The 143,038-nt window shown below is 46.2% G+C and overlaps 1 protein-coding gene and 4 long non-coding RNA genes across 6 annotated transcripts in view; 4 read left to right on the forward strand and 1 right to left on the reverse strand.

The window, feature by feature from the left end:
* Positions 1–1,189: 1,189 nt before the first annotated feature.
* Chsy1 (chondroitin sulfate synthase 1) lies at positions 1,190–62,269 on the forward strand. Of its 2 annotated transcripts, NM_001106268.1 has the most exons (3): positions 1,190–1,499; positions 16,049–16,544; positions 59,209–62,160. In NM_001106268.1, exons 1-3 carry the CDS (start codon positions 1,216–1,218, stop codon positions 60,793–60,795), a joined length of 2,367 nt encoding a protein of 788 aa, NP_001099738.1. In that variant the 5' UTR covers positions 1,190–1,215; the 3' UTR covers positions 60,796–62,160. The 2 variants fall into 2 exon arrangements, with proteins under 2 accessions (NP_001099738.1, XP_038961302.1); XM_039105374.2 differs by lacking the exons at positions 1,190–1,499; positions 16,049–16,544 and adding an exon at positions 43,149–43,217 and having other exon boundaries at positions 59,209–62,269.
* A 4,669-nt stretch (positions 62,270–66,938) lies between these two features.
* On the forward strand, positions 66,939–86,336 carry LOC102549532 (uncharacterized). Its single transcript, XR_350463.5, has 5 exons — positions 66,939–69,209; positions 79,613–79,712; positions 80,457–82,591; positions 85,364–85,750; positions 86,182–86,336. It is a non-coding gene; the product is annotated as an uncharacterized LOC102549532 (long non-coding RNA).
* Positions 86,337–98,388: 12,052 nt separating this feature from the next.
* Positions 98,389–102,387, forward strand: LOC134485128 (uncharacterized). The gene is made up of 2 exons (XR_010063039.1): positions 98,389–101,023; positions 102,237–102,387. It is a non-coding gene; the product is annotated as an uncharacterized LOC134485128 (long non-coding RNA).
* A 13,902-nt stretch (positions 102,388–116,289) lies between these two features.
* Positions 116,290–139,791, forward strand: LOC134485130 (uncharacterized). The gene is made up of 3 exons (XR_010063047.1): positions 116,290–116,480; positions 135,948–136,117; positions 137,716–139,791. It is a non-coding gene; the product is annotated as an uncharacterized LOC134485130 (long non-coding RNA).
* The window catches only part of LOC134485129 (uncharacterized), a 6,680-nt gene continuing 857 nt past the window's right edge, over positions 137,216–143,038 (reverse strand). The window contains exons 1-2 of the long non-coding RNA XR_010063046.1: positions 142,768–143,038; positions 137,216–137,345 (exon numbers count right to left, since the gene is read on the reverse strand). The exon at positions 142,768–143,038 is cut by the window's right edge and continues 857 nt beyond it. This is a non-coding gene — a long non-coding RNA (uncharacterized LOC134485129). The remainder of the gene's footprint in view (positions 137,346–142,767) is intronic.

Raw genomic sequence — 143,038 nt, forward strand, 5'->3', positions numbered from 1 at the left:
CCCCACCTCCACCCCTAAGTACACAATCCATATCCATTTTATAAATCTACTCTTGAAAATATTGACGGGCTTAGGTGAGGGGTACTAACCAGCTCCCTGCTCCCTGGGATTAAATATGGGTATTGATCATCTAGTGGTAATTTACCCATCCATCTCTTAAAAACGAATATGCCTGGCTTGGTGGCGCTTGCTTTCAAGCCCAGCGCTTGAGAGGCAGAGACGGACACCTCTGAGTTCTCTGAGTTCGAGGTCAGCCTTAGCTACTTAGGTAATTCTCGCTTCGCTCTCAGCCCGCAAATCCCCAAGCGTTCCAAGGTGAACCGTGGCCGTGTGGCTCCGGCTACGCCCGTAGGGTACAAAGCTGCAGTGTGGACCCGGCAGCCCTGGCCACCGAGCCGGGAGGTCGGCCTGGGGAGGGTAGGGCGTGGCAGTTCTAGGGGCATCTGGGGAGCCGGTCAACTCAGTCCACGTGCGGTGCCCGGCCGGCTCCGAGCGCTGGCGACGGGGGTGTGGCCGCGGGTACCCAGCAGCGGGGACTAGAGTCCGCCCGCCACGCTCTAGTCCGTGCTAACCCACACCCCTTCAGCCGGGCCGCAGACTGCGGGGCGGGTGCTTTTTTTTTTTTTTTTTTTTTTTTTTTGTTAAACTTTGGCCACGTGAACTGCCCCCCATTCACTTTTGCGCCAATCACGAGGCGCGGACGGATCCCGAGAGGGGCCACGGCACGCCGCCGGCGGGCCGCTTCTTAACGCGCGGTGCGTGACGTGAGGGGCTCCTTTGCAATGGCGCGCTAAGCCGGAGGATGTGCAGCTGCAGAGGCGGCGCAGGGCACCGAGAGGGCGGGCGCAGCGCGAGCGGAGCCGAGCCAGCCCGGGGACGCGAGCCGCAGGAGCTGCTGTTGCCTCGCGCCGGAGTCGCCGGCCGCGCGCGCCGGGCATGGTCCCCTCTTAAAGGCGCAGGCCGCGGCTGTGCGGGCGGGCGCGCGGAACAAAGCGCCGGCGCGGGGCCTGCGGGCGGCTCGGGAGCCGCGATGGGCGCGGCGGACCCGCGGCGGCCGCGGCGCTGCCCGGGCCGGGCCAGGCGGCGCTAGGGCGGGCTGGCCTCCGCGGGCGGGGGCGGCGGGCTGAAGGCGCGCGGAGCCTGCGGCGGGGATAGCGGCCCGGCGGGCGGAGGGGCGCGGGCATGGCCGCGCGCGGCCGGCGCGCCTGGCTCAGCATGCTGCTCGGGCTCGTGCTGGGCTTCGTGCTGGCCTCGCGACTCGTCCTGCCCCGCGCCTCGGAGCTGAAGCGAGTGGGCCCGCGGCGGCGCCCCAATCCCGAGGGATGCCGGCCAGGACAGGCAGCGTCGCAGCCCGGCGGTGCTCCGGGGGATGCGCGCGGGGCGCAGCTCTGGCCGCAGGGCTCGGCCGCGGAGGGCGTCCCGCGCGACAGGAACTTTCTCTTCGTGGGAGTCATGACCGCCCAGAAATACCTGCAGACTCGCGCCGTGGCCGCTTACAGGTGAGCCCCCTTTTCGTGGATACCATCGCTTGCATCCGGCATCCTGGCTAGCGGGAGGGCGGCGTTACGGGTTCCCCGGAGGCTTCTCGGGTAGCTGCCAGCGACTCAGCGCAAAGGCAGCAGTGGTTAGACGAGGATGGAGAGCATCTCTCAAGGGCAAGACTTTAGGATTAGATGAGTGAGTACACTGGCCTCACTCAGTGTGTGCCTTTCAACTTGATCTCCAGAAAGACACGTAAGCTTTCTGTGTTCAGGACTTCTTTGTTAAAAGGAACGAGTCTCCCCCATAAGATGGTGGGGAAATTCAGTGTTGTACCTGCGATAGTGGAGGCAGAGGTATAATTTGAGTCTCTAAAATAGGCACTTTGTCATTTCGAAGGGAGAGCCCGCCTAAATTAACCTGGCTAGGGCTCCTCTGTACTGTACTTAAGATTTTCACAGTCATTCCTTTTAATGAGAGTGACCACTCCGCTTTTGAGCACTTCGGTTTGGTAATTAGAGATAAAGAACCTTGAGGAAAAAACAGTTTTCGTGATAGATTCGGTCAATTCAAGACTACAGCCTGGTGCTCCCCAGTGCAGTCCCAGAGGTGTATGCGTGGTAGGAACTAGCTGGGCCCTAGTAGGGCTAAATGAGTCGTAGAAGTGGCAGTGATCATGTTCAGGATTAACAAAGAGATTAGCCAAAGCTGCCTTTAGAAAGGAGATGGTTTTGGAATGGAGGGCATTGTTAGAACTGTATTTCCATTGGAGTGAACCTGAAATAGAAGAGGGGTGGACTCAAGGGAAGGAAGGGACTCATTGGAAACTTTTGTATGTGTGAAGTACACAAACCTTTACTGTATGGGTGAAGTTTGGCGTTCTTCCAGGCACAGATTCAGTCGGTGGCAGGAATGGTTTCAGAGCATGGATATTTAGGGGCTAAGCGTTTTGAGCAGGGCCACACTAGTTGCTGTTTGTTTTAAATGTATAGCCAGTGCTTTTATAACGTTGGCTTTTAAATCCAGTTTCTGGTCTAAGTTTTCAGGCAGCAGATGGTATAAGAAAACAAGCATAGTTGGATCTCTCCTTTCTTTTAAGTCAAGTGAGGGATTGCAAGAGAAAAGGCGGAAAGGCATGGAACGTCTTGACCACCATTCCTGCTAATGTCAAGAAGCTGCATCCTGCTAAGAACAATTCTTTCTGAGTGACCCAAGAGGCCACTGGTGGCTGGCTGTATGTGTGGACTAACAGAGTAGTTTGAGAACCATTAGGCCAGAGCTTTCTCCCCGATGGTCTCTGACTTAGTATCTTTGTCACAGATTGAGGGTGGCATAGGTTTTTAATCCCAGCACGTAGGAGGCAGAGTAGATGGATCTCTGTGAGACCCAAGCCAGCCTGGTCTACATAGAGTTCCAGGCCAGATGACTAACACCGAGACCCTTCTGGAAAGTAAAAAAAAAGTCAAGCAAAACAAAACAACCCAAACAAACAAAAAATGAGAAAGGGGGAAATGAGCCTCCCTCCAGGTGGCTCATTAGGTAAAGGGTAGTTGCTGCTAAACCTGACGACCTGAGTTTGGTCCTCAGAAAGATCCCACAGAGTAGGGGAGAGCGGGCTCCGTCAAACTTGACTTTCACACTTCTGCCATGACGAGGTACATTTGCACTGTTATACAACATAACAGACAATAGATAAATGTAAATAAAACAAATGCCCTTTCAGTAATAAGATTAAATTGAGGAAGAGACCACTAAATTGTGTTGTGGTTTTGAAAATAAATCCCTGGAATTATATGTTAGTGACAGATCACATGAAGTCTCAGCTCTGGAGACAATTGCCAGAGTAGTTTGTTCAGACAGATGATGTGACTCCTTACCTCTCCACGTACATTTTCATGCTTATAGAACCAATATGCTCAAATCAGTAGGGATCGTCGTGCTAGCGACACCACAAGTGTACATGTCGTGTACACTAGTTTTATAGTTGGCCATGCTTTCCCAAAGCCCATCTGGAAGTTAAGTGTGTGTCACCCTTAAATGTTACGATTTCCTCATTGTTTTCTTCTAGGCAGTGAGGACTTCCTCTTTATCTGTGATCTGGAGAGAGTGGAGCAGGTGGAGAGCTGCTCCCTGATGCTCAGTGTCCCAACCTCTCAGCCCTGTAGTTAGACTGGCTAGCCTTAGGGAGTATTCAGGGAAGGCCTGAATTGGGAGAGGGAGGTTAAGAGGTTGTGAGTTATTATTACAGGTTTTGCAGCCTGGGCCAGAAGTTCACACTGAGGGTCTGTGTACAGTACTGTGTGAAAGTAGCTTGCTTCTTGAATCTTGTAAGATAAGAAGTGGAGCCTGAGTTTGTGTGCCACCACACCTGGCTCATTCTTCTTCATATGAAAGCCTCCCAGCATTCAAGAGGTAGAGGCAGGCAAGTTTAGAAGTTCAAGGCTCCCGGGCTACATGAGACTTGGTCTTTAAAGAGACAAAACCTCCTTCAGTTTGTGGTGGTAGTGGTTGTCGTTGTTGTCATCATTGTCCTCCTCCTCCTCCTCTTCTTCCTCCTCTTCCTCCTCCCCCTCTTTCCCCTCCCCCTCCTCTCCCTCCTTCAATTTAATAAGACAATTGTTTGGTTTATAGATGAAGGAGATGCCAGCACTTTTAGTAAGGGCATTATGATATAAGATTGATAACGTCAGAATTTACATTTTGGGACTAGTAACTAGCTACCTTTTCCTTCCGAGGATTGATACCCAGAAGGAAGCTAAGAGGCCCTTGAAAAATCCAGGAATGTATGCTTGCCTGGGCTAAAGTTACTGTAGTGTAAGGCTTTAATGGTAGAACAACTCCATTTGTATATGCTCTTAACTTCGTAGACCTGCTGTACCCCTGAAGAGAGACTAGGCCCCACTGAGAGACAGCCAAGCAGTGGTAGCCAATAGGAGACACAAAACAGTTTTAAAAGTAGGCAGAATGAAACTCAAAAGTGTATAGATAGAGACCAACTGGAGCCAACTTTTGTAGATCCCGTGTAGCTGCCTAGCTGTGAAGCTCACAGGAGTGACCCTGGTTCTTTCAAACATTTAAGTACACTTAGGTACAGTTCAGCTCTTTGTAAAACAGGTGACCTGCATGGCCGTTGTGGATCCAAAACCTGAGTCTGCGCCCGCGCACAGCAAGTCAAATGTTTGTTCAGCTAGTTGTATTAAAAGGGTCAGGCTCAAAAAAGAGTTTGGACTAGTGGTGGGAGAAAATAGAACAGGGGCTGGGCAGGGTGGTGTCCCGTCTGTTTTAGCTAGCTGGTTGGGAAGGCTTTGGAGAAAGGGGCATTTGTACCCCCTGGGTCAGACAGTGAAAGACTGGTTGTGTGACTGTCACTGATAGACATATTGACAAAGGAAAGCTGGGTGCTGAGGCGGAAGCCAGCTTGGAAAGGAACCCCAAGAAGACCATAAAAGAAGGAACTGGGTCTGACTGTTCAGACTCCTGGAATTACATTCTGAGTGAGCGGAAAAGCCACTTGAGGCTTTGAGCAGAAAGGAAAGTGGGACTCTATAAATGAATATAGAAAGTAATTTCTGTAGGCTTGTTTGCAAAGGTATTTGTCTGTTATGTATTTTACTTTAAAATATCATGATTCACATGTAGTAATTTGTTGTGCTAATTATCACCAGGTTGATTGGATGTCTGGAGTTACTAACTGTAGTTCATATTTCCTTGATTTTTTTTCCTAGTTTTTTTAAAAAAAAAAACAATACACACACACACACACACACACACACACACACACACAAGTCAAATAATTTAACCTGCCTTTTCATTATTACTATTTTTAATATTTATGGCTGTCCACCTGTATGTATTTCTGTGTATTTCTGTGTACTATGTGTGTCCCTGTACCTAATAGGACCAGAAGAGGGCGTCAGATCCTCTGAGAGTAGAGTTAGAGATGGTTGTGAGCTGCCTACCATGCCGGTGCTGGGAACCAAACCCAGGTTTCCAGGAAGAGCAGCCAGTGAGCACACATCTCGTTTTGTTTCCTGAGACTCACTCTGTAGTCCAGCTGGCCTTGAATTCTTAGTCACCCTCCTGACTGCTGGTACTGCAAGCAGAAGTCACTACTTCCTGCTCCTGATTTTAGATTTTCCTCCTTATGGTCCAAAAGGTATTGTCTTCTAAAGGTACTGTCCTGAGAAAGTTCTTTTGAGTATACTGGATAAATAACTTTATCACTGAACACCACCCTCAGCCCTTTTGAGTTTTCATATGAGACAGGGTCTCCAGTTGTCTAAGCTGGCCTTGAACTTGCTTTAGCTTCCAGATAGCTAGGAATATGGCCTCTGTTACCAGACCAATCCTGTGAGAGGTGGGGTGGATGGGGAGGAGGGAATTTTTTTTTAAGGGAAGTCTTTCTTTTTCTGCTCTGAGAAGGAAAAGACATGGACCCAACCACATCAGGTGGCTTATAACTGCTCCAGGCTCCAAGGCATCTGTGTTCACACAGTTTAAAGTCTTAAGAAAAGAAACCTTGCTAAGTAGCTGAGGATGGCCTTCAGGTTGATATTCTCCTGCCTCAGACTCTTGAGTCCTGAGATCACAGACCTTTTGCTGGCTTACCCAGCTCCTTTCCCCCAATCTGTTTCTAATGCTCCAAACATTGAACTTCAATTAGAGATATAGCCCAACTACTAAAGTGCTTGCAAGGTACAAGAACCTGAGTGCTAGCCTGGGACCCGGGTATGGGGGGGGGGTGAGATGGGGAAGCAGGGCAGAGGACTGTATAGGATTCTTTGGGCTTACTGGACAGCCAACTTAGCCTAAGTGGTTAAGTTCCAGGCCAGTGAGAAACTCTGTTTCAAGAAGTGAACAGCTTTCTTGAAGATGATGCCTGAGACTCTTTTCAGTCACACACACACACACACACACACACACACACACACACACACACACAGAGAGAGAGAGAGAGAGAGAGAGAGAGAGAGAGAGAGAGAGAGAAATTGAGCTTTCCTAACATCTCACAGTTATTTGGATATTACTGCCCCTGGCCTGAAGATGGGTGACAGTTTTTATCTTTATTTTCCTATTTACTTTCCCTGATGGTGTGGTTGGCTGCCTGTTTTTGACCAGGAGTGATTAGCATTAGCGTGTGGAGGGGTGTGGGAAAAGGTGAGAACAGGACTCTTACCCAAGATAGCTTTTATCAGTTAATGACCTTTCCTAATGTTTTGAAAGAAGGCAGACTGTTCCTCTTGTCAGCCTTAATGAGCTGCTTCTCCGTACCATATCAGCAATTTCCTTATTTCTTGAGCTGAGAGAACTTGAAACAGGTCAGTTGCTGTCTTCCATGCAGCTCTTTTTAGCAGATACTAATTTGGAAGGTGTTTACATGTAAAAATCCACATAGTCAACTTTTAAGCGTGCTTCAGAGTACAACGAATATCAAGTTATGAGCTACGCGTAGAAAGACACTGGTGAAAGGTGTGGTCTGGAAATGAGTGTGATTTTTATCTGTCAGAGTTGGAGGGTCTGTGCTGTCAGTACTCTAGGATCGATCGATCAGTGCGGTCACCAGCAGGATTCATACATTTTTCGCTGTTGTTGAGCGATTACTAATACTGGGCTGCAGCCCTACAGAGCCTAGTTGAGATGAAGAACTGGAGACTGTTGACTGACAAGGGCTCACAAGGTACCCACAGAAGTGTGCCAAGGAAGGGCATCGAGCAAAGGCAGTCTGACCCTATGCCCACCCATTTCCTCTGAGTCTTGAGAAGGAGCCTTCGAGAGTGACAGTGGCAGGTTTTCTAACAGTGACAGCAGTGGTGGGTGATGTGAGAGGACAGCCATGAGCTATTGGGAAAGTGACAGCAGGGACACCAAGGGCCTGTCTGAGGGAAGGCCCTGTGTGCTATATATGTAAACTGATGGCATGGCCAGTCCATAGTGTAGTTAAGGGGAAGCTTTTTATTGTAGATGTGTGGGTGGGGGGCGCACATGAGAACAAAGCCAGAGGCATCTGGAAGACTCCAGAGCAGAGATTGAAAGTAGACTGAACATATAGACTGGCTAGAACTATCAGAGAGGGAGAAATAATAGCAGGGGAAGAGAGCAGAGCGCCTAGGGAGGAGCAGGAGCAGAGCAGAGGGACTGGAAGGATGGGGAGAGCAAGAACAGCAGGGGTGGGGGCGGGGTGGGAATTATGCTGCTGTGTAGAGACCTGTGAGCTGGTGGGAGCTTAGGGTAGGAGGAGAGGGTGAGAAGCCATGGCAGGTGATGGTAAGATTCTGCTCTGTGTATTTACAGGTTGTTATTAATGTTCTCAAGGGATGGATGGTACCGGGCTTTGTATGTTTAATTGGGCAATTATATCTGACCAATTGGGTCAAAGGTTAAAAAAAAAAAAGAAATCCTCCTGTAGTGCGTTAGTCCATAGAGTTAATTGGCTGAGCCCATTTCTGAATCTTTGAACTGCCTTTTGAGCTTGGGGAATTGGAGTTTCATGTGCCAGACTCAGGAACCTGAGTTTTGCAAAACGGTCAGTGGTATCTCAGCATGAGAGTATTGGTGGAATCCGTGTTTAGAGTTTGGCTGATGGTCTTACAATTTGGTGGCTGGTCGTATTAAACTTTGTTGAATTTGTTTCTGATGGCCATGTCCACACGTAAGTCTGCAGGATCTGTGATAGTGATCAAAATCTCACAGGAGGGTTTGTCAAGTGTTTTGGCTGAAGAGTTAGGCCCAGTCACAATCTGAAGGAGTTTTTATGTTGCCCAGCCATGCAGACAATGGGCAGGTGGAATTGGATGAAGTGTGTGTGAGGCTGAGAGCACTGTTGCCCCGGTCTTATCACTGGGAAATAAAAGGAGGTAGCCAGGAAACAAGTGCCGGTGAGAAGACAGGCCGGCCTGGGAGGCCGCACAGCGGCACCTGCCTGTCCACTTGGCTCGCACTCATGAGCTGTCTGTCCTTGCTGGCCACAGTTTCCTGTGGTAATGATACTTGAGAGTCCTCCACCTGCTAAGAGTGAGCCGCTGTAAAGCAGCCTGTGATTGTTGAGTCAAGGTGGCCGCTAGTGAACAGGTTGACTCCAGGTAGCCCCTCACAGCACCAGGACACTGATGACGAGGAGCAAGCCTGGATGGTTTTATTGTTTGCATAACTTCTCTGATACACTTTTTTCGCCTAAGAGTTGAAAACTTACATTTTGTCTATATATACTATATACCCGTCCCACCCCCAGCAAACAAACAAACAAACAAACAAACAAAACCGATTATTTGGGGCTAATAAGAACTGTAGCTCAGGAAAATACAAGAACTTTGAGCATACAGCAGCAGTGCAGAGGCTGTTCAGAGAGCTCCTCACTACTCAACTGGAGACTAGAGAAGGCCACCACACACCACCTCTTGTTTTAACTCTGCATTTTAATTCTTGTATTTCAAAGAAGGTGCAGTTGTGGTCTCTTGGTGAGTGTTCTTTTTGCTGGTTATGAACCTGGGCTCAGAGGGCTGGCTTCCAGTACTTGGAAATGCCTTCTGGGCCACTGTTCAGACCACTGTTGAGGTGGGAAATTATAAGAAAAAGGTTTCCCTCTCCCCTTTTAGAACAAGTTTCAGTAACAATACAGCCGAACTGGGTATCTTCCTGCCTCAGTCTCCTGAGTACTTGGATTGTAAAGTGAAGAAACGCTTTTACCCTTGCTTTCCCGGTAAGTCTGTGTCTAAGGATCATAACTTAACTATTGAAAAGAATTTCCCCACTGCTCTCTATTCTGTTTTTCACCTGTTCCCGTAACAGCTTGAGATTACGCATGTCTTAAGCACAGTGAGTCAGTTAATTTGAGAGGAAACCATATACCCAGAAACCACATACCCATAGGGATGCCAAGGACATTTAAAGCAGGGTTCCTATACTGAGAGAAAAACAGCCCTTGTCAGTTAGCGGCTGAATCTTCACAGGTCCCTGTCCTGCTCTGACTGACAGTGGACAACAGCATCTTCCTTCTTTCTGTGCTCCACTTTGTGAGAGGATGAGTTAAGACTGCTGCCCCTCAGACTGCTTCCCACAAGGGTCCTTTTACCGGCCTTCCCTGAGTGGGCCTGGAGGAGGATGGTCTCCTAGGACCTGGTGTCTGGAGTAGCTCTTACATGTAACCCTGAACAATAGGACAGTCTTGTGACTTCTCCTTTTGCCTCCTAGACAGCTTATAGCTAAAAGTGGGCCACTGTTAGCACACATGGGTGACACTGTGGTCTCAGGTCTGAACACAGGGGCTTGCTCAAGCTGAAGGTACCTCCCGAGAGTGCTAAAGCTGTCCCGGTTTGCACTGGCAGGGAACACAGCCGAGCACCCTTTATTCATCACGATTTTGCTCTTCTGATTTGGTCTGGGTCACCCTTTCCCCTTCCTCCCTCTGCAATTATTCACTTGCCCACTTTTCTCCTTATGCATGCATTTTGGTTATGTGATCTTAAATCCTTTCCCTAACAGAAAGGATTATACACATTCAATTCCTAGTGTCCATCAGTTCTACAAATTTGTCCTCCTGCTTAGGCCCCAGCCACTTACCACAGGCCTGAGAAGCTCAAGCTTAGCCCTCTGTAGCCAGCATGTGTAAGAGTGGGCTGTGGGCTAGAAAGTCTTCCTGCCTTTCTAATTAGGAAAATTAGTTTCTAACTATGAAAATGCAGAAATTGTAAAAGGAGGAACTCAATCTTATGCCACTTTTCTTTGATTTGCCTGTTGGATAAGATTATTACAAAATAAACTGCTCTGTTGTCTTTCTGTTTTTCTTGTTACACAAAGCTTCCCCTGGGTAATTTTTTTCCTCCTTGGTAAATATATCTATTATAGAAGGTGAGGAAAATACAAAGAAAATTAAATGTTTTGATTTCAAAATATTTTTATCTTAAAATTTTTAAATTTTGAGATTATAATTACATTTACCCCTCCAAACCTTCCCATGTAACCACCTTCTCTTTCAAATTCATAACCTCTTTTTTCTTTGTTTTCTGTGTGTGTGTGTGTGTGTGTGTGTGTGTGTGTGTGTGTGTGTGTGTACACCACGCGCATGCCTAGTGCCTAGAGAAGCCAGCAGAGGGCAAATGTTCTTTATGGTTGAGCCACCTCTCCAGCTCCCAAATTAAGTATTTTCAAATTCCCCACCTAGAACCAACCACAGCGAATACTTTGGGATAGAGCAGTTTGTTATTTCTGAATATTTAGTAAGCCGGGATATCTATGTATAGTCTTCTCTGCATTCTTAATTTGTGTGGGGTAGGGCGTACAGTCCAGGCCCTTGAACTTGCTGGGTGTACACTGTATCACTTGCTACATCCTTAGCCCTGTTTGCCTGCTTTGTAAACTTAGCCATATGTAATGGCTGCTTACCCAGGACAGTGTCTGTATTGTAGATGTAGATTTTCTTACAGTGATGCTGACTAGAAGCGAAGACTGACACAAAGCCCTAACTCAACACAGGCATCTCTTGGCCAACCTGCCAGCTGCCCAGCTGCATTTCCTAGTGTGGTTTAATCTGGTACAGGGGATGGCATTTAGAAACTTGGGGAAATAGAAGATTTCCTTGACACGCTCACATTTCAGCTGTCTTATCTGGGCTGTGGAAAGAGCTGGGTATCAGACCATTGAAAATTGAGCTTTCTGGCAAGGACCTTTGCAAATGTTCTGTCATTTCCATTGAGAGCCCCAGGCAGCAAATGTGCTGATGGCCAAGTAGACATTTGTTTATGAAAATCACGGAACTTGACCTGTTTTGATCACAGAAGGAAGGTAAGCGTTCTTGTTCAGCAATATTGCTTGCCTTCCATTTGAAATTATAAATATGTTCCCTCCTCCTCCTCCTCTACCACCTCTTCCTCCTCTTCCTCCTCTTCCTCCTCTTCCTCCTCTTCCTCCTCCTCCTCCTCCTCCTCCTCCTCCTCCTCCTCCTCCTCCTCCTCCTCCTCCTCCTCCTCCCACAGAACAATGAATTGAGTTATGTTCCAGAATGCGTTCACTTTATGGAATCCTAATTGAAAAGATCACAATTTCTTAACATTGGAGGGTTTGCAAAGAATTCATGAGAAGATTTTCTTCAAACCACCCTTCAATTAGAAGAGAAAAGACAACAAGAGGCTTGCCCTGGGTTACCTAAACCGTCCTGGATAATAGTTGGGTGGGGTCACCAAAAGCGCAGAGGAGCTTTTAAGGAAGGTCTGAGGTTGGATTGTCTGTTTTTAAAATTAATTGCTTTCTCTTCTTGGACAAATTACAGCATTTCAAGTCACAGTTGGGCCATTAATTACATCCGTGACGGCTGTGTTAGCAATGCTTTTTTTCTGCATGCATTCTGCCTGGGGCACTGGCAAACAGTGCAGGCAGAAATGAATTCTGATCTTCAGGCAAATAGGAAAGAGCTTAGTGTTTTGAGTAAAAACACTTAAAATTTAAACTCTTATTAGACTTCTACCCTAAAACAATGTCTGAAATTGAGAGTTAAACCCAATTCAAATGTAGTATATGGCTTGAGGGTCAGGTTTTTAGGCAGAAATGTGAGAGGCACTTTCCATTAGATCATTGCTACAGTGCACACACTTCCTGTCTCTTCTTAATTTGCAAGCCTCTGCCTTCTCTATAAGTCGGACTGAGGCAGTGCTGGACTGGAGTCAGGGCACTTCCGGAGCCCATGCACTGCAGAACATCCTGTCACAGGTTGTTTCATTGAAGACAGGAGCTACCTTAGCTGCTCCTTCTCCCCTCTAGCATCCTCTTGCTCCCATATTTTTGTGGTTTGGGGTTGGTTGCTATAGTGTGACTTAGAACCTGGTCTGTTTTAGTAGTCACGTTAGTGTAGAAGCACTCTGACATTCATACCGATAGGGGAAGTTAAGTCGCTTTCGTCCTCACCTCTTACAATCCCCTCCTAAGACGGTAGACATTGTTTAACTTTGAGTTGCACTTCACAAGCACCTCAAGTTACAGTAGATCTTAACACATGGAGCCTCTGGCTTTCCCTCTCAATAATTGCTTTCTTTTTATGCTTTGAGAAAATTGTTTTTCTTTATGTACAAATTGTAGGAAGTATGGCTGAGCTGGTGGACAGTTCTGTGAAGCTCATTTGGAAGAGATTTTTGTCCCTTGGCAAACATAACACACAGCATCTGTAAGTCACCTGCTGCACAGAGGGGCATTTCTCATTCCTCACGTCCATTGACCTCTGTTATGTGCCAAGATTGAGATTATTTACATTTTCAAAGGTTATTGTGACTGAAAGAAAACAAGAAAGGCCAAACATTACTGTGTAAGGACAGCAGAATCAGAGCTCCTTGGCCTAATAGGGTCGGGTACACCGGCTTCCTGTGGTTAGAGGAATATCAGGAAGTGTTTTCTCCTGCAGTCGTGGCCACATCAGAGAGTTTCGTATAGGTTGTCATGCATTCTGTATGTTGTAGCCATTTGCCAAAGGACTTGTCCCTTTATAGGAGAGCTGGTTTCTCTGTACATTAACTTCTCATCTCTTCTTTATTTACCTTTTTGCTCTATTTTGCTTTTTGAAAGAGAGTCTCACCATGTTGCCTACCCATGCTGATCTCAAACTCATGGTTTCAAGTTGTCCTGTTCTATTCTCTGCTTCCTGAGTAACTAGGACTATAGCCCTGTGCTACCATGCATAACTATGTATATGTGTATATGTTTGTATATATATGACAGATTTATTTTATGTGCACATGTGAGTCTCTCTATATCAACACGGATTTATGCATGGACATATGCATGCATGCATCATATGTGCTGGTTTCCAGAGACTCCTTGAAACTGGAGTTGTAAGCACTAGTAAGCTGCCTTATGTGGGTGCTGGGACCCCAACCCTCATCCTCTGCAAAATAGCAAATGTGCTTAACTACAGAGCCATTTCTCCAGCTCCCCCCTTTTTTTTTAAATTTAAAAGAGCATATCATTTGTGGAAATGAAGCACAGTACCTGGTATAGATTCTGCAATGCAGTAGAATTCTCTGTGTCATTTGCTGAAGAGCTGCATGGCACTGCATAGACCGATCTGTAAACCAGTGCACAGGCACTGGGGGAGCACTAGCTGCAGTGCTGTACCCGTTCTCAGATAGCCTTGTCCAGACTCTCACAGTTTTGAAATAGGTGCAGTTTCCAGTTTTTGATTGGCTACGGTTGGCGGTATTTGCTATTGGTAAATGAAACACCGACACACCTCATATTTAATACCCTAGATATGAGGAAACAGGTTATTCAATCTTGGACTTTTTGAAAGGAATCTGAAAAAGTATTTTATGCAATTGAATATTCAATGTGAACAGATAATTTGGTTATTTTTATTCCTTATTTTTGACTAGGAAGATAAATGAAACAGTTTTGTTTTTGAAGTATCTCACTTAAAGTAATAAAATAATTTTAGAATTTCCATTTTGCAAGATGAAAAGTGTAGAGCTGGATGGTGGCGATGGCCATGTGGCACTGAGTGCCCAACACCACAAGCTCACGGGACGGTTTGGACGGTTTGGACGTTCGCTACCGTTAGGTCGTGCTGGAAGATCAGTGGGTGACACTTCCAAGCCTCCTGTACTAAGAGGAGAGTGAACGTTATGTCTGCCTCACCTGTAGCGCCTCCAATCCCAGTTTCCCTGCTTTTGTACTGCTTCCCCAGAGATTTGAAATCTTTTTTCTTTTTCTTTCTTTTCTCTTTTTCTTTCCTTCTTTCCTTCTCTCCTTTTTCTCTCTTTCTTTCTTTTTCTTTGTTTGAGGCAGGATTGCTTTAAGTAGCCCAAACTGACCTCTAGCCTCAGTCTCATGAGCACTGAGAACATACATGTACACTATACCTGGCTTAGAGATTTTTAAAAATATTCCTCTAGTACTCTCCATTAAAGATTTGTGCAGATTTAACTGGTCCACCTCATCTTTTCACTGTAGAAATGTAGTTGTACTGGTTAAATAAATTAAATTTTGTAGAGAATTGTCACTTGGACCTGTGTGTATGAGGCAGCATACGGTGTGTGGGTAAGTTGGACAGACAGATAGTAAGACTGGTACTTGAACCTCTGGCCTTGCACATTCTGAGCACGCATTCTACTATTAGCCTGTATCTACAGTTGATGATTTTATTTTCTCCCTGCCCACATTCGGCAGGGTCTCACTATATAGCCCTGATTGGCCTAGAACTCGAAGAATTCTCCGCCTCCATAGTGCTGGGTTAAAGGTGTGCACCACCATGTTGGACCTTGATTTTCTTAATATTAAATTTTCTACAAATTCAGCGTCTCTAATGCAGGAATTAAAGTGCTCTGAAATACGAGACTTTTTGAGTGCAGTGTTCAATTCTACCAGTGACAGATTCAAAGCATTTGGATTTTTGGATTAGGGGTATTTGGTATATCCACATTTTTTAAAATATGAAAAACATACACTTTAAAATGTAAAAATGTATAAAGGATATTCAGCCTGTATTTCATTTATTGTCATATTTATATTGGGAGTACTCCATATAAATGAATGGTTGCAGCTAAATTACTTAAGTTCTCAGCAGTAGCCTGAAGTGAAGGAAAGGACATTATGATGGCCATAAATTAGTTGTTTTCAACTGGATACTTTGTTTCCATTTAGTTGGTCAGTGATCTTTCCTCTGTTTGACTTGAACCAGCTCCTTTTAAACTTCACACCTTTACCTATGGCTTATTTCAGTTCAAATCACTACCTGGGAGTTTCAGAGTGTACATCCCTTTTCTCTTGCTGTGTTCAATTTGGTGCCTCCTACGGCATAGCGTAGAAACCTGCTGTGGTTGGCTCTACCTCTGGTTCTGCTGAGTTGTCCCCATCTCTTGTTAGTGCTGCACCCTGGCTCAGCATTAGCATCCGGAGCACTTACCCTGCCTCAGGGAAGCACTCATTGCTCTGGATCTCCTTGCCTGTGTGCTCCTTTCTTTCAAAAAGCTGATAGCATCCACACATGTGACAGTGTCTGTCCTGACTGCTCATGACTCCCAGCTGTGGTTTAGTTCACCGTTGCATCTGCCTGGCTTGGCGCTTGAGGAACTTTGCAACAAGCTTTGTTGACTGGAAAGTTTGATTTAGTCATTTATCTGCTTTTTACATTTTATTTACTTTGTGGGAGTATGTGGGCATGTGCATGCCGTGGTGCTGATGCAGAAGTCAGAGGACAGCTTGTAGGAGTCGGTTCTCTCCTTCAGCCATGTGGCGTCTGGGGACCAAGCTCAGGCTAGTGATGAGGCTTGGCGGCTTGTTTCTTCGCCGGCTCAGGCGTCTTACGAGCTGAGGAGTTGTTGGTAAAAGTTGATGAAATCCAAAAGTTGACTGCCTAGGCCTTGCTGTGTCAGTTTGGTTGTCAGCTGGAAGTAGGACTTAACCATCCATAAGCTCTATCCTTCCCTCAGTTGGGTTGTTATGAAAATGAATCTGGGTTTTATAATACTCAGTGGGGTCTCCATTAAAGGAGGCAAGCAGACCAATGTTTAAGCATTCATATAATGATTGAAAATGAGCAGATACATGCGTTTCTGAAAATAACTCCTCTAATCTGTATTTATTTTAATTACAGAACATGGTCCAAGACAATTCCCGGGAAGGTTGAGTTCTTCTCTAGTGAGGGTTCAGACACATCTATACCCATTCCAGTAGTGCCACTGAGGGGTGTGGACGACTCCTATCCCCCCCAGAAGAAGTCTTTCATGATGCTCAAGTACATGCACGATCACTACTTGGACAAGTACGAATGGTTTATGAGAGCAGATGATGATGTCTACATCAAGGGAGATCGTCTGGAGAGCTTTCTGAGGAGTTTGAATAGCAGCGAGCCCCTCTTTCTCGGGCAGACAGGACTGGGCACCACTGAAGAAATGGGGAAACTGGCTCTTGAGCCTGGAGAGAACTTCTGCATGGGGGGACCTGGTGTGATTCTGAGCCGGGAAGTGCTTCGGAGAATGGCACCACACATTGGCAAGTGTCTCCGGGAAATGTACACCACCCACGAGGATGTAGAGGTGGGGAGGTGCGTCCGGAGATTCGCAGGCGTGCAGTGCGTCTGGTCATATGAGGTAAGAGCAGAATGCTCGTGTGGGAAAAACTGTCCGTTTTGCCTTTTGGGTTGTGAGTTAATCATAGGAAACTAGCAGTATCAGCCTCTTCAGGGTTAAAACTGGTGTAAGTTATTAGTACATGTTTTAGCCTTAGTTTTTAATTTTTAAAATTCACATTACCCTGATTTTTCCCTGACCTTTTAGATTGCTAGGCCTTTAGAGTAGGCCTCTGGACTTCTGATGTCTTTTAAAATAAGTAATAACACTTGGGACTTGAAGGAAACATAGGGTTTACTGATGGTCACAGTGACCTTTCTCCATGAAACCCAGAAACATCTGATTTCTGTTGATTCCACAAGACCTTCTACAAGAGCATAGGATACCTCCTTGTTTCCGTCTCCCAAAGGCTCGAACTTTAATCTGGTCAGGATGACCTGCACAGATCAGAAATTTACATGTTTTGAACTTATAAAATTGTCAGCCGTGAGAAGGCCAGGAGCTGTGTTTGGGAGCTAGGGTTGCAGCACAGTGGTACAGTGTGTGCTATGGCGTGTGCTTAGCATCCCCGAGGGCATCTCTGGCACCAAAAAGAAATGATTTTTTGTTATAAACCTTGAGTTTGTATTTGTAAGTTTCTGACTCCTTCCTTTCACACTAGGCAGCAGGCAGTTCTGAGTGAACACATGACAGCTTTGAGGAACTACTTGCAGGAGTTTGCTCTTTAATAAAAGGGGATGACTTAATTTTGGGCTTAAAACTGGTATAAGTTATTAGTACATGTTTCTATTAGTGGATGTGTTCTACTGACACATGTATGCCTCTTGCAGGTAATTCAGGATCAAGTAATGGTAGCAGGAATCGATTTTTGTATTTAGTTTAGTCAACTATTGGTTGTAACAAGCAAAAGGAACTGCTAGGCCTTTTACCCAAAGCAAGAGCTTGCCCTCCTGTGTGAGCCCTCAGCTCTTTCTGAGGGGAAGAAGCATGCTCTTGCCCTTGCTTGCCTCCCCTGACCTGCAGCTTGCTTTTAAATGTCTGCCACTTGTTTTGTTCTTCTGCTTAAAGTTTGAGGGAAACAGACATTTTTAATTGTACAGCAATGCTCTTCATTTAATTTAATTTAAATTAACAAAGGCTCACTTTAAATTCTAAATATGGTTTGAGGGAGCCTTTAATCTCCATGAGCCATATTCTCCCTCTGCCTGCCTCCATTGTCTGGTGGTTGCTCTCCAGGCTTGGGGGTCTCTTTTATCATGAAATTTTACAGTGAAGAAAACTGTCTTAGTTATTGTTCTATTTTTGTGAAGAGATACCATGACCAAGGTATTTAATTGGGCACTTGATTACAGTTTCAGAATGGTGGGAAGACCCAGGCATGGCTTTGGAGCAGTGTCTGAGAGAGTCCTGATCTCAGGCAGTATGCAGACAGAAAACTGGGCCTGTCATGGGCTTTTGAAACCAAACAGCTGATCCCCAATGCCATTTCTCCTCCAATAAGGCCACCTTTTCTAATCCTTTTCAAGTAGTTCCATTAACTAGCAGCCGTGGCCTATGGGGGAGCCATTCTTATTAAAGCAGCACAAAAACTGTGTAAGGATTTCATGCTGTTAAGTAGATTACAACCCAGCAGTGTTTCTGCATTCCCGTCCTTAATTAAATAGTTATGACCATAGCTTACGTCTCTGTGACTTTGTATGTTTTGGAATGCTTTGTCTTGCTGGCATTCTAGAGGACAAACTTGCTTTTTGTTTGTTGTTTTGAAGGTCTCCTTAGTTGCTGAAGCTGATGGCGAGCTTGCTCTGTAGCTAAGACTGGCCTCAAAATGTAGATCCTTCTGCCCCAACAGTGCAGGCATTGCATGTGTGAACCACTAGGCCCAACACTTTTATTATGGTGTGGACAGAGGTCAGGGTCTCATTCCGTATTGTAGGCTGGCCTGGAACTCTCTGATTGCAGGCATCGACTACCATTCCCACATAGCTCAGACCTTTTGTTGATAATTAAAAACCATAATTGTGTCTTGATGTAGTTAGTCATCAATATCTTATAGGTACTACTGGATAGAGTCAGAATCTTGAGGTAGATAGAGCAAGAACTTTGAACTTTGATTTAACATGAGTGCCACATTGTTGGTATAAAGTGGACTCAAGAGCTCTAGGACTTGAAAGACTGAGGGGTGATTTCTTATTCATCTCGAAGTAATGTGACAAGGGTTGAAATACCAGTGGTCGGTATTGTGGACACTTTGACTTTTGTAAGTAGTCTTACTGGCTCAGAGGAGCTGATAGACAAGCACCTCTCTGGCGGTTTCCTCTTTGCTAGGGAGCTGGGTCAGTAACAGCAGCCATGGGCGGCTCTCCCCAGGAATGTAGGGCAGGCAGTCAGGAATGTCCCTACTGCTTTGCAGTTCTTTAAATGCCTTATGATGACACTGATTTTCCTAGATTTTACTGGCTGGCTCTCCCCTAGGCTTGTGCCAGAGGTTACTCCCCTCAGCTATGCTGAGAATTCTCTTTTCTGTGAGTTGCCTGTTCATAGTTTCAGCCCATGTTTCAGATGTCTGTCTTAGAATTTTGTTCAAGTGCTTTGTTCTCAACATAGTATCTTCTGGACTGTGTGCTTTGTCTTTTTGCCTTCTCTGAATTAGAGAATTTTAAAAAATTGACTAGTTGTGAGTCTAACTCTAGTATAACCTTTCTTTCATGGTTTGTGCTTTTTATTTATTTATTTTTATTAATGCGTATGGATGTTTACCTTCATTTATGGCTGTGTGTTCATAATGTGTGTCCATTGCCCATGGAGGTCAGAGAGGGGGTTGGATCCCCTAGAACAGGAGCTGCTATGTAGGTGCTGGAACTGAACCTGTATCATCTGGAAGAGCAAGCCGTCAAAGCTCTTAATGACTTTTTAGTTTTTAAGAAATTATCCCTTCTTTGGGTCCCACAGATTTTATCCTGCATTTTTCTGCTTATTTGAAATTTCCCCTTTTGCAGTTCTTCATTCTCATTCTAAGGAATACATACAAGGACCATTTACCATTGGATCGACCTGCTGGCACCCCTCCCCCATCACTGAGAGACTCCGTCAGTCAGGCAGGGCTAATCCTTAGACTTCCTGTAACATAATTATGCTAAGCTTTGAGTCTTGGAAGACTTTATTTTGCTCTATTATAAGCCTAGCCAGAGGATTAGTTTTTTAGAAACTTGCCTTGAAGTAGAAATAATTCCTCAGGTAATAGCTGTGTAATTAAAATGACTCATGAGGAACAGTTGTCAAAGCCAAAACTCCAATTCATTTCTAAGCTTTTTTTTTTTATTATTGCTGGTACTTATTAATAAATACCTTTAAGCATATACTTTTAAAATCATTTTAGTTTTACAGAGAAGTTAAACTTCTTTTACATTCTGCTTAGGTCTGGCACCTTTCACATGGAGTAAAAGCTGTTACCTCAGATTACTCAAGAGGCTGTGAGACATGGTGTTAAAGAGTTGGAAAAGTGACTTTGTGTGTGTTTGGTTTTTGTTTGTTTGTTTGTTGTTTTTCAAGACAGAGTTCCCAGTGTAGCACTAGCTGTCCTAGAGCTCTATAGCCAGGCTGGCCTTGAACTCAGAGATCTGCCTGCCTCCCAAGTGCTGGGATTAATGGCATGTGCCACCAGTGCCAGTCAGCTACCCCCCATTAAACTTTTTATTGAACCTTTGTGAATCAGTTTGCACCTACTCATCTCACTGTCCCTTTGTATCTTCCCTCCACTTTTGCAACTCCCCCTCCCCCAAACCCTGAAAAAGTCTCACCATAGAATCTGTAGTGTGTTGCGGTATGTCACACAGTATACTCTTTTGCCCAAACATTGTTCCTTGCAGATTTCCATTGCAGTGAGTCATTGGTTTGGCATGCTGCTACACTGTCAATACTGGATCTCTACCAGGACCCCTCTCTGATAGATATCCTCTTGTTGCCCTGTGTTGTAGAGCTCTTGCGGCTTTGGATTTGTAAAACCTCCCCTTCACATGCTTCAGCAGTTCGTACATGAGGTACATGTTAGGGTGAGCCAACTCAAAGCCCTGGACCAGGGTCCTAGATGTCAGCTGAGTAAGTCAGCCCACCAGCTTTCCTGACCCAGCACTACCTTTACTAGACCTGCAAATGCAGGTTCCCATAGAAGCCAACAGAGGGTATTGGATCCACCAAGAGCCACAGTTACAGGCAGATGTGAGCCACTCAGTGTGGGTACAAGTCCAGGCCTCTACAAGACCAGTAAATGCTCTTAACCACTTCTAGTCCTGGAGTGCGGTTTTGAAGGAAATTCGTGCCTCTGTCTTACCTCTTGAGGAACTTCCAGGGTGCTCATTTTTGACTGTGGTTGTAGACAAGGCTAGAGTAGATCTGGAAAATGAGTTGGATATAGGATAAGTTCTAAGACCAGATAGCCCACTGTCTATATAGTTTTTCTGTTTCTCTTGTACAGTGTTCTCTGAATTACTTTAGGCATTTAGTTGAAATTCAGAGTCCTGAAAAGGCTACTTCTAGGCATTCTCACCAGAACTCTTTATACTTTTATGGAGGACAGATTTGATTTTGTCTACTCTTCTCTTTCATTGATATCACCTAAGATCATCCTTTTATTGGATACCCAGTTCATAGCTTACAGTGTCTTTTCACTTAGATACATTATTCTGAATATCTCTTTAAGAAGTCAAACAAATTGGAAAAATTTGGAAGACTTCTGAGCAGTAAGTTACAACATATTCATTTAAAAGATAATATTTGTACCTCTTTCATTAGCAGCACACAGTTCTGGTGACACTGGTGCAGAAAACATTCTTATTATTATTTAGATCATAGGAATAAAGAAAACATAGCCCCTCGTAGTAGTTGGAATAAGAATGACCCTGAATACTGGTTCCCCAGTTGTAGAACTGTTTGGGAAGGATTGGGTGTGGCCTTGTTGAAGGAGGTCACTGGGGACAGGTGAGGAGATTTCTAAAGACTCTCTTGCCATTTCCTCTCTGCCTCAAACTTGAAGATCAAGATGTAAGCACCCTGCTAGTCTTTCTGCTATGCCTTTGCTCTGTAATCGTGGACTCTAGCCCTCGGGAACTGTAGCCCCAATTAAATGCTTTCTTTTGGAAGTTACTTTGATCATGAGGTTTTATCACAGCAGAAAAGTAAACTAAGACAATCCTACTCTCTCATACTTAAAAAGAAGTAGGCTAGAGTACAGAGAAACAGAGGACAAGGTTTGTGGTCTTAAGACAGCAAAATGATTAGCATGAGAAGTGGTGGATGGAGAGGCCAGGGTAGCACAGAGGTTGAGACATGGCAAGGTTGAGCTGGTGAGGACTTTGGTCACAAAGAGGCCTGGACTTGAATCATGGTGCTTCTCATTTTAGCAGTGTGGTCTTGTGTAACAAGTTACCTAACTTCTGGAACCTGCGTTTTTGTTTTTGTCTTTGTTTTGTTTTTCAGAATGGAACTAGGGGAGAAATTGCCCCCAGAGGGGGATGGTCTCAAGGATTGTGAGGATGTGTATTACCATAACTAGAGTGGGATAAGAGCTGGTCCTGTGACATGAGAGGCTGCTGAGGGTATCCTTGAGTACTGTAAAACAGCCACTCAGAACTCATTCCTGAGAACTCTGCATGTAGATTTTGACCTGGATAAATAGGTATTTAACTGTGATTGGTAAAAACAACATTGACTTAGAATCTCTTTTCTTGGACTTGCACTTACAACTGTTTGTTGCTTTGGATCTGTAATTTGCTGTGCACGTAAATTCCCAGTAGTCTCTCTGAGATAGTGTATAGGTGGATTATGTTGTGAGAAGGGTGGATCGGCATGTTTTCGTAATTTGTGAGTCTGGTAGGCCTGTGCTGAAGGCATTCTAGGCTTTATTTTTTAATCACTTTTATTATTGGAAGGTTGTCATTTAACTATTAAACCTGTATGTGTAGTTCATACAAGAAGGTTTCTTGAGCACACTAACAGGAGATAGGATAAACATGTTCCTTTTTTATTTAACCTTAAAATACATCCGAGCATTATTTTCCTGTATAGTTAAAAAATTGAGATAGCAGATGTTACCATCTTAATTCCTCCAGCAGAATGTATAGCCTAGCTTTTAATATATAAGTATTCAAAATGGCATATAAGTCATTTTAAGATAATAGGCATAAGGTGATTCCTGAATTCTACACTAGGAACTTATCGACATGAAGGTGAGCTATTTGTACAGAAAGAGCTTCAATGTCCACTTGACAAGTGAGCAAGGGGGAGCCAGGCCGCAGCTGAGAGGAGCAATACGAATTCGGGGTGCAGTGTAAAAGCCTTTGGCAACCTGGGTCTCTGCTTTCTCTGAAGATAATTAGATTTCTAGAATATTCTAGTTTTAGTATATGTATTGTTAAGCAAGCATATTTTTAGATTGCTTCAAAGTAACTTATCTTCCCAACTTTTAAGAGATAACAAGTTTAAGTTTGTAGTTCTGATATTTAATCATCCTTATTGGTATGTAATCTGGTGTCTTCAGCATAGCAAATGAGGGAACAAGAGCAAGAAGGAACTGGACAGTGCACCGAAGGTGGCAAAGGCAGTGTGGCTGGGATTAGGGAAATTGGGTAAAATTGCTTAAGGTTTAGAAGCATGTTGTAAGTTGGTATGTCTCCATCTTGTACAACAGAAGGTGTTTGTTTAATCAGTGTTGCTCTGTATATACATGTCAGGTTCTGGAGCTGTCTGTGGATCTCACGCCAGATTGCTGTTTATCAGAAGTGGACTTTCCACGAGATTTGCTTGAATAACTTGAGAGGAGCAGTTGCCACTCCAAACCTAGACCTGGTGTCTCGGTGGGTGGAATTTCCCTGATTACTGTAGTGCACACGGGCTTCTCTGACAGTTCTTTACCCACTAAACCTTCAGGAGTTGTCATTCATTTAGACTCAGAGAACATTTCTTAGGAGGTACTGGTGTTCTGGAACCATGTAGAACTTAGTATTGTTAATTTACATTTCCACTACATTGTCCCAGGTAGCAAAAAGTGAGTTTGAATTTGTTTTTTCCAGTAAGAATAGATTGTAGTTGGGCTGGGGGGAAACTAGACTGGGTGCCAAATGCTCCCAGTGGGCTGTGCTTTATAAGGTTAATACTATTTACGTTCCTTTCTTCTCTGTGAGTCTTGTTAACACTCATGAACTGTATGACCAAATACACATGTGTGGGATTAAAGGACAGCACTGTCATTCCCAGCCACAGCATGAGAACAGCAGTCTCAGGAGATGACAAACACAAAGGTTTGACAGGATTGTTTTTCTTTGTCGGTACTGGGTCTCACTATGTAGCCTGGCTGGCCTTAAATTCCCAGTTCTGCCTCTGCTCTCTGGGGCCTGCTGTTGCTTGCATGGGCCACCACAAAGCTAAAACTAAATGTTTGTTTACAGCTATGGGGGGGATCCCTCAGCTTTTCAGATTAGCTACTAAGTAACTTAAAGCTTATTTATGGAACTAGTTACATGTTTCAGGAGTTACAAAGTGAAACTTATTGTGAGTCAGCATCCACAAGCAGAGTCTCAGGGGAGGTGACATGGCCGTGTTAAATTCTCTCCAATGTAATGGAGTGTGAGGAGGACATCTCACCTCCTTATGTTACACCTGTAATTCCAGACCAGTCAAGACTAAAGTACCTATATATAGAACTTCCTCCAAGATACCTGAGGAGTGTTTCTTCCAGGATCAAGGTCTTAGACACAGAGACGTGACCCAGTGTGGGCCTCTGGAATGAATTTTGGACAGAGTCTGCTGCTCTGGGACAGTTGTGTACACATGTTAATTCCTTATTTTGATGTGTTCCTGTATCGTTACGGAGAGGAGGATGTGAAACAGGGCAGGGGGTGCTACTCTCAGCACTTACGGCTCTTACTGGAAATGGTTTCAGTGTGTGTGCTCGTGTGTGCCAGCCATGCTGTCTGGAGAGGTCAAGGATAACCAGTGGAGTTGGTTCTCTCCTTCTACCTGTGTCCCAGATACTCAGCCCAGGCAGGTAGACCCACTGAGCTGTCTCACCAATCCCTCTGAAATTAATTCAGAATTAAAAAACGGTAGAGCCAGGGTGGTGGAGTCATTCTCAGCTGCACAGTAAGTTGGACTGCTGCATGAATGACTCCAAAAGTGGGCTGGGGGCAGTTAGAACACAGACCCTTCCAGCTGAAAATGAGGAGCTTTTGTCGTGGCTGTCATGTAGGCTGTTCTGTGCTGTGGGAAACTGGGCAGAGCAATACAGAACTGAATTCTCTGAGTGGCTATTGTACAGGATGTGATTTGGAGCTTACTGACTTCTAGGAACTTGAAGATAGAAGAGCTCTTTGTTCTAGAGGCTGCAGACTTCTAACTCCATAAAGAGCTTATCATTGAGCAAGATTATAATGTGCCCTGTCATGACTGTAAAAACATGTGTAATGGGACCATTACAGCCAAACCTTTCCTGGGTAGCAAGATTCTTTTCAGCATCCACAGAGCAATTGAATGCTAATCCCCTGCTGACATCAGAGTTAGGGGAGGGGCAACCTTGCCAGCCTTTACTGCAGTGGGGTGAAGAAATCTGTGCAAAGTTATTTCTTTGATGTCTGACATTTATTCCTAAGCCAAAAACAAAAAAAACAAACAAAAACAAGAATTGAGGTTGGGACTTAGCTTAATGGTAGAGCACTTACCAGATAAACATGAGGTCCTATGTTCTGTTCCTAGATCCTTTTACCTCAAAAAAGAAGGCTTAGTTTTATTTTTAACAATGTAATTTAAAGCAGTAGAAGGCTTGCTGGTTTGGTAGACATTTATAATAGATAATTTAATAATTCAGGTGTCTGCTTGCTCAGTTAGAGCACAGTGCCTATGGAAATGAACATATCCAGGTAATATAATATGCTTAGCTTTTAAAATGATGTAAAACCAGTGTGCCTGTCTGCCCCGACATGGAGACCACAGCACAGCGAGGGCATAGCCTTGCAGTCATGTTTACCAACCGCTCTGTAAATACTAGAAAACAAGAGACTCAGAAGAAACAAACAGAAGGGAGCTTAAGAGATAGGCTCAAAGCACCTGAAGAAAGGTTTTAGATGTGCAGTCCATGGGGGGAGTCCCTTGTTTATTTAAAAAAAAAAAAAACAAGACTATATGACTTTAAATCATTATTATAGTGGCTCACATCTACCTGTAACTGCAGTTCCAGGAAAATGCCTTTTTCTGACCTCATGGGCACCGGGCTTGAGTGTGGTGCACAACTTCTAAAAGGAAACACCTGCACACATAAAATGAAAGAAATAAAAGTGTAAAATATTATAATTAAACATCAGATTTCATGATGAGTTAGGCCTGGTGGCATCCACCTATGTTAGCTACTACAAGGCAGGATCACAAGTTTGAGATGAGCCTGGTAACCCACTCAGGTCCTGTCTTTGAGGGGGCATCATAAGTAAATAAAACCTACCACACAGTTCTTGACTCTGGGTGCTAATCTCCGGCCGTCTGTGCCCCAGTTGTCCTCAGGCTCTGGCAAGACTTCATTCTCAAGTCTGTTCCTCACACTAGTCATCAGTGCCACACATGTCCTCCGTATCCAGGGATTCATTCCCTTTAAGAAAGATCCATCACTGCACTACAAGGACCCACATTGGGTGTGCAGATGGCCAATTGCAAAACAGCAACTGTGAACCAAAGACTGCCTTTGGAATACGTTGGCTGTTCCCCGTATCAGCTGTGGCTTGCTGATGAAGTAAGTCACTTGGTAACAGTGGCAGGGGATCAATAGAACTTCTAAATGGCCCTTAGCCAGCAAAGCAGAAGTTGCCGTGACATTGCAGAGGAACAATAATGAAATTGGTTCCGTTAAGCCTTTGCAGTAGAGCATTTTAATGTGGGTAGATAGCCTTCATTAACATTTCAATCCCGTTACATTTATCTAGTTAAGTTACTGTATGTATGTGTGCATGCTACAATAGTATACATGCGGAATCAGAGGAAGACTGTCAGGAGTTGGTTCTCCAAAACATATTGGTCCCAGGGATCAAACTCGTATCTTTAGCTTGGCACCAAGTACCTTTACCCACTGAACCATCTCATTGGCCCTAGGCAGATCGGACTGTTCTACTCTTTAAAATGATCATGTTCTTTTCTGTGTAATGTACTTAAAGTCTTTTTCGTTGTAACTGTTTCCAGTATTCATTTGGCAGTCATTAATAAAGTTACGTGGCCAAGAGTTTTAGATAAAGGGAGAGTCTTAATCTTCCATCACTTTTAGAATGCTCTCAGGTTTAAGCTAATGTGCAGTGATGAGACCTTATGGGCCTGTCAGTCTGCAGTCTCTTGTAAGATGATGTGATGGGCTTCACGGAGTTGATGGCAGCATGAAAACATAGGCTATTCGCCTCAAGCCCAGTGTCTCAGGAAATTCTCCACATTCTGGAGCAGTTGCTCCCAGAGTTGTGATGCCTCGACTCTCACATCTGGGTCCCTGCCCCTGAGCACTCCTTGATCCTTGATGCAGGAGCTCATCAGCTACTGAAATAGCTCAGAGAGGGGGACGCTGTTCCATGCCACAGAAAAGTTGTTGGACATTTAGTGTTGGTCAGAGACAGACCTGTCGTTAAAAACATAGCCTGTCTTATTCTTCTTGATAATATCGCTCTTTTCTGTAATGTTAAGAGAAATTTGTTGAATATCATTTTGACTTTACAGTATGTATAGTCAGTTGAATAGCATCCACCCAGAGATAGCAAGTCTTAGTAAATGTCACCTCGTTTGGAAAGGTGTTTTTGCAGATTCTTTTATATTAAATTGAGGATCTTGAGGTCAGGACACAGCCCTAGTTTGTCCTGGAGGGCACTAAACAAGAGAAGCATAAGACACACAAGCAGGAAGGCTCTGTGAGAACAGCACACATTGGAATGGTGGTAGCCATCAGAAGCTGGTACAAGCCAGTAGGCCCCTGGAGAGAGCATGGCCTTGCCAGATACTTCTTGAGTGCCACCTTTCTAGCACTCAGAAAGGTGGGAGACCCCACCCCCCATGTCTCTCTACCTCTGTCCCTCTCTGCGTTCTGTGTGCAAGTGTTCCTATGTGTGTGATACAGCACATGTTGGTGTCTGGAAGCCAGAGGTTGGCTTTGGGGCTTCTTCAATTGTTCTCCACCTTGTTTGCTTGTTTGTTTGCTTGCTTGCTTGCTTGCTTGCTTGCTTGCTTGCTTGCTTGCTTGCTTGCTTGTGACAGGCCTTACTGAATTCGGAGCTCTTAAATTTTTTATAGACAAACTAACCAGCAAGCCATATATATCTAGCTACCTGTTTCCCACCCCGTGCCTAAGTGTAGGGGTTACAGAAGCACAGCCAAACAACTTGCTTTTAATGTGGGTTCTGGGGATCCAAGCTCAGGTCCTTACTTGCTCAGCAGGTGTTTTACTCGCTGAATCATCTCCCCAGCTCTATTTCTGTTTTATTTTTAAGCCAGCAAGTCTGTGGTTATTTGTTGCAGTAGTCTTTTAAAGACAGATTCTCCCTATATAGCTTTGTCTGGCTTGGAATCACTTTGTAGACCAGGCTAGCCTCAGACTCAGAGAGATCCACCTGCCTCAGCCTCCCAAGTACTAGGATTAAAGGTGTGTGCCACCATAGGCTGGCTGTAATGGCAGTCTTAAGATGCAAAAGTAGTGTATTATCCAAAAGAAGAGCCTTCATGGTGCAAGAACAGAGAGGCTCCATCACCCATCATGGAGCTGTGGGCCAAGGGTTGCTCTTGGTAAGAGCATTTCTAATAACAGGACACCGCTTTGCAAGTGTGTCGTGTGAAGTGCCAGACTTTACTGCCTGGTTTGTCTAGGGCAGAGGTTGTTACAGTGTAGTCCCCGGGCCAGCAGGCTCTGCATCATCTTGTCTTAGGTCCTCCTGATGGCCTGTATCAAAAACCAGAGCCATTTAGGACTGTTTGGGTTTGACTTTTTGTTTGTTGTTTGTTTTGGACAGATTTATTAAATAGCCCAAGCTGGCCTCAACTCTACAATACTCTTGTTGCTTCAGTTTTCCAAGGGCTGGCAACACAAGTTTGTGTCACTATGACACGGGATGGAGTTTGTGTACTGCCTGTTTTCTAATGTGTCTCCTTAGGTTCCTTTGCTTGTGAAAGTGTCTTAGGCTTCCCTGTTTTTGATGACCTTAACAGTCACATATTGTGTAGCATTTCCTCATCTGGGACTTTTCTCATGTTTTCCTCATAACTAGATTGGGATTAGGGGTGTTTGAGGAGACCAGAGGCAGAAAGCTGTTTTTCTCACTTTGTGTCCAGGGTGTGCTGCCAGCTCCATTGTCACCTTTAATGCTGACCTGGCTTCCTGCTGTGGAAGGCCTCTTTATTAGAAAGTCACTTTCATTCCTGGATTTTCCCAAGCCCTTGGAAAAAGGGAATCACTATGTCCTGAAAAGCAGGTGTTATTATCCAGCTTCTTTGAGGTTGAGATACTGACATATTTTAGAACTTTGTGTAGCGGTGTGTCTTGGTTTGTATTTTTGACAGGGTCTCTTATTTTGTAGCTTGGGCTGACCCGGAATTCACTGTCTAGCCCAGTCTACCCTGAGCTGCATGGTAATTCCTGTGTCTTGGTCTCTCTCCAAGCTCACAGGCATGAGCTGACATTAGGTCTGGCTGGCATTCTTCAGTGCAGACATCATTCTGTTCTCCCCACGTCAGGAGTATGCATTTATATCAGGGCATTACTGTATTCTGCACTGAAATAAACTGCTGTCATTTTGCCGTTGAGAATTTTTCAAGTTGAACGTGTTTTGCCTTTTCTCCCTTTCAGGCACTAGAAGATGCCCTTGCCTCTTGTCTACACTTTTTATCCTGTTTAGAATCTTCAGTGTCTTAGGGAACCAAGGCTCCTTCTGTTGGGTGACACAGTTAGAATGTAATTGTATTAGGGAGTCTAGGCCCCCTCAGATGCTCGAGCGAGGATGTGTGTGAATGCTAAGCCACGTGTACACACATAACTATAAGCATTTCTATCTGTGACCTTCTGGGTCTATATTGAGGTGAGCATAAATTGATACTGTTGTCCCAAGCTCTGATCTCCACCACATAGATGATTGTAGCTTAATTGACTTCCCACCCTGGCAGAAGCCTGCTCTTACCAGCTCACGTTATCTACTTGCATTCCTGACTAGTGGGTCTGCAGCTGTTGCCTGGATCCCTGTGAGAAAAGCTGCACCATGTGGCTCACAGGGCTCTGTAGCTTCACGCTCATTTGGAAGCTCTGTCTCCTCCACACTCTTCTTTCCTCTTCTCCTTGTTCTTCTTGGTGCTGGGAATAGAACCCAGGCTAATAGTTGCATAATTTTTCTTTTAAATATTATTTTTGTTTAATTCAGGCTCGGGTATTTTTATCTGATATCATGTTTCTTGCTGTTGGTAATTTAGACAGGTGGCACTTCCCACTTTTGTGTCTTAATAATACTAATTGGGGCAGGTTTATGCCTGAGTATAATGAAGATACAGAAAATTATTCAACTGATTTTTTTTTTTTTTTTTTTTTTTTTTTTTTTTTTTTTTTTGGAGCTGGGGACCGAACCCAGGGCCTTGCGCTTGCTAGGCAAGCGCTCTACCACTGAGCTAAATCCCCCACCCTCAACTGATGTTTTTTGAAGTTGGGTTCAATCCCCCTGGCCCCATTCTTTTTATAGTGGCTCATGTGCCCAAGGCGTGTGGAATTTTAATAGAACACACTAGTGGATGTGTAAAGGATTTTAAAGACAGGTCCAAACAGCTTAGATGATAGCGCTCCATGTTTTACACTCAGATGGTTGTTAGCAAGCTGAGGAGGTCTGGAAGACCATGTGGCTTGTTCGTTCATTTGTTGCTATAGGATCATGACTAATGCCGCCTGTGTGATGTGGCACATTTAGCCAGAATGCTGGGGCGAGGAAATGTATACGTTCTTGCTGTTATGAAATTTATCTGAGACAGATTGTTTCTGTGATTCATATGGTCACAGAAATACATAACTTTTTCAGAGGGTTGTTTCATGCACTTATTTTGAAAAATCAGCAGTCAGTAATTCTTGTACCTACTCTGCACCACACTTGGGTGGGTGAACAGTAGAGACAAAAGAGCCAGAACCAAGAGCACACGAGGGAGCGCTTCTCCCAGGCTGGACAGAGGCTGAAGAGGACCTAGCAGGCTCAGGTAGTATGGGGGTTTCCTGGGGAAGTGCTCAGCAGTTAAGGGAAGTTGGCTAAATGGAGGGCAGGCGAGTATGAGCCTTGAGTAGAGCATCCGCCCACTTGCTTTAATCTGTCCCCCTCAGCAAGTACCGCCTTTATGCCTCCAGATGCTGCTTCATGACGGCATGTAAGTGGTACAGAAAGACATCTTTGCAGACAATGGGTATTTTTAGAGTTTTTTGTCATAAAATACAAAGTGCAAGTATAAAGCATTCTTGTAATTTAGGCAGCCACGGAACATCACGGGTGGAACGGCTCCTGTGCTTGCCCCACAGGGGAAAGGCGTGCACCCTGCTGTGTCTTAGGAGTCCAGATGGAGCTAGGGGTGGTGGGTGGGGCACATCCATGTACACGGGGACTGCCACTCAGCCCTGTGAAAGGCTGTGCATGCAGTGATAATCAGATATAATGTGGCCATGTGCAAGGGAAAGTGGGTAGCTCACTTAGAGGGCTCGGCTCGCATGGATGAAGAAGTCTCCATCCCCAGCAACACATAGCCAGACACAACAGTGAGTTCCTGAAACCCAGAGGTCCGAACATGGAGGCTAGAGTGATGGGAGTCACACTCTTCCTTGCCTACACAGTGAGTTTGAGGCCAGCCTGAGCTGTATGAGACCCTTTATCAAGAAACAGGGCCCAGCAAAATGACTCAGAAGCCAGAAGCACTCGTTGCCAACCCTGATGGCCTGAGTTCAGTTTTCGGACCCTGAGGGTAGAAGTACAGAACTGATTCCCAAAAGTTGTCTGATTTACACAGTCATACTGTTGTGTGTGCACACATACACGCACACATGCTGCACATACATCACATAAATGTAATGAAGACATGAAAAATCAAATGGCTTTAAGTCAGGAGCATGTAATAAGAATGCTGTAAATCTATAATTCAAAATTAACTTTGAATATCAAATTCAAAATAGGATCTTTTAGATTAAGGGAGATACTGTGCCAAGGCAGCCAGGTGAAAGGATTATTTAATACCTGTAAAATTCTGTGTGCTTAACCCTTCAGTTTCCTTTTTATACGGCCTTTCAAATATGTGTGCTCTTCCTAACACTGTAGGCTCATACTGATAGTATACTAGACAGAAAGCCTCATAGGATTTTAAGCTCTGTGACTTAGTCTAACTTGGTATTCCGAGGTATTGACACACAACATTCAATTAATTGCCAAGGTGACCAGGCACATGACAGAGGATGTACTCGATTGGCAGATCACTTACTGTTTTCTTTAAGACGGCAGGTGAAAACATAAAGGACTTAAGTGTGATTGCATTTCTTAATCACTGTCTCCCAGTGAAAGGGCATACAAGTGTGTTATGATGGCATAATGGTGAAGCTGAGGCTGGCAGTTGGGAGGCAGGAGGATGATGCACCTGAGGACTGCCTGGCACATTTCAGTGCTGGCTTTTTAATGCCTGCATTGCAGGTGGTGAGTCCTGGTCACATGGGCTGGCACACAGGAAATGAACTTACCACTCCTGGACTTCCTCTATAAATAAGATGAAGAGAAAATACCTAGAAGTAGAATTACTAGGTTAGGGGGAGGCGTATGTAATTTTATAAAAAATGGCTGTTTTTCTCTAAGTACTTGTACCAAATTAGTTCTCTAATTTGAAGAATTCTGGTATTCCACTCCTTAATGGTGTGGGTGTGTGTGTGTGTGTGTGTGTGTGTGTGTGTGTGTGTGTGTGTGTGTGTGTCTATGCACGTGTACACATGCATGTGCATTTGTACATACTTGTATACGTGCCATGATACATGTGTGGAAACCAAAGAACTTGTAGGAGTCAGTGATCCCCTTATACCATGTGGTCTAAGGGATGGAACTCGGCTGGTGTCGGCTTGGCAGTGGTGTCTACTTGCCAAACTATCTAGCCAGTTTTGGTTTTGCTCTTGGTGCAGTCCGGGCTACTCTCACCTTTCGTCTTCCCATCTTTATCTTCCAAGCTCTGGTACTATAGGCATGTGTCATCACATCCAGCTTAGTATAGTTCATAATTTCCGATTTTAGGTGAAAATTTTAGTTGCCTGCTGAAATCGTCCATTTTATCATCCTCTTCTTAAAACTTAATTTCAAAACTTAAAGACTGTATCTGATATGCATCTCTCATGTCTACACCCACTTCAGTTTTCAGTCATTGCTCTTTGTGATAGTTGAGTGACCATGAACTGACTAAATAGAGGCATTCCTAGCTCTAGTAAAGCACACCCGTGTCCACAGGGGAGGACTGATTCATGGGAAGTCACGGGGGGGAAAGGGCCTGCTTTGAATGCACACAGTGCCATTCCATAGGCCGCTGCCCCTACAATCCTCTCCTATGCTTCCTGCTTAGCCTTACACCCTTCCTCTGCCTCAGCTCCTGTTGCTATATTCTGTGTAAGAAACTGTGAACTGAGGCCTCTGGAACCACAGTGATTCTTCCTGTAGATTATCTGTGTGTGGTACTTGACTACAGTTTGATGACTGCTTTGTCTAATAACTTCAACAAATAACAGACATGTATAAGATTGGCAAGTCTTTGGATATGGTTACTGTCCCCAAGTGAGGTTGTGATTATGCTTCCACTTCTGAGAGACACTGTGTGACACATTACACACTTCAGATGGGGATATAGCTGGGTCGAAGATTGCTCTTTATGTCTGCTCTGAAAATACAGCTGTCCATTTTCCTGTCGGGCCCTCACTTTAATAGGCGTACACTCTGCAGTGGAGCTCCGTCCCCACCCTTAACACTCCGTTCTGTGTTTCTTTATCACAACAATAATAATTTAGGGCAGGATTTTACACACACACACACACACACACACACACACACACACACACACACACACACACTGTCTTCCAACACACTAGAAGAGGTCATCAGATCTCATGTGGTTGCTAGGATTTGAACTCAGGACCTCTGGCAGAGCAGTCAGTGCTTTTAATCACTGAGCCATCTCTCCAGCCCTAGGGCAGGTTTTCTAATCACTGGTGGGTGCAGTCTTAAGAGGTTGGTCCTCAAGGTATGGTGGAACCCTTAGTTACTGTTTCCTGCTGCGGGTTTACTTTGGATGTAAAATCCTGTGACTATGGGTGTCATAATGCCTCACTCACTTCCTGGGTCCAAGTAATAGGAAAAAATCCTGACCTGTAAAAGGTACTGGCTGACCTCAAACTAGTTTAAATAGTAGTCAGATCTTGTACCAAGGTTAAAGTTGGTGGTGTTTTTGAGAGTTAGTGCTCCGTATGTGTGTATGTGTGTATGTATGTGTGCACACACACTGGTTTTAATGTTGATGCTGTTATACCCTTTTGCCCCCACACTGCACACAGTGACTAGTGAGTACTACTATGTGTATTGCAGTCAGCGGTGGGCCGTTGAAGCAGTCTCAGATATGGCTGACCTACCCTGAAAACTCAACACAGGAAATACACATTCTCTTACCACTCTTTCCCCTTCTCTCTGTGACTCAACCATGTCTTACTCTTACATAGTAACTCACCTTGTATTGGTTGGTTTGGTTTAGTAATTTTTCCCTATGAAACAAGTTTGTATAATTTCTAGTCTTATAAGCATCAATATTTAACCCTTTTTCTTTAAAATAGAAAAGACCTTGTGGCACACACATAGGTACTTTTTATTTTATTTATTTTTACTACTTTTAAAATCTGTGTATAAGTCTTCATTTTCTTAAAATGAATGGAATTTTAAATGCCCTGACTGTTATGTCTTTTATGTCATGTCCAATCTGAAACAGGTCCTCAGGCTGATTTTTATGACTGACACTCTCAGAGATCACAGACTAAAGGATTAGTTAGTTTGGGCTTATTTCCTGTGAGTAGGTCCACACGGCCACGTGAGTGGAAAAACTACAGAAGTAGCACTGCCCTGAGCTCTGTGTGTGGTTCTGGCCACACTCCCCACTGTAGAGTTACTCAGCTGAAAGTAAGTTAGTGGAAAATTAGTGAGCATCTTTGTGGCAATCTCCTCAGCCCCTGTAAATACCCTGTCCCCTTCAGGCCCTGTGCTCATCAGTACTTCCTGAATGGATAAAACTGTGGCGTTGGCTGAGTGGCCTGTAACCCAACCATCCCTTCTCCTGGTATTAGTTAGAAGTTAAGGTGTTCTGTTCCTGTCTGTCCTCTTGGGTTTGTACCTGTGGATTCTTGTGTTCCTGTTTGCTTACTGGCTTATGTATTCTTCCTTTTGCTGTCTTCCTGTTGAAATTCTGCCGGGTTTGTAGTGCTTCCTTGCTAGCTCTGTCTTTAAGATGGGCTTTTATCCTTCTCGAGCAGCTTCTTGCTTTCTTCTGTAATAACCTGTTCCAAAATTATTTCTCGTACCCTAGTCCTACAACCGAGACCCTTGTTTCCGCGTACAGTGGAAAACATACAGAAACTGAGGTGTGGGCGCTAGGCATAGTCACTGCTTTAAGGTACTGCTCTTTGCAGCCATGTTTAATGGACTGAACCAGAGAAAATTCGAGTTCTTACAGATTTGAGTAGATCCATGTTTGTTGATTCATGCTGTTACCCCAAACTTATTTCAACTATAAGGGTTCTAATTATCTCTTTCCATATCTGGAACTCCTTTCCTCAACAGTTAAGGACCTGTTATTCTAAGATACAGTCATTGACTGTATCCTGTGTGAGAACAGTCTCCTGTTGCCTGCACGTTACCACCATGCTTCCTGGGCCCTCATTTCTGTGCTGATGGCTCTGCTCTGCTAGGTCACCCACTGCCAGTCCCAGTACCTACAGAAGCCTCTTCATGGGGCTCTTACACACTCCTGGGCTCCTGAGCCTGTTAACAACCTCGCACCTCAGCTCAGGGTTCTTTACTTCAGGACTAAGGCTCAGGGAGGTCTTGAAAGAGGCTTGGACACATCTTTAAGAGTTAAGTTGGTGCTCGTGCTAGACATTTGCCTTTTTTTTTTTTAAATAGATTTTGCTATCCTTTATGATTAATGTATTGAACAATTATTTTTTAAATATTTATTTAAAAATGTGTGTTGGAAGATCAGTACAGGTGCTCACAGATGCTAGAAGAGGGTATTGGACCTTCTAGATCTGAAGTTACAGGAGGTTGTAAGCTGCAGGACATGGGTGCTAGGAACTGAACTCAGATCCTCTGCAAAAGCAGTCAGTGCTCTAAGCCGTAGAGCCATCTCTCCAACCCCACAACACTTGATGTTTGATAAACGTACATGTACAGAGAACATGATCAAGGTGTTGGGAGCTTTAAGAAGATGCTCCACTAACACTGAAATGAAATACTGTATAAAAAGTGCAAGTATTGTTGGCAGCCAGTGTCATACACCGCCCCTCTGGCAATTCCAACCAGTGATTAAAATGAGCTTGAGTAGGCCAAGTGGCAAAGCATTCAGAGATAACTAGTCCTGCCCTTGAGGGTGGGGGTCATAAGGTACAACTCTTTGCTAGACTTTATTTCCACAGATTAGCCATGGAGGAAAAGCCTTGTAGTTCTGTGTTAGGCAGTGCGTAGTTTTCTTTTTCTTTTTGATGGTAAATGTTCTATTAATGTAAAAAATTGTGGGGAATAGAATCTTTGTGAGAAGTGTGCAGATTTGTTTCAGATGTCTTCTCAGGAGCTTTCCAATTTCCATGCTGTTTTCTGTTTGGTGTGGTTTGGTTTCTCTTAAGTTAAATTTTGATTTGGAACCAGGTCTCTCCAATGGCGTGAGTAAATGTACACGCCCAAGCTATAAATTCTACCTGAAGTGTAGGCGTGGGAAGGACATGTTTACAGGGAGCATCACTCATTTACACACTCAGTGAGCAGCAAACACTGACACTTATGTGTATTTATAGGAGTAGATTTGGGAAGAAAAAGCTGCGTCCTTCCTGGAACACGGCTTTAGGCTATGCCCCCAAACCATGGACATTTGCTCACTGCTCTCTGCTGTAAGTGGTAGTTTTGTGTGGGATGAAACCCAGGAAAGAGCATGTTTCCTCACAGCTGATGAAGTCCGATTCATTCATATGGGGCCACTGCTTCTGCTTGGGTTCTAGCCCCATGCTTCTTTACAAACCATTTTCACAGGAAGCAGGCTCAGTGGCCATATCCTTGAGCAGGGCTGGTCCGTAGCATCCTTGTTGCTGAAAGAAGGAATGGGGACTTGGCTCTGGTGGTCAGGAATTTCTCAGGCATGATTTGAAAACTGTCCAGTTTTTCCTTGCCTGTCTAGTGACATTGTAGAACAGGAACCAGCCCTGCTTGTATGGCCTTAGTTCCATTTCTGAAACCAGCCCTCCCTTCTCAGAGCCTGTACCAGGGGAAGAGAAAGGACATGGATTAGGCACGGGTTTGATGTGAAACCTTTCTTATCAGTACTAACATTATGTGAATGCGACCAGCTATTGGTACTTAGAATAGAAAAGGATACTTTAATAGGAACACAGGAGATGGGTCAAAAACAAACCATCCCCAAAATGGAAGTTCTGCACTCAGAGCCAGGTTAAGTGCGCGTGTCGTATTAAACCCCAAATGCTGCTGAGAGCGTGCGGAGAAACCCGAGCTTGTTCTGTTTGATCTCAGCACCCTCCAGGTGTGAGTACCGAGTCTTTGAAAAGGAGCTATAAAAACCTGTGTTTGCTCTGTGTCGTCTGGAAGCTCTGCACAACCTTTGCAGATTGACAGTAACCGTGTTTGTATTGAAGGAGAAGTACATGAAGACCAGGCTTTTCCTTACACCACTAATGGCCATCCTGGCTTTACTTGCATGCACTAATTTTTTTCCTCTGAATCACCAGTGCATGTAGTGGTAATTTGGTGACTAGCAGGCACGGTAAATTATTGGTTATAATAAATTGATGTCATACCCACAGAATGGCAAGCAAGAGGATGAATTAGGGACAGAAATAGTAATGGTTTTTGTTCAGGAAACCTCAAAGCACATACTGAAATATTACCACGCTGATTCCATTTTTAGAAGAATGGGAAGAGGAAAACAGATCCAAAAGACAAAACTTCAAAACTGTAAGTGCAGTAAAAAGATTATAGACTAAAAACGTCCTGCTTTATCTTCCTGGAAATCTCTTGACATAGTTTAAGAACCTTTAAGAAGTCTGGTCATTATCTGCTGGCTGATAAAGGAGGTGAGACTGCATAAAGCTAATTGCAGTGATGCTTCCAAATGGTAGTGTGTGTAACGTGTGTGTCTCTGTGTCTGTGTGTCTCCACCTTTGTCCGAGTGAGTGAGTGAGTTTGTATGCACCACATACATGCGTGAGTCTGGAGTTTCAGGCCTGTGAACTGCCTGATATGGTCCTGGGTCTTGTGCAAGAGCAGCCAGGGCTCTTGACTCCTGAGCCAGAGGGCCACTTTTTTTGTTGTTGTTGTTTTGTTTTTAGATGTAATTCAAAATACAAAAGTTTAATTGGAAAAAAAAAAGCAGTATGGTGTTGACACTGTAATCCTAGCACCTCAGAGACTGAGGCAGGAAGGTGAGGAGTTCAAAACCAGCCAGGGAGAAAAGTTCAGGCCAGTCAGGCTCAGTGGTGAAACTCTAGGGAGGCAGAGGCAGGTAGACATCTATGAATTCAAGGGTTCAAAGCTAGCCTAATCTACATAAAAGGGTTTCAGACCAGCCAGGGCAAAATAATAAGAGCCTGTCCAAAAAAAGAAAGAGAGAAAAAAGAAAAGAAAAAAAAAGAAGAGGCAGTCCCTCCAAGTCACAATTCACCATGAAGTTTGCCTGGGTCTGACAGGTTTTTGGCCTGAGCCAAAAAGCACAACTCTTTCTAAAGCCCTCTCCCCAGCACGTGGTTGCTTGTCCTCAGTGTCTGATCTCCATGCTAGCTGAATTAGCATGACTTCTCACCTCCTTCACTTTCTTCCTGAGATGGGAGGAGGGAGGCAGTTGGAGAGATTTACAGATGTATTAGTCAGGGTTCTCTAGAGTCAGAACATATGGGAGTCTCTATATAGTAAGGGAATTAGTTGAGGACTTATAGTCTGTAGTCCCAGCTCCCCAACAATGGTCAGCAGCAGCTGTGAATGGAATCCAAGGATGTAACAGTGGCTCAGTCCCACAAGGCACACAGACAAAGAAGAAAGAATCTTCCTCAACCCCATAAGAACAACAATGCCAACCAACCAGAGCTTCCAGGGACTAAACCACAACTGAAAGACTATGCATGGACTGACCCAGGGCTCCAAATGCATATGTAGCAGAGAATAGCCTTGTTGGGGCACCAGTGGAAGGGGAAGCCCTTGGTCCTGCCAAGGTTGGACCCCCAGTGCAGGGGAATGTGGGGGCGTGGTAAGGGAGGGTGGATGGGGGGAAACACCCGTATGAGGGAGGAGGAAGGGGATGGGGGCTTATGGACAGGAAACCGGGAAAGGGAATAACATTTGAAATGTAAGTAAAGAAATATATCTAATAAAAAAAAAAAAAAAGAAAGAAAGAAAGAATCTTCCTTCTTCAGTGCTCTTATGTCGGTCTCCAGCAGAAGGTGTGTCCCATATTAAAGGTGTGTACCACCGCACATGGATCTGGGACTTGCTTTGTCCCAGATGACCTTGGAGTCAGTGATCTCCTTGCCTTAGTCTCCTGGGATTCATAGCTACTGTGCCTCAAGATCTCCATGCCAAGATCCAGGTCAGAAACTTGTATCTCCCAGCACCAAGATCAGGATCAATTCTGGACTGTAGTTCATTCCAGATACAGTCAAGCTGACAACCAGGAACAGCCACTACAACAGATTCCCGACTGTAGGAGCTTTTTCTTCTAATAAAATTGTCTTCGAGTTATGGCTCTCAGGACTACATGGTTCTGGTTCCTCTTCCTCTCCTATAGGTTCCATCTTGTCTCCTCATTTCCGTCTCCCTCTCTGTCTCTGTCCAGAGGGTCACTTTTCACAACTCTTTGTAAATTTTTAAAATTTTCAGTCACTTAAGTTTAATAAAGAATGAATCCTCTACACCCTTCTCCTGAGTACTTCAGTGGCTGACTCTTAGCTTTTGCTTTTGCTTTGTGCCTTTTATTTGTGAACTTCATGTCAACTTCAGATACAATTCTTGGTTTGTCCTTAAATACCTCGGTGATACAAACAGAGTACAGTAACAAAATTGGGACATTAGCATTGCTTTATTATCTTATTCTTGGACTGTATTCATACTTTATCAGTTATCCCAATAACATCTCATAGCAAACAAACAAACTGAGGGATTTTCAGGGTTAGAATCCAGGATTCCATTAAGTATTTTGACCTTATATTTGCTGTCTGACTTTACATTAAAAATTATAGGCGAGGCAGGGTGTGGTGGTACATGCTTACCTAGAATTCTAGCACCTACAGGTCTCAGGCAGAAACGGCACAAGTTCCAGGCCAGCTTGGATTAACCAGTGTAGGCTTTGATTTTTCAAAACTTAGTTTTAAAATAAGTGTTCTTAAATGTTTAACCTCCCTTCTAGCCCACTACCCACCAGAGGTTGTAAAAAAGAGAGGTTACTAGGGTATGGAGGGATGTGGTTCTGTTTAGAAATAATGCTTTGAAGGAAATTCATAATGTATTGTCAGGATCTCAGCAGTTCAGTTCACACAAATCAGCAGTGGCAACTCGATGTACTTGCAAACATCATTAGTCCAGTTCAGCAGTGTCAGGATAGCAAACATGAAACCTGCAGCTGTAGCATAAACCAGCAGAAACAGCCAGGCCTCCTTCCACCTGTAGGAATTGGCAGTAGGCAGCAGGAGTGACTGTAGCATCAGGGACTCCAGAAGTTCTCTGACTGCCCCCCTTGATGAAGTGAAGACTAGCAAAGACGAAGAGACCAGTGATACATTGCAAAGCTAGCTATGCAAGGCCCCCTCTCAGTATCCTTTGAGTCCTATTTATGCTCCCTGCAAACATCACATGTCCTCACAGAGGCCTTGTCTCACCACTTGAGTCTGTATTAGCTGACATCACTGTCCATTGGCCCAAGGCCCACGTCTGTGGAAGCCACAAGAAGCTGCCAGAACACCACCAGAAGTTCTTGGTGCGTTTCTTTCTCTGAAGTCATGACAAACGGTGACCAATAAAGAATGGTAAAGCGTACCAATACCAGCCAGCGCTGCCCACTATCTGTTGGATCCTTTTTAACACCATTCATCCTTTCACTTGTTTGCTTTAACAAAACATTCTTTCACCTGACAGCAGACACGGCCTGACACAACTAGTTTTCCAAAGAAACCCTAAGTTTCCACGTTAGCCAGCAAGAATTTGTTTCTACCTGTCCCTACCCTCACCCCCAAAAGGTTCTGGAAACTTATTTGCAGATTGCTCCTAAATTTGGATTTTTGTTACCCCACGTCGAGTGATGTTCTATTCTCAGAACATTACAGGAGGAGCACATGACTGCAGTTCTGTCCGTGTGGCAGTGTTAATGGAGCCCTTGCCGGGTTTCTCCACTGTAACGTGACTTTTCCCTTTTGTGATTAGTAAATCGTACATACTTTGAGACCCAGGGAGACGGCAGGTGTCTTGCCAGGGTTGGGAACAGGACGTTGAATGCAGTCTGGGTGCTCACTATCCCCTTCTCCCCGTTTCAGGGGCTATGGCTTTTGGAAACTAGCACGTTCTACTTAAAAGCAGTTGGGAGCAGAGTCAATCTGTGGCTGTTCTCCTTCATTCACTTCAGAAGCTGTTGTTAAATCTTGTCATATTTTAAACTTTTTAACAAGTGCTTGCTGAAGTTTAGTGTGTCACACATCAAAACCATGGGGCCAGCACTGCTGAGAGGTGGAAGGAACTTGGAGAGGTAGAGGCTTGCTGGGAAATCCCTGAGCTGACCTCCTTCCCGGTTTAGAGGGTTACTCCTGCTGTTGTACAACCCTCTGCCAGGAAGTGGGCAGTTAGGGGCCCTCTCCAGAGATAGTGTGCCTTTTAGACTTTCAGCCGTCAAGCTTGTGAGTTAATAGTGCTTTTATAAGTGTCCAGCTGAGGGACTTCCTAATAGTGATAAATAAGAAGGACTGAGAAGAATGCTAGTCGTTTTATCCCAGAAACCAGTGACACTCAGTAGTAGAATGAATGCGGAATCTTAAAGGCTGAATATTCTTACCATAAACATGATGTGTTTGAGGAGATACATTTAACCTAATTGTAAACATTGTAACTGATTATATTGTACAATGTATATATCAAAACACCATGACACACACACTGTTTTATATATTAGCTTAGAAATTAATTTAAATGAAAAAACATGGATTCTAGCCTATACTTTTTAAAGCCCAAAGACAATGGTGTGTATTTACCCAAAATTATACCTTTATAGCTGGTTTTTATTTTGTTTTTAAAGCTACCTAAAACAATTTATTTTATTAATATGTTTTTTTCTGTCTTGACTTTTAATAGTGCTTTTAAATGTTATTTTAAATAATACTGAATTTTAAATTATTCAAACTTTTTTGTGTGGGTTTTTAGCTAGGGTCTTGCTTTATTAAAAGTATCTATAAACTAGTATTTTTAGGTCCACTTTTTTAAAATTAAAAATCCCTAAACTGGGTCCTTTATCCTTTCTACACTAATGTGAGCTGCCAGTGGTCAGCTTTGATTTGTGTCACTCCCCCCAGGACAGTGGTCACCCTGGGACTGTCTCATACCCATTCCCATTGCTGCTTCCTCCCTCCCTGGCATGTCATGCAGTGCAAACATGTCACTGTACCCTCTGGGGTTGCTGAAGCTCATGGTAGCTGTTGTTCAGTTGAGCTCAGAGTGAAGGCTGGAGTATGTTCAGCAGTCTCAGGGTTGGCCTTCCCTGGCTGGCTTGCTCTGGCTTGATGTTGCTCCAAATTCTTCTTGTAGTAGGACATAGAAGCAACTTCCCAAACTGCTTGGAGTTCAGGTGACACCGAGTCTTTTCTTTCTTTTGTGTCTAGTTCTCCTGACTTCTCTATGGTTACATAGGCGAAAGTTAAAACAGGGCCGGAGGAAGCTCCTTCACCCAGTGCTCCCAAAACTTCCAGGGACACTTCTCATTCTTCCTCTCAGTTCTGCCAGCCTCCTGTCATCCCAAGTGACTCACAGCTACAGCACAGCCTTGCTAAGACTTAGCTCTTGTGCCTGCTCTGCCCTTCCTCCTCAGTGGCCTGCTGGAAAGGAGCCTCTTATGTCTATCCATCAAGTAGTCAGATTAGCCACCAAGGACACTGAGGACATATTCGAGGGCTGCCCACCAGCCTCCTACCTGTTCTTAGTTACCCTCTTGGGGAACAGAGCGGAAGGGTTTGCTATGCCGTCTAGGCTGGCCCTGAACTCCCAGGCTCACCTGATCTTCCTGCTTTAGCCCTTGGGTAGCTAACTACAAATGAGCATCGCCATGCATGGCTCATGCACCCTCATGGTCTCTCACACTTCACCTTCTCCACAGGGCTGAGGTAACTTTCCCTGCCACAGAGCACCTTCACGAACTGAGGACTGGAGAGCCACAGAGGAACAGGTGACGGTCTCCCTACCAGCCTCATAACTCCTCTTTTATTCCATGGGTCACATAAGGACATGTCCATGCAAGTATCTATGCTCTTTCCCCACACCTCACTACCTTCCTCTTTCATTATTTTCTTTATAGAACTGAGTTTTTGCTAGGAGTTTACATGGTTTGGATTAAATTTTTCTAGGCTTCTGTATCAAAAGAATACTCAGCTAGTTTCAGAAGAGGCCGAGAGGACCAAAGGAGTCTCTGCAGCCGAGTTGAGAGGTGAGGAGGTCAGCACCCAGAGCCTTGTTTGTGCGCTGCAGAGGCCTTTGGAGGAAAGACCAGTTGCTTTACAAATGGTTGGCACTCACTGATCTAGGGGGACAGTGGGGCACAGGGCAGTCTGGTGTCCTTATCAGATTCCATTGTACAGATTCCATTTCCCCAAACCCTCAATTTTGTTCATACTCTACTTTCCTCCCCAGAACTGTAGTCCCAGGAGATATTTTTTATTTGGCCCAAACTGAGACTGTTCTGGTGGGAGACGTGGACAGAAACAGATTTCAAGAAGCACTTCTCATTCAGTGTAGTGTCTGCCTGTTCTTAAAAGCAGTGGTGCCCTAGTGACCTTGTTTATAGCCAACACCATTTTGTAAAGACTTCTTGTTTTATTCTGTTATAAAAATGAAATAAAAAATAATTCTGGTTCAAGAACTGACTTCATGTAATAACTACCTTTTCTCTTATGCTGCCTACGTGACCATTAGTGCCTGAGTATCACGAGAGCTTGGAATTAAAAAACGTCTTACATGCCATGGGGTATGGTTACCCATGTGTGCACTAGGTTAGGCATGCAGTGGGTACCAGCAAAGCGCTGTGTGAAGTGAGTCGTATGAAACAGTAACTTTCCTGTATCCTAATCAGAATAGCACTCCTCTAAGGCAGTTAGTTATGTGGCCATACGGTTGTTGATGGAGCATAGTCCTCGTTGGAAGCAGGGATACAGAGAACATACCTGGTTCCTCAAGGTCTTTAGGCTTCTGTTTTTAGGGCTATGTCAGTTTTTACTTTCTCGAAGTGCCTTTTATTCACAAAACCAAAATAGAATGAATGTATACCACAAAGTCAAGTAGAAACTGTGTGGTACACTGTGTTTAATTTTATAGTTTCCTATTTGTTTGTTTTGTGGCTGAAGCTGGGCTCTAAACTCAATCGTCTCCTGCCTCAGACTCCCGAGTGGTGGAGTTATCTATAGGTGTGCCCCACCATGCCCAGCAACGTTTTGGTTTTTTGGTTGTAACATAATACAACATGTGTTATCATAGCTGTTAGCTCGGTAATCTTAACCATCTCTGGAACTTTTCTTACAGGAGATTACATTTTCCCCTGAAGGTGTTCTGTTAGAGTTAGCAAGGAAGGACTGGAAGGCAGAAGTGTAAGATCTCAGATGAAATGAGATATCTTGGCATCAGTGAGGCAGAACTGGTCTAGCATGATGGCTTGGCATCCAGGAGCCAAGGAGCAGCTCAGCTGCGGAAGAGAAGGCAAAGTGCTTACAGAGGACACCACATTTAGGCCCTCGTGGCCTTTGGCAAAGGCTGTATGTCCCAAAAGCTTTAGATACTGGGTCAGTAGACTCTTTCTCTGAGGGCCAGATGGTAAATACCTCAGTGCCTATGGACACCGGAAGCGCCACAGGAACGCGGGGAGACCCAGGCTGTGGACTGACCCTGCTCCGTGTGCACATGAAACTGAGCCCGCAGTTACCTGCCCGCAGTCTCTATTGAGCTTCTTGGTTTCCCAGAGCTCCACCACCTTCCCAAAATGGGAACAATGTGAATAGTAGGATACATGGGGCTGACTCCCAGTTATAGAAATATGTGAAATAACTGTAATTGTGCGTTTTTATGAGGTGTTTTTCTGGTGTTGCTTAAGAAGTAAATTGTTAATATGGCATTACAAAGGAAGGGGTAAACCACTCTAACAGACATCCAAGAAATGCAGTAGAAATAGGGAAATTTCTATATTTAATTCAGGCTGAGACCTTCAGGGATTTCAGGTTGGCAAGGCTGTTTCCTAGCATGTGGGGGTGTGGTCTGGGTTCTTGGCTCTCTTTGCCTCGTTCCCTTGTTGGAGTTGGATGCCATGGTTGCTGTCTGGCCCAGGAGAGGAACAGGGCCTAGGGGTTCAGAGGTGGGAGACCCAGTGGTGAGTCCTTTCTACTCACTCCACTGAGTGAAGAGTTGGGCATATGATCACACCTAACTGAACATGAAGTCTGGCTTGGAGGACAGACCATGAGGTCACAGTCTGTAAGTATTTTAAGCAGCCTGTGTTCTCTTTTGTAGATTGGAGTTTTGTTCCCTAGGTTGCAAAGGCAGATCACTTGGATGTCACAGTTTATGGCAGTGTACCAAGGTCAGGTGCTTAATATAGTTGAACAGTGCAGTTTAAATGGCTTTCAAGTTTAAAAGGATGTGGAAGCAAAGTTTAGAGCAGCGACTGAAGGGACGTCCATTCAGAGCCTTGCCCACATGTGGCCCATATATATACAGCCACCAAAACTAGATAAGATTGATGAAGCTAAAAAATGCATGCTGAAAGGGACCGGATATAGATCTCTCCTGAGAGACAACAGCCAGAGCATGTCCAATACAGAGGTCAATTCTAGCAGCAAACCACTGAACTGAGAATAGGACCCCCTTGGGGGGAATTAGAGGAAGGATTGAAAGAGCTGAGGGGGCTCGCAACCCTATAAGAACAACAATGCCAACCAGAGCTTCCAGGGATTAAACCACTACCTAAAGACTATACATGGACTGACTCAGGTCTCCAACTGCATAGGTAGCAGAGAATAGCCTTGTTGGGGCACCAGTGGAAGGGAAAGCCCTTTGCCAGGGTTGGACCCCCAGTGCAGGGGAATATGGGGGGGGCAGTAAGGGGATGGATGGGGGGAATACCCATATGGGGGAGAGGGAGGGGATGGGGGGGCTTGTGGATAGGAAACTGGGAAAGGGAATAACATTTGACATGTAAGTAAAGAAATATATCTAATTAAAAAAATAAAATAAAAGAGAGAGAGTTTTAAAAAAAAAGGTCTTAATTTAGGAACAGACTTCTAATGTTTCCATTCCACCAGGTTGGCTGTTGGAAACTGGTCATCAATATATTCTGTATGTAATTTTGGTTTTGTGTGTTAGGATTTAACATAAATTTATAATTTGATGTTCTATAAATGACATGATTTTTGAGTTATCCTTAAATATTTGACACAAGTTTTTCAATTCTGGAAAGTCACTCTGACTGTAATAACAGATGTGACAACTTGGGAATACTCTTCAACTATAAGCTAGCACATCAGTCCAGATGGGGATGTTCCTTACAGGGCGTCTCCCTTTAAATTTCTGTTCTGTGGTTTCAGCTTTCCCTTGTAACAGAGTTTGGGAATGCACTTGTGGTGAAGCCTGTATTTGGAAGGGTTGGAACTGCTTTATTATTAATCATACTGCCCTGATCTCAAAGACGACATTTAAATGGGTCCTGCAGTTAGATCTTGCCACTTGCCAACTTCTTTGGGAAGCATCAACATAAAAATTAGCTCAGGAGTATTTATATAAAATGCACTTAGATAAATCAAAGATGGAAATAATTAAAACTAGCATGCTTTGTTCGTTTTCATCTCAGAAAGTTACCTGTGCTTCACTGTTAGCTGCTAGGGTTGTGTACACCCATTGAGCTTGACAAGGACACTTGAAGAGAAGCTAAGGCATGCATTCAGGTTTGGATCACGCCGCCTCCTTGTTTGGTTGACAGCTCCTTGTCGTGGATCTTGGCGTAGAGTACTGTTACTCACTTGGGGGTGTGGTTTTGATCACTTATTTTGTCATTAATCGGATCTTAAAGTACAAATAGTGGTTATTTCTAAGTAGTAATTCTGGTTAGTTCTGGTATTTCTGGAGTTAATATTTGCTTTTGCCTCTCGAGGTTTTCTTGGTTTCTGTTGGTAAACATGAATTGACTATTGCTTACCCTCATAGGCACCTACCCTCATGTGCTGCACACAGACATACAGCTTTTAAAAATCTTTTAAAAAATGTAATTTTTTTCAGTTTGTGAGTATGGGAGGCCTTCCCATCTTCTAGTGTCTTCTTCAGTTTCTTTCTTTAGTGTTTTAAATTGTTCATTGGAGAGGTCTAACATCCTACATCTGCCTTATTCTAAGGTCTATAAATTCTTCCTTTTTTGAAAAAAAGTTTTTTTCTAGCTTGATAGAATATAAGTTTTTAAAGATATATCCTAATGCTTCTCTGAATTTCTTCAATATCTTTATTAGGTGTCCTTTTCTACCTCTAATTAATAGTGTCACTATCAGATGGTGTGTCTCTGTTGGAGTAGGTGTGTCACTGTGGGTGTAGGCTTAAGGCTCTAATCCTAGCCGCCTGGAAGTCAGTCTTCCACTAGCAGCCTCTAGATGAAGATGTCTATAGAACTCTCAGCTCCTGCTGCACCATGCCTGCCTGGATGCTGCCATGCTCCTGCCTTGATGACAATGGACTGAACCTCTGAACCTATAAGCCAGCCCCAATTAAATGTTGTCCTTTATAAAACTTACATTGGTCATGGTGTCTGTTCACAGTGGTAAAACCCTAAGTAAGACACTTTCCATATATTTATGTAAGTTTGGCCTGTTTTTCTTTTTCCAAGGCCTTTATTATATCTACCCCATATTACATGGACGTAGCACTACTTGATACCTGACCATCAAGTGGGACATGAGGAAATGAGCGTGAGGAGGCTCCGAACGATACATTTCCTTCCGTTTTAGGTTTTCCTGCTGTGAACAGACACCAGGACCAAGGCAACTCCTTTAAAGGCAAACATCTAATTGGAGCTGGATCACATTTTCAGAGACCCAGCCTATTAATGTCATGGTGGGAGAAATGACATCAGCAGGCAGACTTGGTGCTAGAGATGCAAAGAGGGTTGTTGTTGTTGTTGTTTTGTTTTGTTTTGTTTTGTTTTGTTTTTTTTGTTTTGTTTTATACCTTATCTGAAGGAAGCCAGGAGGAGGCTCTCTTTCACACTGGGCAGAGCTTAAGGCTAGGGTACCTCCAAGCCCCACCTCCACAGTGCCACACTTCCTCTAACAAGGTCACACATCCTAGTAGTGCCACTTCCCATGGGCCGGGTATATTCCAACCACTACACCTTCTTCAGTTGTAAGTCATTCTCACAGGGATCGTGAGTAGCCCATTTTTTTAGAACAGTTTATGCTTCCTTCGTATCTGCACCTACTTTTTATTTTACTTACTCATCTCTATCTATCTTATCTGTTTGTTTGAAACAAGGTCTCTAGAGCCCAAACTGGCCTAGAACTCAGTGTGTAACCCAAGCTAGCTTAAGCACATGGCATTGCACGCCTAAGCATGCTAACTGTTGTGATTACAGATGTGAGCCACCACTCTCAGCTCCACTTTTTATAGCTATACATAATTGATGCTGACTAATGACATCAAGATGCCATGAAAATGGACCCAGTTCTTTGCTGTCACCCTGCCTCGCCCACCATTTTCCATGAGAGAAATGGCTCTGGTCTTTGGCTGATGCATGGTTTACTTCTTTGCCAGTAATCTTGATGCTTTCTCTCTTCCGTGACTTATCACTGCTCTTATAACTCGTAGTTTTAGTGAATCATTTTATTTAGTCAGTACTACCCATGAGTTACTGTTTGTTTAGGGAAATTAAGGTGGTCAGAAATAGACTGTCATCACTAAACACTGTGATAGGTTATGTAGTGTAATTGGTTTTCCTGTTTTAATATCATTAAGTACTTTCATTAAACATTTTAAAGATTTATTTATTTACTTTATGTGTATTAGTACTTGCCTTTGTGTGCATGTCATACCACACATGTGGAGATCAGAAGACAATTTTCAGGAGTCGGTTCTCTCTTACATCATGTGTTCTGGAGCTCAGACTCACAACAACCACCTTTACCCACTGAGCCATCTCACCAGCTCTGAAATGATCTTAAGGGGTTTTAAAATAGTATTGTAGGTGATGCAACTTTTTACATGTGCATGCTAAGAATCATATGATGTAACTTCCTACACGTGCATGCTAAGAATCATATGTGATTCCAGGGCTGGAGATGTGGTTCTGCATTTAAATTTAGTACTGTCTTCTGCCATTGGTGCCAGGCATACGTGTGGGGTACAAACATATGCAGGTATATTCACACACACACACACACACACACACACACACACACACACACACACACACACACACAAATCTTGTTTGTAAACCCACCTCTCACTTATGGAGACCCATTTTGTTTTTGTGAAGACAATTTAGAAGACACTTTTTAAGATACAGCTTATGAAATCTGTTCAGAACCAAGCCTTGGGACAGAAGAAATCTATGAGTCTCTGCCCTTTGAGCCCCTTCCAGAAGTGCATTGCAATAAAATGGTGGCTTTTAAGGTGCTCCTTTTTATCCTCCCCCCTCAGGCCTTCAGTGTTCCTCTTCCCACCGCACTCACACATGCACACAAAGTGGAGACTAGAGATCTCATTGGATGTAGAGATAGAGGCGGGGTTAAAAAGTGGGGATAGCCAGGAAGTCAGTGCCTCCATTGCAGTGAGGTGCCGGAGCACTGGCTGGGGCGTCAGGCTCACTGGGCTTGCTTGTTACAGCTTCACCTCAGTAGTACCAAGTGTAAGCAGGGTGTAAGGCCAACAGTGGGTAGCTGGATAGTTGTTTTGGCCATGTAATTAATCTGGAAGGAAAAACTCAAACTGGATAATGAAGTAGAGTTAAAAAATATAAAAGTTTCTGAACTGTTTCTCAGGTGGAGTACCCACTTAAAATGTGTGTGTACAAATGAGCAAGGTAAAGAGGATCAGCATACATAACGGAGCGAGGGGGATGGGCTTACTGTAATGAGCTTGGTAGTTTCTTCCTCTTGGTTAGAAGCACTAGGCACAGTCCTCGGGTTGTTAGTAAAACATAAGTTGCCCATTTGCTTTCTTTCTCATTCAAAGCTTCCAAATAATACTTTTAGTAATGACTTCCCCATGGAAGTCTCCGTTGCGCACACAGAAGGCAGGTGGCTCCCTGTTTTTGAGTTATTCCCATTTAGACAAAATGCAGGACAGTCCCTGGTTTGGGCCTGGGTGGGCATGTGACTGCAGATGCACATGAGGAGGGGCAGGCGGCAGGAGCTGTACTTGTCATGATTGTCTGTTCTTCCAGGGACTCTGTTGCTGGGACTCTGGCATGCCCACACACAGAGCAGAGGGATTCTAGTGTGGGCTCCACAGCCCAGAGAATGTTTTCTTAGGAAAGTTACTGAGCAGGGACAGCGGGCTCTGTTTATGCCAGCAATGTTCATCGTCCATATACATATGTTGCTTTTCAACCCTTCCTAAACTCTAACCCAAACTTAGAGATCCTTGAAGTTCATAAACTTTTGTTCAAAAAATTTAAGTAGCATTCCTCACTGAAATCTTATTGCTGAGGCTGATAAACTCTGTGTGTGTCTGGTCTGCAGCCTCACAGTGACTAACAAGGACACTGCCAGGGTGCTTTTGTGTGGTCGCTTGTTCCTGGGTATGGGGTCTGCTCTGTCTGGAGCGAGCCCTGACTGGTTTTTGTTCCTGGACGTACTGTTTTGCAGAGATGGGGGTATGAGTGTCCTTTCTTTCACTTCCTTCCCTCTCACTGCGTGGGACCTCTGCTCCAAGTCCGGCCTGCTGGAGCCTTCTCTGCTGACTCACAGGTGGGAACTGCACCCATCTCTGCTGCCCTTTCATTTCTGTGTAGTCACCACCTGAGATGTCACGAGTTACTGTATGAGCTCTCGGAAAGTAGGCCATCACCTCCTACCCTCTAGGTGGACCCAGATCTGGAGGTCTGGCTCTGACTTCAAGGGTCAGCACTGACCAAGCCAGGCAGTAACTGTGAGTGTGTTCAAGGCTGGACGCCGTATAGTTACATCACCCCTTCATGTCACCCACGGGCAGTAGGTACACACCTCACAGGGCGTCATTAGCACATGGTGGCAAATGCTAGATATGGTTCCCAAGAAATGTTACCTGTTAGGGTACCGTTATAGAATGGTATCAGTTGTTTAACTTCAGTCAGGGTAAGGAAACGGTAGTGGCCTTTAAAACACAAAACACAACAAACCTCTGAATGGTTACAGAGCCAACTGTCATTTCCAAATGTTGTCTTCCTGGAAGCCAAAGGAAGGCTGTGTTGAATGATTGTGCAAGAGTCGCCTTCTGTTTAGCACACGCAGCCATTCTCAAGATAGCAGGCATGTCCTACCACACTCGGCCATCTCTCTGTTTTGATTTGTGTCTCCTAGTGGCACAGGGGCCTTTTCATGTTTTCATGTGCCGTCGTATGTTTTATTGACCACTTTTGAGTTGGTTTTCTTGTCCAGCAATAGGATCCCTGAGGGTTTTGACTTGGACAGTAACTCACCCAGTAAGTCTTCAGATATTTCTCTGTGTAGCCCTGGCTGGCCTGGAATTCTCTGTGTAGGCCAGGCTGGCCCACAGAAATCACTAGACTCTGCTACTGTTTTTTTATGATAGAAGTTTCTGACTTTAATTAAACCTAGTTTATTGATTCTTTGTCTTTTAAGAGTCATGACTTTGAAATTCTATCCAGGCAGTCATTGTTGAGATATCTAGATTTTCTTCTATGTGTTTCTGTCTTAGGTCTGTGATCATTTTGGGTCACTTTTTGTGAGGAGTGTCTACTTCTATTGTTTTGGGCATGTGAAAGTCCAGTTCCAGAAGCGTTTGTTGAATTTCCCTTTTCTTTTGTGTGTTGCCCTTTTGCCTTGGTTGGTTGCCTGCATTTTTTGTTTCTTAATACACACACACACACACACACACACACACACACACACACACTCATACACTCATATACTTGAAATTAAAATATAATTATGCCATCTCTCCTTTCCTTTCCTCCATCCAACCCTTCCCACAATCCTCTCTTATAAAACTAAATATAAAAATACACACTATTTAGTCTGTATAATGTTACTTGTACACATGTGATTTCAGGGTTGACCATTTGGTATCGGATAACCAATTTGGAGGCTTTTATCTGGGGAAGACTATTTCTCCCTCTCTATACTCTTTAGTTGCTTGTAGTTCTCATGTAGGCTGAAGCCTCGTGCGATATCCCCTGGCCTGGCATCATGTCTGTTGGCACTGTTCTTCTTTTTTTTTTTTAAATTTATTCATTTTTATTATATATATAAGTACACTGTAGCTGTCTTCAGATACACCAGAAGAGGGCATTGGATCTCTTTATAGATGGTTGTGAGCCACCATGTGGTTGCTGGGAATTGAACTCAGGACCTCTGGAAGAGAAGTCGGATGCTCTTAACCACTGAGCCATCTCTCCAGCCCGGCACTGTTCTTATGTAGGTCTTACTTACGCAACCACAATGATGAGACTTCATGGGTGGAACTTCTGACATGTCTATGAAATGCAGTAAGCTTCCTGTTCCTCCAACTCTTAGACTATTTCTGCATCTCCTTTTGATATGACTGAGCTGTGGGTACAAGACAGTATGCCAATTAAAGAGACAAGCAGGAGAGACTTAGTGTGGCCATGCTGGTGAGAAGGAACGGATGAAGGAGTTCAGGGACCCAAAGTCTGTCTTTGGGTCCTGACATTTCCCTAGGTTTAAGTAGAAGAAGAAAGGATTGCTCGAGGGGACAGGATGCTTCTTACAAGATAATTTGTTCTGCTCTGGTGTGTGGGGTCTGCCCCGCGGTTCTGTTGTTGAAGAAATCCAGAGCAAGTAGTGCAAATGGTGAGGAGATGGCCTGTCTCTTTGCCTTGGGCCACAGTAAAGCAGTGTGACAGACACAAGACAAGGCAGAGATGTCCTTATATACTTTTAATTCCCGAGTGCGGAGTGAGGAGAGTGCCCTGGCAAAATTAGTTTCTAAGTGTGTGTTTGCAAACAGAGTGAGGTATGCATCTCCAGTTCGTGCTGTGCTTCTAGACTGCTGGACCGGGATAGGCCGGGGATGTGTGCTGTTCCCTACACTTTGCTCTCAGGGGACTCAGTCAGTAACTCTTCAGACGCCAACGCCATGCGTATATTTTATCTTTTTTTTTTTTTTTTTTTTTTTGGTTGGCTTTGAATTGGGATATAATACTTGATACAAGTCTATAAACTAGAATAGCACAAAATATTTATGTAGAATGAAATTTACAATGAAAACAAAAATCCTGTAGAACTGTGGCCTTGTAGACTATAGTATCTGACCTATGGATTTTGTCTTTTTGTCTTTTTCACCCCTCTCTCCACACTACACTTCCTGATTTGATAGTCTTCCACAAAAGAACTAGAGTCGACCTTCTGTTAGACCTGACCCTTCTATGCGCTCATGTGTCTGCCCCCACCCACACCTCCCTGCTCCACTTCTCCCTGAAACTTGTGTTCTACTTGGATTTTGCTTTGCTTTGTTTTGGCAAACCCTTCTGCTAGAACTGGAGTTACTTAATCATACAAAGATGCTTGCCGTGTTGCTACCTGACCCACGTTGACTAGAGTTATTATACGGTGCTTTATTACACGGTGCTTTGAGGAAGCTGTGAGGATTGGATCCTGGCACTGGGTACCTATGTGAGGGCCCTTCCTAGGTACCCTTTTCAGCAAGCCAGGCCCCACCTTACCCTTTACTCTGCTGGGCCCTTGAGATGCTCAGTCTGCACAGTGTCTGCCAGAAGAGGGTAAACACTTGATGCACATCTGCATAGGGCTTTGCATTAGAAGGTAGTTCTATATATAATTCATTCCACACAGCATGGCCATGATTGCTTCCTTAGTTAACAATGATGGGGTAGGGAAGAAAACGACAAACACACATTGCCTCTGACGTGGAATCCGAGGTGAAGCAGAAGGGGTGTAGCATACTCTAGGGGAAGGAGGAGGACAAGCAATGTAGAACACTGTACGTGTATAAAAGCCGGGCAAGCCGAGCTTTATCTACATTAACCAAATAAAGTTAATAAAAGAGATGATGTTTGAGAGCTCGGTGACTAACAGAGATGGGGCTCTGTGCGGCTTTCTGTCTGCAGGACTAGCTTAACATTATCATGTTATTTCTTAAACCAAGGGACGCTACTCACAGAATCTTTTGTTTTATAGTCTAGTGCTGTGCGTGCTGCATTACACAGAGGACTTGAGTCCTACCGGCAGCTTTTGTTTGACTTTACCGAGCTCAGTTCTCAGTGACTTTGAAATGGGCCAGGCTTCTCTACTAAACATTCAGATTTCAGAATTGGAGGCTCAGAAACATAGTTCAAAATTTCTACCATTATAAGCCCAGTTTAATTCTCATGAGAGTTTTAGTTTTATGAATGAAGTCTTTAAAATGCAGAGTACATACTCCTTGAATTTAATTGAATGAAAATTAGCAATACCAACACAAAACTAATGGAGAACTAAGAGGGATATGTAGGACAACCATATGTCCCAAGAGCCTGGGACAACTCTATGCGTGCTGGGTGGCTGACAGTTATTAACATGTGCATGCTCTCACAAGTTCAGTGGTTATCTGGAGTTGCTGCCTTGTAAGAATATTGATGTAAATATCTAAATTGTGGGAGTGGCTATTTAAATTATCATCGTTAAATTAATATTGTTTCAAAACCACTGTTTTAGAACAAAAGGATAAGAGGTTCTGCAGAGTGGACCTCTAATCCCGAGAGAGAGTCCATCTGCAGCTGATGTGCTGTATTAGTGAGGTGCAGTGATCTGAGCAGCTCACAGGAGAACAAGGCCTACTGAGCATGTTGGCATTGGCTGCGCAGGACACGGGACACTCGCTGATGAAAACTCTAGAAGGCTTTCGTTAGGGATGATTAGACGTGGGGAGTTGATGGCTGCTGCCAGCTGTACTGGGAGTTCCTGGGAATAGCATGACCTTGGAATTACTCCTTTTTACAGCCGAATGGCACAGGTTTACAGCCGAATGGTTTACAGCCGAATGGCACAGGATCCTGAGATGAGCAGGGAGATGCCTCTGCTGGAGCCAAGGTGGTAGAGGTACTTTGTTCAACAAAGAATAAAGGCTGTTTCAATGCTGGAACTTAACCCATACATTTTTAAATGTTTTAAATACAAAGGGTTCTGTGAATTTTAAAATAAGGAATAATCTTGTAATTATTAAATGACAGCTTCTTTTCATTAGCTAATGTGTTCTTTATTAAGTACCTTTTAACTTACCATTATGATTTTGGTTTTTGGAGACAGGGTTTCTCTGTGCAACGCTGGGTGTCCTGGACCTTGCTCTGTAGACAGTGCTGACCTCTAACTCACAGAGAGCTAGACAGCCTCTGCCTCCAAAGTGGGGGGTTAAAGGCATGCACTTCCGCCACCTGGCTTTATATTGTTCCTCTTAACATTCAGATTATAAATTATTGTTGTACTGTGTGATAATAAAATGCTCTTAAACTCTAAATTTGATGTGCACATATTTACAAATATGTTTTTAGACAGTTTCTGACTATGTGGCCTAGCTGGCCCGGGCCTCCTGAATGCTGGGATTACAGGTGTGCATCGCCATGCCAGGCTAAAAAGACCTCCTATTTGAATAGGGTCTCATGTAGTCCAGGTTGGCCTTAGACTTGCTGTGTACACCAAGGAGGAACTTGAACGGTGATCCACTGCCTTCACCTTCTGAGTGTCGGTATTGTAGGTATTCAAACCACGTCCAGGTTTGGGCTGTACTAGGATTAAACCCAAGGCTCTGTGAATCTTAGTCAAGCATTCTACATCTTAGCTCTCAAAATGTTTTTGTAACAAATGACATTTACATGTTTGTTACTCCTGAGGTATAAAATGAACTGAATGAATCTCATCATATTCTAAATTTTTATTTTCTAGAAAAAAATTTTATAGGCTAGAAATTATTAAAGATATGTTGTCCCCATTAGCTCTCCCAGTGTCAGCAGCAGCAGTGGCTGGGGAGAGTGTCAGCTTACTTCAGGGGAATGACAGCTTATTGTAGTAGCAGAAAAGTAACTTATCCATATAATTATGCTTCTTCAGGACAAGATTTCTTAGCCTGCTGAGTTTGTGAAATTGGCTGGAGTTCAGAAGTTAAGTCTTGCTTGCATTTTCCTGATGAAAGGATTATTTGGAGATGAACATTGGGCTAGCCATAACTTGACAGGAAGGAACGTGAGCAGAAAGTACCAGTGTTGCTCATTGACCAGTCATTTCTCACGGAAATGTCTTTAAGACCACAGTGGTTCCATTTCATCGCTCACACCCACAATGTACTTTGTTAAACTCAGGGGTGTGAGTTCTGTTGTTCTGTGAGAAAAGGTTGCACTGTGTAGCCCTGGCTGGAACTAGCCCACCTCTGTCTCCCAAGTGCCAGGATTAAAGTCCTGGGCGCCGCGCTGGCTCCCAGTCAGGTGTTCTTAAAGATGAAAGAGAGTCCAAGCCACGGCAGAGACTCTAAAACTAGTGAACTTGCAAAGAAACAAAAAATGATTTGATTTGAGGAGAACTTTGTAATTGATTCTAAAGCCAAGTGCAGATGACTGGAATATGCAAAGGCAGCCTTGGCGTCAGCGGATGTGTTCAGAGAGTCACCGATCATCTTGCCTTTGGCAAGGTGGGAACCACAATGAGGCCATCAGGATCTGCCCTCCCTCCCTTCCTTCCTGCTTCACACAGATGATTTCTAAACTTCTTTTCTAGCCTGGTTTTTGCCTTACTCACTTTTTGCCTTAGAGTATACTTTCTTAATATCTCTCTCTCTCCCTCCCTCCTCCCTCCCTCTCTGTGTGTGCGTGATGCATGCATGTTGTGTATACCCCCGCCCCCCGTGTGTGTGAAGGTACATATGTTCTCACACAGTATCCTTCTCAATCTCTCTCCCATCTGTTGCACTGAAGTAGGGGCTCACCGGTTGGCTACTGTTTGGACTAGCCTTGCTAGCCAGCTTGCTCTGGAATCCTTAGCTCTGTCTCCTGCACACTGACTGCTGGCAATCTATATTCCAACCCTTGTATTTATGCAGTATCTCCAGGCCCTCTCTATTCCTTGTTCATTTTGAAGGTAATATACCTCTAAATATTTTTTTGGTAAGTCTGACAATCATTTGATGGCTCCTCCCCAATCTCACCTCTCTGAGGATTAGAAGGAATATGTGTGTGTTGCCTACCTCTCAACCTAAACTGTTCTGGATGAGACTTTGTTACAGGCTTGAGGTGGCTGTTAGGTAGGCTGAGTGGCTGAGTGTGTCAGCCGAGCCCATTCAGGCAGGTCTTGGCATAGCTGTTAGCAGGATTGGAGGCCCATGCCCTCGTGTGGTGCATCTGTGCTCCCTGCTTATTTTACCTCTGTCAGCCTTTCAGAAATGAAGGAACTTCCTGAAACTTAAGATTATTCTAGGAGTGTGTTGTGCTTTCCTCAGTGTATCAAGTTTATGTCATCTTTGTGTAAAAATTTCATTTGTTTGCAACTGCAGTAAATATACAGAGATCCCTTGGACAGCACAGGGGCACCAGCCACTCTGAGCATAGACGTTGTTGTTGTTGTTGTTGTTGTTGCTGCTGCTGCTGCTGCTGCTGCTGCTGTTCACTTTCTCCACTACCCCACGCATTTTTATCTTGTAATGAACGTACTGTTTTAAGGAGAGATATAACACAGTGTTCCCTCCAGTCAAATTTTTGAAGTTTAGTTATCAGGCCCACAGCAACTTTACTCAACTTTAAAATTCTCGACCTATTTTAATGCTTCCACAGCCTGTCAGTGAATCCTTTCTCCCATATTGCTATCATTACTAGGAACTAGATAAATCCTAGACTCTAGAAACTGAGAAAGTATGGCAAAGAGCCCTCTAAGATGCTTTATAAATGTGCTATCCTTGCAAGTCTGTAAGAAGTAATTGGCCATACGGAGCAAACCAGACACCCATGGGAACGTACTGCAGAGTGTGTGTCCATTGGCGTCCACCTTCCCACATGTAGGATATTGTCCAGATAGAATAAGTCAAATTATACTGGGAATTGTAAGTACCACAATAAAGACAGTCTGGAAGGGCATGTGTTTTTCTTTGAAAGTGCTAATGCTCTTAGATTTGAAAATATATCATGGTTAGAGGAGTCTAACCTTATCTGTATGCACTGTTTGCCATAGGTAACATATCACATTAGCCTTTTCTCAGTATTTAACATTGAAATCATTCAACAACTTCTCAGTGTCTTGCTGTGCTTACAGGTTTAGTGCTCCATCTTTAATCTGTCAGATATATATCAAGCATCTTAGAGCATGTCGGGCCCTAGGTTGGACTCTGGAGATGAAGTCAGTAAACGTCAGAGCCTTCGAGTACCCAAGACTTCCTTGCGTAGTCATGCTGGATTGTGCCCCTTGCTTCTTAGATCAAGTGTTACTGTCTTTTCTCATGTTAGGCATATTCTTCAAAATAGTCTAGGAAAAGAAAGTTGCACGGTAAATAAGAGCCTGCATTATCTGAAGATCTTTTCCTTATCCTTTCTTGATGGATAGTTTAGCTGGGAAGGTAAATGTTCATCAAGGATGATTTTTCACTTTCCCTGCTTTTGGAAACATTGTTCTAGTAGTAATATCTACATCCACTATCATTCTAGTTTCTGATTATTTGAACATGTGTGTCCTTTCCACTTTGGATTAAAATGTTCTTAAACTCTGTTCAAAACAACCCCACCTTTTATAAAGCTTTGCTCTACACACCCAGAGCTGCAGTCCTCATAATTTTGGCAGGGTTCTTAGCCCATTGGCTAATGTCTTGTTGAAATGTTACCTTAAGCCATTCCTATCCATTCGCTTCTGATCTCTGCGGTTGCCTTCTGTGTGCTGTCCCTGTCTAGAGAAGCTTCTCATTTTCAGATGTTGTGTTTAGTTAGCAGTCGTATGGATGGAGTGACACTTACTTATGCAATTCTAAACCAGAGTCTTTTCTTTCCTTAACAGATGCAGCAGCTTTTTTACGAGAATTATGAACAGAACAAGAAAGGGTACATTAGAGATCTCCATAGCAGTAAAATCCACCGAGCGATCACTTTACACCCCAACAAAAACCCGCCCTACCAGTACAGGCTACACAGTTACATGCTCAGCCGCAAGATCGCTGAGCTGCGCCATCGCACAATCCAGCTGCACCGGGAGATCGTCCTGATGAGCAAGTACAGCAGCACGGAAATCCAGAAGGAAGACCTCCAGCTGGGCATCCCTCCCTCCTTCATGCGCTTTCAGGCCCGCCAGCGAGAGGAGATCCTGGAGTGGGAGTTTCTGACTGGGAAATACTTATATTCAGCCACGGAAGGCCAGCCTCCCCGGAGAGGGATGGACTCAGCGCAGAGGGAGGCCTTGGATGACATTGTCCTGCAAGTGATGGAGATGATCAATGCCAATGCCAAGACCCGGGGCCGCATCATCGACTTCAAGGAGATCCAGTATGGCTACAGACGCGTGAATCCCATGTACGGGGCAGAGTACATCCTGGATCTGCTGCTCCTGTATAAGAAGCACAAAGGGAAGAAGATGACGGTCCCTGTGAGGAGGCACGCGTACCTGCAGCAGACCTTCAGCAAGATCCAGTTTGTGGAGCATGAGGGCCTGGATGCACAAGAGCTCGCTGACAGAATCAACCAGGACTCTGGGTCCCTGTCATTCCTCTCCAATTCCTTGAAGAAGCTCGTTCCCTTCCAGCTTCCTGGATCCAAGATGGAGCACAAAGAGCCCAAAGAAAAGAAGATAAACATTCTGATCCCTTTGTCTGGACGCTTCGACATGTTTGTGAGGTTCATGGGAAACTTTGAGAAGACGTGTCTCATTCCAAATCTGAACGTGAAGCTGGTCATTCTGCTTTTCAATTCTGACTCTAACCCCGACAAGGCCAAGCAGGTCGAGCTGATGCGAGATTACCGAGTCAAGTACCCGAAGGCTGACATGCAAGTTTTGCCTGTGTCTGGAGGGTTTTCGAGAGCACTGGCCCTAGAAGTAGGCTCTTCGCAGTTTAGTAATGAGTCTCTGCTCTTCTTCTGTGATGTGGACCTGGTGTTTACAGCGGAGTTCCTGCAGAGGTGCCGAGCCAACACTGTGCTGGGCCAGCAGATCTACTTCCCAATCATCTTTAGCCAGTACGATCCAAAGATTGTCTATAGTGGGAAGGTTCCCAGTGACAACCATTTTGCCTTTACTCAAAAAACCGGCTTCTGGAGAAACTATGGGTTTGGCATTACTTGTATCTATAAGGGAGATCTTGTCAGAGTGGGAGGCTTCGATGTCTCCATCCAGGGCTGGGGGCTGGAGGATGTGGACCTCTTTAACAAGGTCGTCCAGGCAGGATTGAAGACATTCCGGAGCCAGGAGGTCGGGGTTGTTCACGTCCACCACCCTGTCTTCTGTGACCCGAATCTGGACCCCAAGCAGTATAAAATGTGCCTGGGGTCGAAGGCGTCAACATTCGGGTCCACACAGCAGTTGGCTGAAATGTGGCTGGAGAAGAATGACCCCAGTTACAGCAGAGGCGGCAACGGCTCGGCCAGGACAGTCTGATTCCGGCCCGCTGCGAAGGACAGTTTTAATTGCCTAATTTATTTTTAAAAAATTTTTGTATAATCAGTTTTTGAAGTCCGTACAAGGATATATTTTCCAAGTGGTTTTCTTACACAGGACTCCTTTAAGATTGAGCTTTTTGAACAAAAATGTGATCAATGTTTGCCTTTGAACACACCTTGCTGAACACTATGTAGCACCGGCTTAGTCCTGACTTGAAGCCCACCCAATGAGCAAAACTTTTCTATAAGAATTTTTTGGTCTTTGGTTTTTACATTTCTTTTCCAGACAACTCCCCTTTTTCTCTCTAGTCCTAAGGCAGAAAAAACGTGAACATTCCTAAGAAGTATTATCGTGATAAGAACACTGTAACCCTGGTGGATGTCCTGTTGAGACTGTTGACCTGTCTCTGGTAAATGTCCTGTTGTGACTGTTAACCTGTTGCCTTTGCACAAATTCTACCTTTTTCCTGTTTTTTTTTTTAAACAGTTTGGTTTTTTTTTTTAAAGCCATCCTGAGTTCCAGTCACAAAGTAAAGAGATGTGATAGTGGTTGTATTGTCATTCTCTCCAGGAGAGCCTTCCAAATCAGATTACTTCCCCGCTGTGCTCCACCCCCCACTGTCACAGGTTTTTCCCACCCAGCCCGTGGTGGGTGGGGGATGGAGGAAGGCACGCATGTGCTGACCCCTCTCTAATCCTGCGACCCAGACGGACCTGGCACTGAAGTCCAAGAAGGACTCGGCATTTTCTCTGCCCCGCCCTTCTCTGTAGAGGGTACAGTATTATTAGGGTGACAAAGAACGGCTGGTAGCAGTGGAATGAATGCAAGCTTACAGACAAACCCCTGATGGACGTGTGAGGGAAGTTGGCGCTTTGTTCTCTGTCCTGTGTTGTGGATGGAGATGACTGCTCCATTTTTTAATTACTGGTTTTTCTATCTTGTTATCTGCAATACCTTTAATTTATTTAATACCATTGTTTAGATCTCTGCCATTTTGAGTACTTGTCAGTCACTAGTATTTATGTGTACCATGAGTGTGGTTAGAACGTTTTATTTGCAGTAAACTGATCTCCAAAGATTTCCTTTTGAAAACACTTTTCCCTCATCCTTAATTTTTACATTCCCGTCTTACTAAAGATTAAGTGTTCTTTGATAATTTTGGTGCTCATGTGTTTTGGGGACAAAGGTGAAATGAGTCTGTTGTTATACCAGAGTGTTTGTTTTCAACTTACAGATCCAATGTGCCTTAATAATTTGTTTTCATTTAGAGTTCAGACAGTTGATAGAGTTGCCATTTTTAATATACATCATTGGAGATCTGCTTATCTGTAAATAGCCTGTTGCACATCCGAACAAATAAACCAGTGGACAGTATTTTTCTATTGTACTTTGCAGATCCGTTTTGTCTCATTATTTTGGTGTTAGTTGAAAACTTGAATTACATTTGGAGAGTAAAACATTGAAGCACAGACTTCCAGCCTTTGTGGTTCTTGAGTCAGGGCTTCTGTGGGTTGCAGGTTGGGGGTGGCATGGAGCGGACTCCTCAAGGAGGAGCTGATGACTCAAGGAGGACCTGCAGACTCCTGTGTGAAGACCAGAGGGCTTCAGACCAGGCCCCGGCCCCTCTCTGGCTCCTGGCTACAAATACACCTTCATCAGCCCAGGGGTCACCTGTTAAGCCCTATCCCATGTAAAACCATCACACTAATGGCTTGGGTTTTAGGACCAATCTAGCCAGAGAAAAACTTGCTATCAGTTGCTATAGAATTCAGAAGTCAAAAGGTGACCTCTGGTGCTATTAGCAGAGTTCCTGTAGATGACAGTTACACACCGAGGGAGACATCTGCAGTGTGATGACACTTACGTCCAGAGTAATGACATGGAGCTCACAGAACTGCTGTCACCTGCCTAGTTGCCATTCAGCCCATGCAGGCTGTTGGGTTTGCTGCATATCGTCTGTGCACTGGGGTCCTGACCCCACGCTGTATGCCTTGGGGTGGGGGATGTACAAAGCAGAGTGACACCTGGTTAAACTTGCTCCTTCCTCCTCTGCCCCCACTCCATCGCCTACCACACTTTTTGGTCACGTTGGTCTCCCCTGCTCCCCAACTGTCTCCAGGAATGCTGTCGGCATCTTTCCCAGTTCCCTGCCCGTGAAACTAAAACCCGTGAAATCTGTGCCCCCCTAAGTTCAGCTCTTGTCCGATCACTTCATGATGTCTCCAGTGTCCTCCTTCCAGAGGTGTTCTCAGTGATTCCTCTTGTCCCAGGCCCCCAGTGTGGACCCCGCCTGGTGACCTACAGCCACACAAGCCCCATCTCAGCATGGAGGTCTGGTAGGCTCTGCCACTCTGGCACCTAGTTTTCTCCTGAAGCTGAAACACCCCAGTAACTACCCAGATGCCAGCTTAGGCCCCTCCACCCCGAGTGGATGTGACTAGCTGGATTTAATCCTCTCTTGTCACCTCTCCCTCATTAGAGCTCCTGGGGTTGCACCTGGGCTTCTTGATGTTGCTGGTTCCCTGGTGTGTTGGGAACTGGACCACCTCGTCTTCTCAATGGATTCTCACCAAATCCCATAGTCATTGCATGTACTGAGGCCTGCCACCCTCACCATGGACCCAGAGATAATCACTCTCGAACCCCAGGAAAGCTTTCAGTTCATGCTTCTGTTTCTCAATGGCCAATACTTCATTCTGCATGGGTTTCTCCAAGACAAGATCTCACTGTATGACTGGCTTGAAACTTGCTCTGTAGACCAGGCTGGCCTCAATTCCGAGGTCACCTGCCTCTGCCTTTTGAGAACTGGGATTAAAGGCGTGTGCCAGCAAGCCTAGCTGTGTTACCTTATTCTTAAATGTATTAAGAAATTAGAGTGGCCCATGAACACTAGGCACATTTTTAAATTTTTGGTAATATTTTGAAAATTAAGAATGTGAATGGAGTTAAGACCCAGGGAAGAGATTATTTTGCAGAAGGGTGTGCAGATGGAAGCTTCTCTCCCCATCCACCCACCAGCCCAAGACTTCCCAGAGTGGACCACCAGATTTGTATGTATCTCGACCAAGAAAGTGTGTGCATGTGTGTATACAATGAAAAAAAAAATGTATCCTATATCACAGAGACCCTGGCAGGAATGTCTGTGGCCTCGGGATGTTTGAGGGCAGAGCAGAGGATCATGGCCCTCTGCTACCTGGAGACGTTTGGGCTGGCAGGGCTGGCAGGTATGAGTGCTGGATAGGAGGGGTCAGTCCTGAGAGTGGTGGACTAGGATGGTCACAGAGAGCCATGACTGATGTTGGTATCTGGCATATCTCTTTTGGAAGGAACTAGCCTTTTGCCAGATCTCATAGCCAGGGTAAGGCTGACACTATGCCTTGAGCCACAATACCCTGAGATCCTTGTGTTTCAGAAGGAAGGTGTGTGTGTGTGTGTGTGTGTGTGTGTGTGTGTGTGTGTGTGTGTGTGTGTGTGTGGTATACAGTACCATGAAACACCCACTCTGGGCTGTAGACACAGGCAGACCCTGAGAGAGAAGGTGGAGCTGAACCATTCACTTAAATTCGAAAGCAGGAAGGGGAAGTAGAAAACGTTCATGAGCCTACCAATCAAGTTGCAACCCTCTGGGCAAGACTGTTTGCACCTCCTTCCTGCTCAGCCCTTGTCCACATCCTGTTTTACCAAATTCTCCAAGCCCAGGTCTCAGCACAGCCCAGGAGTAGGTATGAGGTTTCTTTTCCCCAGATTGCAGGCTCAGGGACTTTGCTAATGCTCCCTTTCTTGCTGTTTGTCACGGTCAGGCTTTGCCTCTGTCCCTGGAAGGGCCACTCGAGGGTCTGATGTTCTCTGCGGGCAACTTTCATCGTTATCCAGTATGCTCATAGTCAGGGGACATTTCTCACCTGGGAAGGGGATGTTTACATGAAAAGAACCTGTGAGCTTTCGGATGTGTTACCCTGCCGCAGCGTCCTTGTCTCTCAGGACACTTGAAAGGAAACTCTTAGCCGAGTTCTGCTCAAGTCCCCAGAGCCTTAGGGATCCTGGGTGCCAGCCCTCCCCACCCCGACCAGTACTAGCTCTGGGGATTAGGCTTCCTTCCTACTGGCTCAAAGACCTGTAATCTAGGTTGCAAAGGAGCTTATGTGCCACGAGACCAGTGCCAACTGGGGCTGTCAGCTAAGGTGACTGCACAAGGCTGCCGTCCACCTACGTGAGTCCTTAAAAGAAGTCGCTATCGGTCCTACTTGGAAATGTCCACTCTGCGCTTGCTCCGTCTGACTTGTAAATGCAATGAAGGTGTAAAAGTCAGAATCTTAGGGAGCAAACCACAACAGCCTGTGCTTTAGTATTTCCAATAGGGAAACAGCATTCATTTTCCCTTACGGTAGTTTGCTTGCTTGGTTGGTTGGTTGGTTGGTGCTGAATCTTTTGAAGGGATGTAAGGAATGGTTCTACATCTTCAGAAACCACAGGTCCAACCAGAGCAGAGCCCAGCTTCTTATTAGTGGAGTTAAACCGTTAAAGCTTCTGTTGCTGGGTGTCTGAGCTCACTGTGAATCACGCTGCCTTACAGTCTTCATGTTTTACTAATCGAGACAAAAGACAGACGGCCCCCTTTAAAGAATATTCTAGCCATACTCCCTTTAAGATAGTAAGAGTAGTCATGCTAGATTGCTTTAGTGAGAAGACTAAATGATCAATCAAGTCATCTAATGGGGCAGATAAGAAGCCCCGTAGTGTCAAAGGCTTGTCTGTGATGAGCTGTTCTCTGAATGGAGCAGTCCAGCATAGCTGAGTTCATGAGGCTCTTGGCAGCCACCTTCTGTGACTCCTCATAGCCCTTTGCCCTTTTGAAGCCTCAGTTCCTCTAAGTACCTTCTCCTTTGGCCAAAGAAAATCCTCTGGTTGGACTTCAAAGTCACCTTTATAACCTCGTTCATTCTGAATGAAATGTGGCTCTTCAGCCAAAGCTAGGTTCTTTCCTCATAACTTAAAGGGGGTCCTTGTTCCCATGCCCCCAAAGCATCCTGCACAGCCCCATGCTGAAGCCGGAAATAAGTATGTTTCTGAAAGTACACTTTGAAAGAGTATCAGTATTGTAAGAAGGATTTCAACCCTCCGTTGGGTTAAAAATACAGAAAAATTTCATCTGCTAAACATTTATGGACTTCTTGCCCTTTTTATTGCAGTGGTACACAGTAGTAGGTCTTGCAAGTTAGAGGTGATTTAAAGCTACAGGAAGAGTAAGTATGAGGTCTGTGTAGATTCTACACCATTTTCTGTAAAAGGGTTGGGTATCACAGATTTTGGCAGGGTCCCTGGAACCAGCCCTTGGGTAACTAGGGTTTGGGCATCATGACACCATGCAGTCAACTGATAGTTCATTTGGTCAACAGTGACATTTTGTACCTGCTAGCATTTCTAATAATCCTTTTAACAAAATGAGGCTGACAGAATAACTCAGTAGTTATGAGCGCACACTGCTTGCAGAGGACCTGAGTTCTGCTCTCAGCATCCACAGAGGGTGACTCACAATTGCCTCTAACTCCAATCCCAGGAGATCTGGCACTCCGTCCTGAGGTCTGCAGGCACCTGCACTTATATGCACATGTGCCCACCCAGACACCACTTCTAAAAATAAGTCTTTTAAAAAACATCTCGAATGAACACCAAACGAGGTACTGGGGCTCAGCGATTGAGCTCTTACCACGTGTAAGACCCTGGCTTTGATCCCCAGCACCACACAAGCACGAAATATGCATAAATAAACCTGAACAACAAAATCGTATCTGAGGATTATTGTGGGAAGACAGAGCCCAGTGTGTTGGCTACGCCGTCCTGGGAATAGAGCAACTCTAAAACTCATCCCCATGGCCACAAAACTTGAGTCATGGCAGATTGAGGAAAGGGCAGACATAGTGGTGAGTCAGGCGAGCCTCATATGCCTGGCCTTTTAGGGAATGCCGTCCACTCATTGCCCTGGGGACAGATGAGAAATGGAAGCTGTCAGCTCATGGTAGGGTTTTCCAACTTGCTGATGTGGCGATGGGGCAATGTGACCAGGCGTCCTCTGGAAACCAGGTATGCTTCCTCTGGTGGGAAATGCACGTGAGCGAACTTTGACAGCCTTGGAACTACTTAGCCTGCGCTCTAGGCTAGTTTTGAAGACCGTTTTATAAAATGACATTTAATAGGTGCTAGTTAAGATCTTTTATTGTTGCTTGGCGATGGTGGCACACGCTTTTAACCCTAGCACTCTGGAGGCAGAGGCAGGTGGATCTCTCTAAGTTTGAGGCCAGCCTGGTCTACAGAGAAAGTTATGGACAGCCAGGGCTACACAGAAAAACCCTGTCTCAAAAAGCAAATGAACAAACAAACAAAGCGACATTGGCTTTGAGGTTCCTGTGGTACATCATTAAGTTAGGTTAGTTCTAGTGATGAAGACTCCACAAATAGGAGTTTTATCAGAAGAGTGGGCAAAAGGAAGATGGCTGGGCGGGGACAGCCGGGCAGTGAGCGTTTGTCCCACCCCAGCATCAATACACTGGGGATTTCCTTAGGCTGGGGGACCTTGGGCTGCAGGGAACTGACCATAATCATATGTGCCCTGTGACTGTCCAAGGACCTGAGTTGGATGTGGCAACCATCACTGGGAAATGAGTTTACATCATGGCTCGTGGGTCTTTAAAATTAGATTCAGAGGTGGGCCTTTTCCCCTGAGAGGCTGTGCCCTCAAGCTTCTGAGTGCCAGCCGTTTCTCTGAGTGGCTTGTCAGGGCAGTCACTGTCTGGGCCACATCCTTGGGCGGATGTGACTGGTAAGTTTCATCAGTGTGGAGGGATTGAAAAGCTCTGTCCAGCCCCAGCTGGTTTCCTGTGAGCCTGCCAGAAGTCGCTGGGCAGCCTTAGGTGCTGTGCCTGCCCAGAAGTTTCTTCTCGGCTGCCACGCCCTGGTCCTGTTAGCTCAGAGGCTGTAGGCGTGTGCAGACTGTCTCTCTATCCTCCCCTCATGTGAGGGCTGCTCAGTATGGCTCTTCCCATGGCCCTCTCCCCACCTCCTGGAAGGAGTGCCACTTAGCTAGCTAGCGTCCTTCCCGGCCACCCCTCAGTTTCAAGTGAGGAGGAAATTATCCATGAGCCTAAGGATCAGAATCACACAGAATTCCATAGGTTAGGTATAAAAATGCCACAGATTGTCCTAAAAAAGAAATCACCTGAGAGAATGCGAGGCTGCCAACTTTCAAGAGGAATGCTGTGCAAGCTGAGTCCACTCGTGGATTGTGGCATCGGAAACACAATCTCTACTTGGGACAAACAATTGGTGTGCTTTGGCTCCGGATGATCAAGTATCTGTTACCTCAAATCTAGGAACAGTGCCAGTCTGAGGCTCCTGGGTGAGCCAGAGAACCAGACACAGGCAGGCTACCTTGCTCCCTGCACCTCAGCCAGCATCACTGTGGCTGGACGATGTTGCTTTACTGTGCGTCTGGAGTGGGAGAGACCCTGGGTCAGCTGTACATCCCGAAATATCAGGGGGCCCAGGGCTCAAGACCAGAGGAGGGATAACGGGTGTTCATCCTGTGAGATGTGTCTGAGTAGCTCGCTTTACAGACAGACCTGTGGTTACGTAGATTTGCGAGGCGGTGCAGGGAAGGATGTCTACATAAGGGCCTGACTGATGAGACATTTGCTTAGGAGCCACAGGCTCAGAACCAAATAGAACTGAGTTGGGGTCAGCAGTGGTCTGGGGCCAGCTCAGACTGGAGGAGCCTCCCTTCCAGCTCTGCCTGGGACATCAGAAACCATTCACACTTCCGGAAATGGCCAGCGCTTCAGAGCAGGCTTACTTGTTTCCTTCCTACCTTGGGTTTGCCACACAGCACTGGTTTGAGTCAACTCCCTAGACCTCAGGCCCTATCTGCAGCTACGTGATCTTGGGCAGATTTCCTGTGCCAGAGTTTGGTTTCCTGCTCTGTAAAGAGGGCATGGTTACCCACCTCCTCCACGGACTGACTCTGGGTGCTCTATGTCACTTATAATGCCACGTACTATCACCACCCTCCGTGTCCCCTGAAACTACTGCTCGATCTGACTATCCTGCACTTTACCCAGTGGCCCCCAGCTGCCTTTCTAACTTTACCTGTTCACATAACCCTGCCCATCTCGGCACCCAAGCGGAAACCGGGAGATCCTGCTCTGAACCTGAGCTCCAGTCACATGGCATCTGGAGTACCCCCTCCTCCTGCTGGGCTTGGCCAGTACCAGCCTCAGACCAAGGTTCCTTCCTCCTTGTCATAGCAGGTTCTAGGTTTTAGCTGCAAATGCCAAATCTTCACTTCCCTGTGCCCTAGTTAGCACAGTGCACTGGGCAGGAGCAGGATGCAGTCATTCTAGAGACCCAAGAGGGATGTGGTAAGTCACTGTGCGAAGCCGCATTAGTCACCCTTTGTGTTGGCTGGAGTGTTTGTCAAAGGAAAAATCCGAGCTAAAATGAGATACTCTTATAAAGACAGCTGTGGTTTTCGGCTTTCCCAAGAAAAGAACCAAACGGCTGTCAGTGAAAGACAAGAGCCATGGAATACCTCTCAGCTGGAATCCTGACGGGAGTGTTCATGGGGCTCAGTGACTCAGTGCCCAGCACTCTAGGGCTGTTACCTCATTTGTGGCTCTCTTTGTCCCTGTGAGGTCAGTGTCCCTGGCCTTGGCTTCAGATGAGAGATCGAAGCCCAGAGAGTGTGAGTGAAGTGCCTAAGCTCACAGAGCTTAACTGGTTCATCTGCCCAAAGGGATCAGCCTCATTCTGGTAGCTGGTGTGTGGTGGCAATGGAGGTGGGATGGAGATGTTTTATGTGTTTTACTTGTCAGGAAGATAAAATCCTCAGCCTAGAGTACTCTAAGGAAATAGTGGTCACTGAATGGAGTCAATGGTTGAAGAGTTAAAGACTCATACATAAGAGATCTTTTAAATTTGTCTCCACTTCAAAAATGGTTAAACTTTTCGAGCTAGATAACGGTGATGCAAATCTGTAATTCCAGCTCTTAAGAGGATTGTGAATTGGCCAGCCTGGGCCACATAGTTCTAGGCCAGCCTGGGCTATATAGTAAAATTCTGTGTCTCAAAAAAAAAAAGTTCTATTTTGTAAAGGTTCTGTGTCTTAGTGTATTTTCCGTTGCCACAACAAAACACTTATGATCAAATACTCTACACAAGGTAGACTTTTACTGGCTGGCAGTGCTGGTAACTGAGAAGTATTGCCCTCTGCTGAGGGTCATCTGTGTGGTGGAGGGCAGCTCAGGCTGAGACCAAGCAAGCACTCTAGATTTGGTCTCTTCTTCTTGTTAAAAATCAGCTTGTGCCAGCATGGGGACCCAGCTTCACAATCTCATCTAATTGGACTTGGCTTCCAAAACTTCACCTTCAAACATCCGTGTGTGAATTTGAGGATTTCCAACATAGGCATCTTGGGGTAGAGGGAGCACATTCAAAACAAACATTCCGTTAATGTGCCATTCAGTACAATGAAATATAAGGGGAAAAAAGTTTCAAAATATGCAGTATTTGGAAGATTCTAGCTCCAGGAATAATAGGATAGCTTGTATCAAACTAATCCTCTTACCAGCAGTAACTGAAAAGGCAACAAATTAAAAAAGTGTAAATGAAAGGGCTCAGTTGTTAGGAGGCCTGGATGCTCTTTCAGAGGACCTAGGTTTGATTCCCAGCACCACACTCCAGTTCCAGAGCATCTGACGCCACATTCTGGGCTCTGGAGGCATCACATGCACATGACACACACGTATGTGCAAGCAAAACATGAAAAATTAACAAATTAAAATCAACAACAAAGGTACTGGTGAGGCTCCGAGACCCTGCCCAGGAGGGGTCCTCCTACTCTAAAAGAAGGGCACTTCACTGGGTGAGCTGCACATGGGACAGAAGTGGGGATTAGGACTCACCCATCCCCATTGTTCTTGGCTTGCAGTGCTGTAGGAAAGAGTTTGGAGCTGCCAGAGCAGCTGGCGGTGGCGAAGGAGGTCGCAGGAAGAAGTGGGGCCAGAGGCTGGAATGACTGAGTCTACAAGTTTACTCCTCTCCAAACCTCAATTGACTTCTAAGTTTGTTTGCATGGGGCAGACTCCAAGGAACCAGGAGAAAGTAATAGCTGGACATCCTGGAAAAGCAAATCACATTAGCTCCTGCTGCAGGGGAATCAGAATCTCATTAAATTAGAGAGCTTGGGCTGATGGCTCAGTGGGTGAAGTCTTACCACATGAACCTGATGGTCTGGGTTCAGATCTCCAGAACCCAGGTAAACAGCCTTAGCCTCTCACTGGATGCAAAACAAGACACCTGGACTCACTGTTGCTGTTCTGCGTTGACTCAAGGCCTGATCTGCAGAATGGAGTGGCTGTCAGGAGATGGTGGCTGAACTCACCCAGGAACCCCACAGATCATGGTCACGTTCTTCCTAGTCATTTCAGGGCCTCTCTCTATAGCATTGGTTCTCAACCCTCTTAATGCTTCAACCTTTTAATACAGTTCTTCATGTTGTGGTGACCTCCAGATCATAAAGTTATTTTGTGACCACTTTATAACTATAATTCTGCTACTGTTGTGTATCAGAATACAAATATCTGCGTTTGCCAGTGGTGTTAGGAGACCATTGTGAAAGGGTTGCGACCTAGGGGGTTGCTACCCCAAATTGAGACCTACTGCTTTATGGCTCTTTTGCTTCTGCTCACTGGTACTATTTTCTCCTCTCAGGAGATGCTTCTCACCTTCCACGGCTCTTCTGTTTCACTGCCCTCAGCATAGCCAGGCACAGGGACAAAAGTGGGACCTGGTTTGTACCTCAAGGTGCCAGTCCTAAGGTTGCAGCTGTCTCTAGGTTTCCAAGAACCTAGAATCAAGACAATTGGCCCCGATGGAGACCACCCTTCTCCAAGCTACGCTCTCACTTCTCCCTGCCCAAGGAGTCCCCACTTCATCCAGTGGGCCTGAGCTAATAAGCCGGACTTACCTTTATACCATTGGCGTGGTGTGGGAGATGGGACTCAGGTCTTGAGGGCTAGTAAGCGCTCTACCACACCCCGGTGCCTCTGAAGTTTAAAGGCAAGCACTTAACCACAGCTGTTCCTCAACTTACAATAAAGCTCTGTGCTGGTAAACCACCCACAGACAGAAAACACTCACAGTAAAACATGCATTCGCTAGAGCTGGAACTGTAACCCAGTGGCAGAGTTCTTGTCTAAAGCATAATGCTGTGGGGGCTGGGGATTTAGCTCAGTGGTAGAGCGCTTACCTAGGAAGCGCAAGGCCCTGGGTTCGGTCCCCAGCTCCAAAAAAAAGAACCAAAAAAAAAAAAAAGCATAATGCTGTGGATCAGATTCTTAGAGTTCAAATTCCCAAATGTGTGCATGCATCGTGTGTGCACACAACCGGGTGTGCACACATACACTGTGCTCCAACTAGTGAGAAGCCTGGCTTCCCTTCATAACTGCGGGTGACTGGGGCTGGGGCTCCCTAATGAAGCCCAGCACGGATGGCACGTTTGGCTCTCAGTAGCATGGGGAAAACTTCTACTTGAATGCCTGTGGCTTTTACCCTGTTACAGCCACAAAGATCTCAAGTGTAACAGGCCCCGCTACAGTTGGGGACCATGGTCTGTGTCAGTCCTCTATGTTTATAGCATTGATGTTTATCTTCCATGCATTGTCCGCATTTTTAATCTGTCTTCTCCTGTAATACCTGTCCCTGGAGGTAATGGCTGTCCCACAGCTAACCACTGGAATGAGGGAGGAGTAGGGCCGGCCCTGGCAAGATGGTCTGGGAGTGGGGAGAGGCACTTGCCACCAAGCCTGACAACCTGACTTTAATCTCCTAAACTCACAGGGGAGTACCCATTCCCAAAAGTGGTCCTCTGACCTCTGAGTGCAAACTATGGCTTGTGCACTTTCGAACACGTGTACACACGTTCACACTGAATGAATAAATGTAAACAAAAATAGGGTGGGTAAACTTTTGTTCCAAAGGCAATCCTGGCATACTGTCCTGAGTGCCGAGAGCTTGCCTGAGTTTGGGGGAATGTTCAGCCTAGAGAGCTCAGAAATTCATAACTTGTGCATAACCGGATGCCACACATGACAGAGGTGGCATGTAGAGGCTCAGTGGCAGAGGGCTTGCCTGGGGTATACAGGGCCCTGGGCTTGGCACTCAGCACAGCGAAAAATGAAGCAGGTACCATGCAGATCCGACCTCCCACCCTCTAACCCTGATAGAAGAGAGAGTAACATAGCCACATAGCTTCCAGAGCCTGAGATAAAGAAGTTTTCTAAAAAACAAAACAAAACGAAAAACTCCCCAGTCAGGTGGTGGTGGCCCACGCCTTTAAACTCAACACTCAAGAAGCAGAGGCAGGAAGATTTCTGAGTTTGAGGCCAGCCAGGTCTACGGAGTGACAAGGATAGGCAAGGCTACACACACACACACACACACACACACACACACACACACACACACACACACACAAAACCTTGTCTCAAAAAACCCCACAAAACAAAAAACAAAAACAAAAACAAAACAAAAAACAAAAAAACAAAACAAAGAAAGCAAACCCTCCCCAAATGCTAGCTCTTCCCAAAGGAAAAGAGGTTTATCTGCAAGCAAGCCCATCAATTATAAGAAACAGGCCATAATAAGAGGAAGATATTTGCAATATCTGAACCAACAATGTCTTGTGTGTCTATATGTGTATGTATAAGAATGTGTGCATATGTATGTGAATGTGTGTATATATAAGAGTGTGTGTATGAATGTGTACATGTACTATGTGTATAAGAATGTGTATGTGTGAATGTGTGTGTGTGCTCTGTGTATAAGAATGTGTGTGTGACAAGTTTAAAAACCTCACAGTTTGTATAATGTAATCATTTGGGGTCCGCTTTTAACTTGGACTAGTGTAACTCCTTCATGCAATAAACTGAAAAGAGCCAAAAAAAAAAAAAAAAAAAAAAGAATGTGTGTGTGAGGGGCTGGGGATTTAGCTCAGTAGTAGAGCGCTAACCTAGGAAGCGCAAGGCCCTGGGTTCGGTCCCCAGCTCCGAAAAAAAGAAACAAAACAAAACAAAACAAAAAAAGAATGTGTGTGTGCTGTGTGTATAAGGGTGTGTGTGTGTGTGTGCTGTGTGTATAAGAATGTATGTGCTGTGTGTATAAGGGTGTGTGTGTGTGTGCTGTGTGTATAAGGGTGTGTGTGTGTGCTGTGTGTATAAGGGTGTGTGTGTGTGCTGTGTGTATAAGAATGTGTGTGCTGTGTGTATAAGGGTGTGTGTGTGTGCTGTGTGTATAAGGGTGTGTGTGTGTGCTGTGTGTATAAGGGTGTGTGTGTGTGCTGTGTGTATAAGAATGTGTGTGCTGTGTGTATAAGGGTGTGTGTGTGTGTGCTGTGTGTATAAGGGTGTGTGTGTGTGTGTGTGTTGTGTGTATAAGAATGTGTGTGCTGTGTGTATAAGGGTGTGTGTGTGTGCTGTGTGTATAAGAATGTGTGTGTGTGTGTGTGCTATGTGTATAAGGGTGTGTGTGTGTGTGTGTATAAGAATGTGTGTGCTGTGTGTATAAGGGTGTGTGTGTGTGTGTGTGTGTGTGTGTGTGCACTCCTATACGTCAATGACAATAACACTGCTAAGCCTAGAGAGGGGTAAGCTTTGAGCAGCAACCTCACCACAGAGGAAGTTCATGAAAGGGCACTCACTTTCATTCTTACGCAGGAGAATGCAAACGAAGACCTTGGTGAGGCTGAAAGAAATGACTGAGTAGTTAGGAGCATTTGTTTCTGTAGAGAACCCAGGTGCAACTCCCAGTACCCACATAGTAGCTCACGACAATCTCTAACTCTAATTCCAAGGCATCCAACACCCTCTTCTGGCCTCCACAGGTACCAGGCATGCACATGGTGGCCATACATACATGCAGGCAAAATACAGATATACATGAAAATAAAATATGTCTTGAAAATTTTTTAAAAAAGAAAAACAAAACTGAATATCCCCACACACCAAGTACTGCTCCGGTTTACAATAGGGCGACCCTCAGAGGCCTGGGTGGGGTGGCCAATGGGAAATCCCCACTGCACTGCTAAGTAGAACACGTGTTGGTGTGGACGTTGGGAACCAGTCAGCATTCTGGTCCCATGACAAACACACTCATCAAGTCTGTGATCCAGCTATTCCACTCTGAAGCATTGCCCCTGTGGCACGTGTCCTAGGAGTCCTATATGGGATTATAGACTAGGGCTGAGGCTCAGCTAGAGGCGGCCAGAGTGTGAGCCTCAGCTCTGACAGAAAATCAAATTCTCCTAACAGCCAAACACTGGAAACAACCCAAAAGCCAAGGAACCCTAACTGATGAATAAATTAGCATATGTATGTAATAAATTAGCATAAGTAATGTATCCGCACTGGCTCATGTTTGCCAACTGATGCAGGCTACAGCCAGCTGGGAAACTGCTTCCATTACATTACCTACAGGCATGTCTGTGGGGGGTTTCTTCATTCATGATGAATGTGGAAAGGCCCAGCGCACTGTGGGCAGTGCCACCTCTGTACAGATGGTCCCGGGTTGTATAGACAGGCAGGCTGAGCAAGCCATGGGGAGCAAGCCAGTGAACAGTGTTCCTTTATGGTCTCTGCTTCAGTTTCTACCTCCAGGCCCCTGCCTTGACTTTCTCTCATGATAGACTGTTTATTTAGCTTACAAGTCTACATCAGAGCAACAGAAAGTTCTCCTAGTCCGGCAGGCTAACATTCCAAGCCAGAGCGTCAAGGGTATTGATTGGTTCCTTCAGCTGGGAAAGCGGGGCCCGTCTCCCTGGCTTGAAGATGGGTGTCTTCCCAGTCCTCTCATGCTATCTTACCGCTGGGTGTGTTTCTGTGCCATAGCTCCCTGCTCATTAGGACAGTTGGCAAACTGAATCAAACCCTTCTCTACTGCGGTGTGACTGTAGCTTTGCTAATTATGCCTGAGGACCCTCTTTCTTATAAGGCCACACTCTGAAGTGGTAGAGATGGGAACTTGGGAACCAAGTGGGCTCGATTTTGTCCACAACGGCGTTGCTCAAGATTTCTCTGGAAGGCATGAGGAGAAGGCGGTGCCTGAGATTCTCCACGGATAGATCGCAGAGTCCTTGATGGCTCCTGTATCAGGGGAGACACCTTCAGGATTCAGAGCTAAGACCGAACTCTGAGCTGCAGGTGGGCTCTGAATTCATAATCCTTATCTGCTGCAAATATTCTTTATCTTAAAAAAGATGTATTTTATTTATATGTTTGTGTGTGTATATGAGTGTACGTTCTCATATGTTAGCAGGTGTTCCACCTCCCACTCAGATCTTCTAGAGCTGGAGTTGGTAGCTTTTGGGGGATGCCTAGTTTGTCCCATGGGTGCTGGGATCCACCCCAGTCCTCATGACTGTGCAGTAAGCACTTTTGACTGACTAGCGGTCTCTCCATCCCCTGCAAGTATTTAAAGTCATCAGAGGCTGGTGATGCAAAGGTGTGTGCTTCAAAGCTTGATGCCTTGAGTTCAGTTCCCAGGATCCATATGGTAGAAGGAAAGAACCAGTTCTTGCAAGTTGTCCTGACCCCGATATGCGCGCGCGCACACACACACACACACACACGCACGCACACACACTATATGTGATTTTTTTTTTTTTTTTGGTTCTTTTTTTCGGAGCTGGGGACCCGAAACCCAGGGCCTTGCACTTCCTAGGTGATTTTTTTAAAAAATATAAAATAACCACTGCGGACACAGGGTTCAGAAGGCAACATGGAGCCCACCTGCCTCCTCCATGTTAAAGCCTCTCGCATGTCAGACTGAATGGGCCCCTTTCTACTCTTTCCCTGTCTCGGGCTGAAGCTGAAATCTACCATGTGGCTGGGGCTGTCCCTGGGGCCTGGGGCTCTGTCACCTGCTTATCACCCTTAATAGAGCTGCTTTGGAGCCTTGGCAAGCACTTGGAGAGCAGGAAGAGGCCTCAAAGAGAATCTGATCTCTCTATCTCCACCCACAAAGGCCGGACCTGGGGCTGGGACACACGTCTCTTTTCCTCCCACAGACAAAACCAGGCCCTCCTTCACTGGAAATGACTGCAGACCAGAGGGATCTGGCTCTGCTCCCCCTGCTGGGACAGGCCCCTCAAGTGATAAGCAGTCATCTGTGGCCAGAGGTCTAGGAGAAAAGCCACATGACCCCCAGTGAGGGTTTCTCATTTCCCTCCTGGCAGGTATCAGTTGGGACAGCGCAGATGCTGTTGTCTCCGCTGGTCACTCCAGGCTTGGATTTCACCCTGGCAGAGTCCCAGAGGCGCGGGCTGCTTTCCCTCAGCGGAAAGAGTTGCTCTTTGTGTGCGTGCAGATGGTCTGCTGCCCGACACCTGAGTCAGGGCGACTCTGGGAGAGCAAGGTGGAAGGAAGCACAGGAGGATCCTTCCCTGGAGAGGAGATGCTGGCAGGGCTGAGGCGGGCTTGGGATCAGTGGAGCTGTGTTCAGTGTGGCCACAGAGATAACCCCTGTTTGGCAGAAAACCCATGCCATCCCCTTCATCTGGCTCCTCTCTCCCCCTCCCCGTCCTTCCTTAGCCATGTGGACAAGATGGCTCTAGAAGCCTGGCCACTGTGTACATAACCTCCCATTTAGGATCCTTCCAGGGCCTGGCTAGGAATCTCCTGGGGCTCCCCATCACCTAAAGCAGGACTTCACACACTGTGGCATGCTCAGATTTGCCTGCGTCATGTAAGAGGTCACAGCTCATCCTCCATACAGAGCCAGTGACTGGGCCCAAGGACTTGCCATGCCACTCCATGAAGGATGCTCGCACTTGCGTTGACTTCGTAATTGTGGCAGAATAGACTCAGTATAAACATTGCCATCTTCACTTATTTTTAAGTGTCCTCCTGATGTGGACCGAATGTCTTTATCCCCACAAGATTCGTAAGGTGAAGCCCCAAGTGGAGCTGTCAGGCATAATGGTGTATGGAGGTGGGGGGATGGGGTGAATAGGTTTAGATGCCGAGTCTCCATGATTGATTCATGTCTCCATAGAGGGAAAGAGAGAGCCCAAGGCAGGAGGATGACTACAGGTTCAGGGCCAGGCTGGTTCATACAGTGTGTACACGCTGTTGATAACCTCACAACCATGAAAGCAACTTTAAACTCAGTGGATTGCATAAGAGGACATGAAAATAGAAGGGGGACCTGGAAAGAAGGGGTTCAGCAGGAGTGGGAGGATAAGAGAGGATAATGGGGGTATAAATGACCAAAATATAACACGTTCATGAAATGGTCAAAATATTAAAAATTAATTCATTAATTAAAAAAGGAAGGGGCTGGGGATTTAGCTCAGTGGTAGAGTGCTTACCTAGGAAGCACAAGGCCCTGGGTTCGGTCCCCAGCTCCGAAAAAAAGAACCAAAAAAAAAAAAAAAAAAAAAAAAAAAAGGAAGAGGAGAGCCAGAGGGAAGAGTGCCTCACACCTCTGATCCCAGAATCAGTAGGTCTGCCATGAGCTCCAGGGCTACCCTGGGCTACCTTATGAGCTCTAGTCTAGCCTGGGGTAGAGTGAAACTCATCAAGAAAACAAAATCAAACTAAAGCAGAAGTGAGAGCTTTCCTTCCAAATGCATGCAAACAAGCATGTAGCAAGGAGGTGGCCATCTGTCTGCATGTCCTGCTCAGTCCCCTGTCTGGTGTCTGGTCCGCAGAACTGTCACCTAGTCTGACAGTTGGTGACATAGCTGGAGCTGTCCCAGATCATCTTAGGCCCACTTTCCTTCTGTCGTTACCGTTATCCATCCACTGCGTATTTTCACTCTGCAATGGAAACTCTGCATTCACCAAATATTAACCCCTCATTCCCCCTGCTCCAGTCCCTGGCAACCACCATTCTACTTTGTCCCCGGTAATCTGCCTGATCTGGATGTCTGGTATTAGTAAAAATATTTGTGTCTGGCTCGTGGCATGGACATAATGTGTTCAAGGTTTACCTATGTTGTGGTGTATGTTCGAGTCTCCTTTTTATGCCTATAAAGTACTGCTTTGCATATATGTCTTACATGTCCAGTCTATGGATACATTCCTTACCCTTGGCTATTGTGGGCAATGCTGCTGGCTGTTTAGAGATATCAAGTTTGTGTTGAGAGGTTCTGGATGTGGGGATTCAACGGTGACACTGAGCCAGATTACTGGACACTAAGGAGTTTATTGGAAGTTATCAATGCCACGGACAAAGACGCAACAACATAGCATGGGCTTCTTCGAGAGATCAGGGTCCAGAGGCAGAGGCAGACGTCATGATAGAGTCTTTCAAGAGAGGAATTAACCCCAATGAGGCAGAAATGCTCATACATTTCTAAGGATGGGGTAGGTTTCTCAGAAGAAGCCTACGTCCAGCCCTGATCCTCGGGTGGGGTGGTGTGAGCAGGATGAAGGATGCAGGACGAATAGCTTTGATGTACATTTGAGTCCCAGGTGAGCGGTCCTAGCACTGAGAAGGCTCCCGGCTGAAGGGGCTCAAAGAGCTTGTCTGGCAGGTGGCTGTGGGTACCTGTGAAAAGCTCCATGCAAAACTTGTGGCTTGAGCAGCTACTAGAGCTTGGATTCCAACAGTCAGTCCCCTTTACACCTAGCTCTGGTTCCTTCCACTCTGTGCCCCAGAGCTGAACTGCTGCACCCTGCGGTCCTGCTATGTTTACCACGGTCTCTCCACCTCCTGTACTTATGCCTGGGCGCTTCCCTTCTCCCTGGCCCTTTTCTCTTTTTAGTGACCTTGGAATCACTCTGATTATGAGTCCCAGCAGCTTGAGATGCATTTCCGCTTGAGACAGGTTCTCAGTCGGCCTCCTGGATTCACCAGCACTACAGGTGTGCACCACCACAAGGCTTTTTGTGCTTAGTGATAATTACCCTGTGGGTGTGGGGTGCTGTCTTAGTCAAAGTCCTATGGCTGTGAAGAGATGCCATGAGCAATGCCCCTCTTAAAGGAAAACAGTTGCTGGGGCTTCTTACAGTTTAAAGGTTTGGTCTGAAAGACCCCCGGAGTGGGGAGAACCTCACTCAAGTCCCGGGATGACGAACCCCCCCCCCCCGCCCCAAAAAATCACACAAGACTGTCCTTGCTGTAATCACATGAGGTTTATCGATAGGAACCAGTGCACTGGGGTCGAGACTCATATCCCACGCAGGGGCAGTGGAGTTCGACCCTGAGAGGCTGGGAGAAAGGGTATTTAAAGGGAGAAACCACAACCCGAGGGGGCAGAGATGGCGTCATTGGAAAGTGTCGAGAATACCAGTGAAAAATCTCAAGGAGGAACTTCCTGTTTCTCAAGATTGTTCTCTAAGATTTTAATTTAACTTTATGGTCAGCTAGTTCCTGGGAGAAGCTTTCTGTTATCTTTACTGGGTTGGGAATCGCATATCTAAGGGCCTTATCCTAAGTCCTTTCTTCTAGTTCCAAGGAGAGCAGGCTCAAGAAATGTGACCTTTTACCTACCTTCAGGTAGAGGGCAGGGTCTGGAATTTGAGGTATTTAGGGCTTCTTAGGGGTGAGATAGCATTTTTAAACTTCTGACTTCTTAGCTGCATTTTTTTTTTTTTTTATTCTTTCAGGTCCATTATCCTCATGGTGGAAAACGTGGCGGCATGCAGGTAGACGTGGTGCTGGACTGGTATCCATCAGGAAAATAGTGACACTGGGTCTGGCTTCAGAATCTGAACCATCAGAGCCCAGCCTCAGTGACATACTTCCTCCAATAAGGCCACACTTCCCAATAGTGCCACTCCCTCCGAGCCTATAGGGGACCATTTTCATGTGAACCACCATGCACTGTGAAGTGATTTTGATTTCCTTTCCTTTCCTTTCCTTTCCTTTCCTTTCACTTCCTTTCCTTTCCTTTCACTTCCTTTCCTTTCCTTTCCTTTCCTTTCCTTTCTTCTCCTCTCCTGTCCTCTCCTCTCCTCTCCTCTCCTCTCCTCTCCTCCCCTCCCCTTTCCTTTCCTCCTTCCCTCCTTTCTTTCTTTTCTTCCTTCCTTTCTTCCATCCCAAAGGCTGCATCCCCCTTCTGGCCCCTCCCTTACAAAGTCCCTCCCTTTCCCCCCTCCTCTCGATTTGTTTGTCAACGATCAGGTATTCGCTATCTTGCGCTGCCCTCATTGGTAGTTTGCAGATCTCTGGAGAGCCATCTCCTCAGTCTTTGCCCACTCTTATACCAGGGAGTGTCACTGTTTGTCACATCCAGGACTGTTGGCTTGTTTTTCAGATAAGGCCTTGCTATGTAGCCTATGTTGGCCTTGAACTCCGGCACTTCCTCTGCCTCAGCCACAAGTGATGTTGATGGAAGGCACTGTGAGAAACCACTGGCTAGGAGAACGCATTCCTCCTACGGGGGACCCTGGCCCGTTTTCCAGCTCAGCTCAGCTCCTTCCGGCATGGGTTTTCTGCCTAGGCAAATTTGTTTTTCTTTACATTTATTTAGCCCATGTGTTGAGGGTAGGGTGGCAGTGCGTGCCTTGGCACATGCGTGTGTAGGTCAAAAGACAGAACAGGAGTCTGTTCTCTCCTTCTACCGTGTGGGTTCTGGGGATCAAACTCAAGCCCTCAAGTTTGGTCACAAGCTTCTTTATTCACTGAGCCATGTCCATATGCCCTGTTCTGGGCTTTTTGTACAGCCTGGGCTAAATACAGCAGTCAGACTCTCAGCTTCCAGAAATAACTGCTGGGATCTGCCCTCTTGGTACCTTGAACGTGCTGGCCCAGGTTAACTCAAAGCCCAGTCTCCGGGAACCATTGGTCAGCCCGAGGAGCAGCATGTCACCGGAGTGTGTAAGTCCACCGTGACGAGGGGTGGATGAGAGAGATGCGTCTGCTTGGCTTGACAAGCTGGCCTGATGTAAGCATGGGTAGTCATGACAGCAAAGGCCATCTGGCACAAAGAACTGGACGGTTAACACCCAGATAAAAGGCAAGTCAAGATAAGGAGCGTAAAGAGAGAACGGTGCCATCACTTGTGTCCCTGGATCCAGCCATTCCTGAAACCAGACAGCTCTGAGATGTAAACTAAGAGGGCTGCTCTCTCTTTCTCCTTCTCTCTTCCCCGCACCTCCTCTGTTCAGGCTCTGGTTTGAATCAGTTTCTGTCACTGGCAGCAGAGAACATTGTGACTAAAGCATGTCTTCCTCCTTAGTTCTCTATCTGTCCCCCATGTGGTTATCTTCCTGCCCATCCACTTTTGACCCCAACGGTTCCTACTTCTCTTTCCTCATGTCCACTTGGAGAACAGTGGCACCCTCTAGGGACACAGTGGGCAGAGTTTCCACATGTCCTTATTCCCATAGTTCCTGCTTTGGACCTGGATCTGCACCTTGGGTGATAGGTGAATTTAAGAGAACAGACATACTTTGCTAGCTGGTGTGAGCTGGTCTGGTCAGAGGGACAGCCAGGAGCTCCTTTGCTGTCCAGGCCCCCGGAGCAGCGTCAGCATCCTCTTCCGCCCACACTCTCAGGCAGTAGAGCCGGGGCTGTGCAGGCAGGTGAAGGAATACTTGATTCCCAGAGGCTTCCAGAGGGGAGGAGGGGAAAGGTGAGTAATCTGGGACAATCGACCTGGTGTCTTGGTAATCTGGTGTGCCTCTTTTCCTTCACAGCTGTGTTCTCCCTAGAGGGGTTTCACCCCCGCCTCAGGAAGAGGAAGCCGCCTCCAAGTGTCATAGAGGGTCAAACAGTCCCATGGGAGCCGCTCTTGTGGGTGAGTCAGTCAGGGGTTGAGGGTGGGGTTGTGTTGTGTCTCTGAAGGGAGCCATGCTCGAGGGAGTGGCTCTACTCTTAACTATGGCCATGGGGGTCAGGGGATGGAGTGGGAGTCTTCCTCAGGGACCACAAGTCTGGTCCTTGTGTGCAGGTCAGAGGGAAGGGACAGTGGCCCAGTGTGGAAGTGAGGAGGGGGGTGTATAAAGCACCTGGATGTTTTCATGCTCAGCCCAGCTTCAGACTTGAGATGTTCTTGCGTCTGCCTCCCAAGCACAGGCATTTGCGTGCCCAAGCCACCATGCCCGGCAGATTCCCCGTGGTTCTATAGTCTTCACGGGCTAAGTCGGGGCCTTTACTAAAGAACTGAGGAGCAGGAGGGAAGACTTGTTTTCTTCTTCTTGGTCGATGGCACGACTTCACTTTCTAAAATCTGGTAATGGGGTGCAGAGATGGCTTGGCGAGCAGGAGTGGGTGCTGTATCAGCACCAGGATCTGAATAAAAATCCTGATACAGGGGGATGGTTGAAGCTAGTGATAGACCCTGACTCAGGAGAATGAGACATAATGATCAAACAGGACACTTGATGGCCTCCTCTGGCTGCTTCGAACACACACATGTGAAGAAATACTCACATGCGCGCACACACAGATGCATCCATATACATACATGCACATACACACAGAGGCACATAGACACATACATACGGGGACCCCCACAAACAAAGAAATACATAAGGACAGACACAGGCAGAAAGACACAGAGCGAGAGAGACAGACAGACAGACAGACAGACACACACACACACACACACACACACACACACACACACACGGTTGCTGGGGCTGGAGAGATGGCTCAGAAGTTAAGAACACTGGGTGCTTGGGTTCCCAGCACCTATATGGTGGCTCACAAGTACATGTAACTTCTTTTTCAGGGGGATATAACATCCTCTTTTGGCCTCTGAGCACTGTGAACACTCATGATGCACATACATACATGCATATATGCATAGCATATAATAAATACTTTAAAACTGTGTGTGAGAGAGAATATATTTATGTTCATGTATGTGTACGTGTGTGAAGGTCAGAAGAGGAGGGCACAAGTGTCCCTCTCTATCACCTCCTCTTGTTCCTTTGAGGCAGGGTCTCTTACTAAACAAGGACCTAGGCTGACAGCCGGGAAAATCAGTCTTTCTCTATTCACACCCTCCACGGTGCTGGGGTTGTAGGTGTTCACATTCCCATGTTCTGCTCTGTCTGTGGCTGCTGGGATCTGTGTTTACTTCCCATGCTCGCACAGTAAATGCTCTTACCCACCGAGCCACCTCTGCACAAGCTCTGCCACACTTGAAGAGCTATCTAGGACACAGCGGGTGGGTAGCCATGTGTCTGTCCTTCCTATCCTAAACTTCCTTCCTTCTTTCCTTCCTTGGTTCCTCTTCTTCCCTCCCTCCCCCTTCCTCCCTTCCCTTTTCTCCCTCTCGCCTTCCTCCTCGCATTTTTGGACATGACGTCATTTTCAGGTTAAGCTTAGGTATTCTGATGAATCCATGGGTCGGACAACCTTAACTGGTACTTTTTTCCTTTCATCCTATTATTTCTTCTAACTATAATATCAGAAGTGGCAGTTAAAGAAGTTTAAGAAGAGGGATACTTTTGTGCTGTTTTTCAAAGGTAGTTGGCAGATTTCTTTCCACAGATCCCAAGACTTGATTTGAAGACCCCAAAATAAATATTCCGCACTGCTTTAAGATAGAGCAGGGCTTCAGAGCGCGCCAGGATGTCTCTTCAGCTTTTGGAAGGCTCCAGGGTCAGTGTTTCTGGAAGGTTCTAATCAGCAGCTCTATTTTTGTGGGTGGCTGGCGCGGCAGGAAGGCTCTGTGGCTGGGTGGCTGATAAGGTTATCTGGGGACTGTTTCTGGCAGTTCAAGTGCCTGTTGTACAACTTGGGGCTGGGGAAGTCAAAGGCTGGGCGGGGCCGGGTGGAGACGTCATTCTCAGAGCTTGCCTTTCTGTGAGGGAGGAATAGAACTAAGGGCTCCACTGTCCAGAGGCTCCTCATCTCCAAAGCTCCCTGCATTAGACTATTGGGTATAGGTAGGGATGACTGTAGCATGACTGTCACGTAGCCCAAGGGGTGTCCTAGGATGGTGGGTACCTCCATGCAGCCCAGTCAGACCCACCAGGAGCAGGGGGGAGAAGAGAGCTGGGCCCAGCCTAGACAAGAGATTGGCAGTGGAGTTAGATCCCAGCCTATAGACAGGCAGGGCAGGCATCCCACCCACCATTCAATCACTGTGCACTCGGAACAGCCAGGGCTCAGGGAAGGGAGCAACTTCCCCCACAATAGATGGCCCTCAGGCCCACACATGGCTTCAGGCAGAGGCAGCCTGTGGAGGCTGGTCTGGAATCCACCCAGAAGAGGTCCACAACCTCCTGCCTGGGACTTGACCCAGGGGTAGTTTTACTTCCTCTGGGGTGGGAGGGTATGCAGCAACCAGAGCTGAGGAAAGCCTGTGCCTGAACCTTTGGGACAGAGAGATTGACGGAAGACACTTCCAGGGAGGGGGTAGAGCTGGGGTGTCAGAGATCAGGCTTCTGGAGTGGGCCAGTTCAAGTTACTTTCCCAGGCTTGTCCCCCAAACCGCACAACCTCACACCAGCAACAGTGACAAAATAACACAGCGGCAGCCCACCCTTAGGCTGCACTGCTCACATCTGAACCATGTGGTAGAGGCTACTCCCATAATGCTTTTTGTTTTTGACAGAGGAGGAAACCAAAGTACACATCGAGGCCCCGGGTGACACAATCAATGAGGACTGAGAATCAAGCGATGACAAACTAGCTCCAGAGCCCAAAGATCACATGGCCACAGCACAGAGCCTCTCAGCATTGTGGAGTGACAGATGCATGCTGAGGCCACCTTAAGGAGTTCGTGGGTGCCAGAGAGGCTGGGGGTGGAGCAGGGCCTCCAAAGCCAATAGACCTGGACCACAGGTGGCTCTGGCCAACTGCTCTGGGTCTGTCAGCGTTGGCTGTTGTGTCTGTGACACAGAAACATAAGCTCCGAGGATACTGAGGACTGCCGAGCTCCATCACATTCAAGAACAGCAGTGGCTATGACCTCTCTGGCTTTCCGGGATGCAGAGGGGATGTAAGTTCCCCATCCCTAGTCTTCATCTCTCCCCCATACCCTCAGTAAGTCCTCAGTAAGTGTTGTCCTGGCTGCAGAGCCAGCATCCTCCTGAAGCTGTGGTTCCTTGCCTCCTATGAAATGGGAGATGAACACAGCTGTGTGAGAAGGCTGCTCTCCCAGCCTCTGGCTGGCCCCTGGGGCTCTCAGGTTGAGCTGCCTGGGGCCCTGTTCTCAGTTCTGTAATGCTGTCAGAAGGCCTTGGGGTTCCGGACTGGGCACGGCAGTCCCCACCAACCCCCTGCGAAAGGTCTGAAACCCACAGATGGTCAGAAGCCTGTGCACACGGAACTGCTGCTTCTTGCTCATGTGTATCTGTAACGAAGTTTAATTTCAAAGTGAGGCACAAGTGGGGATGAGCAGCAATGATTACTAATTTTTTCTTTTTCTAGCTGACACAGACCGTGAACACACATGGATGGAGTCCGAGGAACTACTGTGTTTGGTTTCCCCTGGAGACTCCCTCTGAGTTCCAGAGGGCTGCCCGGAAACACATCATCTTCAGGGCCAGGTCCCTATTTATGAAAACCCAACCTGTCTGGCCAAATCAAGAGTCTCGTATTTATTGACATCATGCAAAATTCAAGGCCGACTCAAATTTCAGTTTCACGTTTTGCCTCACTTAACTAGCTGGGGAGAAGAATTTCATGTGTGTGGCATTTTCCTATTTCAGATAACGAGCAGAGGAACTGGGGGGCCAGCAAGATGGTTCAGTGGGTGTAGCTGCTTGCCCTCGAGCCGGATGGGCTCAGTTTGATCCTCAGGCCGGCCTGGTAGAAGGAGAGAGACTAGTCCTGAGAGCTGTCCTCTAACTTTCCACACGCGCACAATAAAGGAGTTTCCCACCTCCGTGTCCTCTCTGTTCCCATGGGGCCATACGCCCCTCTCTCAGCACCTCCTACCTTGATTGTCTGAGAGTCAGGCACACCTGATTGCCCCTCCCCCCTCCCGCCAGGTCCCCCTCTATGCTGCACCATCTCACAATGCTCCTCTCTTTCCTAACTCTCCTCAACTTGCATGCTCCCTCAGGCTGGCAGCCAAAACCTCTTCATATCAAACAGCCAAAAGATGGCCCCTCCATCACCATCACCACATCTCCTCTCCGGGCAGGAAGAAGAGGGAGGAGAGAGAGGCAGGGGAACAAAGGCAGTCTATTTTTTTATCCCCACAGCAAAGCTCTGAGTCTGTATTGAGACCAGAGTCTCTCCTCAGAGCCTTTCACCTGTATTCCGTTGGTTGGACTAGGGCCATGGGGCTTCTAATTGAGAAATGGGAATTGTAGGCAGGCACATTTTACTTCCTTCCCCACAGGGTTTCCGGTCAGAATGAAAGGAAGAGGTCCTGGAATGCTGCCGGCAGTCGGCCCAGCAGTCTACCCCCCTGTGAGTCAGCACTTGCCCAGGCTGGTCTCTAGTGTGAAGAGAAGGCAGTGGCTCCAAAGGCAAGTGGCCAGGCTGATTCTGCTTCCCAGGCTGGCTATGTGGCAGCCCCCACCCACAGAGGTCAGCTGTGAGCTCTAACATCCTAGGTCAGAGGTAAAAAGTAAAATGGTAGCCTCTACCTAGGAAGGAAGCGAGGACTGGAGGGCAGCCTGCGCTGTGCCTGTGGTTGAAGCCTGGCCAGTAAGAAATGACTCCAGTGCAGCTTCTAGGGTCTGCTCAGTTCCTAGAGGGTTCATGCAGCCATCGCTGGCCTTGTGGAGTTGGTCCTGCCTTCTAGTAGTTCTTCTTTGGTCGTTTCCCCTCCCGCACTAAACCTTATCCCACACTGGTGTCTAGTGAGGATGGATGGGACTGGTGGAGCCGGGTCACGTGCTTGTGCCTGTCTACAAAGGATGCTGGGAAGGGAGTTTTCTCAGTTCTGTCCCAGGGACACAGGACTTTCCAGAAGGGCTAGAATGTTCTAATAATCATCGAACAGTTGGCTGGGACCTTCTGCCCCTCACGAATAAAAATCACAGGTGGACGAATGCTACAGCAGTTAGTCCCAGGGCTTGCCCTGCCTGAGGCTTAGGGGCTGAAATAGAGACCCCGAGTGCTAGGTGCCTATTGCTGCACAGAAGCCAGAGTCTTGGGGCTTTGGGAGAAGGATTGAAGAAATAGCGCTCTGCACTTGAACCATCAGCACCCCAGCACTTAGCTACTGTAGCTCTCAGCTTCAGATAACGCCGAGTGCCAGCAGTGGGTGGTGTCAACTAGTGTTACAGCAAGGGACTGTGGCTGGAGTCGAGCTTCCTTAAGACATCCAAGGAGTGTTCAGGCAGCTGTACTAGCGCACATGGACAATCTGGCTGACTGGCTGACGGTTTTACATCAAGTGCCAGGGAAGGGTCGAACAGCTGTCAGGGAAGTCAAAGTCCCCAACATCTTAGCTTATTGAAAGGAAAAGTAAACATTAAAAATGTTGCATGTAGTAAAAGTCCAGAGTTAATGTACGGTCTTCTGACAATTCTGAACAATGCTTTACTGTTAACTGACTCCCCATGGGGAGAGATGGGTCGCTTGGTCTTATCTCAGACATCGGTGTAGACACATGGGTGTAGACACATCGGTGTAGACATGGGTATTCGTGAAGCCTGGCAGTTGTCCTGCATGCTGCTCCTGTATCCCCATTTCTTTACTCTTCTCTCTAATTCTGTCCATCTTCTGCCCCCCACTCCCCACAACACACAGATGCTAGTAGCACCCTCTGATGATGGGCAAGGCCCTGGCAGGTCTGTGCACTGCTGGGCTCCTGGAGGTGTGTTGCCCGTTGGCCTCCTTGAAGTTCTTCCCAGGCCTTCTACAAGGCTGCTCTAATTTCCCCCACTCTCCTCCTCCCTGCTGGGTGACATCGCCTCTGTCTTCTAAGTTTGCTCTTCCTCCTCCTTCTCTTCAACGGGAAGCGTCTGTGAACCTGGGCGATTCCACAGTGTGTAGTTAGCTTTATGTCGTCAACTCAACACAAGCTAGAGTCCCTTGGGAGGAGAAAAGGTCTCCATAAAGTTGGCATACAGGCAAGTCTGTCCAGGACTCTTGATTAATTATCCCCACCCACTGGGAGCAATGTCACCCCTGGGCAGGTGGTCCTGAGTCCTCTAAGAAGGAAAACCAATAAAGAGCACTCCTCATGGCTTCTGCTTCACCTCCTGCTGTCAGGTTCCTGCCTTGAGTTCTTGTCCCAACTTTCCTCCATGGTGGACTACGACTGTAAGCTGAAATAATCCCTTTTGTCTCCAGATTGATTTTTGTCTGGTGTTTGTCACAGTGATAGTAAAGTAACTAAGACAGTTGGATAACTGTAATCCTTCTGAGGGGTCCAGGCAGCTACCTCCTCTGAATTCCTGATGTGCTTATGCCACCTGACATCAGCCTTTGGTCATTCCCACAGTCTTTAACTGCAGGAATCTCTCTTCTTCTTTTTTGACTTTATTTTTTGTACACATGTACATATGTGTGTGCCTTTGTGTGGTGGCTAGAGACCAGTGTTGGTGTCTTCCCCAAGTCATTCTCCACTTTTTTTTCCCTGAATCATGATCTCACTGGACCTAGAGCTCCCTGATTGTGTTAGACTGTCTGGTCAGCAAGCCCCAGCCCTTGCCAACAGATGTTACAGATGTGCACTACCATGTCCAGCTGTGTACATGGGTACAGGGGGTTGGACTAAGGTCTTCATGCTTGTGTGGCAAACGCTCTACTGACAGCTTTCTCCTCAGTCCTCTTAATCTCTGTTCTTACCTGGTCACCCACAACCCGTGCACCACAGACACACAGCATGGGCCACTCTTTTCAAGCCATCAGTTTATGATTGGCTGAGTTCTTTCCTTCCCACCCCATGACCAGACCAGCAGCGGGTGGCATTGGTATCTATTGTCCTCCCATTTCTCTTACCACCACTCTCAGCCACAGAACCATCTGTGTTCGTCTGGGTAGTCCCCACGGCCTCCTGCCAGGTCTCGGCCTCCACCTCCATTCTCCTAAGAGCCATAGGAAAATGCTATCGCTTAGGCAAACAACTCAGAACATGTGGCTCCTTTGCTCCAAATCTCCCTCTCATTTAACTAAAGATAAAGCCTACCCTGCTTACTGGCCGTCCTCTCCTAGCTTTCTCACCGTGCTCCACTTGCCTTAATCTTGCAAGTAAGCCTCTCTTCTGCCTCAGGCCATCAGACACACCATGCCCCTCTAAGTCTCGTGCTTTTTTTTCCTTTTTCTTCTTGTTCTCTATTCTCCAAGTCTTTATCTTTTCCTTGCTTCTTGCTTAGTGTGTGTTCATGGGTGGAGGTCCGGGATCAACTTTGGGTGTCATTCCTCTGGAGCCATCCACCCTGCTTTTTTGAGGCTTGCTCTCTCAACGGGACCTGGAAATTCACAATTAGGCTAGGCTGGCTAGCCAGTGAGATGGAGGAGCTCAGGGCTTGGCCTATCGTCTCTGCCTCCTCACTGGAATTACAAACGCTTGCACCATGACTGGCTTTGTAGGACGGTGTGGGGGGTTTGAACTCAGGTCCCCGTTGTTGTGTGACAAGCATTTTAGCAACTGAGTCACCTTCTCAGTTTCAATGTCACACTATCACAGAAACCTTGCTCTCACGGCACTTGGATATTTGCTCAGTCTATATACAGTTTGTCCATTTCCTTATCTGCTCCCCAACTCCGGTACCAGGCTATGCCTGTAAGTTTGCTGCCTAGCAACCGGAAGAGCAAACACCCCAGGCAGAACTGTTTGAATGACTTCACAGTCTCCCACAAATGGAGCCCTGCTGCACCTGGTGCTCTGAAGATGCCATCGACTTATTCTACCTGAATTCTTGAGCAGATGTTGCCTGTGGGGTGTGTTTTCGTAGCGCAGAAATGAACGTGCAACCCCCACAGCGTACGCAGCTCTCGATCGGTGTTTACTGTGAATTGATCTGGTTTTAAACTTTCAATAACCAGCTGTGAAATGCCGCCAACCAGCTCACCCTCGGGTGTGCTCCGGCCTGGCCTGTCGTCAACAGGAATCAATCTCTGTGGCCAATCATCTGGTGTGGTGATGTGTGTCTCGAAGACTCTCCAAAGGGCAGGTGAAGTGTAGGGGAAGTTGATCTTCCTGCCAGGTCAAAGGTGGCTTGATTTATAGTGTGCTTCCCTCACAGCCTTTTCCCTCAGTACAAGCAGGAGCCCGAGTTCAAGATGGTTCTGTTCAGGCTTGTCAAGCTTTAGAAATGATCCTGTGCACCTCACATCCTAGTTTATATATTCAGAGTGGAAAGGAACCCTTCTCACATTCCAACTCTACATATAATATTTATTAGGCACTAGCTGTATGCCAACCTTGCCGCCCAGTCACTTACATCCTTGTCAACCCTGCAAGCCAGTATGTACACATTTTATACATGAGGTACTTACAGATGAGCCTTTGACCAAACCACAGTTCCTTCTGTCTCCTCCTAAGAGAAGACGGGAGCTAGAGTGACTTCTTTAGGCTCCTGTGCAGGTGAGCTCATGTCTTGGGGATTCCTGGGTTTGTTCTTGTTGTAGGGTGGAGACTTGACAACCTGCAACCTGGAGCCCCAGGGCCTGCAGGTGAGTCATTGGCCTGGGCTACACATTACCAAAATGGTCTGATCGGAATGAGTCCTGAGTGGGGGTGTCTCTTGGCCACCACAGCCTCCTTCTGGTAGTTTGAGGACAGACCCGGCATTTGGACTGACCGTTGTGAGGTCTGGTGTTTGCTGAGGAATTGTCTTGTCTGTTAAAAAGCTACCCCGTGTATTGAAGGGGATACTTTCAGAAGTTATTGACATGTAGGATCGTCCATTTGTTCTGGTACTCTGGGGACTCCCCCAGCCTCAGACTCACACCCAAGGAAATAGTCTTAGAGGAAGAGGTTACTGTGTTTCCAGGGTATTCAAGCCACATCAGTCAGGATACTTATGCCTTGCTTACCAAGTGTGGCTTTGCTAATTAATCACTTTCGCTCAGTTCAAGTGACTATGGCTTATTTGTTTTTTACCCATAGTGTCTGGAAAGCAGAAAGGTGGGGGGACCAAGTGGTCGAGTGAATGGGTAGATGGGTGAGTAGTAGTTGGCTATTAGGATGGATAGATGAGCAGATTCATGGGTCGATGGTGAATGGATAGATAGACAAATGGATAGAAGGATGGGTAGAGAAGTGGGAAGTGGATGGTGGCATGGGTACACAGATAGATGGATGACGGGTGGATAGATAGGTAAATGGGTACACAGATAGATGGATGACGGGTGGATAGATAGGTAAATGGAGCATTGCCCCCACTCCCAGCAGACACTCTACCCTCACATAGATCAGTCAGAGTTGCAGGTCTCATCCCCATTGGCAGCAAACATGTAACAACCTGTGGCTATGCTGGCCCATGTTTGAGAGCTGCCCTGGTTACTCTTGTGTCAACTTGACACAAGCTAGAGTTATTTGGGAATAGGCAATTATCAATTGAGAAAAATGCCTTCTTAACATTTGCCCTTGGGCAAATCTGTAGTGCATTTTCTTAATTAGTGATTGATGTGGGAGCCCACTGGGCACAGTGCCATGCTTGGGCAATGGTCCTAGGATATATAGAAGAGCAAGCTGAGTAAGCCTGGAGCAAACCTGTAAGCAATATTTTTCCATGGCCTCTGCATCAGCACATGCCTCCAGGTTCCAGCCTTGAGTTCCTGCTCTGACTCCCCTGGATGTTGGACTACAAGCTATAAGGTAAAAAGGAAACTTTTCTTTTCCAAGTTGCTTTAGGTCATGGTATTTTATCACAGTGATAGAATTCCCAACTAAGACAGACACCAGTTATTCTGCTATCTTTCCTGAGGAGACATAAACAAATATCTGTTCACCCCAGAGAGGGCATTAATGACTAGCCAAAGAAATGACCTCACCAGCTCCTACTTAGTGAACCAGTAAGTTTATTGTAGAAATAGGTGAGACTAACTGCAGCTGTGTCACTGAAAAGCCACCCCAGCCCAGGTAACAGACAACTCACGAAAGCTCCATCACACACATTTCTGGAAGCTCCGCCCATCAGTCCCCTCTCACCAGCGACTGTATATAACCTTAGGGAGGTGCCTTGTGATTCTTGTAAGATTTGGGAGCTTCCCAAACCTTATAAATTCCATTTATATCTTGAGTCTTATAAATGTCCTTTTCTCCTGAGTCTTGTGAGCCTCCCTCCTTTGTCTAGGAGGAAAATTTTCAATTAAGAGGAAATAACTACCCAAGTAGAAATTGGCGGGTAGGTTAATGGAAACGGGTAGATAGGTGTTGTAGTGGACTAAAGAGGAATGGCCCCCATAGGTCATATATTTGAATGCTTGGTCTTTAGGGAGTGGCACTACTTGACAAGGATTAGGAAGTGTTGCATGCTGTCACTGGAAGTAAGCTTTGGGGTTTTATCTGTTCAAGCCAGGACCAACCTCCACCCCTCCTTTCTTTCTCTCTCCCTCTCTTCCTGCTGCCTGCCTATCCTGATGTAGAACTCTCAGCTCCTCTCCAGCACCATGTCTTCATACATGCCACCATGCTCTCTACCATGAGGATAATGAACTAAACCTCTGAACCTGTAAGCCATCCCCAAATTAAAAGTTTTCTTTTATAAGAGTTGCTGTGGTCATGGTATCTCTTCACAACAATGAAATCCTAATTAAGGTAGGTATATTATAAAAGAAGGCATTTAATTGTGGGTTTGCAGTTCAGAGAGTGAGTCTATGGCCATGTGGTGGGGAGCATGACAGCGGGGAGGCAGGCATGGCACTAGAGCAGTATCTGAGAGCTTGTATCTTATCTACAAGCAGGAGGCAGAGAGGGATACTGGGCCTGGCATGGACTTTTGAAACCTTAAAGTCCACTCCAGGTGGCACAAAAAGGTCACACCTACTTCAACAATTCCATACCTCCTCTAAGAATGCCATACCTCCTAATCCTTCCTAAACAGTCCACCAACTAGGTACCAAGCATCAAATATATGAACCTAGGTGGGACATTCCCATTCAAACCACCACATCCCATTCCACCACAAGGCTAATAGCCATATCATAATGCAAAATTCATTTAATCCAATTCCCCATAATCTTTCACAGTCTGAGCACTGTTTAAAAGTCCAAAGCCTCTTCTGAGACTCAAAGCAATCTCTTAACTATAACTCTCTATAAAATAAAAAAGCAAATTACATAGTTTAGCATGTAGTGGCACAGAATATATATTACTATTCTAAAGGGGAGAAAGAGCTTATTGAGGAAATACTGGACCAAATAAGACTGAAACCAGCAGGGGAAACTCCAAACCTGAACTCTCATGCCTGATGTTAAGAGCTTAGATGGATCTTCAGATCTCTTACTCCTTCCAGCTTTGTTGACTACAAAGTGCTCCCTCCCAACCCGGGCTGTTGCTACTTCCTGTTTGCAACCCTCAGCAGACATTCCATGGCTCTAGCATCTTCAACATCATGGGCTCTCCAATGCAATCCAGATTTCACGTTCATAGCTTACTTGGTGGCTTCTTCAGTCTTCCATGCAGGGACTCCCCTGCCATACACCTGACCTCAGTGGCCTTAATTATGAGCTTCCTTAGCTCCTTTACTCCTGTATCCTTATGCTAAAGCCAGAACCATGTGGTTAAAGGTGCCAATTTCTGCCTGTTTGGTCTGGAACCTTGAATTTTATTTTACTTTATAGCTTCTTTTAAATAGAGGTAATCTCTCAGGTCTTTTTCTTTGACAGGTTGCAGTACTAGCTGGGTGGGGTCTGACCCTGAGGTCACCATTTCCTTTATTCTGTTTAGCATTATGTCTTTCTTTAAACTTTGCATGTCCTTGCACAGACTTGGCCTCGACACTACATTCTCTAGTGTTTTTGTTGGTATTCTGTCTAAGCTCCACCCCCACAGTTACCTGGCAATAGCCAAGTATGCTCCACCCCACAGTTACCTGGCAACAGCCAGGTATGCCTGACTCACTATAAAAGGGGCTGCTTGCCCCCTCCTCATTCTCTTGCTTCTTGCTCTTGCCCTCTTCCCTTCTGTCCCATCTCTCTCCATTCCCCTCCCCCCTTCCCTCCATGTGCTCATGGCTGACCTCTACTCCTCTCCTCTTCTACTCCTCTTCTCTCATTAAACAAGGAAACTTATAAAAGAAAGTTCTTAATTGGAGACTAGCTTACAGTTCTAGAATGTGAGTCCATGACTATCATGGCAGGGGGCATGGCAGCAGGCAGGCAGGCATGGTGCTGAAGCAGTAACTGAGAACTTACATCATGATCTACAAGCAGTTGGGGGGAGGGGCAGACAGAGGCAGACAGAGACAGAGACTAAATCTAGCATAGGTGTTTGAAACCTCGAAACCTTGAAACCTCCTCTAATGAGGGCAGACTTTCTAATCCTTCTTAAACAGTTCACCAACTTGGAACCAAATATTCAAGTATACGGGCCTATGGGGGCCATTCTCATTCAAGCCAAAAAATAGGTAAATAGGCTGGTAATTGTATGGATGATTGCATAGACAGGCAGCTGAGTGTGTGGAGTGTATGGGTGGGTAAATAGAAGGGTAAACGAATGAGTGGATGGGTGAATAAATTGGTAAATGGAAACATGGATAGAGTGATGGAAGGATGGATAGGTAAGTGACTACCTAAATGGAAGCATTGGTGAATAGATAGATGGGTGGATGGGTGGACAGACAGGTGGGTGGATGGGTATGTGGATAGATAGGTAGATAAGTGAATAATGAATAAGTTGGTGGATGATCAGGTGCATGGATAGGCAGGTGCAAGGAAGAGAAAATTAAAAGCAGAGAGAAGATTTGCCTCCATTTTCCCAGTTAGCTATCACAGAGGCCAGCAGCTCAGACTTTCTTGCCCTAAATTCAATGAATATTCACATTTGTCTCTCCTCCCACACTGGGATCATGAATGGCAGGCCTTTGGATCCTTGGCTAGGCTTCGGGATCAAGGAGAGTATCTAACACATCCATTAGCAGAAATGGAGCCAGGCTATGGAGCTGTGTTGAGGAGAGCAGTGATAGTAATTGAAATGGAAATTTCTGGCTTCTTTGGAGACTCAATTGTGTCATGTGATTTTTTTTTTCTGGAAACTGTCTTATGAGAGGATGTTTTCACTAGAGCAGATACAAGAGAGGATGTTTTGCTGAGAACAGACACGTGGTGGTTTTCTGGGAGCTGCCTGGAAAAAGGGCATGTGGTGTTTTGCTAAAGCTGATGCTTGGGAGAACATGTGATGTTTGGAAAGGATAGAAAGGTAACCGACCAGACAGTGGATGGTGCTGAGTCGTATTGGTTCACCTGTCACTCTCTGCTGGGCTTGGCTGACACTAGTCTTTGCTGTCAGTGCTGTGCGGTATTGGTTCTCCTTGTCCTCTTTGCTGATCATCGTTTGTCATGGCTTCATAGAGAGAAACGCATCAAAGAACTTCTGGCGGTGTTCCAGCGACTTCTTGCTGCTTTGGCAAAGCCTCATGGCTTCTTCTGGATCGAACTGCCCGTTGCTGATTTGTAAATGGTATTTATGAGTGGACTGAGCTAACACTGCTCATATCCTGACAATGCAGATTGGATTCACCCCAAAGAACTAGTTCTAAAGAGTTCTGCCTTTGCCCTATTAACCTTTCCTTCCCACTACCACTGGTGGGCATGGGCTAGAAGGGAGGTTAAAGTGCATTTATTGAAGTAGGTTTTGAAAAATATAAGCCTACAAGTAATAGGTTAGATCCTCTGCTATAGATCCCCTCAGCTGGAGCCTTCTAATTTTGATTTCTTATGTCATGCACTCACTTAGCTATCTACCCATCTGTTCACATACCCATCCACTAACCTGTCTGTCTATACATCCACCCATCTTATCCACCCCTGTGCCAATGCTTCCAGTTACTTACCCACTTATCTACCCATTCACCTATCACTTAACTATCTACACATTAATGAAGCAATTAATAGAACTTTCTGCAATGGAATGTTCTGTGTCTGTCCTGCCCAGTATGGTAGCCATTTGCCCCATTTGACTACTGAATGCTTGAAACTATGACAAGTATGGTTCAGATCAATTTAACCTTACATTTCAAAAGTATTCTTCTTAAGATGAGGAGTGGCTACCTTTACTGGACTTCATAACCTTGATGAGCCTGGCTAGTTCTTATTTGTTAAATAGCTCCATCCAGGGAGGCGTTCTAAGACAGCGAGGTCACAGACTCCCAGTTTGCAGAACCCATGCTGGAGCTGGACAGCAGTGTCATGTGTGGGCACAATGGTGGGTGGTCTTCCATGCTCTGCACTGGGCAGACACCTTAAGGAGCAGGCTTAGGGCATCCTGTGCCTTGATGTATCTTGGTGAGACTGTTGGATTCATGTCACATTTGTTTAGTGTATCTCAAGACTCATGACTTTGAACTGAGTACTTGGCCTCTTAAGACCCCAAGCCTCAGCTTCTCTGGAGATCGAATTCTCTGAAATGAGGTTTCCATGGGACCTCATTTGGCCGAACAGGATGAAAGCAGATCGTTGAGCCAGCTAATGGAAAACATCCCTAAGACATGCCCTGCTTTGCCCCTTTCCCCTTTCTGAACCTTGCTTCTCAGAGCACAGAGGGCACGGCTAGAGTACATGGCCATCCATGAGGACCAGGGGGCAGCTCCTAGAATGATGGAACGACAGCTTGAAGCAGCCTCAGCTTCATGTTTAAGTGGAACTATCTCCCAAGCCCCAGTGAGCAATTGCAGGGGGACCATACTTCCAGGGCTTCTTGCAGTCTCCTCAGGTATACAGCCTGGGCTGGAACTGAGAGGCCAGGGCCAGGTTCTGAGCCATCCTTCTCTCTCATTTCCCAGCTAGCTCCTCCTCCCACTGCAGACAAACTCTTGCCCTGAGTGAGGTACTGACTTCCAAACATACTTTTGTCTGTCTCACTGTTTATGGTCTAAGCTCTGTCATCTGAGCAGCTTGCAACTGAAACCCAAACATAAAACCAAGAACTTTTATCTCTGAAGAACCAGGCTCTTGCAGTTAATCCTTCCCTCTGGCAAGTCTAGGTGCAAGTGCATTCTCTATTCTCTGTTGTGTTGCTCCCAGCCTGCGGACAGTGAGTCTAAACTACCTACCTACCTGAGTGGCTTAAATGATGGGGTAGCATGAAGTAAAGGGGGGAAATGCCACCAATAGGCCAGAATACAGTAGGCTCTTCTTCTTTTCCCCCAACGTTTGAGAGGTTTAATGGAAGGACAAGACAAGGGAGAGGGATGAGAGAGAAGAAGAGTAGAAGAGGAGAGGAGTACGTGGAGGGAAGTGGGGAGGGGAATGGGGAGAGAAAGGACAAAGGGGAGGAGGGGAAGAGGAAGGAGCAAGAGTCAGTAGGCTCTACTCACTTATGAAGGGTGTTTTTTAGGAGCAATATGTATCCAGAACTACATCTAATGTTGAATACTTTATCTGCATCACATGCACTTTCCTTTGCACATAGACTCTATGATAAAGATACTACATGAATTAGGAGATACGGCAGATTGACAAGTAGTATAAGTATAACATTTTAATCATAAACTCCAAATTGCCAGCACTGCTGCTTTTGTCGCTAAACAAGACCCTTAAGCACAAGCACTGGCGTACCACAGCAGTTCATCTGATAACGTGGCTACGAAGTGGTTAACTGGTACCCACCAGTTAACCTATACAGTGTGGACACCCTGGCCTACACGGCGGTGGGATGATTCACAGCCCATTATTCTGGAGTGGAACAGTATAACATCTCTTCACGTTGGGGATGACATGCAATTTAAAGCTTGAGATTTATTTCTGGAAGCTTCCATTTCTATTTTCAGACAGAGGTTAACCACATGTAACAGAAACTTCAGAAAGTAAAGCTTTGGGTAAGGGGCGGGAGAGCACTTCATTATGCTACCACAAGCAGAAATAGATCCCTGTGAGTTGACATCTTTTTATTTCTGAAACCCTGGCATTCTTTTAACCTGGTAGATGCCTCTTGGCCAAAATGGTGTATGAGTCCCATGGGGACAGGTGGGGAGTCGGGTGTTGGCGTGAGCCAGCCATCCTCGTGTGAAGGCTTAAATTAGATGTTGACTCAGGTAAAGACATACACACATGCACTCACGCATGCATGTGCACAGAGACAAAGACAGAGACAGAGTCAGAGACAGACAGAGCTATGCAAACACACATAGAGACAAACACACAGATACACACAAAGCTGCATCCATAGACACATAAACACATACCCAGAGACATAAAAAAGACATACGGGGGTTGGGGATTTAGCTCAGTGGTAGAGCGCTTACCTAGGAAGCGCAAGGCCCTGGGTTCGGTCCCCAGCTCCGAAAAAAAAAAAAAAAAAAAAGAACCAAAAAAAAAAAAGACATACAGAGACACACAGGATGTGCACTAATATGCATCCAGATCTCCACAGACACAGAAACACACACATGCACTCGTGCAATGCACACAAGTGAGCGCATGCACACACACACACACACACACACACACACACACACACACACACACTGATCCCTTCCCTCTTTGGCTGGTTTCATGTTCTTACTCCACACATCTCACTTCTGTTGTAGAATGATATCTCCGTCTGTACCTGATCAGACCTCGGGGACTTCAGGATCCTAGGAGAAAGGGAACATGTGTCTCCTCACTGACCCTTCCAAGTTTAGTGCTTCTCATACAGGTGTTCTGTCCCCATCAAAGCTAAGGGCTCTGCAGACAACCTTAGGAGCCTCTGGGGGTCTGTAGGCTGCAAGGCCTGATGTATTTTTTCCTGCAGGGGTGATGGACAGTGGGCTAAAGCTGCCAGGTTGTAACATGTGTTTATAATGTCCCCCAAACCTGAATAGATCTAGCTCTTTCCTTGTTCAGGGTGGCCTCTCCCTGTACTTTCAAGTCCCAAGGACCTCAGGCTTATATGCCCATGACATCAGCACCTGCTATTGCTGGGGACCTAGACACATGAAGCTGAGTCCTTGAGGAGGCTGCATTTAAATGTCCGTGTTTGGAAATGAATGGCCAAATAGAGGCATAGCTGTAATTTTGGCTTGGCATCTCCTTGAAGTCCTGGTGAGGTTACTTACCATTTGGGCTTATGGCTTTGGCTGCAGGGCCAGTTTAAGTGCATGGAGAGAACACTCTTAGAGCACTGCCAGCTAGCAGAGGCCAGCCTAGAAGCTGCTCCTTGAGGCAGAGAGCCTGAGCGAGGGGTCAGGAGTAGGAGGTTAGCTTTACTCTGCCCCAAGTGCCTGTGGAATATAATAGACTCCTAGACCCTCTCTGGTGTCAGATCTTTCTTATATTGGATGAGGGGGCTTCACCATATCCCGGGTTCTAAGTCAGCCTCACCCAGAGGGCCAGCACTGTTTATGACATTGGCTTGTTCTGGGTTTAGAGCAGTGACAGTTTAAGGTGCGCCTGAGACATCTTGTGCTAGAAGGTGATTCAAAATGTCCTGGGGCAAGTGGGATATTAGAAGGTAAGCATACCGGTGACTGAGGACAAAACCTCACGTGGATGAATCACAGGGCCCATTGTGAGACAGGCAAAGGAAGAGAGTGGTGAGGAGAATCCATTTATCACCATTGGAGGGCAGCTTTGGAGGAGTGTCTGTCCATCCTGCTGGGGTAATTTTGTTCATAGAAAAATGGCAGCAAGGCAGAAAGCAGGAGAGAAGCAGATTCATTGAAGAACCAGGACAATGTGCAGGGCCGAGTCCTCCCCACCACAGGGCTCGGCTGCTTGGGGAGGCAGGGTGTGGAAGTTGACCACGCTTACCCCAGGCTGTCACCAGGCAGGTGTGATGTCATAGGGCAGCCCCAGGACACTGCTCCGGGGGTGGGGAAGCACAGTCTGAGGAGAGGGACACAGCTGGAGCTGGCTCAGGGGTCCCCAGGCTTGCAAGGAGGCTGGGGCCATCTGGTTCTCAGGCTCTTGGGTATCCAGGCACCACTGGATGCTGCAGAACTGAGAAGGAAGTAGGGGCCGAGAGCTGGATCTAGCCCAGGGCCGAGAGGGAACAAGAAGGGCTCCTGCTGGTCCTGCCAGGAGAGTTTTTGGCTTGACAGCAGTAGACTTGAGCTTGGCTTGTTGGCAGCCACCGCTGGGAAGGCAGAAAGGCCTTCTACAGTAGATTAAACCATGGCTCTGTAGGTGAAGGCCTTCTCCACGGCTCCCCATGGCAGGTCCTGATGAAAAAAGGCAGTCATGGTTTTAACACATTTATTGTCATGGCAGAAAGTAGGTGAGTAAAACCATACCCCACTTCTCAGGGTGGGCCTGAGATTAAATACCTTTTGCAGAGAGGAGTGTCTGGGAAGGAAAGGTTATTGGCTAAGCCTCCAGACCTTTGGGTACCTCACTATAATGGAGATCTGTCTTGAGTTTACGTGACCTGTGGTCACATCCTCTACCTGTGAAGGGGCTTGGGGCATTGCCCTTACGTGACTGATGCCCACAAATCTATGGAGGGCTGCGACTAGTGAAGGGCCTGGTTTCCTGGGAGTCAGGTGAAATGCCTACCACCCCTTAGGGTCACTGGGATTTCAAGCCTTAGCTCAACTGGGAATCGGGGTGGCTTTCACGGTCCCACAATGTATGGCAGCTAACCCCATGGAGAAGAGGGGCAGGGAAGACTGGGATCATCACAGGAAGCAGTCATCCTCCATGGGTAATTCAGTGAGCATAGAAAGGAGCCTTGCTCTGAGCCGGTCCCTCCTCCCCGTTCCCTTGTTCTCTTGAGATAGAGATTCTCCAGTAGCCAGTTGGCCACCACTCTTCTTTCTGATGAGGGGCTGCCTTGAGTGAGGGGCCTTGTTCCTGTGGGGCTTCACCGATCCTTGGTCTCACACTTACTGCCCCCCCCCACACACACTTAGAGTGTAACTCCTGGCCTTTGAGTAGCAGTTTAGTCCACTGTGCTGGCCCTGGAAGTGCTTCGGAAATGTTTTCTTTTGTGGTTTGTAGGATGAGGGTGAGGGGACCTCTTAGAAGAGCTGTCTGGAGGGCATGAGGCGCTCACAATGGGGACAGAATCTCAAGTGTGAGCATGCCTGTGTGTGTGTGTGTGTGTGTGTGTGTGTGTGTAGGATGCATGACACTTGAGGCTTCTAGAAGACAGACACAGCTGAGAATGATCAAGAACCCTCGGGGACTACCTGGGCAGCAGGTGGGAGCTGTGCTCAGCTTCCCAGGGACGATGGGCCTGGAGCTTGTGACACTGCAGGTTTGGCCTGGTTGAGTTCCGGGACTTTAACATCAGGCTGCTGACTGAAAAGCCTTTTCATCAGCTTCTGAATGGCTGGATTGTAGCAAAGATTATAACTGACTCCGAGTGCTTGGTGTTTGCACAGGAGGGTGGCTGATTCATATATTTTATCCACATTTAGACAAATGAGATAGGCTCACTGGTCCAAGAGTAGTGGGAGGTAACTAATTGCTTTCTGATTGAATTTCAGGCCTGCTCTACAAGAAGGACTTTTATGCTTGCTACTTAATCCCGGTCAAAAGCACATGGCTGGTGAGGTCCTAGGTCCTAGGGCAGAACCTAATATTGTTATTTTGATAAAATGTTGTCAGATTCCTTAAGTATTTATATTCATACACATAGACTTGTGCTGGGTAGTTTTAAGTCAAATCGATACAAGCTAAAGTCATCTGGGAGGAGGAAAACTCAATTAAGAAAATGCTTCTGAAAGATCAGCCTGTATGAAAGCCTGTAGGGTCTTTTCTCAATTAGTGGTCAGTGGGGGAGGGCCCAGCCCATTGTGGGCTGGTAGTCCTGGGTTCTGTAAGAAAGCAGGCTAAAGCAATCCACGAGGAGCAAGCCAGTCAGCAGCAGCACTCCTCCACAGCCTCTGTATCAGCTCCCGCCTCCAGGCTCCTGCCCTGCTTGAGTTCCTGTCCTGACCGCTTCCTCCTGGAGTTGCTTTGGTCATGGTCACCACAGCAGGGATAACCCTGACTGGAACAACAAGGAAGAGGGGGCAGAAAGGCTGCAAGAGCTGGAGCCTGTGGAGAAGTGGTTGGGACACCATCTTCCAGACAAAGCATGGCTATTGTACGCACAACAGCCGTGGTTACCAGCATGAGATCATGCCAGTCAGAACTCAGGCAGAGATGGGGCAGTGCTCTCCAGACTCCATCCCTTACTGAGAAGCTATTGGCAGCTGATAGCTCCTGGGGGAGGGAGAAACTTTCTGCTCTGAGGGTGTGGCCGCTGGGATAGGTTCCCCATGTTCTCATGAGTGCCCCACACCTATGTGTATATGGGCAGCAATAATTGGACTTAGTGGGTTATGAAAAACAGGAAGGAGACACAAAATTGGAAGGGGATGTGTGTTAAGGAGAATATGGGGGATCGGAGGGCAAAATAGTGGGCAGATAGGATCATGTTTCATGGCATGCATGTATGAAATTCTCACAGATCTTTTTTAAAAACATAATACAATTTTAAATTTAAAAAGAACAACTAATTTATCCCAATAACAATTTTACCTCTCAGGAAACTATGTGATCAGATGTCTTCTCTTCCAGGGCTCCTATGGGAGTGTCTTCCAGAAGGGCAAGGTGGGGCCAGGGCTGCAGCCCATGGCCAAGGCTCCCTGTGGATGCCTTGGTGCTCTCATGTGGGTGCCATCATTAGAGTAGTCTATCAGGACACTAGCAGCTGACAGCTGAGTGCCCCACGCTGAATAAGGGAGCTCTTCAGGACCTGTCCAGGCTCAGAACCAAGTTACAGCTGCAAGCTGCCGCTGTGAGGTAATACAAGCCTGGGGGGAGGAGGTGAAGATCTAAACAGATAAAGCAGATAGCCAGATGGCCACTGGTTCACAGAAGCTCAGTGTCATGAGTCATTAGGGAGATGCATGTCCAGTCCATGGGAAGGTGCCGCCACACTCACACCCGTGGGAGAGCAAATGCTCAAAGATTGAGGTGTTAAGTGCAGGTGAGGACACACAGAGATGGACCCTCTTCCAGGATGTTGCAGGGGAATGTAAAGCGGTGTAACTGTTTTAGAAAGCATTTGGGAGCAGGGCACAGTGACACATGCCTGTAACCCTAGGTCTTGGGGACCTGAGGGTTGCCATGAGTTTGAGGATAGGCTGGATGACCATTGGGGCTGTTCCTGTGACGTTGAACACATCTCTACCATATGGCCAGTAACCCAACTCTTAGTGATTCAGCCAAGAGAAAAGAAAAGCATGTATTTCCACATGAGATATCATGTATGGGCATTCCTCACAGCCCTATTGGTGGTAGCTGAGGAAGAGAAGCAACCATTGACGTAAGTTCAACTAGCAAACACTCAAACTGTGTGGGGTTCCCTTTGACTATGTTTGCCAGTGCTGGGCCAGATTTCTGGAGTCTGGTGCCAGGTTTGTTTTTTTATGTTGGCCATATTTAAACACATTTCATAAAAAAACAGTTTTCTGATGACACTAAATTCAGTCTGGTGCATACAACACGGCTTAAAGTATGTTTACATTGATGCTCTTTACAAAGTACGTACGGTTTCTTCCATATGGATGGGTTCTGTCGTCTCAGAAGCAATGCTGAAGATAAGGGGCTGTGGAGAACGACTGAGGTACACTGAGGTCCGTGGGAGTCAGGGTTGACCTGGCCCTAAGATAACATAGAAGTCACTTAGGTTGTTCTAAGGTACAAGTGACATCGCTCATAATGGAAGCAGTGCTCACGACATAGCGGGGAAAGATCTCAGATAAGCAAGCATAATATTCTGAGGGACTCCGGTGAAGCCTGGCCCCACAGACAGTAGAGATCACAGGGTTGTAAACTCCATCCTTCTCCAGCTCCTAGGTGGAAGACAAAAGGGGAGTTTCTTCCCCTTCCTTTGAAAAAATAAGCCCTCTCGATTAACTTTCCTGGCTTCTCCACTGCATATCTGTGTTCACAAGGACCTCTTACCCAGTACAAAACTGCCCAGCCAGATTTGGTGGCACACGCTTTTAATCCCAGAACTCAGGAGGCAGAGGCAGGCAGATCTCAGAGTTTGAGGCCAGCCTGATCTACAGAGTGAGTTCCAGGACAGCTGGGGCTACACAGGGAAAACCTGTCTCAAACAAGACAAAACACTTGGGCCCAAACAAGGGTGGACAGGCCCTGCCACAGGGACATTTGTGTCAGGCCAAATTTCCCAGGGCCTTATTCAGGAGTGTGGCTGGGGTGAGGTTGAGGAGAGAGGGTTGATGAGCAAGGGGACTTTTTCTGACATAACTGGAGAACATTCATAAGTGACAGAAGAAGTGCTCTTGCCACCAGGCCCACCTTCCCTGGCACTGGGGACAGTGGCAGGGCACATTATGTCCTCCCTCAGTTCCCCAGGGCTGGCTTAGCCTAGAAGGGCAAGGTGGGACTGGCCAAGCATTTTCTAGTTGACAGTGACCAGGTCCTAGGGGTGTGTGTGTGTGTGTGTGTGTGTGTGTGTGTGTGTGTGTGTCCTCACCCTTGCTCTGTTTTAGAGGTAGGGCATAAAGAGAGCAGTGCTTCCAGAAGAGCTGGGATCTCTTGGTAGAGCCTCTTAGTTGACCATGGACATCACCAGTGTCCTTGAAGAGGTTATTAGGTAACAAGGCCCAAGGATGGGTAAAAGATCTGAGAGATCTCTCCTCCAACAGACAATGACAAGGTCACCAAGGTCACTCTCCAGACAGAATGTGGGGCTCCTGGGGGAGAAGAAAGACTCCTCCTGGCAAGGAGGAGAAGTTGGGAAGAGGAGGCCACACGTGCAGGGTCCTCATCAGACTTGTGAATTACAAGTATTTCTTCCCACCCTGTGAATCACCTTTTCTCTGTAGACTGGCCCTCACCTGTGAGCAACGAACTTGAGTATTGGCCTGCAGCCACCTCCAATGCCTCAGCTGGAGGCTTAAGGTCAAGGTGCTATTGAACTGCTTCCTGATGAGGAATTTTTCTCCCCCTCTCCCTCTCCCTCTCCCTCTCCCTCTCCCTCACCCTCTCCCTCTCCCTCTCCCTTTCCCTCTCCCTCCCCTTCTCCTTCCCCCTCCCCTTCCCCCTCCCTTACTCCCCCAAACACCCCCCCCCCCGCAGACATTGTGAGGACTGCAGCCCCACAGGACCAGGGTGACTCTTCCGACCTCATTCAGGTTAACCTCACTGCTATGTTTTTCAGACCATCTCCATAAGTAGCTCCCACTGGCCTTGGAAACAGAGGCAGTCCTCCTGCCCCAGCCTTCCAAGTACTGCCATTGTGCTTGCTGTGCCCAGATAATTTACCTCCAAAGACAGGTGCATAGGGTTGGGGACACAGGTCAGTGGCTGGCAGGTATCCATATCTGATTATGGTCAACAAGTAGGGTGAAGTGACTCGTGGGCTTCGTTAGCACCTTTAGACTCAGAGGTTAGACACTGAGAGAAGGAGCTGGCCCTCACTTCTTGGTGCTCTACTGTGGCCTCTGCTGGATGCATGGAGTGCTGGGAGCTGCTATCCAGCTCTGTCAGGACAGGAAGCTTCGTCCAATCATCAACCACAGATGCAGCGTGCCCTGCATGTATTTCTTGTTACTTCTGTTGTATGCTTGGCTTCTCCAGAAACTGCCTCTAAGATTCCCTGGGCCTCAAATCCCACTAGGCTCAGCTAATAGGGAGATGCCATTTTAAGGGTCATGTTAAACACAACTGAGAACCTTGGCCTTATTAGCTGCCCCTTTTCTTAATTAGCTGCTTTGCAGTGCAAAATCAACAATTTCCAAAACCCCTTTGAACCGGCTGGTTCTTTTATCCTGGTTGAGGGGTTAGCACTGGTACACTTTGACAAGTACTCAAAAGCTATCCACACCAAGAAATGATAATCCCACACAATTACCCACAGTGCTGTGCAGCCTCAGTCATCCTTCACACTCGTGTGACTTTACTGTCAGATGCATTCCTAGAAATGTGTGTCACAGCGATGGCTTGGCGGCTAGCACCATTCCGTGTGTCTTCAGAATCTGGAAGTGAGCAGCTGTGTTTCCTGCCTCCCTTGCTGCCAGGGTTCTGAGGTGAACTAGATTTGGCCTAGTAGTACACTGGCAAATACTTGACCAGCTCTTGGGGAGGGGGAAATAGAGGGGGAGGAGGGAGGGAGAAGAGGTGGTGGAGGAGGAAGAAGAAGAGGAGAGGGCAGCAGCAGAAGGAAAAAGAAATGGGGAGGAAGCACCTCAGTGAATGTTGCATGATTTCTGTTGTGTGAATACTTCTGTCACCGTCTATTTAGTTTCAAGATGCCGCTCAGTTGGTATCAGCGCCTGTGGAGCTGGGATTGCCACGAGAGCTGAGTCTCACAGGGGTGAGCCAGCCCCAGCATGTCCCGAATTCTGCAAATCCATTGCAAAGCACTTCCACTCACAGCCAACACTCTTCCCTGCTGCTTTTGGCTGTTTCTGTTGGCAAGTAAAACTGTGAGGTCATTTTTCCTATGCAGAGCTCCAGGGTCTTTTCCAGGGGTCACAGGGTGTGGGGGGAGGCAGATCTGGTGGCCTCTTAGCCCTGCTGGCTAACAGGCTCAAGTAGCAGTGCCCAGTCACTGGTTCCCAGGTTTTGTCCTGGGCATCCGTTTAATAGGTCTGGCTCCCCCCTCACGCTCTCAATGAACTGTAGGCCCTCACTTCCTGCCTAAAGTCCTCTGGGATTGAAACTGTAGAGCAGGCTCTGGAGCCAAAGCGTGGAGATAGAAACTGTAACAGGAAACCACTTTGGATTTGAAGCAGATATACATTGTTCTCAGGCCTGCCCCTAACCCAGCTGGGGAGAAGTAAGTGAGTTTGAGACACTTGGGAAAAATCTTTAGAAAACTTGCCTCATGTGGTTGGTTAAGTCCCCCCTGCTCTTGGAGAGGGACACCTGATCAAATTAAGGACAAAGCTGTGACCACAATTGTTAGGGTCATAGCCTGGGTCTTGGGAGCTCTAAGTAGGCAGGCTCTGCCTCTTTTCCTCAGTAGAGCCATTAAAGAAACAAGTAATATGGAAAACAGAGAGCAGGGAGGGGTCGGTTAATGTGGGCACATTAGGGGAAGAGTGGAGGGAGGTTTGTTTCTCCAAATCCATTCTGGGGTCCTGACGAAAGGTTTATGCAAGAGATATGGAAAACTGAACAGTCCTGGGCCTGTCCATCACTGACCTGCTGTTACCTCAGTTGCAGTGTCTCCTGCAAGTCTGACAACTTGTCAGAAGTAGGAAATCTCCCCACAGGAGACAGTTGCTCCTTCTCTGGCTCTAGGCTTCTGCCTCACCCAAGCAGGAGACCCCTGTGGACCTGCCAACTCCTTAGGGCCCATTGTTTCAACTACCTAAGGGAAGGAAGGAAGGAAGGATCTCTCTGCCCATGCCAGGACAGTTAGAAAGCCACTCCTAGAGCGTTTTGGGAGTCTGTCTTCTCGGATCCACAAGGCGCAGGCTGCATTGAGGTGTGTGTGTGCATGTGTGTGCATGCATGAGTGAGTGTGTGTGTGTGTGTGTGTGTGCGCGCACACACACACGCTCATTCACAGCACGAAGGGAACTGTATTTTCTTGGTCCTCTGCAACCTAACACTAGTCACTAGCATGTGTCATGTGATTTGTTTATGTAAATACACTTTGAGGTTGGAATGACCTGGACAGGACATGGCTCCTGAGGTAATTTTCATATAGATGGCCCAGCAGCAGCCTTGACATGGTACCTTTAGGGATATCTCTCCCCTCCCCCTCCCCCTCCCCCTCTTCCTTCCCTCCCCGTCCCTGTTTTCCTGCCTTTCCCCCTCCCTTCCCCTCCCCCTCCCTCTCTCCTTCCCCTCCCCCTCCCCTCCCTCTCCCCACTCCCTCTCTAAGGTTTCTCTGTGTAGACATGACTGTCCTGGAACTCTCTGTATACCAGGCTGGCTTTGAACTCAGAGACCCGCCTGCCTCTGTCTCTGTCTCCCCAGGGCTGGGTTGAAAGCATACACCGCCATTGCACTACTCTTTCACTCTTCTCCACATGGAAATGCTTCCGAGGAGGAGTCTGCTGTCAGCTTTCAGCTTCTAAGTTGTAGCAAACAATCAGGTTCTTTCTAAGCTGTGAGCAGGCACTTTATGGAGGGCCAGTGTGCTGGGAGTGAGGCACAGCCTTTGTGAGTCTGGCAGCCAGCGCTATGGGCAGTGGAATAGTTGGGGCGCCCATAAAAAGGGGTCAGTGTGGGTGGGGCCTCTTGAAGTGGTCATTGAGCCCCGGGACAAAATGTCCAAGAACTTGGAGTCCTTGGACAAACTCTTCAGCTATCTGTTGTCATTTATAAAGTGAAACTGGATATACTTCGCATCCTGGGGGTGGGGTCAGGGGGGTTAGGATAGAAGGAAGCTAAGGCTCTGTGGAGAGAGAACATGGGGGCAGAAGGGTGGGAGGCATCTACCTGGGTTCAGGCAGTAAGCATGCAGTGTGTGGACAATGGTGGCCAGAAGGTGCAGCCCAGTGTTGCTGTCAGCAGCTTGTGCCACACAACACCCCGTCTAGGGACCCTCACTCAGGCAAAGCCAGGTCATTGACTGCTGTGCAGAAAACAGCTTCAGGAGGAGTCAGAGTGGAGCAGTTAGCAAGCTCATTAAGTATAGATAACAGTTAGTGCACAGCTCAGGTTTAAGCATGGGTAGAGGTGGGGCTGACATTTAAGGTCGGTGAAATCCCTAAGATATGGCTGATGGCTTCCCAAGAGTGAGGGCTACCTGTAGGTATCCTCACAATGGCTGTATGCAATCCTGTGGCTCTCTGGGTTACAGTGTCCAAAGATGTAATTTACACCAAGGTTGAAAGCTTAAACCAAATTTGAAATGTAAGGAGAAGGGGACTGGGGAGGCGGCTCAGTGGGCAACGTGCTAAGCTCTCCAGCATGAGGACTTCAGTTTGAACCCCAGCACTCCCATAAAAAGCCAGGCATAGTGGCTGCAGTGTGCTCACTGTCCACGCAAGACTGGCAGCCCCCTGGGGTTCGCTGGCCAGCCTGCTAGCTTACATCATGAGCCCCAGCTCTCAGTGAGAGAATGTCTCAGAAAACCAGGTGGATGACTCCTAGGAACACCGCTAGAGGCTGACCCTTGGCCTCCACATGCAGACCCATACGTGTAATCCAATCCAATTGCCAAGTTTGTCTTTGTTTTGCACTACACACACACACACACACACACACACACACACACACACACCACACACACACACACCACATACACACACACACACCACACACACACACACACACACACACACACACACACACACACGGTCTTAAGAGGCCTGTTGTTTGTGTTTAGGGACAAGACAGGTATGCTGAGATGGTTAAACTCAAGGTGTCAAGCATTTTGGCCCTGAGAAAAATCTTTCATATTTTTATTTTTCACATTTCACTGAAATGTCTTTAAGAAAGCACATCTTATGAACATAAGCAATTATAGCTTTATCTGTTGTGTTGAAGTTTCTTGACCTTCAGAGAGTCACAAACTAGACCCAAGGGTGAACTAGACCCTGTGGTGAGGGGTTTCCTTCTTGTCCCATACACTTTTAATCTTTTCCTGCTTCCAAGCAACTGGCCAAGCTGAGCTACTGTTTTTGATTACCAGGCAGGACAATAGAAGAATGTTTCATTGGTTTAAATTCTTAACAATAGCTGGAGCTACTGTGAGTTACAGGCCACAAAGCAACATACTTTTGTTTCTCATCTTGTAATAAATTTGTTTCTTCCTCCATGCACTTTAATTTGGAGAATTGTTGAATATACAACTGGTTGCGAGATGTGCCTTTTCAAGGCAAGCTGTGAGCGTTTGGAGAGGACTTGGGACATGATCAACCCCCACCTTCAGAGATGTATGTGTTCTTGCATTTCAACAGCCGGCTTGAAAGGAATGCAGAACCAGTGAGTCACTCCAGCTGAGTCCGTCTGTGAGACCTCTGACGCTCTTCTTTGGGTTAAAGTTTAAGACAACGCAGGAGTGCAAACTGCAAGGTTTGCACATTTTGATCCGGGTGAGAAATATTCGACTAAATTGGGACAGCATCTTTAAAAATGAACATGTTATTTTAAAATACTGTTACCCAACTGAAACACATTCTTTTTAACTTAAAACTAAAGAGTAAATCAAGGAAATTAAATATCACAGGAAACACAGCAGTTGCCCGAACTCTGTCTTTTATATGGGTCTGGCTTTCTGGTGAATTCATATTCCCACAATGTTATCATTGCAAGATCCAGTGGTTTTTTAATCCAGGCACAAGATTGCACAAACATTGCCATTGTCTAGTCCTAGAAAAATTTTTATTACTTGCAAAAATGAATTTCATCTGATTAGCAGTTGCTCCTCCTCTCAAGTCCAACACTAACCTTTGCCTCCATGTTTGTCTTCTCCATGAGGTCAGAGTCTATGTGACTGTTGGTGTCTGACTTCTTTCGGTTAATATCATGTTTCCCAGATTCACCCACACACTACAGCATGTCAGGATTGTGTCTGCTGCTTCCATGACATTTCACTGTACAGGTTTAACCATTCTCTGCTAATATAGAAAGATACCACTATCTGCCTATTATGAATGACACAGCCATGATGATTTGTGTCCATGATTCTGTGCAAGCCAACTCTGATGGTTAGCTTTCAGTGTCCAAATAAACACAACCTACAATCTGGGAGGAGGGTCTCACTGAGAGATTGACTGATTTGATTGGCTCATGGGCAGGCCTGTTGCGGTTTGTCTTAACTGTGTTAACGGATGTGGGAGAATCCAGCCCACTGTGGGCAGCACCATTCTCTAGGCAGAAGATCCTGAACTGTTGAGGGGAAAAGCAGAGCTGAGCACAGCCCTGCAGACAAACGAGCATGCCTGCAGGAAATGATCATTTCCCTGACTGTGGATGTGATGGGGCCAGCTAATCAACTGCTTCAAGTTTCTGTTGCTTTGATGTCCCTGCAAGACGGACAGAACCTGGGAACATCAACTAAAGGAAACCCTTTCTCTCTTAAGCTTTTTTTTTTTTTAAATCAGGGTATTTATCACATTTTTATGTGATAGACTTTTTCTGTGGAGGCACAACACATACACATATGCCTGTTTACCCCAGAAAGGCAACTCAGGACACACCGAAGTAACGAGGATGCCAACATCTAGTTTGGTAAGCCAGTGTGTTTTTGCTGGGTGCCAAAGTTACAAAGTGGATGGATGGTTCAAAGGCAGCTGTTTCACCTAAAAGCTCACCCCAACACAGGTGACAGCTCTTAAACCTGTAAGGCCAGAGATCACTGCACAGCTTACAGGCAGCTTCGCAGTCAGGGAAGCCCATCTCTCACTTGTCTGGGCAAGTGTTCCTTCGTTTTACAGTGCTTTATGTTAACTTTCCTTTAGTGGCATGCTGGGCACTATTTGGCCATTTGAATCTTCTTGGAAGAAAAGGCCTTTGGACATTTAAAATGAATTATTTGTCTTTTTAGTATTAAGTCTTAAGAAGTCATATATTCCAGAATTCTTTGGTCAGATATATGATATAGGAATCTTTCCTCCCAGTCTTGTGGATGGATTGTCCCTTCATGGTCTATTAATCAAGTCTCGCCTTGATCGGAGAATGGGACATAAACTGTGCCTCTTGATGGAGAAGAGACAAAGACTGCAAAGAATCTGGGACCATCTTAATTAATTAATTAATCTACGGACAGAGCCTCACCATGTAGTCTTCACTTGTTTTGAACACCCTGGGTAGACCAGTCTAGCCTTGAACTCATGGAGATCAACTTTTCTCTGTCTCCTGAGCGCTGGGATTAAAAGCATGTGCCGCTCATGCCTGACAAAAGGGGGTCTTTGTGTTTTATTAAAGATTCATTTATTTACTTATGCGTATGTGTGTTTGCTTACATAAATTTATGTGTATCATGTGCACACAGGAGCCAGAAGGGGCCAGAAGAGCCAGGTAGATTCTTTGGAACTACAGTTATAGGCTCTTGTGAGCCATAATGTGGGTGTTAGAAGTTAAACCCAGACCTCTGCAAGAGCAGCAAGTACTCTTAACCTCTGATCCATCTCTCCAGCCCATTATTATCTTTAGTTCATTACAATTTAGCACATCTGTGTGCATTTCCTAAGGATGAGATGATTTTTCTAGAGAGTCATGCATGGTTGTATAGAAAGAATTTCAAGCAGACACAATAGTAATTGTGACACAAATTAATTGAGGGACTAAAGTATGGATCCTGATACCTGATAAAACACTCTGACCAAAGCAGCCTAAGGGAGAAAGGCCATCACGGGGGGGCGGGGCAGCAGCTTGAGCAGCGGGTCATGGTGAATCTGCAGTCGGGAAGCAGAGAACAGTGATTGTTCATGCTTGTCTCACTTGCTTTCTCCTTCTCTTACTGTCCAGGACCCAAGCCCAGGGGATAGAGCCGCTTTGCTTTAGGGTCTGTCTTCCCACCTCAACCCAATCAAGCTGTGCCCAGAAACTAGCTCCTGACTGTGACTATGAAGTGACTAATTGTTGTAGGTTGCTGCTCTGACTCGCCTGTGATGAGAGATCGTAACCCGAGTGCTAAAATCTTTCTTCTTGAAGACAATCTTGGTCAGGATGCTTTGTCACTGTTAGCATTCTGTCTAAGCGCCACCCCCACAGTTACCTGGCAACAGCCAGGTATGCCTGACACTATAAAAGGGGCTGCTTGCCTCCTCCCTCCTCACTCTTTTGCTCTCTCTTGCCATCTTGCTCTTACTCTCTTCCCCCTTTGTCCCTTCTCTCCCCATTTCCCTCCCCCCACCTCTCCACATGCTCATGGCTGGCTTCTACTCTTCTATTTCTTTACCCCCCCCCCTGTGCCCTACCTCCCTCCTAACTCCCTTCCCCATACCCTGAATAAACTCTATTCTATACTATACCGTGTGTCTGGTCCCTCGGGGGAAGGGATGTCTCGGCATGGACCCACAAAGGCACCCCTTCCCCCAGACCTCCATAGAACATATTCCCCCTCTCTTTATCTTTTTATAAACACAACAGTCACAGCACCATAAGTAAAACCAGGACAGTAGCCTCATGCAAATAACGCCTCACAGGTGTGCCTGAAGTGTCTACCCTGCCTTGGATCTTTAGTTCCTGGATAAAAGACATAAAACATTTATATTTATGATAACCCATTAAAGCACTAGAACTGAGCAGTTCTCTGCCCTATTAGATATTAATGGCTACTTCCCTATCAAGAACTCTGAGTCCTAATTTGCCACGTTCTGCCCGGGCTGCTCTTACTCCAATTGGCCAACCCTCAATGACCATGTTTTCACGATTCACCTAACCCATGGTGTCTTCTCTCTCCACCTTCTCTCCCTGTTCTCAAGGTCTCTGCTTCCAACCCCTAGTCCTGAAACGCAACCCTGCCTTCCACTCTTCTGCCCAGGACTCGGCTGCAGGTCTCTTTATTCAGCCAATAGGTTTAAACTAAGGAGCCATGTTTGTGAAAGGGCACATGGGCTACGGCACCATTATGCCATTTTTTACATAAATTAGAATACTGAGGTGGGCTAGTTTTCATCGCTCTAGTCTGCTCAAGGCATCTCTAGAGATGGAGGGCACAGAAAAAGAATTGCCTGCAGTAGTGACATCTAGGTCAGGGGTCTCTGAAACACCGCACATCCCTGAGTGTCATAGCACTACCAACTTCTGCCTAGGTGGACGCTACCAGCTTTCACCCCAAGAACCCCTTAGGAACTCCAGCTGTGGCCTGCGGCATCTCCACGCTGCTCAGACCTAGCTTAGCCATGGGCTACAGCAGGCTGGCTCTCGGATATGCAGGACCACGGGTTCTAATGGGACCTAAGAGGCCAAAGACGTCATCGAGACTGAGAGTCTAGGACTCGTCCAGGAGCTGCTCGTCAGATCCAGGCAGCTCAGCTTGGTGAGACGCAGAATGCTACAGTTTGGATCTGAAATGTCCCCAGTGATCCCCAGGCTGGCTGCTGGCACTACTCGGGGGTAGCAGAACCTTTGAGAAGTGAAGTAGAGGAAGTGAGGTCACTGGCTCTCTCTCTTCTGCTTTCCGGCTACTGTGATGTGTGCAAACTTTCTCCCCTGCACGTTTCTGCCATGTCTAGCTAGCACAGACCCTATGCAACAGGCCACAATCCAAAAACGTATCCAAGTATGAGCCTAAAGGATACTTTCCCTCTGTCTTTTTAATTACAAATTACATTTATTTATACCCTGTCCATGGTGGGGAAGCAGATGATATGGTGCATGTGTGGAGGTCAGAAGGGAAGTTGCGGGAGTTGGTTCTCTGCTTCCAACACATGGGTCCTGAGGGTTGAACTAAGTTCGCCAGGCTTGGTAGCGAGCATCTTTAATCCGTTCAGCTATCTCGTCTTACTTTTCTCAGGTATTTCCTCACAGCGACGGAAAACTGATGTACGTGTGTTTTAAGATTTATTTTTTATTTATCTGAGTATACTGTAGTTATCTTCAGACACACCAGAAGAGTGCATTGGATCTCATTACAGAAGGCTGTGAGCCACCATGTCAGGACCTCTGGAGGAGCAGTCAGTGCTCTTAACCGCTGAGACATCTCATCTCTCCAGCCGTGTGTTTTAAAAACAAGTAGAAGACTAGTAAAACAATGCTACTGGCACTAATATGCATTTTTGGCATAGATAGTTGCATTAGCCAGGGTTCTGTGGAGGGGGAAAAAACCAAACAGAATGAATATTTATTACCAAAGGGGATTTATTATATTAACTTACACAATAGGCACTGGATAACCCCAAGATGGCTGTCTTCCTTCTGAGAGCCCTATAGCTGCTCAGTCCACAAAGCTGGATGTCTCAGCAGTTCCTCCGTGGTGCTGAATGCCTGGAGGGTCCCTGGAGGGTCACCTAACTTCAGCCCATGTTGGAAAGTGGAGGTGGGAGGTAAGGACGGGGCCGGGGGTTCTGATGTCAGCGATATGTGGCAGCAGCAGAGGCAGAAATGAAGCAAATGCACACACCAGCAAGAAAGAAAGTGGGCAGGCAAAAGCAGCCCTGCTTGCTCTTCTCACTTCATAACCACTGAAACAGCACTGGGCTTGGCTGCCCACTGCGGGGGAGAGTCTCCTCACCCGGTTAATTCTCCTACCGATGCCTTCACAGACCCACCCAGCGTGTCCTACTTGATTCCAGATCCTGTTGAGTGAGTTGTCAATCACAATCAACCATCACGAAGGTTAACAAGTAGATAACGTTTTAAGCCACACACGGCACAGCTGAAAGATTAATACCTTCATAGTGTAGTCACGGCTGACTCCACAGATACCTCAGGGTGACAGAAGTCTGGAGGATAGACTTGGCTTCAATTCCTCCTGGAGGGTCTGCGGGACTCTGAGTCCTGCTCCATCTGATAGCCAGTCACCAGAAAGTCTTTGGTGATTCCTCTGTGATCACCGGGTTGGGGAAGGGAGTGGATTTGGTAGCTGGAAGCTCCCGTGACACATGGCGAGGGAATCCAGTCTGCAGGGACCAGTTAGTTCAGCTGTGACCCTGAATCTCTCTTTTCCCTGTTTGTTATTATTCTTTCTGCCTCCTTCCCCCCACTGCTCTGCTCACTGTCTTTCTCCCCTGTCGTTTCCTGTTACTTTCCCTTCTGCCCGCCACTCATCTCTCAGGCTCTGAGAAGCAGGACTTTCATCCCTCCCCTGCTGGCCTCCGATGATAGAAGCTGCATTTGGAAGTTATACAGTATGCCAGGTAGGAACTCTCTCCTCCCAGGCCTCTATCCCAGCTGAAACACAGATGCCTGTCAGCAGTGGGGAGCACTGCTGGTACCTCAGGGGGGCCTGCACAGCTTGAGCAAGCCGTAGCCACAGAGGCAGGGCTCCTCATGCAGGTCCATCACACTACCCCGGGTGTGTGTGTGTGTGTGTGTGTGTGTGTGTGTGTGTGTGTGTGTGTGTGTGTGTTTGCAGAAGTGGTGTCTTCCTTGGTCTCCTTTCTTTTTGTTATTTTTCTCACAACCCTGGGAATAAGGGTATTCATGTACATCAGGGTTTGTTTGTCCTCTGAGTGGGCCAAGGCTCAGCCATTCTAATGTTGGGGTTGCCAAAGGTGCGAGAGTGTCACAGTAGGGGCCAGCTGAGGGTGAAGGCATGCATCTGAGGCAGGGTGGCGGGTGCGGCCTGGCTCGGCTGCAGCAACGTGGTGTTTAAATATTTATTTTTAGTGGCCGCTGGTTAAAGAGCAGTCTTCATTTTGGTGGGAGCAATCTTGAAAAGTAAAAATAAATCAGGTCTTTGCCCTGTCACTCATTAGACCAGAGCCTGTTGGGCGGACGCTGGACCCAGCACCCCATATTTCTAGGCTAAGTGCGGTGCCAGTGGGTGGAGGAGCTCTGGAGGACGCAGGTACAGGGGGACCACAGCCATTTCCCAGGTTTTGGGGGCCAGCTCATGCTTCAAGATGGGTTCCATTAGCCAGTTCCAGCCTAGGCTGGCTCTGGACAGAGAAATGATTGCTCCCCTTGGCTCTTGTGTTGGAGGGTGTGGCTTGCATGGCTGGTATGTCTTGGGGTCCTCAGTGGGACCGTCTGTGTGTTTCTGCTGAGCCTGGCATTACCACCGGGGAGAGCTTTCACAGGTCAAGTTTGTCCTTCTCAGAGGATGAGGGTAAAGGCTGGGCTGCTGCAGGCTGGGGGAGCCTGGAGGAGAGAGATCACAATGCTGCTGAGTTCTCTTAGGCCACACCAACATCTCTGAGTCATCGCTGCCACATATCAACACCCTTTTCAGGTGTGAAAACCGACTCAGTGGAGCCATGTCCCCAACCCAGAGCTGGGAATGGAATGTGGCTCAAACCCAGAGCTTGCTTTTCTACCCTCTACAGACCCTGTCCTTGTACAGAGTGTAGGGGACGGAGCTAGTCTCTTATCATCTCTCCTGCCATATGAAGATGCCACATGGGTCTGTCTTCTCTAGAGGAACAGCAACCAGACGCCATCTCAGAAGTGGACACTAGGCTCTTGCCAGACACTGAGCAACCTTGATCTTAGATGTCTAGTCCCCAGAACTGTGAGGAAATAGGTTTCTATGTTAAAGTATTTTAGACTCACTCGAACAACCAGACATCCTCTCTGGGAAGCCATTTCCTACCTGTAAAGTGAGTCCATGAGGTAACATGTATCCTTTGTATTAGACTCTGTGTGTATGTGTGTGTGTGTGTGTGTGCATGTGTCTGTGTCTGTGTGTGGATGTGCGTGTGTCTGTATGTATATGTGTGTGTGTATGTGTGTATATGTTTATGCGTGTATGTGTGTGTGTATTGTGTAAGTGTGTGTATGTGTGTGTGTAACTGTGTATAAGTGTGTGTAAGTGTGTGTATATGTGTGTATGTGTGTGTATGTGTGTGTGTATGATTATGTATATATACAGATACAGACTGTTTTATTAGCAAGCCTGAACAGCAGCAACATTCAGGATGGCAGTATCTGTAAGCTCTTTCCCAGGTATGTAGGGAATGAGGATTTGCCTCTCTAATGGGGCAAACTAAATGATCGCCGTGGGGACCAAGCTGAGGCTGAATGACTTCAGTTGCCTGTTTATCCTTTGTCTCCTGAAGACAGTGGGAAACAACAGCTCCTTCATCCCTGCAGGGGGAATCTCTGTTCAGCCACGGTGCATATGGTGGGGGCAGGGGCAGGGTTGGGAGCTGGTCTCAGCCAGTCAGTTCCTCTGGGTCTCATCCCCACTACCGCTAAAAGGAAAGCCCTTTGCATAAGCCTCAGGCAGGGCCAAACCCAGGTTGGGTCTCAGGTTTATCTTGGCAGCTTCACAGTAGATGATGTGTGGATTGTTGGTAAAAGAGACGCCCGGATCCATGCTGCAAGCAGTGTGAGTGACTGACTGACAGTCTTCATCCCTGGCCCACCAGAATGGCTGAAGCATTTACTGCCTCCAGGGCCGTGGACTGGGTGGATGCAGAGCACTTACCTGGCCAAGCTGTGGAAACAAAGGGGCTGTTCTTCAGCAGGACTGCTGAGCTGGTCCAACTATCTTTTGAACTTCTCTGCTGTGAGGGAGGTCCGTGATAGAGCCAAGGTAGCCAGAGTCCCTGGATTGAGCCACACCTGAAGCTTTCAACTCAGATATCTCAAGTTATATCAACCTCTAAGCCCCTGCTGGCTGGTTTGCATAGGGAAGCATCGTGATCCAAAGATCCTTCTGATACAAGAACAAAGTTTTTTTTTTTTTCTCCTTCAGTGCCTGGTAACCAATTCAGGGCCCCAGGCAAGCTAAGGAAGACGAACCTTTACCCACCTGCATCTGCTGTTGTGCCAAGCCCTGGGTCATGTGCTGGGGACCAAGGATGGGTGACACCCTCAGTTACACATGTCACCTGTGGGGCAGATCTGAGACATAGCCATGGTACCCTGTGTTGATTTTGGGGAAGGCAGAGCTGGGAGGGACTGTGCAGGGCTTTCCAGAGAAGGTGAATGAGGTTTTTTTTCAGAGACCAAAACCTGCTGGCAGAGCCTATGTGACTGCTGAGTACCAGTGTGTAGAAATAATACCAAAAGCAGAACTCTGTGCTAAAAATCTCTTGGCTGCTGCAGGGGCCCCAGGCCAGCCCTTCTGCCTGGAGTGCTGGCAGGAAGAGGCTTGGGGGAGACACAGGAAGACACTTGTGGCTGAGAGCACCAGGAGAAAGGAAGGGACAGAGCCATTTCTTTAAAGCCCCAGTTGGAAAGAAATGGCTTTCTTCTTGCAGGAATGCTGCTCCCTACGACTGGGGAAGGGGCAGATTCGTGCTGTGTTTTACTGATGCCTTGCTTGGGCCAAGCAGAGCCTGAGCAGGCTGATGTGCCCGCAGCTGGCCTGGCTGTACCCATACTACAACCGCTGTCTGGTTGGCCCTGCCTGGGCCCCGGCCTCCACATCCAGCCAGAGAAACTTGGCTGTGCTGCAGTTTTCAAAATAAAGTGGTTTTCATTTCATAGTCACAAGAGGTTACAAAATAGAACTGGGGCTGGTGCTTCTCATATTATTTATGCAATACTCCCCCCTTCCCGTCCCCAAGGCGAATCACAAAGGGGTCTTTGTTCTTGATAAGTTCAAAGTCAGCTCCTCCAAGTGGAAACTTGTGCGGGGTTGCAAGCAGGAGGCTGGGTTTTACAACGCCTGGCTGTCTTGTCAGAGCAGAAATATGGTCTGCAGCAGGGTTCCTGCAGGCCTCTGGCTGCAGGAGCCAGGTTTCTGGATTTCCAGTATGAACTGGGTGGATGGGGCACCGGGTTGGGGCAGAAGGGAGTCACTCACTGCAGCCTGCAAGGGCCCCAGTGCACCCTGTCCAAGAGCCTTTTTCCCCCATCTGCAGAGCAAAGCTTTCATTTACTGGTCTCAGTCAAAGGAGTCTGTACATGGCTTCAGGATGACTCTTATAGGAAGGGGAAGGGTCAGTACTCCATGCCCTAGCTTGTTCTTTTAAATGTCTGATAGTTTAAATGGCTTGGTATTGGTTTAAGGAAAAAGATATTTTAAATAAGCCAACCCTGGTGATAGAGGCTTGTAATCACCGCTATATTGGTGGGGGCAGAGGTGGGAGGAGAGTTAAGTATAAGGCCAGCTGTGGTGAGGATACAAGACAGAGTGACTTCCAGGTCAGCCTTGGAAACTTAGCAAAACCGTGTCTCCAAATAAACAATTTTTGGCAAGGGTTTGATACATTGCTAAGTGGTAGAAAAGTTTGTCTAGCCTGTACAAGGCCCCGGGTTCAATCCCCAGGCCTGGCAAACAAACAAAACCAGTTTAAGCAGAAGCTTGCTGATGCCTAAGTCCCTGGCCTCTGTGCGATCCCAGGCCCTAGAGGATTGCAAGAGTCTGGGACTCAGTCAAAGCTACAGGGCCCTGTGCAGCCTTGAGCAGGGCAGCCAGCCATTCTCAGTCTAGACTGTCCCTCTGGAAAGTAGAGTCCTTATGTGAGTGAAGCCCCAGCCGAGGGTCCACAGCGCATAGGGACTCAGAAGCCACCCCACCCTGGGCATCTACTGCTTGTTGGAGCCAGCCTTGCTAAGCATTGCCACTGAGAGAAAGCATAGCTGGGACTCAGCCTTGTCAGCCCTGAGCTGGGACACTCTACTTCGGACACTGCAATGGACGCATTCTCCCAACATCCTGAAGAAAAGCCTCCAAGTTCAGCAAAGTGGCCTCTTCTCTTTGACCTGGAGTCAGAGAGTACATGAATACACAGTGTGCTTGACTACACACTCCTTGATCCCATGCTTGGGGCTGGGGGCTCCATTTTGGAACCTCACTGCTGATGACCTTGAACCTGGCCCCTTCTTGCTCTATTCCTGGAGATCTGAATAGCTGTGTAGACCCTGGGCCCATGCTACTGAATTTTCACTGTAGCCTCATGCTAGACAACCTGGACACTTAGGATGGGGCAGGAAAATGGTACATCCCAACCACCTCCATGTGGTTATTCTTGGAATATTATCGGTCCCCTGCTCTATCCCAAGCGGAGGAGATGGTAAGATGCTTAGCTCAGGAAATCCTTTGACCAGAGCAAAGAAAACAGGAAGGTTTGCGGCTTTCAATATGCCTTAGGATAGAAATGCCCCAAATGAAAATGGCGGTCTCGTCCTTTGCCCCAGGGATGAAATGCTTGCCCTTGCAAGGGCAATGCTCGTGTTTTGCCCTCTGGATCCCTATGCAGAATGCTCTCGGGACTGGATTTTCAGAGCCAACAAACTGGCCGGGGCGGAAGAGGGGCACTGACTGCTACTGTCCCTGAATACCCCAGCCTCAATTAGGTTCAAGGGAAGAAAAGTCAGACACAGAAGAGCGCTGTACTGACTTGTTTTATACAAAATAGACACAAGGTATAGCCATCGAAGAGAAGGGAACATCAATTGAGAAATGGCTTCTGTAAGATCTGGGTGCAGGTAAGCTTGTAGGGAGGGCATTTTCTTAATTAGTGATTGACAGGGGAGGGCCTGAGGTCCTGAGGTCTATAAGAAAGCAGGCTGAGTAAGCCAGGGGGAGCAAGCTAGTAAGCAGCATCCCTCCACAGCCTCTCTTTTAGAAGGAATAGGACTACCAAAAAGTAGCTTTTCATCAACAAAAGGAAAGTCAGCTGTTGGACTAAGACTGGGAGCCTGTGCTCCTCTTTTGGAAAAGCCGAAGATGAATTTGTGCGTCTCGAGAGTGAGGCTGGGACAAGGCAGAGGACCAAGAGTGGAGTTAGAAATTCAGAGATTTCCTCCACCTCTCTGAAGAGACAGAGCTATCCCTGGTCGATGTGGAGCATGGTGGGAGGGGAAAGGAGAAGGAAGGGCTGACTCAGAGAGCGCAGAGTCTGACTGCTTTCCCCAGATCTGGACCCAGTACCCTCAATCTTTCCAGATTGATCCCAGAGTCCCGTAGAGCCGACGCCAGGCCCAGACACAGGTTTCTGGTAAGGCCTCTCCTCTCCACAGACTTCTCAGAATCGGCTTGTACTGTGGTCACTAGACTGTGGGCAAATTCTGGGGACAGGGGATATTGCCTCTTGTCACCATTGTGGTGGCAATAAGATCTGTTTAGGTCTGGATCATTCAGGGACACTGAAGACATTTGTCACAGTCAAAGGTCATTCTATAAAAAGTGCGTCTCAGGGGTGGGGCCCCTGTTGGTGCTAATTTACGTGGAAATAGCTGTTTCTGTAGGTTGGTTTCTGCATCACCAGAAAGGCCACTGTGGAAATGTGGTTTCTGTGACCTCAGGCTGGTTACCTCAGGCTGGTTATCTCAGCTGTAGTGCTGAGATGCTGCACGCTATCTAGGCCCGCCCATCCAATATGGCCCTCTGCAACGAAAGGACAGAGCCTGACTCTGCCCATTTCATGCAAAGTGAAATGGAGACACCCAGATTTTGCCAGGGATAAGACTGGGACTATGAGCCAGGCCATGCATGCTGCCTCCAAGACTAGGTGACCTTGTTTGTGGTGGAAGGACCACAATCTCTTACAGCTTTACGTCACAGGGAGCAGGGGCCTGCTGTAATCAAGCATCCATCACCTACATTGCTTTACTCAGTCTGTATGCCATGTCCACATGCTAGGTGTGATGGTTCATTTCCATAGCCATCTGTGCAGGGACCCACCTTTAGGAGGGTCTGTAGGGCCATTTTCTGCAAGAATTAATTAGGGAAGTAGATCCTTTCCCAGAGTGGGGGAGTGGGTGGCACTTTCCAGGGTGGGATACCAGCTCTGAAGACATCCAAGGAAAAGACGGTGCTGCCTAACTGTCTGTCACTGCCACTTTCTCTTTTTGAGGAAATAGAGCTATTTACTCTTATGTAAACATTACATGGTACATGGATTGTATCAACTGGATTGCACCCCATAAATATTTACATTTATGTTCATATATATCCATTAAATGGTACCCTTTTAAAAAAAGATTTATTTTATGTATTCTTCTGACCAGAAGAGGTCATCAGATCCCATTACAGATGGTTGTGAGCTACCATGTGGTTGCTGGGAATTGAACTCAGGACCTCTGGAAGACCAGGCAGTGCTCTTAGCTGTGGAGCCATCTCTCCAGCTCTATGGTACTTTTTAAAATTTTATTTCTTTATTTTATTTTATTTCTTTACATCCTGTTTGTGTCCCTTCTCTCCTCTTCTCCCACTCCTCCCAGTCCCACCCTTACAAGTCCCTCCCCCCACTACCCCACATGAAGACCAAGCTGGACATCAGCTGCAAATGTGTACAGGGCCTGGGTCCAGTCCTTGCAGACTCTTTGGTTGGTGGTTCAGTCTCCATGAGCCCCCATGGTCCCAGGCTAGTTGACTTTATACATCTTCTTGTGGTGTCCTTGACCCCTCTAGCTTTTTCAATTCTATCCCCTATTCTTCCACAAAACTCCCTGAAATCTGCCTGACGTTTGGCTATGGGTCTCTGCATCTGTTTCCATCAACTGCTGAAGCCTCTCAGAGGACAGTTATGCTAGGCTCCTGTCTGCAAGCTTAGCAGAGTATTAATAGTGGCAGGGATTGGCTCTTTCACATGGGGTGGGTCTCAAGTTGGGCCAGCCATTGGTTGGCTGATCCCTCAATCTCTGCTCTGTCTTTATCCCTGTGAATCTTGTAGGCAAGACAAATTTTGGGTTGATAGTTTTATGGGTGGGTTGATGTCCCTTTCTCTCCACTGAAATTGCTGCTTGGCTACAAGGATTGGTTACTTTAGTCTCCATATCTCCCACTGGTATGAATCTCAGCTAGGGTCACCCTATAGACTCCCCAGAGCCTCCCCTATCCCAGGTCTCTAGTTACTCCCAGAGATGTGTCCCACTGACTGCAGCTCTTGCTCCCAGCCCTCTCCCACATCCCCTCTCCCCACGCCTGATCCTCAGCCCCTCCCTCACCCAATTCTCTCCCTCATTCACCTCTGGCGACCATTTTGCTTCACCTTCTGAATGAGATTCACATATCCTTTCTTGGGCCCACCTTATTACTTAGTTACTTTGGGTCTGTGGATTGTAGCATGGTTACCCTGTACTTTATGGCTAGTGTCCACTTGTGAGAACACCCAGTGTGTCTCTCTGGGTTTGGGTTACCTCACTCAGACTATTCCAAACTTCCAGTCAGTTGACTGCAAATTTGACTATGTCTTTGTTTTGATAGCTGAATAGTATTGCATTGTGTAGACGTACCACGTTTTCTTTATCCATTCTTTGGTTGAGGGACATCTAGCTTGTTTCCAGTTTCTGGCTATTAAGAATAAAGCTGCTATGAACATAGTTGAGCACATGTACCTGCGGTATGGTAGAGCATCTTGGACATATGCCCAGGAGTGGTATAGCTGGGTCTTGGGATAGAACTATTCCCAATTTTTCTGAGAAACCACAAAATTGATTTCCAAAGTGACTGTGCACGTTTTCACTCCCACCAGCAATGAAGGAGTGTTTCCCTTGCTCCACATTCTCAACGGCATGTGCTGTCACTTAAGTTTTTGATCGTATCCATGCTGATGGGCTTAAGATGGACTCTTAGAGTCATTTTGAGTTGCATTTCCCTGGTAACTAAGAACTTTGAACGTTTCTTTAAGTGTTTCCTGGCCACTAGAGACTCCTCTGTTGAGAATTCTGGTTAGATCTGTGCCCTATTTTTAAATCAAGTTATTTGGTTTGTTGGCGTCTAATCTCTTGAGTTCTTTATACATTTTGGATATTAGTCCTCTGTTGGATGTAGGGTTGGTGAAGATCTTTTCCCATTCTGTAGGCTGCTGTTTTGTTCGATTGATGCTGTCCTTAGCCTTGCAAAAAGCTTTTCAGCTTCATGAGGTTCTGTTTGTTAATTGTTGATAGTGGCTGTGCTCTGTTCAGGAAGTCGTCTCCTGTGCCAATGTGTTCAAGATAGTTCTCTATTTTCTCTTCTATTACATTTAATGTGTCTGGTTTTAATGTTGAGGTCTTTGATCCACTTGCACTTCAGTTTTGTGCAGGGTGATAAATAAGAATCTATTTGTGTTCTTCTACAAGCAGACACCCAGTTAGACCAGCACTATTCATTGAAAACACTTTCTTTTCTCCATTGTATGATTTTGGCTTCTTTGTCACAAATCAAGTGTCTGTAGGTATGTGGGTTTATTTCTGAGTCTTCAATTCTATTCAGTTGATCAATCTGTCTGTTTTTATGCAGATTCAATGTGGGTTTTTTTTTTTATTAGTATCGCTCTGTAGTATAGCTTGAAATCAGGGATGGTGATACCCCCAGAAGTTCTGTTATTATACAGGATTCTTTTACTATCTTCAGGTTTTTATTTCTATACAAAGTCGAGGATTGTCCTTTCAAGGTTTGTAAAGAATTGTGCTGGAATTTTGATGGGAATTGCATTGTATCTGTAGATTGCTTTTGATAAAATGGCTGTTTTTACTGTGTTAATCCTACCGATCCGTGAGAATTGGAGATCTTTCCATCTCCTGATACCTTCCCCAATTTCTTTCTTTAGGGACTTATCATACCTTGCTTGGCTAGAGTTACACCAAAATATTTTTTATTATTTGTGGCTATTGTAAAGGGTGTTGTTTCCCTTATTTCTTTCTCAGCCTGTTTATCTTTTGTATAAAGAAGGGCTATTTTTTTTTTAGTTAATTTTGTTTCTAACCACTTTCCTGGAGGTGTTTATCAGCTGTAGGATTTCCCTGGTAGAAGTTTTGGGGTCACTTACGTATAGTATCATATCATCTGTAAACAGTGATACTTTGATTTCTTTTTTCCAATTAATATCTCTTTGATCTTCCTTAGTTGTCTTCTTGCTCTAGGTAGAACTTCAAGTAATACATCAACTAGAGAGGGAATGGGCAGCCTTTTTTGTCCCTGATTTAGTGGAAATGTTTTAAGTTTCTCTTCATTTAATTTGGCATTAAAACCCAAATATAGGGTTTGCCTTGCTGTATATTGCTTTTATTATGTTTATGTATGTGCCTTGTATCCCAGTCTCTCCAAGACTTTTAACAGGAGGGGATGTTGGATTTTGTCAAAGGTTTTTTTCAGCATCTAATGAGTTGATCATGTGATTTTTAAAAGTTTCTTTTTAATATGGTGGATTGCATTGATGGATTTTTGTATATTGAACCATCCCTTCATAACTGGGATGGCCTACTTGAGCATGGTGGGTAAGCTTTTTGAGATATTCTTAGATTTAGTTTGGGAATGTTTAATTGAGTATTTTGTGTCAGTGTGTATAAGGGAAATTGGTCTGAAATTCTCTTTCTTTGCTGAGTTTTCCTGTGGTTTCAGTGTCAGGGTGACTGTGGCACTGAGTTTGACAATGTCTCTTCTGTTTCTATTTTGTGGAATAGTTTGAGGAGTATTGGTGTGCACTCTTCTTTAAAGCTCTGGTAGAATTCTGCACAAAAACCATCTGGCCCTAGGCTTTTTGGCAGAGGAGACTTTAATTGACTCCTTCTATTTCCTTAGGGGTTATAGACTATTTACATAGTTTACCTGATCTTGATTTAACTTTGGTAAGTGGTATCTATCTGGAAATTTCTTTTAGATTTTCCAATTTTATGGAGTATAAGCTTTTGAAGGAACACCTAATGATTCTTTGAATTTCCTCAGTGTCTGTTATGTCTCCTTTTTGATTTCTGAATTTTTAAGCTTGAATCTTGTCTCTCTGCCTTTTAGTTAGTTTGGCTAAGAGTTTATCTATTTTGTTAATTTTCTCAAAGAACCAGCTCTTGGTTTCATTGAGTCTTATATTGTTTTCTTTGTTTCTAATTTATTGATTTTAGCCCTGGTTTTGATTATTTCCTGCCATCTACTTCTCTTGGGTGTGTTTGTTTCTTTTTGTTTGAGAACTTTGAGGTATACTTTTAAATTGCTAGTATCAGAGCTCTCTAATTTCTTTATGAAGGCCCTTAGTGCTGTGAACTTTCCTCTTATCACTGCTTTAATTATGTCCCATAAGTTTGGATATGTTGTGCCTTCATTTTCACTGAAATGATAAAGTTTTTAATTTCTTTCTTTATTTCTTCTCTGACTTGAAGATCATTGAATTATTTGTTCAGTTTCTATTAGTTTGTAGGCTTTCTGTTGTTGTTGAAGTCCAGATTTAATTAATCGTGTTCTGATAAAATACAAGGAGTTATTTCAATTTTCTTGTATCTGTTGAGGCTTGCTTTGTGGGGAGCTATATGTCAATTTTGGAGAAGGTTCTGTGAGACGCTAAGAAGAAGGTATATTGTTTTGTATTGGGTGAAATGTTCTGTAGATATCTGTTAAACTCTGTTAGTTTCGTTGTTTCTCTGTTTAGTTTCTGTCTCAAAGACCTGTCCATTGGTGAGAATGAGGTGTTGAATCTCCCCATAATTACTGTGGGATGTTTGATGTATGGTTTAAGCTTTAGTAATGCTTCTTTCACCATTCCACAATGCCCTTGTGATTGGAGCATAGATGTTCAGAATTGAAACATCATCTTGGTGGATATTTTTCCTTTGATGAGTTTGAAGTCTCCTTCCCTGTGTTCCTTGATTAATTTTAGTTGAAAGTCTATTTTATTAGCTATTAGAGTGGTTACTCCAGCTTGTTTCTTGCATTCACTTGCTTGGAAAATTTTTTACAGCCCTTTACTATGAGGTAATATCTATCTTTATTGCTGAGGTGTGTTTCTTGAATGCAGCACAATGATAGATCCTGGTTTTGCATTCATTCTCTTAGGCTATGCCCCCCCCCCTTTTTTTTAAAGTATGAAATAGAGTTTACTTAGGGCATGGGGAAGGGAGTTTATCAGGTAAAGACTGAGAAAGTCAGAGAGAGAAAGAGAGAGAGAGAGAGAGAGAGAGAGAGAGAGAGAGAGAGAGAGAGAGGAAGAAGAAGAAGAGGAGGAGGAGGAGGAGGGGGTGGGAAACTGACCATGAACACGTGAAGAGAAAGAGAGAGGAGGGGAATGTGTGTGTGTGTGTGTGTGTGTGTGTGTGTGTGTGTCTGTGTGTGTGTGTGTGTGTGTGTGTCTGTGTGTGTCTGTGTGTGTTTGTGTATGCTTCCCTTATTTTGTTCTGGCTTGTGTATTATTTAGTTCCTTTGTTTTCTTGGGTGTAGTTAACTTTTTTGGGTTGGAGTTTTCTCAAGTATTTTTGGTAGGGCTAGGTTTGTGGATAGACATTGCTTAAATTTTGTCTTGGAATACATTGTTTTTTCCATGTAGGTAATAGTTTTGCCTGCTATAGCAGTAGAGGTTGGCATCTGTGGTATTTTAGAGATTGCAAGACATCTCTCTGTCCAGGCCCTCCTGGCTTTTAGAGTATCTGTTGAGAAGTCTGGTGTAATTCTGACAGGACTGCCTTTGTATATTACTTGGCCTTTTTCCCTTGCAGCTTTTAATTTTTTTCTTTGTTCTTTAGATTTAGTGTTGTGATTATTATATGGCAAGAGGCTTTTCTTTTCTGGTCCAATCTATTTGGTGTCCTGTAAGCTTCTATGTTTATAGGCATCTCTTTCTTTAGGCTGGGGAAATTTTGTTGAAAACATTTTCTGGTCCTTGGAGCTAGGACTCTTCAGCTTTGTCTATTCCCATGATTCTTACGTTAGACATTTTCATGGTATCCCTGATTCCTGGATGTTTTGTGTCAGGATTTTTTTAGATTTAACATTTTCTTTGACTGATGTATCATTTTTCTTCTTTTCTCATTCATATACAAATTTGATTTATTATTATTTTTATTGGTTATTTTATTTACTTACATTGGATCTTTTTCTATCCTCCTTCTTCACCTGATGTCTTCCATCGCCTGTGTTCTGTTAGTGATGCTTGTGTCTGTAGCTCCTGTTCTCTTCCCTAGGTTTTCCATCTCCAGGATTACCTCAGTCTGTGTTTTCTTTATTGCTTCGATTTCCATTTTCAGGTCTTGAGCAGTTGTATTCATTTCTTTCACCTGTTTAATTGTATCTTTGTGTGTTTCTTTAAGGGACTTATTCATTTCCTCTTTAAAGACACCTATCATTTTTATAAGGTTGGATTTAAGGTCATTTTTCTTGTTCTTTGGTTGGGTTAGGATATCCAGGGCTTGCCAGAGAGGGATAGCTTTGCTCTGAAGGTGTATATTGCCCTGGATCTTGTGGATTGTGTTCTTATGTGGGCCTTTAGCCATCTGGTTGTCCCAGGATGTTCCTGGTGTAGCAGGTATCAGGAAGGTGAGCCTAATCTGGGTATTCCCCATGCAGCAGGCCTCCTGTGGGCAGCCTTGGATGTTCTTGGTGTAGCAGGCCTGATGTTCCTTGTGTGGTGGGCCTGGTGGAGGCTGGTGGAGTGTTGGCCGGACAATGGAGCTGGTGGACAGCAAGCAGCTAGTGCAGGGCAGCTGGGCTGACATTCGCTTTCTGCTGGTGAGTATAACTGTCCCCTTTGCTGTCAGCACTGTCCTTCTTGGCACCAGACCACCATGTTGTGCTTTCCAACATGGACTGAAGACCAGCAACTTTCTCAGAAACTGTCATTGCCAGACTGCTATTGCCAAATCATCCAAGTACCCAGTTCTCAGCCCCTTCTTTGTGCAGACGGCCATAGCTGGACTATTCATCTCCTAGTGTGTAAGCTGCTCTAGCAAGTGTCCTTTTATAGCATGCGCGTGCACGCACGCGCGCGCGCGCACACACACACACACACACACACACACACACACACACACACACTCCAGAGTGAAAGGGTAATATAAACCCCATTTGTCTCCATTTTGAGAACCAGACCTGATTTCAAAAAAGGCATAAGGCACCAGCTTCAAGAATAGACCATAAGTCCCAGAAACTAAGCCATAATACACCTTCTTTAGGAACAGATCATAAAATCCAGAACAAGATCAGAAAACTTTCTCCCAAAGAATAGCCTGGGGATAACCACAAAAATGGGGAAATATCTCAGAATGGGCCATTTGCGCTGGACAGCCCTATTTTATTGCTTGGTTGAATGTTTATAACATAGGAATGTAGACCACTGATCACCTGTGACCCTCCTAATACCCACCAATGAGATTTTAGCTTACCTAATCCCACTAAAGAGTTCCCCCAGTTTCCTATAAGAAGGTCTGTGTCCCTTTGTCTAGGGTCACCATTTCAAAGAATGGTTGATCCTATATGCTGGTCGTTTCTGCAGAATAAACTCTTTGTTTTTGGATACTATTTGAGTCTGGTGTCTTCCTTCAGTGATTTTCGGACCCTTACAAGAGAACCCTGCTCAATATAGATGTGGTATTCACAGTGGCTCTAGAAAACACAGAACTGTAAGGATGCATTTGAGCTTGATGCTACCTGGAGCTGACTTTCCAACTCAACTAAAAGCACACTGGAGACCTGTGCTATGAACTGTTCAAGGAACTCTGTAAGACAAAGGCATCTGGGGGCTGGGGATTTAGCTCAGTGGTAGAGCGCTTACCTAGGAAGCGCAAGGCCCTGGGTTCGGTCCCCAGCTCTGAAAAAAAGAACCAAAAAAAAAAAAAAAGACAAAGGCATCTGGTACTCCTAAGTTGCCTCTTGTGGACATCAATGAATTTAGCAATTCTACGTAGAAAACTTTAACATTTCTGGAAAACTTAAGGCATGTGATGATGCTGGCTGGTTGCTTCCAGAATTTTGGTTAAAGCAACACAGACACCATTCTGCTTAGAGAACTTCCAGATCCAGGTGCGCAGAATCAACCTACAGGTTTTTGAGTGTCCTGGAGGAAACCTTCTCCCCAGCAGCCAGCAGACTCAGGTTGCAAACCCAAACCCTCATCATACAGTTGGCTGTCCTCAAATGCAACCTGAAGCCTCAGCTTTGACAGTGGTTGACAATTAAATGAGGGCACCAAGGCCATGCCTTGTGCTCCATGCCTTTAATACCATCCATGGGGGGCAGAGGCAAAAGGATCTCTCTGAAGTTGAGGCCAGCTTGGTCTACATAGCAAGTTCCAGGGTAGCTAGGACTACATAGTGAGATCCTGTCTAAATATTTAAAAGCAAACAAACAAGCAAACAAGTAAGAAATAAAATGAAGGCATTGATTGGAAAAGAGAGGAATTCTAGCATATGGCACAGAAGCACATGAGTGGACCATTGGGTCTGGATTTGATATTGCAATTCGCGCTGTTAAAAAAGAGATGCCAACTCAAAAAAGATAAGGAAGGACACTTCATATTCATCAAAGGAAAAATCCACCAAGATGAACTCTCAATCCTAAATATCTATGCCCCAAATACAAGGGCACCTACATATGTAAAAGAAACCTTACTAAAGCTCAAAACACACATTGCACCTCACACAATAATAGTGGGAGATTTCAACACCCCACTCTCATCAATGGACAGATCATGGAAACAGAAATTAAACAGAGATGTAGACAGACTAAGAGAAGTCATGAGCCAAATGGACTTAACGGATATTTATAGAACATTCTATCCTAAAGCAAAAGGATATACCTTCTTCTCAGCTCCTCATGGTACTTTCTCCAAAATTGACCATATAATTGGTCAAAAAACGGGCCTCAACAGGTACAGAAAGATAGAAATAATCCCATGCGTGCTATCGGACCACCACGGCCTAAAACTGGTCTTCAATAACAATAAGGGAAGAATGCCCACATATACGTGGAAATTGAACAATGCTCTACTCAATGATAACCTGGTCAAGGAAGAAATAAAGAAAGAAATTAAAAACTTTTTAGAATTTAATGAAAATGAAGGTACAACATACCCAAACTTATGGGACACAATGAAAGCTGTGCTAAGAGGAAAACTCATAGCGCTGAGTGCCTGCAGAAAGAAACAGGAAAGAGCATATGTCAGCAGCTTGACAGCACACCTAAAAGCTCTAGAACAAAAAGAAGCAAATACACCCTGGAGGAGTAGAAGGCAGGAAATAATCAAACTCAGAGCTGAAATCAACCAAGTAGAAACAAAAAGGACCATAGAAAGAATCAACAGAACCAAAAGTTGGTTCTTTGAGAAAATCAACAAGATAGATAAACCCTTAGCCAGACTAACGAGAGGACACAGAGAGTGCGTCCAAATTAACAAAATCAGAAATGAAAAGGGAGACATAACTATAGATTCAGAGGAAATTCAAAAAATCATCAGATCTTACTATAAAAACCTATATTCAACAAAACTTGAAAATCTTCAGGAAATGGACAATTTCCTAGACAGATACCAGGTATCGAAGTTAAATCAGGAACAGATAAACCAGTTAAACAACCCCATAACTCCTAAGGAAATAGAAGCAGTCATTAAAGGTCTCCCAACCAAAAAGAGCCCAGGTCCAGACGGGTTTAGTGCAGAATTCTATCAAACCTTCATAGAAGACCTTATACCAATATTATCCAAACTATTCCACAAAATTGAAACAGATGGAGCCCTACCGAATTCCTTCTATGAAGCCACAATTACTCTTATACCTAAACCACACAAAGACCCAACAAAGAAAGAGAACTTCAGACCAATTTCCCTTATGAATATCGACGCAAAAATACTCAATAAAATTCTGGCAAACCGAATTCAAGAGCACATCAAAACAATCATCCACCATGATCAAGTAGGCTTCATCCCAGGCATGCAGGGATGGTTTAATATAAGGAAAACCATCAACGTGATCCATCATATAAACAAACTGAAAGAACAGAACCACATGATCATTTCATTAGATGCTGAGAAAGCATTTGACAAAATTCAACACCCCTTCATGATAAAAGTCCTGGAAAGAATAGGTATTCAAGGCCCATACCTAAACATAGTAAAAGCCATATACAGCAAACCAGATGCTAACATTAAACTAAATGGAGAGAAACTTGAAGCAATCCCACTAAAATCAGGGACTAGACAAGGCTGCCCACTCTCTCCCTACTTATTCAATATAGTTCTTGAAGTTCTAGCCAGAGCAATCAGACAACAAAAGGAGATCAAGGGGATACAGATCGGAAAAGAAGAGGTCAAAATATCACTATTTGCAGACGACATGATAGTATATTTAAGTGATCCCAAAAGTTCCACCAGAGAACTACTAAAGCTGATAAACAACTTCAGCAAAGTGGCTGGGTATAAAATTAACTCAAATAAATCAGTTGCCTTCCTCTATACAAAAGAGAAACAAGCCGAGAAAGAAATTAGGGAAACGACACCCTTCATAATAGACCCAAATAATATAAAGTACCTCGGTGTGACTTTAACCAAGCAAGTAAAAGATCTGTACAATAAGAACTTCAAGACACTGAGGAAAGAAATTGAAGAAGACCTCAGAAGATGGAAAGATCTCCCATGCTCATGGATTGGCAGGATTAATATAGTAAAAATGGCCATTTTACCAAAAGCAATCTACAGATTCAATGCAATCCCCATCAAAATACCAATCCAATTCTTCAAAGTGTTAGACAGAACAATTTGCAAATTCATCTGGAATAACAAAAAACCCAGGATAGCTAAAGCTATCCTCAACAATAAGAGGACTTCAGGGGGAATCACTATCCCTGAACTCAAGCAGTATTACAGAGCAATAGTGATAAAAACTGCATGGTATTGGTACAGAGACAGACAGATAGACCAATGGAATAGAATTGAAGACCCAGAAATGAACCCACACACCTATGGTCACTTGATTTTTGACAAAGGAGCCAAAACCATCCAATGGAAAAAAGATAGCATTTTCAGCAAATGGTGCTGGTTCAACTGGAGGGCAACATGTAGAAGAATGCAGATCGATCCATGCTTATCACCCTGTACAAAGCTTAAGTCCAAGTGGATCAAGGACCTCCACATCAAACCAGACACACTCAAACTAATAGAAGAAAAACTAGGGAAGCATCTGGAACACATGGGCACTGGAAAAAATTTCCTGAACAAAACACCAATGGCTTATGCTCTAAGATCAAGAATCGACAAATGGGATCTCATAAAACTGCAAAGCTTCTGTAAGGCAAAGGACACGGTGGTTAGGACAAAACGGCAACCAACAGATTGGGAAAAGATCTTTACCAATCCTACAACAGATAGAGGCCTTATATCCAAAATATACAAAGAACTCAAGAAGTTAGACCGCAGGGAAACAAATAACCCTATTAAAAAATGGGGTTCAGAGCTAAACAAAGAATTCACAGCTGAGGAATGCCGAATGGCTGAGAAACACCTAAAGAAATGTTCAACATCTTTAGTCATAAGGGAAATGCAAATCAAAACAACCCTGAGATTTCACCTCACACCAGTGAGAATGGCTAAGATCAAAAACTCAGGTGACAGCAGATGCTGGCGAGGATGTGGAGAAAGAGGAACACTCCTCCATTGTTGGTGGGATTGCAGACTGGTAAAACCATTCTGGAAATCAGTCTGGAGGTTCCTCAGAAAATTGGACATTGAACTGCCTGAGGATCCAGCCATACCTCTCTTGGGCATATACCCAAAAGATGCCTCAACATATAAAAGAGACACGTGCTCCACTATGTTCATCGCAGCCTTATTTATAATAGCCAGAAACTGGAAAGAACCCAGATGCCCTTCAACAGAGGAATGGATACAGAAAATGTGGTACATCTACACATGGAATATTACTCAGCTATCAAAAACAACGAGTTTATGAAATTCGTAGGCAAATGGTTGGAACTGGAAAATATCATCCTGAGTGAGCTAACCCACTCACAGAAAGACATACATGGTATGCACTCATTGATAAGTGGCTATTAGCCCAAATGCTTGAATTACCCTAGATCCCTAGAACAAAGGAAACTCAAGACGGATGATCAAAATGTGAATGCTTCACTCCTTCTTTAAATGAGGAAAAAGAATACCCTTGGCAGGGAAGGGAAAGGCAAAGATTAAAACAGAGACTGAAGGAACACTCATTCAGAGCCTGCCCCACAGGTGGCCCATACATATACAGCCACCCAATTAGACAAGATGGATGAAGCAAAGAAGTGCAGACCGACAGGAGCCGGATGTAGATCGCTCCTGAGAGACACAGCCAGAATACAGCAAATACAGAGGCGAATGCCAGCAGCAAACCACTGAACTGAGAATAAGTCCCCCGTTGAAGTAATCAGAGAAAGAACTGGAAGAGCTTGAAGGTGCTCGAGACCCCAAAAGTACAACAATGTCAAGCAACCAGAGCTTCCAGGGACTAAGCCACTACCTAAAGACTATACATGGACTGACCCTGGACTCTGTCCCCATAGGTAGCAATGAATATCCTAGTAAGAGCACCAGTGGAAGGGGAAGCCCTGGGTCCTGCTAAGACTGAACCCCCAGTGAACTAGACTATGCGGGGAGGGTGGCAATGGGGGGAGGTTTGGGAGGGGAACACCCACAAGGAAGAGGAGGGGGGAGGGTGATGTTTGTCCGGAAACCGGGATAGGGAATAACACTTGAAATGTATATAAGAAATACTCAAGTTAATAAAAAAAAATAAAATAAAAAAAAAAAAAAGAGAGAAAAAAAAAAAGAGATGCCAACAACTTATTTGATTGGTTGGCTGAAGTATGGTCAAAAGACGGCCTAGTGTGAATGAAATAAATGTTTCTGGCACCTCTTGGCTTAGTCAATGAATGGATACAAAGGTGTGGGGTTGCAATTGCTGGAGTAGCTTTGCCATATCAAAACTGATCCTCCAAGAGGGCAGGGTCCAGAAGCCACAGTCCTTCATTGCTATTGCCAGAACCGGATTTGGAGGCAGGAACCACCATAGCTGGAGATCATAATGTAAACATCTTCACTTTCTGCTGGCCTTAGGTGACCCCTGTGAAAGGGTCATTCATTCTCAAAGGGGTTACAACCCAGAGGTCGAGAACTGCTGCTGCAGGGCATCTCTTGGTGTTGCCATGTCCTATGATTAAAGACAAGCGTCAACTACAACTCAACCCAGGAAGATGACAGAGGGCACAGATCCTTCAGGAATGAAGGTATGGGTCAGCCTCCTAGGTAAAAGAATTGAGACCTGCTGAGGTACTGCTGAGGGTGGAGGAAATACAGAATGGGTAGTTGAGGAATACCAACTTTGTTCATGTGGCCAGTTATAAAAGGAGGGTTGATGCTGCCATGAGTGTTTCTGGCCCACTTTACTAATAATATGTCTATTTCTATGTATACACTTATTAAACCAATGTTTATGTTTTATTTTTTAAAGTTATTTATTTATTTATTTATTTATTTATGTATGTATGTATATAACTGTACTGTAGCTGTCTTCAGACACACTAGAGGACATCAGATCCCATTACAGATGGTTGTGAGCCACCATGTGGTTGCTGGGAATTGAACTTAGGACCTCAGGAAGAGCAGTCAGTGCTCTTAACCGCTGAGCCACCTCGTGTTTTCTTTTATCTCCTATTCTTCTACCTTTAAATTTACTATTGAATTATACAGCAGTTAAGTGTTACTAGATCTATATCATATTTAAATCAAGGCGTATTAGGAAGGAAGCATTCCTCAAGGGATATTCTAGTCTAGAATTCGTGGGTTTGACTGTACATGGGATAGCTGGATCACGTTAGGCAGAATATACCTTTGCTATTGCCCTCATCTGGAAGTTAAACATGTCATGAGAAGAGTTGTTAGGTGAATAGAGTTGTTAGGCGTTAGTTGTTAAGTGGGCCTATAATGGGAAACTTACTGTCAGCTTGATTAAGATCCAGAATTAATTGGGACATACCTTTGAGAGATCTGAGGAGCACTCCTGGAAGGATTAACTGTGAGGATTAACTGGGTGGCCAGCACCTTCTGACAGACAAAGGAAGAGCAGTCTAAGGGGGAGGGCGGCATCACTTTCTACCTGCCTTTCCCTTCTTGCTGGTGAGTGTGTTGCTGCTGCTGCTGCTGCTGCTGCTGCTGCTGCTGCTGCTGCTGCTGCTGCTGCTGCTGCTGCTGCTGCTACTGCTGCTGCAAGTCATGGTAGTGTCCTCCACTGACACCAGACTGCAGCTTCTTCAGCCTCTCAACATGATGACCGTCCTGGTTAGGGTTTTCATTGCTGTGAAGAGACACCATGACCACAGCAACTCTTACAAAAGAAAACATTTATTCAGGGCTGGCTTTCAGTTTCAGAAGTTCAGTCCATTATCGTCATGGTGGGAAACACGGCAGAGTGAAGGCAGGCAGGTACTAGAGGAGCTGAGAGTTCTACAGTTTGATCTGCAAGCAGGTAAATGAGACTGTGTCACTGGATGTAGCTTGAGCACAGGAGACCCCAAAGCCCGCCTCACAGTGACACACTTCCTCCAGCAAGGCCACACTTCCTAATAGTGCTTTTCTCTAAGGCCAAGCATGATCAGGGCCACTCCTGATCAAACCACCGCGGTGATCGTGTGCTCTCCAGGGAGCTGCCAGGCGTTCGGTACTGAATTGGGACTACTGAGACACTCACTTTCAGGGACTGATGAGATACTCCTGACTCAGCCTCCCCATTGTGCAGAATAACACTATTGGGGTGCCCGTATCTAGTTACACAGCAATTCTAGCTTATATCATGCCCCCTTTCTGTGTGTGTATTCTACTCCACCAGGTGCACTGCGGCCTAGACACCAGAGCTCCCTAGAGTTCCCCCAAAGCCTTCTGTGACAGCCTGTTTGGAAATCACAGCCCCAAAGGCATCATTTCATCACCTGGAAAGCCAAGGCAGCCCATGCTCCAGCCCTGCCTTGAGAACAAAGGCAGGGGACTTCGTTCCTACAGTGCTGAAGGAGGTGAGTCAGGCCTGGCTCAGACTTGACCTCTGTGTATCTTCTCTTGCACTTGGGACAGCTGCTCAGAGAGACTCCCAACATTTCTGGCAAACTGACTGTACTCATGCTGTGGGCTCCAGCTTCCTGACCACCCAGTAGTGGGTGGCTGCTGCAGTCTAGGCACCTGCATCCCCGTCTGGATCTGGTCCAGCCTTACTTTTTAAAATTTGTGCAGTTGTTTCTCTGGCAGTCTGGCCACTGGTGTGAGTCTCTCCAGGAAAGGAGCTCATCTCTCACCTCCACCAGGCGTTTCCAGGCAGGTCTAGGACAGTGACTAGCCCTCAGGTGGGCATGTGATCCAACGAATGCGGAGGCAGACCCACCCCCCAGGCTAGAGATGTCATATCCGACTTGAGGCTGACTTATCACCCTCATCAAAGAAGCCTGGGAACCCGTGGGAGCAGAGCAGAAAAACCCGGAAGAAAAGCCTGCTAGCCCAGGGACCCGGACTTCCCAGAGCCTGTGGGCGAGAAGGAGCTGGTAGAGTCTGGACATTGCTTGGCTCAAAGGATTCAGGCACCTCTTTTATTTATGTCACCTTATACCCTGAAACTGGCCCTGGGGCATGTTCCTGGAGATGGACTGCAGTGTATATGACCTTTGATGAGATATTTCATGCGCTGTTCCCTAAGCTGTATCTTGCAGTGGGCCATCCCCTAATCCACCCTGCTTACATTGCTCCAGAGGCTAGGTTGAGCCTCACATAAATCCAGTTAGAGTGGGGAGCCCAGGTGCCCTGACTGGGTATGGACAGCCTTGGTTTATCTCACCAGGGCCAAGACTGTAAACATTCTCTTTTCTCTGCTCATTCTGGTAGGGGAATGGAGGGCTGGGCCAGAGACTTCTTACAATCCATCCCCATAACCCTCTGAGTCCGTGTACTAGAAGCATGCCATGTTTTCAGAGCTCCAATGCCCAGATCCTCACCATCACTATCCAAGGCTCTGGGGTGGTCCAGTCTTTCACAGGGTTAGGGAAATAGGTTTTCTTCCGTCACTGAGATGCTAGATCATACTTCTGGCTGCTTTGGTTAATGGCCAGCAAAAGACCATTTAATGACACATAGACACATCAGGATAGAGTTACAAAGAAAGGGATAGTTTCCTAACAGTCTGGTTATTCCCGGAGGAAGGTGAGGTGGTGGGGTTGGGGTGGGGATGGGGACAGGGGAAGATGGGGTGCATTCTAGGTAGATGGAAAGCGGTTGTCATAGGCTCAAAGTCAGACTCAGGTCATATGCTCTCGGAGAAATACCAGGGCAGGCTGATTACCCCTAGGGGAGCACCAAATACAACTTTAGGGAATTGGGACATAGGACGACAGGATCACCTCTGTCCTTCTGAGGTTAGGGTCCAGTAAACATTTATAAAAGGTCACAGTCAGCGAACTTTGTCAGCAGGCTTCAGCACCCTGTAGTTTTGCACTGTCCACCCTCCACCATCACCCATGGGAGCCGTGGAGGCCTCAGTGCAGCTGTTCCTGAGTCCTGGCACCTGTTTCCCTGGCACCTGATGCTCTGGATACTTCCAAGCAGCTTCCACATCTTGGCTATGACTCAGTGATCTCAAGATGGAGATGAGCTCACCACCAAACCCAAGTTCTGAGGGCCAGTCTAGGGCATCAAGGATCTTAAGTCTTTGTTCTGGGACTCCGGCCCTGGCAGAGCAGGAACTGGCTCCCCCAAGTCATCCTACCAGGCCTGGCTGAGAGAGCCACTTCATGAATTGTGCACGGGGTAATTCAGACGAGGCTTGAATGCTGCAGTCTCTTTGCTTTGTTTAGGGCCGCAATGAATTTTGTTTATGGGAGGAACTATGGGTCCTGGTGTAAATAAATAAAGACATGCCCTCTCTGCACAGTTGGTGCCCGCTGGTGTGCTTAGCAGGTCTCCTTTGTTGCACGTCTACAAAGCAGTCGCTGCTCTTGTTCCCTTGTCAGCATCAGTATGGTTTTCTTAGAGCCTCTAACCAGCACCTTTGCTCCTGATTTCTCCAGGAAACACTTGGAGCCCATTGATAAAAAGTGCACAATGTTACAGTGCATCATGAAGTTGGTAAGGGACGCTGAGACATTGCTAATCGTCAGGCTGCTGTTTATGCAGTAAGTGTTGGGAAAGAGGAAGAAAGTGGTAGCCATCCCAGCACCCCATGCTGTGTGGGTATGAACTTTCTCTCTCCCTTCTCGTCTGCCTGTCTCCCTTCTTTCCCTTCTTCCCCTCTTTCTTCTTTGCTTCCTCTCTCTGTTCCTTCTGCTAGGGCCAAGCTGGCCCTGAACTCTTGGCTCAAGTAATCCCGCCATGGCTCTCCAAGTGGTCAAGACACAGGTGTGAGCACCAGGCTTGGCTGGGATTCTCTCCTTAACGACTACTGTGTGACTCTAGCTAGTAGGTGCATTCCGTTTCACCTTACCATTTCACGTCACTGGGCAGTTATATGATTGCCAGTCACATCTGGAATAGTAACATGGCAACAAACATCTGGAGGATGGTAACATTGTCAATGTGGGCTTTTATTCACTGCCAGCTCCAGGATGGATGTGGGGTGAGGTATACAGACTTGGTCTTTCCTCCAGTCAGGCAGTGTAGGCTAGGGCGTCAGAGGATGCAGAGAGTGCTGGAAGACCTGGAACTCTCCCTCAGGAAATGGGGAGAGTGGTTTCATCAGCAACCCCGAGACACCCGCTGGGTCACCCAGCAGCATGGGAGACCGTCCACCAGATGCCTCACACCAGACCTTCCACTCAGATGTCCCCATGACTGTGCTCACAGCAGATCCAGGCAGATGCCTTTTGGGGCCACGTCTCTTACTGGACCACCATGGGACAAGCCTCTGGCCTCCTTGAGCCTCAGCTGCTTGGCACACACAGTGCTGACTATGTGTAGAACGTGAAACCAAAGGAGCAGTGTTTGGTGGACGGGAAGCACTTTGTCATTGGGATTACTCTGGTAAACAGGCAACTCAGGCCCAGAGGGGGAAAGACATTTTCCCAGAGCCACACAGAGAAGCTAAAGTAAATACGCAGGTCTCTCTGCTTTGCCAGTTGACTCTCTTTCTCTGGAAGCACACTTAAGGGACACCTTGACACCCAGAGAAACCACATCATCCAGGTTTCTTCCTGCTGAGTGTCAGATACATGGAATCCCGTCCATAGCGGACATATTTTTGTGGTGGGCACCAGACACGGTCCTCACACACACAAGGCAAGTGCTCTCTACTCCTGTGCTACAGTCTAGACCCACGATGGACACACCGCTCTCCAGCTTCGATAGTGTGTCTCTCTAGACTGTACTATCTCATAGGGCCAGTTAGCCACCACAGAGTAGTTGAACCCTGATTTGGGGAGCTCCTACCGATCCTTCGAAACCCCAGCTCCTACATCTCCAAGCTGAAGAAAACAGAGTTAGAGACAAACTTTAAGAATGACAACCTGTAGGTTACTGCTCAGACAATGGGGATGATCTTCAGAATCCAGAATTTCTTTTCTTAAATGTATTTTTTGTCTGCATTTTTCAGAATTCAGGGGTAGGAGTAGGAGACCATAGCTCTTGCCTATCAGTTGCCTTTGATAACAGCCTGATTGCTTATTATTCGTTTATCTGTTCTACATGGCCGCCTATGCTCTCTCGTGTTTCGGGCACGCCTGTCTGGCATTGCATCTGTGCACCCCTGGCACAGCTGGCATGGTGCAGGCCCAAGGCGAGGTGTGTTCTGCTCTCTCCTGGGAACTAGGAGTAAGGGACCATACATGTTCATCCGCCAGCAGCACAGACAGGACAGACAGACTCGTTGTTAGTGGTGTAGGAGTCCTGCGCCAGTGTCTCACCATTTGTGAGAGTTTCTCTCCAAACGTATCCACGACTGCTCTCTGCCTGGATCTGCCTTTTCAAGTGGTGTTCAGGCAACACCATGTCCTGGAGCAGCATTATAAAAATCTGATCTGACCCAACGTTTTATAAAAAACAAAACAAAACAAACACCCACCCCCCCCCTGCTGAGAATAACAGCTTTTTCCCAGGCTGGTCAGTGCTGTGTCCAGGTTGCCCCTGGCAACGACACATTTTGGGTTGGCGGCTTCTCTGGGCCTTTGTTTCCCATGTGCATGGTGTGGATAGGGGTAGGCGAAGGTTGTTTCCGGCCCCACGTTCTGAGAGGACAGTCCCACACCTCAGGGGCCTCTCCTGCCCTTTTGTCCCCTGGCTGGCATCTCAGCAGCCGGAATAAAAGCTCCTGTGTTGTGGCTTCCCAGGGGCTCTTGCCTGAAAACAGATAATCTAGTGACCAATGAGAGAAGTTGCCGACCGCCATGGCCTTGGCCACTGCTGGCCACTTGGACCCCGGAGCTGGGAGCCTTGCCCAGGCTGAATAGCATCCTGCCAGCCCCACCCCCACAGCCAGAGAGACTGCCTGACATCTTTTCCTTTTTCCTGGAAACTTCCATTTGTCTACTCGCAAAGTATCAAAGTGGCCGATGGAGGGGAGAGTCCCAGCAACAGCCTGGGCCGAAACCAAGTGGCAAAGCCAAGGTGAATTTCCCTCCAAGTTCACCGGCTCATAGTCCAGTAGTCCGGACTTGGCTCTCCCGGGGCCCGGTGGTTGCTGTAGTAACCCGTGACTCGGGATGCCGCTCATCGATCAGGTCCGATGCACTGAACACACAGCCTGGCAAATCCAGCCTCCATCAGTTGGCAAGCTTGCCAGTGCCCCTCAGAGAGGACAGGGCGATAGCTTTGTGTGGCAGGGCTGCTCTTGCTTTCCTGTGCCTGAGCCGTGCTGGCTCAGGGCTACACTTGTCCCCAAGACACAGTAGTCAAGACTCTAGGCCTGGGTCCTTACCTGATGAACAGGTGTAACTTCCATAACCCTTGGCCTCCCAGGTCTCTGGAGCATCCACAAAGGTAGAAAGTTAATTGGCCTTCTGAACTGCTCTGTTGCCTGCATCCCAGATTTTAGTGTGTGGCAACTGTCCTTCTATACTGTGTTTCTGTGGGCCTGGGATTTGGATAGAGAAGGAGTGATTGACCCCTGCGGAGTAACATGCCAAGTCTCAATATATAACCTGGCTGTGGCTGAGAAGGCCCCAGGAGAGTGTTCCGAAGGTGTCTCC

Source organism: Rattus norvegicus, chromosome 1 (genome assembly GCF_036323735.1).
Source record: "Rattus norvegicus strain BN/NHsdMcwi chromosome 1, GRCr8, whole genome shotgun sequence".
Taxonomy (NCBI): Eukaryota; Metazoa; Chordata; class Mammalia; order Rodentia; family Muridae; genus Rattus; species Rattus norvegicus.

Excerpts from the sequence above, each read along its gene's own strand:
- Chsy1 (NM_001106268.1), top strand. The coding sequence starts at position 1,216 with ATGCTGCTCGGGCTCGTGCTGGGCTTCGTGCTGGCCTCGCGACTCGTC. Across the intron at positions 1,500-16,048 it reads CGCGCCGTGGCCGCTTACAG|AACATGGTCCAAGACAATTC; the intron begins GTGAGCCCCCTT and ends TTTTAATTACAG. Across the intron at positions 16,545-59,208 it reads AGTGCGTCTGGTCATATGAG|ATGCAGCAGCTTTTTTACGA; the intron begins GTAAGAGCAGAA and ends TTTCCTTAACAG.